We start from the raw sequence: 144,179 nt of genomic DNA, 5'->3' as shown, positions 1-144,179 counted from the left end.
AGAATTTGAAGAGCTGCTATAAATAGATTATCCAGAGCTACTTCTTTTGCCAAGTTAACGTGATTTCCCTTTTTTCCTGAGCTAGTTTCATCCCAACTCTTTACTTTTTCTTTTTGGTAAAAGTAGATTTTCTTCTTCAGGCACTATAACTCTCAGTTTTTTTAATTTCAAACTATTAAAGACTTGGTTTATGGAAATAATTTAAAATATTTTATTAAGAAGGAGCTCCTACCCTTTGCAACAGCATGGGTGGAACTGGAAAGCATTATGCTGAGTGAAATAAGCCAGGCGGTGAAAGACAAATACCATATGATCTCACCTTTAACAGGAATATAATCAACAAAAGAAAAAAGGAAACAAAATCTAACCAAAGATACTGAAATAGAGAACAGGCAGACAATGACCAGAGGGGAGAGGGGAGGGAATTTCAGGGGAAAAGGGGAAGGATTTACAGGAACAAGTATAAAGGACACATGGATAACAACTAGGGGGGGGAGGGGTAGAAATGGGAGGGAGGTGGGGAGCAGTGGGGGGTGGGCTGGGATGGGAGTAAAAGACAGAAAACTGTACTTGAACAACAATTAAATAAATTTAAAATTTTTTAAATAAATAAAATAAAAAATTTGAAAGCCTAAAATTTTTTTATTAAAAAATTTTGGGAGTGGGGAATATTGCTCAAATATATTCAATGGGCAAATCATAATTTTTTATAATGTAAACACTTGCTTTGACATTTCTACTCCCTAAATTCTGAACAAGTAAAAACATTCTGAGAAATTAAACATTTAAAGCTGGCAACGATTAGCATATTTTTGGTAACTATCACTCTATTTATGAAGACCTAGGTTTTACCAACCGCTGGCATTGCCAAACAAACACATCAGCTTCAGCCATCCTGTCCAAGGCAGACCCAGGTCCGGTGGAAAATCAAATCTGGCCATCTTTAGATTTTTAAAAAAGTAATAGACTCTGTATTTCTGAAAAGTCTAAACTGCATGTTTCAATTTTCTTAATGACTTATGATCACTAAATCCATCTTTTTACAGCAACACAATTAGAGCTGTTCGAGGTGGTTTTGGATTTTCTGAGGCTTCGGAACGTGGTGAAACACCTCTGACTTCCTCTAATACCACTGCTTCCTCCTTTTTCTTCCCAAGATCACCATCATACCCCATTTCGTATTTGCTTAACATTTATCTATGCCAAGAACTATATACATGACAACATTTCTTCCCTTGAAATAAGAGCTTAGAGTATCTCCTGATTTTTATGGTGGGTGTTCGGAGAGCATTGTTCTCTTTTGCATGTCAGTCTTAGTAGGAAATATAGGAGCCGGCATCCACCTGAGCAGGGAACATTTTATGCATGTATTTCACAGGCAGTTGTGAAAGGAATGGTGAACAAGGGCTGTGCCTCCCAGTGTCTGTAGTGCTGAACTTGAATCTGGTAAAACATTCGCAAAAATAAGAAGGGGGCGGGTGGTGGTGACAGGATCATGGAAGCAGGAGGGAACAGAACAAGCATTTGATGTGCAAGAGTCAGAAAGACAAAAACAAACCTTCGGAGCTGGAAGCTCGCCTGGGACTGTGACTGGGCCTTGGAGTTGGTGGCACTCACAGCTGGGCCGTGAGGTTCTCCAGTTGAGCATAACCACTTTCTTAGAGCATCCATGTTAGTTAGATGAGGTCACTCTGTGTTGATGATGAAGTAAAACAAAGCCAAGGCCACTTTGTAACTGAATCAGGTCAACAAAAACAGGATCACTGTGAAATCATAAAAATGATCAAATGCCCTGTCTCCTAGCAGAGTTACTTCTGTTTTTTGTTGTTGTTGTTTTGTTTTTGTTAGATTTTATTTATTTTTGGAGAGGGGAAGGAAAGGAGAAAGAGAGAAACATCCCTTTGTGGTTGCCTATCAAGCGCCCCCTACTGGGGACCTGGCCTGCAACTTATGTATGTGCTCTGACTAGTAATTGAATCAGCAACACTTTGGTTCACAGCCAGGCGCTCAGTCCATTGAGTCACACCAGCCAGGGCTACTTCTGGTTCTTTAGCAACTGCAGCTTTAGCCACTCTTTATTCCTCCTGTCTTCTAGAGAAAAATCATTAAGATTCCCTATCATAGACTCGCTCTGACTTCCCTACAGTATCTGATCTATAGCAAATGCCTGCTTTTTTTGAACCCTCCCTAAAAATGTGTAACGTAAGCCAAATTTCCATAGAAAGTTCTTCCTAACTCTTAATGACATGCTCCACAGTTCCCATGTGGTGTGTGATCTTCATGGTTTCCATGAGCCTGGCCAATAAACCCACATTTGCTTGACTTCCAATGTGTTACTGGTGGTCTTTGGCTGTGGTGCATAGCCAACAGTCAGACCAAGATTTAGGGTTTCTGTGTAATATATTTTTAGGGCTATAAGACACACCAGATCATAAGATGCACCTAGGTTTTAGAGTAGGAAAATAGGGGAAATTTTTTTGAAGCAAAAAATGTAGTAAAATATTTAACAACCCGTGACCCTGCTCCACCGCCACCCCCACCCCACCCCAGTGAGCCAGGTAAGCTACATTCGGACCATAAGGTGCAGCCCCATTTCCCTCCAAAATTTGGGATGTGTGTGTCTTATAGTCCAAAAATATGGTATTTTCTTTTCAAAATGAAGGCACTTGAGCCTGCTTTTATTTATTATTTTTAATAAATATTTTATTTATTTATTTTTAGAGAGAGGGGAAGGGAAGGAGGAAGAGTGGGAGAGAAATGTCAATGTGTGGTTGCCTCTCGTGTGTCCCCCACTGGGGACCTGGCCTGCAACCCAGGCATGTGCCCTGCTGACTGGGAATTGAACCGGTGACCCTTTGCTTCATAGGCCCATGCTACACCAGCCAGAGCTTGAGACTACTTTTAAAAATGAAGAGTCCTAGAGCCCCGGCCACATAGCTCAGTTGTGGCCACGTAGTGTCAACCCAATACACCAAGGCTGTGGGTTCAATCCTGGTCAGACACATACAAGAAACAACCAATGAATGCATAAAAAAGTGGAGGAAAAAAATCAATGTTTCTCTCTCTCTTTCTCTCTCTTTCCTGTACACTTGCAATTTTTTTGAATTGTGGAAACAGATTTAACATAAAATTTACCACTTTAACCATTTAAGTGTATAATTCAGTGGTATTAAGTACACGCATAGTGTTATGCAACCATGACCGCAATTCATTTCCAGAAGCTTTTCATCATTCCAAAGGGAAGCACTATATCTATTAAACAATAATACCTCATCTCCTTCTGCCCTCAGCCCCTGGGAACCTCGGTTTTACCCTCTGTCACTGTGATTTTGCCTATTCTAGGAAACTTATAGAAATGAAATTATAAAATAGTTGTACTTTTGTGTCTGGCTTATTTTACTTAGCATAGTACTTTCAAGTTTCATCCGGGTTGGAGCATATATCAGAATTTAATTCCTTGTTCCAGATGAATGATATTCCATTGCATGTATATACCACATTGTGCTTATTCGTTCAAATGAAGACTTGGGTGGTTCCCTTCTTCTGTCTTTTGTGAGTAATACTACTAGAAACATTTGCATACAAGTATATGAGGTTTGTCCAGAGGAAGTCTAGCCATTGTTAAACTAACCAGAATGGTTTGCACAACATCAGTGTAACCTGGCAGCCAAGGGGAGTGGACTGGAATGTGCATACCTGAACAATGATGATTTCACTATACTAGTCAGCGGGGGTGGTAGACATCTTTGAGTGAGCATGTGGACTGTGCGGCCATCACATTCAAAATGACTGAGACAGTAGAGCAATGAATCTGCATCAGATTTCGTGTGAAGCTTGAACATTCCTCTGCAGAAACTATTCAGATGATTAAGAAGGCTGCAGCCATGAGCACTGGCGGTTGGTCACTTCATTATACCAATGTATCTGCTCACACATCTCGTCTCGTGCAGAGTGTTTTGACAAAACATCAAGTCACCCAAGTGACTCAGCCCCTGTACAGCCCAGATTTGGTGCCCTGAAAACTTTGGCTTTTCCCAAAACTTAAATTACCTTTGAAAGGGAAGAGATTTTAGACAGTTGATGAGATTCAGGAAAATATAAGGGAGCAGCTAATGGTGATTGGGAGAACTGCGTGGGGTCCCAAAATGCCCACTTTGAAGGGGACTGAGGTGTCATTGTCCTGTGTATGATGTACCTTGTATCCTCTTCAGTAAATGTCTCTACTTTCCTATTTATATGGCTGGATACCTTTGGACAGACCCTCATATTTTTAAGTTCCCATTTTCAGTTTTTTTAGGTATATACCTAAGACTGGAATTGCTGGGTTATATGGTTATTCTAAGTTTGGTCTTCGAGGAACTGCCACTATAGAACAAAATCTTGAAATTTTTGTCCGCTAATAGTGAGTACACAGTGACATAACCTTTGATGATATATTTTATAACATTCTCTCCCCCCAGGATACTTGTTATTATAATAAACATTTTAGCAACCCCTTATCAGACTGATAATCAGGTATCCTATCCCTCTTTTTAAAGTTTCAGTAATATACTTGGAATAAGCATATTTAGATAAGGACATATCTAGCTCAATATAATTTTATTCTATTACTACCACTGGTAGTAGAAGCATTAGTGTTATAGAACTGTAAACAAAAAGCAAACATCATCCGCATGTTATTTTTTTCTCAGAGCATATGTGTAATGCAGACACTAGCATTAAGAATCATTAAATAATAAGACCTTTTAAAATGGTATTTCAGCCCTGACTGGTGTGGCTGAGTGGACTGAGTGCTGGCCTGTGAACTGAAAGGCTCCCAGTTCAATTCCCAGTCAGGACACAAACCTGGGGTGTAGGCCAGGTCCCCAGTTGGGAGTGTGTGAGAGGCAACTGATTGATGTATCTCTCATACACGGATATTTCTCTCCCTCTCTTTCTCCCTCCATTCTTCTCTGTCTAAAGTAAATAAATTTAAAAAATTTTAAATAAAATAGTATTAATTAATTTCAGAAATTCAGTCCAAGTTTCTCAAAGACATACAGCTGCATCTGCAGTGGTTGCAGGTGAGGGCAAACACGGTGGTAGAATTTCTCCTGTGTGAGGATTTAAATCAGTGGCACTCGATAGCACTATGATTTCCCAATTAGTCAGTGTTCATTAACGCACTCTACTGAATTGGGAATGAAATACTAAACACACTTGATTACATTTTCCTGAAAGATCCCTAGACCAGATCCTGACAGACTGATCACATGAAGCAACATGACCCTTTGGAAAACAACAGTGAAAGAACAACCTGGGTCTTGACTGGTGACGCGCGAGGACTGATGTGGTCTTTTGGGGACTGACGATCTGGTGCCTCAGCATGGTTCTGGGGTCTGAGAATCGGACTGCAGCCTTTCCAGGAAAAGCACGAACCTGAAGAAAATATTTATGAACTAGAGCACCCTTCTCTAACAAACATGTCGTGGTTCTCCTGCACGCCTCCCTCCTTTTCACCCTTTACACATGCTTCCCACCCACCTGTCCACCTGCCAATCCACTCCCAGCAGATTTGGAATTACCTCTGTAGTAAGAGCAGAAAAACACAGAAAATCAGCTGGGTTTGTGCAAATGTGTTTAAAATGTACATCTTGTCTTCTAAAATGTAAAACCCTTTGTTAATGCAATTTTATAGACCAGGACAACGAAACTATTTAAAATTAATCTACTATAGGTTTATGGTTGCATTTGTCAAGAGATTTAGACTTTGTTCCTCTTAGAGCAAAGGAAATATTTAAGAGGGGTTTTCAAAATATCTAGGCTAGCCTTTTGGGAAGAGGAAAAAAAGGAGTAAATCGTAGTTTCCTATCTTTCTGCTCAAATCATTAAAAAACCTCTATTGAGATATAACACACATAAAATGACACTCAGCTTTTTAAATCATACAGTTTAATGACGTTTAGCATGATCACAGAGCTGTTCAACCGTCTGCACTGTTTAATTTCAGAACATTTTCATCCTCCTGAAAAGAAGCCTTGTACCCATCAGTAGTCACTTCTTGTCCCCTACTTCTGCCAGTCCCTGGTAACTACTAATCTGTTTTCTGTCTCTAGGTTTCTTATTCTGGACATTTCATAAAAATGGAATCATGCAGTAGTATGGGACCTCTTTGTGACTGATATCTTCCATTTATCATGTTTTTAAGGTTTTTATTTATGTTGTGGAATGTTTCAGTACTTCATTTCTTTTTATTTCTGAATAATATACCATCGTATGTATAGAACACATTTTGTTTATTTGGTCATCAATCGGTGAATGTTTGGGCTGTCTCAGGTTTTGAATATTTGAATAATGCTGTGGACATTCATGTACACTTTTTTGTGTGGCCATATGTTTCAATTCTCTTGGGTATAAACTTATTGTTTTAAATTTTAATGTAGCTAAACTATTGTTTAAGCAAATTCATATAGACTATTTCATTCTCTAGGGGTGAATTTGCATAGGATGGCATTTTCATTTTATAATGCCTGTAATATCTTAAATTAATTAACTTCAAAATTACTGCTTGAAGTAGGACTATAAAAATGTGGGACTATTAAGGTACATTGTTTACAGTCAAAGTACAAATGCAAAAATAATCTTGTATATTTTAAACAGAATCCAGAAATACATTAAAAGACTGCTGCTCCATGACCGAGTGGGATTTATTCCAGAAATGCAAATGTAGCTTATAGCTTTAAAAATGATTAATATAATCCACTGTATGAATAAGTCAAAGGAGAGAAACCATGTGATCATCTTGACCGGTGCCAAAAATGATTTAATAAATTTAACATCCATTTCTAATGAAAACAGTCAGTACAGTACAGTTAGATGAATATTTCCTCAATTCATTAAAGTCCAGAGTAAAATAGAGGTGCTGCTAATACATCAAGCCAATAAGTCAAATAAGAGCTGGGATGGAGGATGAAGAAGTATCATTTTTACAGGTGATTTAAAAATAATATACACAATTAACAGTTGGCTTATAGACAGAAAATACCTAGTTATAAAATATACAGACAGAAGCATCAATTTAAATAGCAGCAAAAGTATAAATTACATAGGAAAACTTTAACAAGCAATGCTATATAAAGAAAATGGTCAATCTTTATAGAGGTCTGAATCCAAGAACAATGCTTTAACCACAATGCTGGATATGTTCATGCACATTAATCTATATGATAAAGATAGCATTTCAAATAAGTGGTTTTAAAAAGAGATCATTCTGGAAGGGTTTGGAACAACAGGTCAGTCATCTGGAAAAAAACAAAACAGATCAAGATTTCATCTCTTTATATGCAAATACCTTCTAGCTGAATAACAGATGTGAGTGTAACAGATGACAAGTTGGAAATACTGGAACAAGAATAGGTAATATTTTTCCTCCTTGGAGGATGGCAGGCCTTTTAAGACTATGCTACAAAAATTCAGAAACCCAAAATGATAAGATTTATAATTTTGACTTTTAAACTTTTATGTTACAAACAATCAAACTCACCCCACCCCATACCACCAAAAAAGTGACCTCAGAACTCACTATAAAGAATGGAAATCCAGGACCCGTGTGGCTCAGTTGGCTGGGCATTGCCAGTTAGATTTCTGTTCAGGGAACATGCGGGTTCAGTCTCTGGTTGGTTGCCTCTTCATGTATCTCTCTCACGTAGATGTTTCTCTCTCTCTGTCTCCTTACCTATATCTCTCTCTAAAAATAAATAAATAAAATCGTTTTTTAAAAAGGGAGAAAGATATATGAGAAATTGGGAAAATGTTTTGCTACATGATGTATAACAAAGGGCTAAAAATTAAAAAATATATATTATCTATATGGGGGAAGAGCAAATAAAAAGACTGCAAAAGAACAGAATGGGAAAATTACAAAAAGAAGAAATTCAAATGATCAATAAGCATAGATGTTTAACCTTATTAGAAATGAAAGACTAGTAAAATAAAATATCAATGAAATACGATTTTATGGTCCAATGAACAAATATTAAAAAGGTTAACCAAATTCAGAGTTGGGGATGGTCACAGCAAATGGATACATACGTTCATGTCCTTTCTGTGGGGCTGTAAATTGGTACATTATTTCTAGAGGATACTTTGGCAATATGCATACAATGACCCAAAGTCTCATATATAGGAATTCATTTCTTTCATCCAAAAGAAATAAATGAATAAGTGAGAATAGATATAATCGAAGGATGTTTTGGGGGCTTTGTTTATAATACAGAAATTCAGAAACAGCCTAGATAAGTACATTACGGTGCACGGGTTTAATAGAACACAATGCAGCCTATAAAACAGGAAAGCAGCCCTGTATTGATGGAATGGAGAGATGTCTGGGACAAATAATTGACTGTAAAGCAGCATGTTTCAGAATAGCAAGTATAGTGTGATTTCACTTATGTAAAATCGTAATTATCTACAAATGTGTGCTTGTGCATAGAGAAATGTGTGGAAGATATTCAGATGTTCTGTCTGGTGATAGGATTTTAGGTACATTTTAATTTTTTTCTTTGTACTTTTCTGTTATGTGAGAATTTTGTCTATAATGAATATATATATTCTTTCAAAGACAGTAATCTTGGTTTAATATATTGGCCCTAAATGCAGCCCCTTTCGGCTTGGCAATGCATGTGTTACCAGTCTGGTGCAGATACGGGAGTAGCAATCATGTCAAGAACATTTCTCCCCTAAAATGCCCTCAGTCCTGAAGAAAAATGTAAAAAAGCTCAGTGGCTAGAGGAGGTATTGGTGATATTTAGTACACTAGCTACAACGTGGTTCAGACAGAGTTGGGTAACTCTATGCCTAATAATATGGCTTCAGAAAGTTCACACAGTGTCCAGGCATGTCTTTAAAATGTTCTCCCATGGCCGTGACTGGTAAGCTCAATAGGCTGGGTGTCATCCTGCAAGGTAAAAGGTCTCTGGTTTGATTCCTGGTCACAGCACATACCTGGGTGGCTAGTTTGGTCCCCAGTCAGGACACATAGGAGAGGTAATGATCAACATTTCTCTTTCACATCAGTGTTTCTCTTTCTCTCTCCCCTCCCCTCTTTCTAAAAAGAAATAAAATCTTTAAAAAAATTCTGTCACCAAAATATTGCATTTATACTCAACAGCTACATTCATTGTTTAGAAACTTAACTTGAATTTGCACACATTCCACAGTAAAACATATAAAAATGATGTATCACAGGCCAGGAAAAGTATCATTGTACAGCAACATTGAGTCCCTGAAGGAAACAAACATTTGCAGTTAAAGGCCAAGAAATAGTAGCAGAGCAGAGCCAAATATTGCACACCATTGCCAGAAACATATTTCTGGCCAAGAAACAGAGATTAGCAATTGAACTATCAAATAGAGTTCAAGAGGGTATTATACTCCAGAGGGAATGGTTTAGAAATATATTTAGTCTTCCATTCCCCGATCCAAAGATTTCTAAACACCAGAAACTATTAGGCAAGATCCCTTGACATTGGAAGCAGTAAATGCATACTTAATATTTCTTATAAATGGCCACATATACTTATTTAGGAGTCATTTTTTTTTCATGCAATAATGCCAACAGGCATACTGTAAAGAAAATTTTGCCTTAAACTGGCTTCCTTCACTATACATATTGAGTCAAATTTTATATTCCACTCTAATTTGATTGAAAAATTTTAGACTCTGCTGTCATAAATTCTACTTCCAGTTGTAGCACCGTTACACTGTTTACTTTGGACAAACTTCTTTATTTGTAGATTTGGTCAGCCTCAACAGAGAGAGTGAGAGAGAGAGAGATAACATTGTCTTACTCCACAAATGAGATACTAATAAATCGTTTTTAAGAAAAAAGAAAACACACTATGGAGATGTTTATTGCATATTGATAACTAAAAGGAAAAATACAGCCCCACAAGGGAAAAGCAAGTGTAAATGAAGATTTTTACTACTTCACATTCATAGACAAATTCTACCTCATTGTGTTGCTAAGGAAAAAAAAAAAACTCAAAGAAACAACAAGAACAAAAATACCACTTAGCTTTTGAAACACCAAAGATCCCAAGGTCAGAACAGTGCAAACAGAAGACAAGCTTACCACATAATTCCCAGGGTTGTTCAGCCTTATCCATTCATCATTCTCTAACTTCTGGATCTAATTTTTTTTTGTTTTCTAGGAATGTGCACAAGCTAATTTAGTACTCACACTGAAGTGCAGAATCACCTATTTTGGAAAAGGAATTGAAAGTAGAAAACTGGTCAGACGGCTTTCTAAATTATGTTTAGCTTGATTCGAAACACAAGGATTGTTGTGGGGTTCTAGTGCCAACTGTAGAAGCTCACAGAAACCTGGACATTTCCCCCAGGCATCAATTCGCTCAGTATCTAGAGGCTAGCTCGTAGTTTAATGCAATTTGGAATATCTAAAACAATAGTGACTTCCTCTTTATAATTAAAAAAGCAGTGTTGGCCGACTGACTAACCAACTCCAGGGAGCAGTGCAGGAGAACGAGTGACAAAGAGGTCCGTGCGGGAGGGTAAAGTCAACCTCTTTCCCCATCGCTCCTCACTCAGGGATGCGTGACAAGCTCTAGGTGTCTGTGAGTGGACATAAATTCAGTATTATAATTTTATATCTGGGGGAAACACTTTGATTTTTATAATAAAACTCTAGATGATAAAAAATTAGGTGTATGGGTTTAAAAAGATTGAGAAGCACCAATGAATACTAAAAATCACTGTAAAGGAAGGAGGGTTAATAAAAGCTGGGAGTGTAAGAAAGTTTTCTTGGTACAAGAGGCGACAGAGGGACAGGGAGCACCATGCAGTAGCAGAGTGTTCCAGCTCCCTCCCCAACCCCACACTTGTCTCCTTCAGGAGCAAGCTGTGAGTCTGGAAGGCTCATTCGGTGACTCGATTAGCTTGGTTAAAGGCGGAGTTAAGTTGAAGTCTCTGGCATTGTGTTTCAGAACTGACAATGCATAAACATAACCCTCACCAAGAGCCAATTCCAAAAGTTTAAGATTTTTAATGGAGTCTAAAGTAATTGGGAAAGTCAAGAGAAGACTTAGTAATAAGAAAATTAAGAAAATACACTTGACTTTCAAGTTTGTGAAGAAACTCAGAATCGCTAACAATAAATCATTGAATTGAAGGCATAGAAATAAATAAAAATGCTGTTCCCCATGATGCACAAGGATTTCACATTTGAAGGTAACAAGTCAATTGCTGTCAGAAACTGGAAATACAAATAGTAATCAAAAGCATACATTTTTGGAGGTAAGTAGCATGGCAGGCACACGCAGGTTTTCATACTCTGACCGTTCACTACACAGTCATTCATTGAACTGTGAGAGAAATACACTCTCTGAAGAACAAACGGGCATTCCACCCACAGCCCATGGAGGAAGACATTCAAACATACCAGCAGAACCACTCCTGGAAGGCTGATGCTCAGTTTTTGTGTTTCTCATGGCCTTTCGTTTCAGGAAGCAGTACAGTTGGATCCCAGTATGGTACGATTTGGTCACTGTGCATGAGGTTTGTCTGCTGACTTATCTGAGTTAAAATATCCAAAGTAATTCTTCATTTGCTGTCCCTCCTAAAATACTTTGTTAAAACTCATCAGTAGGTGAGTAAAGAGTGCCTAACAAAATGAAAACTCTAATTTAAAATAATTATCTGAAAGAATTAAGTGAATTAAAGTCTGATTTATAAAGTTCTTTTTCAGATCTACAGGTTTGTATTTTAAAGCTCTCTTGGAATAGGGGCTAATTTCCATCAAACTTCCTAGGACAGCTTCTTTTTAGAGTTGTTTTAACAAACAAATATCTTTTAATTTTTGTTTATCATTTACATGCAAATAAATGTCACAGAATTTCAAGAGTGCTTGAAAGGAGTAAGGTTAATTGTTCTCTCCGAATTTTTTTATTAACAATTTATTTAGTAAACACTCGCATTAAAGAAAGTACAAAGGTCATGATCTTGCCAGGCTAGAATTTTCTTATCTTCTTAACTACTGGGTTTATTTCATGAGATATTACTGGAATCATCATCATTACTATTATCACACAAGAATGGTAACTGTGCCATCTGTGTAACCCTTGCAAAAGGCAGTCTGGATGGCAATTCCTTATGGTTTGACTTAGCTATTCTAGAACATTCAATTCAACACAGAACAAGATTCTGGAAAATTTTGTAGGTTTGGGGTTGATTCAGCTAATTAGTATTTATATATAACTTTTTCCGCATAAGCAAGGTGTTGGGAGATGGTGTAGACAAAGGTAAGGATCCAAAGCATTCTTTGAAAGTGATCCTGAAAATGAACCAGAGCCTACAAAGGTTGGAGGGTGAGGCAGAATCACTCAACAAAGTCCACGCTGGAGCAGCTACACCAGAAACCTCTGAGCGTGAGAATTATGTCACAAGCCAATCGACTGCGACGTGGTTCATATGCAGCGTAATCATGGCCATGGCTGATAAATATACTTACATAAGCTGTGATCATTTCATTATTAACTCAGGGAAGATAAGTGGGAGGACATGGAGAAAGACGAAAAGGGGCATAGAAGAGGCAAGTGGGGAAGGTCTTGATCAAGGTCCATGCAAATACTGTATTAACCAAAGTTCAGTCGAAGCCTGTGTTGCATGTCACCTTCCAAATCCTCAAACCCTCGTTTTATAGAGGAAGATACCGGATCTCAGGGAGATGGAGTTAAGGCCCGACACCACGGCAGGAGCAGGTTATCTGTCCCCGTTCATCATCTCTGCCATGGGAATCCTACCCATCCTTCAAGGTTCAATTCAAAAGCCTCCTCCTTGGTTACCCCTTCCTTGTTTTTTTCCGACTAAAAGTGGTCTCTTTCACCTCTGAATTTCTACAGATTCCTGAACTCTGTCTGAAATGCAGTGATTGATAGTGTTGCATTATTTCATTTCCTTTGTCCTGGCTTATGTAGGAGAGGAAAACTTTTCCCTTTTGGTTCTTTGGCTGATCTAATAACGAAATTGACATAAGACAGATTAACAAGAGAAAAACAAATTTAATTTTATGTCTACAGAGCCCATAAAAATATGAAACATGAAAGGAACCAAGGAAGGTAGCTTTTATACCTTTCAGACATAGAAACAATAAATTTGTGAAGAACTGACAAGACAAAGAGGTTTGGGCTTGGGGTAGTAAATTATTGGAAGTAACAGGTTTGTTTAGACAGCCTTCTCCACCCTAAGTTCCCTGTCTCTGGGGAAGCATCCTCTACCCTCCTGCTTTCAGAGGGACAAAGGAGGATCAGAGTGTTCTTCCTGCATCAGCTGCTTCTCAAGTAACTTTAAGTCAAATTAATCAATATGCCAAATTGGCTTATTTTGGGGTGGCATCTTCTGCTTCCTTCACTTACTATTCTTTTCATGTCCTGGGCTTGGGCTGCTTCTCAGCAAAGGCCTGCTTGAGCTTGGAGAGAGGCTCATCCTGAAGAGCACAGCTGACGCGCATGCGTGCCGGGAAGTGTGTTCTGCGTAAAGTGTTCTTTCACTGGAGGGAAAAGAGCAGGGGGAAAATACATGGGCCTTGGTGTTATCCCTGCTTCCTTCTTTTCAATGAATGACCTTCAGAAATTCTACTTGTTTTATTTCTCCCTGTCCCTATGGATGCAGGCTCTAGAGTATTTAAGGTTTCTGTCCCAGAGCATTCTATTAGCTCCTCACTATGATTCAGAAAAAGAAAGAGAGAAATTCTGAGGACCAGTGGTAGACCAGAAAGCTAGGTGGCTTCAGCTTTCTGTTTTTTCTTTGAGTGACAAATAGTAACAGATGTAACCAAAACCTGTTAGCATGACAATGCTAGGTGTCACAGAGACAAGTAGTCAGGTGTATAGCGAATAATTGAGAAATTAAAAACAAGAAAGAATGGATTTATAACTTTTGCTATTATTATTATGCTGAAGAGAACTTATTAAGCAATTGTGTTTTAAAAGATGGTTGATACCTAAAGCAAGAATTAACAGCTTGGAGAAAGATGTATTCTCCTGTATTGTATTCAGAAGAGATGAGCTCTTCTGAATTCAAAATCCCTGAGGAGTGAGTCACTGAAAAGATCTCAACAGATAACATATTGTTAATCTGTTTTTTCTTCTGCTGGGAAATCAGATGTGAGAGACTTGAAGTAAAATATAAAGTCCAACGTGCATCAAGTATCTGGAGAAATTTGTGGTAGAAACAGCGAGAGACCATAACAAAATAAAACAAGTAAGTGGGCCTGATTGCAAGAAGTAAGGAGAAGGTGCTTTAGTTGCTACAAAGTCCTGGACAGCAAAGGCTATGGTCAAAGTATCAACTCCTGGAGGGCAGAAGCTGTGCTTTGTTTAGCGGTGCATTCCCCGCAGTGCCCAGCAGCACAGTCCCGCTCCGCGTTGGCTACATTAAAAACTTTGCGACTCACTTGGTCTAGACAAGGCAATCATGTGCCTATCTCCTGAGGCTCTGCCAGTCTTCGGTGTTCTTTGCACTTCACGAAATTGGTGACAGGAAAGCAGATGCCCTCAATCTCTTGTACTCTCTGTTCTAAGACTGGTTTTCACAGCAATTTCTCCCCTCCTCCCTCGTTTTTTTTTTTTTTTTCTGGTGAGGAAAAAAGTGATGACTTTTCTGGTAAATGAGATATGCCTCCTTTGCCTGTACAGATGACAAATCCAAAGGCCACCAGGGCCCCCGTTTTTCATGCCGAGCGACTATTACAAGCATATCTCAGAGATACTGTGGGTTTGGTTCCAGATTATGAGTTGTAATTTTTTGGCCTTAAATTTGTATATACAGAATGTCTGTGAAGTGTAATGAAGTGAAGCACAGTAAAACAGGGTATGCCTGTATTGGTTATTTGGTCCTGAAATTTGGGCCTAGAATTTAACAGTTCCATTCCCAAATCTCCAGGGCACAGGGCATTGGGGGAGTACTCCTCTGACCAAAGTACCTGTTCCTCTTTTCCTTCTATAATCTTTCCTGTGTTTCATAGTAACAGAGCCAGACAGCTCTATCTAGAGAGCCTATTTTTTAAAAGTTTTTGCAATTATAAAAGCACTATAGTTTATTGTTAAAAGCAATGACAGAGAACCGTATGGAATGAAAAGGAAGAGTTCCAACCCTTCACCATCCATTCACCTGAGGCCACAACAGATATGTCTTGACCTTGAGAGATTCAAACAGTTTATGTCAGTACTAATGTTTGAAAAAAGAAAGATCTTATATGCAAAACAATTCTGTCTATGAGCCTTCCAATCATTCATTTTACAGTTTCGATAAAATGCTGGTCAGGGACAATGAAGGATTTTTAAGATATTATGCCTAGCACACCCCATGTGTGACAAGAGGCTGACAAATGTACACCTTAAATTCTTCTTCATGCATCCCGGATTCCTGGGCAGAGGGTGTACGGCGTGGGCGTGTTTCGTGTGCTTGATGTCTATAAATATACTCAGAGGCTGTTCAAAGCTGCTCACTGTTATTTCAGCTTATTCACTATTCCCAGTTTTTACATACACCCGCACCCTCACAGAAAAGGAGTAAAACCGAATTTTACCTCTGCTAAGATGAACATGATTCCAGATTAATTGTTATAAAACTAGATATAATATTTTTACATGTACCTCAACCATGCAAGGTTCACTTTTAGTTTGTCCACAGCCAGGTGTCTAACACTGTTTTCACTCCATTTTCTTGACCTTCCGGGTTGAATTCCAGAGGCTAACATCTGTTTGTTTATGCCTCTAACTGCCTTCTGCAGTTTGGGTCAGAGTTTGTTTTCTCCCAGCCTGTGACTCTGACTGTATTTCTTTTTGTTGTTATTCCGAGTGCTATTTTACAATGTCAATTTATTATAATACTAAAAACTTTTAAAAACATTGTTGGATAAAAATATTAAAAGATTTCAAAAAAGGGAAGTTTGATAGCACAAACTTATTTGGTCAGAGACATTGTCTATTCAGACAATCTAGGAGCTTTCTGTTTATTAAATGAATTCAGTATTATTTGTAATTTTTCCTTTGGGATATATAAACAAGGAAAAACTGTAGAAAAGATTCAGTACAGTGAACTAAAAAGTGGTCACATTTAATCTATCGATCTCAGTGAGCAGACCCAAAGATGTTTGTAAAATGGCTGATTTAGATATGCCCACAATCCAATATGAAGATTTAGGAAACTCTGTGAACTGATGTGACATTCTTGACCACATTTTTCCATTGTCACCTGTGCTCCAACAGGCCACACGGGGCATTAAACAACTCCTGAATCTCTCTCTGAAATCTAGACTTCAGGCAAAGCAGGCTTTGTTCACATCTTCTGACTCCATTTCTTGGCTAAAGCTTTTCTGCCTTCTTTTTCCAGGAATTCCAACCCACAAATCCTCCACCCACAGCTGACTACCTGTACCTGCTGCTACAATATGTACTGACCTGTAAGATGGGACCTGGAGAGTGTTCAAGGTCCGTCACTTGGTCTCACTCACATGGCTTTTCCTCATGTAGAGCTTAGTGGTTAAGAGCAGTTTCTGGAGCCAGGCTGGGTTCAAATGTTGGCCTTGCCTTGTATAGATACATACATACAGGTATAAATATACTTATAGATATACATATAACAGGGAACTATAACCAGTAAAGATGCAGAAACTTCATTTCTTTAAGCCAATCTTTTCTTCTTTCTTTTTGATTCAAATTGGCTTTGTCCAGAGACTAGGAACATCCTGACTCACTTCCCTTTCTCTTCCTTACATGTCACTTAATCATTAAGCCCTCTGGACAGTGAGTGTTTGGTCAGCATCAGATAATCTTAGGAATAAAGCCTTGAGTCCATCGAGTACAGAGATGGTCGAGCTACCCCTGACCCCAGCACTGACCAATCAATAGAGACCAGAGCCATGATTAGTAATTTTGCCCCTATTTAACCCATTCCCTAGAAGCCATCAGGGAGCCAGGCCTTAGAGTAACAGCTCATCTGTACCACTGGGTATGGTGCATTTAAAAAAATAATAAACCTTTACTTTCTTTGCTGTAAATTCCTATTCATGGTTGAATGGGCTTTGATGTGTGCAGGCAAATGAACTCCTTTCATTTGGTGGCAGAACTGGCTTGTGTAACTGTGGGGGCTAGGTAGGCAAGTTCAAAATCCCCAGAGAAGGTTATCAGGGGGCAGGCTAGACCTTGCCCACAAGAGCTAAGGCCACAGTCCATAGATGGAATTTCTTCTTCTTTAGGAAAGCCTTAGTTCTGCTCCTCAGGCCTTGAACTGATGGACCCAGGTTTTCTAGGATAACAATGACAGCAACACCTAGATTAGTGTTTGTATAAGTAAGGACTATAGCCCAGCCAACAGGCACAGAAAATTGACCAGCAACCTTCTAACATCTTCTATAATTTACAATTTTCTAATTTATTATGTCCATTGCCTGTCTCCCCAACTAAAATATAAACTCCATGAAGACTGGAGGTCTTTGTTTGGTTTGCAGGTATATTCCACAGTAAACTTTCAGTAGATAGCTGCTGAATTAAATAGCATCACATCTTCAGGAAGTCTTCTCTGACAGCCCGCTGCCCCCTGACAGGCACCGGCATGCCCTGAGACAGCTGTTCCTCTACTCCTCATTTAACTGCTTTAGTTAGCTAAATCCACCCACTGCAGTTAGATCCTGTTAACCTCCTTGCAAGAGATTGAGTAGAACACCAGAAATAACTAAATATCTTATGATTTTATTTGTTCAGTTCATTTCTTTGCTCACGTTGGTCTCTTATTTGCATCTACTCCTTTAGCTTTCTTTCCCCTATTCTACTTTGACCAATTGGGAAAAATAGAAGGAAGGATTGCTGTGATTAAATTTACATATATAAAGAACACTTACACAGGAGGCCACAAGGCAGTGCTGAGTTATTTGATGTCTTCACCTGCAGAAACAGTCTTTTCAGTTAAGGAGCACGCACCTATAAGACTTCACTAGCACTTATTAAGCACCAGATATGTCAATGTTTCATAAAACATTGAGGCCACAGAGAAGGAAGCCAAAGTCTCTGCCTTCAATTGTTTGTAGCCTAGTGCAAAGTTATGACCTAATGTCCTAGGGACCAAATCTAGTCTTTATTCAGTATTAATTCAATTCACGCGTTGTTGATCTATGAGTGTTTGATATTTAGATCAGTGATAACAGTGGAAAATGACAAGATTTCATGCAAAAATCGGCATTTTGGTCTTTCCTTGAAGTATCAGAGGATCTGCAACAAGCCTGAATTTCTACATGGCACGAGCAGCTCAGACCTGAGGAGTAGCTCTTCCCTCTTCCTGGCCGGGGCTCTTCCTCTCAGTTCACTATCTTTCCTACCCCAAGGTTCAGGTCAGATGCCAGCTGCTTTTTGTCATCTCACACCCAGCCTGATTAGTCACTTCAGTTACTTTCCTGGCCTCCTGTAGGTGTTTGGTTTTGGGGTTCCTGGTCTAGAGGGTTGTATTCGATAATACACTAATGAAACACTTTTTAACTCTGCCAAAATAATTCTGCTTCTGTGATAGAATTTGATGTTCCTAATAAATTGAAGAAGCATGTAGTCCAAAGGTTATTAGTTCCATTTTTCACATGAGATAATAACAAATTGGAGTGACTAATTTACTAGTTTGGGTGTAGAGGTGGTTCTAGAATTCACACTTCCCGATAAAGCCATCCTAAGTCTAAGGAGTACTATGGAGGGGTCTCACCTCCACCCCAATTTTCCCCACTACAAGAATGCAGACTGAAGTAGTCAAAGATTGGGGAAGGAAAAAAATTTACATAAAGTCAAGTTTGAAATTTTACTGTTACTTGAGACTGAGTTGTGGCTCTGGCCCGGTACTTCATTTGGTTAGAGTGTTGTCCTGATATGCCAAGGTTGTAGGTTTGATCACCAGTCAAGGCACATATAAGAATCAACCAATGAATGCATAAATAAGTAGAAAAACAAATTGATGTCTCTGTCTCTCTTTCAGTCTTTCTTTTTCTCTCTCTCTAAAATCAATAAATATCTTATAATGCATCAATTTTAATGGTTCCATTAATTACAGTCCATTATTACATGATGGTATTATAATAATATTTGGCCTGGTGCTTATTGGCCAATTTAAATGTCCAATTTATTGCTACATAAATACACTGCACTAAATGTTCTGGTAGCTGACCTGTTGTGTGTAACTATGATTACTTCTTTAAGAGAAATTGCTAGAAGTGAAATTGCTGTCACAAGACACATCTATTTCTTAAAACTTTTTTAAAAAGATTTATTTATTTTTAGAGGGGGGAGAGAAGGAGAAAGAGAGGGAGAGAAACATCAATGTGTGGATGCCTCTTGTGCATCCCCTACTGGGGACCTGGCTAGCAACCCAGTAATGTGCACTGACTAGGAATCAAACCAGTGACCCTTTATTTCACAGGCCTGCACTCAATTAAGTCCACTGAGCCATACCAGCCAAGGCTATTTCTTAAAACTTTTGATTCTACCTGGTCAGGGCACATACAAGAATAAGTAAGTGAATGCAAAAATAAGCGTGAGATCCCCTTCTCTCTTTCTCTCTCTCCTCCTTCCTCTCTCTAAAATTAGTTTAAAAAACAATGGATGCATGTGTAATGTCTCCTTAATCAATGATCTTCTAAATTCTCCCAACTGCCAATTCGGTTTGTCCACTTCAACCAGATAAATGTCACGACAGTAATGCTTGCATATTTTATTTCCTTGTTAAAAAGTCTCAGTGTCTTCTAGATGAAGACATTGGTTGGTTTCAAACCACTCTCATCTAGGCATTGGGAGTCCCCTGGGAAAACACCTTGATTCGCCTGCCCAACCTCATCTACTTCTTTTCAACTCCCCTTAGGACAGACCTATAATTTCTGCATGGTCCACCATTTATTTTTTCCTTCCCTATATGAGGCACCTTCTCCCTTTTCTTCTCTACTCATCTAAATTCTGTATGTCTCCTAAGGCACAGATCAAATTATACTTCTTCCAGGAAGTGTTTCCAGGATGACCCAGCCCCAGATGATCTTTCCACTCATGCATCATATTCCCCTATAACTTTAAGTGTGTGTATCTCATTTCCTCAGGGAGGGCAAGCTGCTTCAGGCAGGTTATTTTTTGAATCTTCCTCCAAAGCCAGCACCGTGGTAGGTGCTGAATCTTGAAGAGAACTGTAAAGTGTGGGATGAGTTAGTGCAGAGAGTTCTGAAATGGGCCCTGAGTGCTTTCGGAGTCAGTCACACTCCCCAATGAAGTCAAGTGAATGGACCTGGTCAGTTTTCACAGTGATTTCGGTCATGCTTTTTTAATAACATGATTACAACTAGTTATTAATGAAAAATAAATAATTTGCAGCTGGTCCTTTGAAAGATACCTCTACTTATTTGCAAAAGTTATTTGGAATGAAATTCAACATAAGAGAAATGTCTCTCAGGGATGATTTAATCACTGCAATTACCCAAGTCGTTAGTGGTGGCCATATGACATGGGCTTTGAAAAACCACTTTAGTGAGATTCCATTGTATAAAGATATTCTTGTTCAAAGCTTATATTATAAAATAGAACCAATGAATTTTAAAATTATCCTAGACGCTGAACATGAAACCAACTTTAGTGTATTTAAAAATACATAAATTATTTTCCCACCCCCCCAAAGTATGGTACTTTACAGATCTAAAAATACTGCATATTCAAATAAACTATAATTATGAACATATATAGCTTCTCAGTTAGAACTTTAAAAATGAATTGTGCTAAATAAGATGCATGTTGCTGCAATACTTCAATATGCTTTAAAGCAAATTTTTGTAACTAGGCATGTAATTACTATGATTTTAGAAAATTTAACAAGGAAGTAAAATACAAAAGAGTAAAATTTCAGCAGTTTTGACTAACATACAATGAACAAATATCCACCACAACCGAGAGCTTCAAGACCATCCTCATCCCCTGAGTTTTAAAAAGAAAGCCTTCTTCTTGGACAAGGTAACTGGAATGAAATATTATGGAGAGGAAGAAGTACAAATTGAAACAAAAGACATAAAAAACATAAAGAGAGAATCTAGAAATACTAAGGATTTCTGGTCATGTAAATCCATTTTTAAAGAACTAATTTTTGCACTAGCAGCTGTGGCTCAGTTGGCTGAGCGCTGTCCCTGGTCCAGGCACATGCCTGGGCAGTGGGTTTGGTACTCAGTCTGTTTCTCTCTTGCACTGAGGTTTGTTTCTTTGCCTCTCTTTCCACCTCCCTTCTCCCCTGAGAGAAAGAAAGAAAGAAAGAAAGAAAGAAAGAAAGAAAGAAAGAAAGAAAGAAAGAAAGAAAGAAAGAAAGAAAGAGAGAAAGAGAGAAGGAGAGAGAGAGAGAGAAAGAAAGAAAGAAAGAAAGAAAGAAAGAAAGAAAGAAAGAAAGAAAAGAAAGAAGAAAGAAAAGAGAGATGAAGGAAATTTTTGAATGATGGAAGGAAGGGAGTACAGAAGGAAAACGGACAACCAATTTTTACTACAGAAGTAGTGGCTTTGAATCTTGCTCCCTAACAATTAGAGTAAAAATAAGATTTCCAAGGTATGGTGACAGGAGAGGCAAAAACGGTATGTGGTACTAAGATGCACTGGAGTATCTATCTGGCAGGGTCATATTTAATCTGAAGCGTCAGCCAAACTTCTGGTGTTCAAAATCTTCCCTGATGTTAGTATCAGCTAGAATGTTGGAGGTATGGGCGACTGGCAGCTGAGCTCTCCCTGCCTGGGTTCCCCACGGCTACAGCAAATTGGCAGCAAGGCTTCCTTAGCAGCTGCTAATGAGCTGATGATACCATACAGCGTGATTCCACTTATGTGAAATAAATACAAACCCACGCATTTCTGTATGTACCACATATGTATGTAACTGCACAAAGGTCTGAAAAAATGTATATAAAATATGTGTTGTCCCTTGGGAGGTGGTGGGGGGGAGGTCCTTGTACTTTATGGTTTGAATTTTTTTTACTTTAACAATATAATCCTGTATTATTTGCCTAATTTAAAAATTTGAAAGTGACACTAGGGTGCCAACCTATCCAGAGAGGAATGTGGAATTATACAGGAGAGTTTACATCTTGTAACAAAGTAGATCTCCACAGAAAGCTACCTCACCAGTTTCTTCTGGGGTCAATAACTTTATGAGGGATTCTATTTTTGTACCAAGTGTCCTTGTCATGGCTTATTTACAACTTCCTGCTGGACATTTTATTTGCATATCTTGGTATTACTGCAAACTCTGCAGGCCTAAAACCATACACATTATCATCTATCCCATGTGACTTTCTTTTTTCATTAATTTTATCACCATACTCTCGGTTCAAAACCTTGGGGTGTTTGACTACCTCATCTTCCTTGCCCCCATATCAAATTAGTCATCAAGCATGCCTCTTCCATCTTTGCATTTGGTATTTCCATTTTCCTTTATAGCACGCGATAGCTGACCCTTGAACAGCACGGGCTTTAACTCAGTGGGCCTACTTATATGTAGATTTTTTTCAGTAAATATGTGCAGCACTGTAAACATAGTTTCTTTCTTGATGATTTTCTAAACAATATTTTCTTTTCTCTAGCTTACTTTATTATAAGTATACAATATACTCTATGTAACATACAAAATATGTGTTAATCGAATGTTTATCTTATTGGTAAGGTCAACAGTAGTTTACGAATACAGTTTTTGCAGGGAGAGTCAAAAGTTATACATGAAAAAAAAAAGTACATGAGAACCGAAAAAAAAGGGAAGCTATACGTGGAGTTTGACTGTACGTGAGGTCAGTGCCCCTAACCCCTGCATTGTTCAAGGGTCAACTGTACTTCAAGTTTTATCATTTCACACACGAACTTTTGTAATAGTTTCCCAACTAATATTCCCGCTTCCAGTCTTTCCCACCTGTCAACAATGCTGCACACGAATACTAGATTAAAAGTCTTCAGAGAAGCGTTTGTTTTTTCTAGTACCTGGCCAAACACACACGTGCATATGTGCACACTCCTCCCACACTTGTCTACTTACTTCATATGAGGCCTAAACTCCATTCAAGAATCCCTAGAATTCGACCTTAACATGAGTATCTAGACTATCTTTCTTAATACCCCACTATTGGAGTCAGTTATTTAAATCCTCTTTTACTGTCCGCTGAACACACTCTCTTTTCCCACTACGAGCCTTTCTCTTTCTCAAGTACTCAAGCAAGTATTTATCTTGTTTGTGAAGACTCTGTTGTCTGATATTTTTGTTTAATTACTTTGATTTAATTCACTGGAATTATTTTTTTCTGTCTGAAGGGAATGACAAGTCTCTTAAAGGCAGAATCTTTGCCTCAAGCTTTTCATTATTTCTATCTGCCCCCTACCATTCCCCATTTATTATGATGTAGTCATTAAAGAAGTCACTCAATGTTGTCTAATTGACTAAAATCAAAGAAACCTTCTCCATGCCTTCCTTATTTCTGGAGAGCATTAATTTTATGTTTCTAAAAGTAAAATAATTAGCATTAATATAGAGATATAGCATGTATGTGTTAAAGTACACAGTACATGAACTTGGGTTAGAATGTATTTTTCTGGAGGTAAATATGTTGGTTGGTCTATATACAGTGAACTGTTCCAGCTGCTTCATTCAATAGTGTTTGTTGCACGCTTATTATTTACCAGTACTTTTCCAAGTCCTGTGGATGGCAGTGACCAAACCGACTAAAATCCATGCCTTCATGGAGCTTATACTCCAAGGGAGAAGACAGACAATAAATGAAATAAATAAGTAAAATACCTAGTTTGTCAAATTGTGGTAAGTGCTTTGGGGACAAATAAACCAGAAAAGTAGTTTAGGGAGTGTTGAGGGTGCAGGGGTCCATTGCAACTTAAAATAGGGTCCATTGCAATTAGTATTTTCCATATCTGGCATAGAAAAATGTTGATGTAATACCAAAGCATAATATGATTAAGATTGGCCTGAATCAATTCGCCTGAGAAAATGTGACTAGGAATATTTTTCTTGTGACTTAATTTTAGTTGGCTTTTAACAAAGACCTCAAAAAATGGCAGCTTATGTTCAATTTTAGTTCAATGAAGAATACCTCTCATACATATGCAGCCTGGTTTCAATTCTATATCTTGGGTTGGATCATTACCAAGATCTTAACAAGGAAAATGAAGAAATATGGATGCCCGTGGAATTGACTAGCTCCTTATACCCACATTAAACATGCTTCTCTGCATCTAGAAGCTAAAACTAGACTAAGAACCAGAAAGAATTTCTTGGCAAAGGATCCCTACTTGCAAAAATAATTTCAAGACTAGGGCTGAGCTCAAATTTTAGGATTTATGTTGACATTCAAGACTTATCTTTTCATATTTACCATGTGAATAATTTGATCAAATCGCACAGACTCCCAGAGGTTTAGTCTCAAAAGGTCTAGGTTTAAGAAGAATATTTTTAATCTGCTCTCTCAGAATTGTCCTTTATTATAGTAAATCATTCTTTTTCATTACTAGAAGAACAATAATACTTTTATTAATGAAAAAGACACATTTCAACATCACTTTGTCATTGAAAATGTGTAATTAAACCAACACACAAGTCATTGGAATACATTCTTAGGAGGAAGGTTAATAGAGGATGGGGTATAAAGATTTTATTTGGCTAAAATAATACCATGGCAAGTTATCTCATTGTATTAAAATATAATCCACTAATCATCCTACTAAATGACAGTAGATAATTTCTAAGTCTGATTGAAAAGATGAATGGAGGACACTGACGACCTGCAGGTGGTGATGGTTAGAGGTGATAAATTGATGCTAAAAAGAAAAAAAGGAAAAGATTGGGGACAGTGATAGTGCCAAAAAGGCAAACATTTCACAGTTTTGCTTACAGTCCAGGCTATTAACAGTTGTGATGGACAAATCCAAGATGTGTGTTGAAATTTGTGTGTGTGAGTGTGTATAACTTGAGATGAATGACAACAAGCTAATAATGCTTCCCATAATTTATCAAGAATTTTTACTTGCTGTTTTCTTCCCTCCAGCATTGAGACTATGTAGGAAGACGTTTAGTCCTAGATAATTGTACAATGAGGTATTACATCACCAGACTACATAAATAGATGCCATATAACAGTATACAAGTAAAAAGAGATTAAGTAAATTTCCTTTTTTTAAAAAAAGCACAGGGAAACTGCTTACCTGATATGCATTAGTGTGAAGTCTATTTTTGGATACTTCCTGCACTAATACTTCCAACACTTCCAATTAAATGGCAGCAAACAATCTGCTTTCATTTCTCCAGAAACCTCTGATACAGGATAATGGGCAGGTGTGCTGAGCTGGAAGTAAGGTTGGGTACCTTTTTTTCTTAAGGATAAAGTTTTTCTTCACTCTCCCAGAAAGGAGAGGAGCATTGTGTGGACAGATACACTAGATAAGGTGGGTATCTCAATGAAAAAAAGGAAGCATGCATTTGTAAACTGAACTCATAGAAATGAAGGTCTCCTTCAGTTAAAGGTTTTCTATTTGTCTGGAGCAAAAGCTCACACCACCCCATTTAACACCACAAAGCTTGTAATAAATACCTTAGTGTATTGACAAATCCATTTGCTAGATAGCACAGTCTCACAAGAACATTTTGAAATGCTTCATAATATATTATGCACACTAAGCTGCTTCCAAATCAAAAGAATAAAAACAAAACCTTAATTCAAAATTAGAAAACCAACTCAAGTAATCCATTTTAGGCTAACTCTTTAGGATAGAAGACATTTTGGAAGGCCTCCATCTTCTCTAAAACTGTTTTTGAATGAGCGATGTTTTTGAATGAGACAGCAGGTTACTTGCTATCTTTACACTGGAAGGGATTACAAAAATGTGATGTTTTATAGTCTTTGATAAAGTTTTTTCTTTACAGGAGCAAGTCTCAGTCCCCAGACTCTTGCCACGTATGTGTCTATGTCTGTCATGTCGCGTCATGTGGTTCCGTTGCAATATCTGATTTCAACTTGATCTAAGTGATTTTTGCCACCAGCTACTGTCATAGACTTGTTCCTCTGTGTATTTATCCTTCTTTTAAGATGAAATTTATTGGGTTAATTCACTGAATTTAATAACATTGGTTATTAAAATGACATGCTTTAGAGGTGCGTTCCTATAACAGATTCTCTGTATATTGTATTGTGTATTCACCACCGCAAGTCAAGTTCTTCCATCACCATTTATCCCCCCTTTTTACAGGTGATGTTCAGGTTACTTAAATTAGCTTTAGGTTATGGTTACTAGTTTGACTAAGGAATTGTTTTATTTTATGGTATAGAAATAGATGGACTTTCTAAGATCTCATTCCTCATTGGGGAGTGAAGGGCTCAGCTAAAGAATAATCAGTATGTGGATGGAGCTAATAACCTGAGCAGGGAGAGGTCAAACACTTGTACGTGTTCCATCAGTTCTTATGCCACGCAAAATAAAAATAAGTTTTGGGTGGCCTTGGGTATTAATTATTAATCCTTCATGTTCTTTACTTGAGAAAATGGTGAAACAGTCATACAGAGGAAGACATATTAAAAGATTTCCCCCCACAGATGGATTTCTGTTCATCTTCACAATCATTTTTGTTGTGGATGCTGAGACAGAGGTAAGTGCGAGGCTGCCTCTGGCCGAGTGTCAGTTTTGTGAAGTAACTTGCCCCACACAAAGATGAATATGGAAACTTTGGTCTCATAAATTGCTACAGATCTTAAGTAGGTCTGCTTATGTCTGAAAGCCTGAGATTTTGTCACTATCTTCTCAGAAAACAATAAAAACTCAGCATAGATTAATCAACATTTTCAAATTGCTTCAAGATTCTAGATGAGATACCTGATTAAATCTAAGCCTAGACTACTAAGACACTTCAGATCCTCCTCGAGCTGCTCCTTCTCTGTCTCCTTTGCTGAATCCTCCTCATCTTACTGTCTTAATGTTGGACTGCCCGGGGGCTCACTTCTTGGTCCTCTTCTGTTCTCCAGCGACATTATCTAGTTGATCTCCACCATTTCCATGGCTTTAACTACCATCTATATGCTTACAATCTACACATTTCAGAACACCCCAGATACATATATCTAACTGTCTAAACCTATCTTCACATAGATGTTTAATGGGCACCTCAAACTTACCATGTCTAAATCAGAGTTTACACATACTCTGCTCCCCCCACTAAATCTGTTTTTTTCCTCTTTTCCCAGTCTCAGTAAATGTCAACTCCACTCTCCCAAGATCCCAGACCAAAATTCTTGGGATCGTCTTTGACCCTGATTTTTCTTATGTACTCATCTCTAACCTATGAGCAATTCCTATGTGCTTTATCTATTAAATAGAATCTGACCGCCTCTCTTCATCAGTCTGACTTTATTCCAGGCCTTCTGCAGTTTCAATCCCACTAGGCTAATCTCCTTGCTTGCGCTCTTGCTTCCCTACATATGTTGTTCATATAGCAACCAGGCATCTTTTTTTTTAAGAACCTTTTGAAACATACACATAAATACACTTAAATGGTGATCAGCATCACTTGGAAGGCTTGTTACAGCACAGACTACTGGGCCCCACCCAGAGTTTGATTCAGTAGATTTAAAGTGGGCTTGGAGAACTGGGATTTCTAACAAGTTCCCAGATGCTATTGTTGTCCAGCGACCATACTTGGAGAACCACCTGCTACATTGTTCTCCTTTTCGTCCCTCAAGAAGCCAGGCAAGATTTTGCATGAGTCTCTGCACTGCTCTTCCCTAGGTCCTGAATGTGTTTGCATTACTCATGATTCACTGTATTCTATGTCTGTTTAAACGTTATCTTTTGAGAGGCCCTCCCTGACCACTCCTAAAATAGCATCCCATCTTTCCACCTTGAGCATTTTTCTTCACAGTAGGCAGGCATCGCTTCCTGTCTCCCTTATCGGTCTAGATGGACAGCTCCACACGCTCGCAGACCTGGGTTTGCTCTCTATCCTATCCCTGGCACCAAAACCTTGCCGAGTAGGTGCTCTTTTCACTCGAATGGATCATATACCGAGGAAGGAGGCGCAGCTTCTTGCTTGGGACGCTAGATAGGCAAATTCATTCTTTCTTGCCTCAGTGTCACCATTTGTAGAGGAATTGGTTGATTATGCTTATGTTCCCCACCAACCTGGGCACAGTAGGCTCAAATCCAAAGAATAATGTGAACAACCTGTGAAGCAGAACAGTAGGTGAATAGCGAGCGCTATTTCGCCCTGCTTTCGAGCTCCCTTTCCCTGCACGACGACACTCCTGTCCGATTTTCTAGCTCTCCCGCCCGGGTGACCCACAGACCCCACTGCAGGAGCCGTGGCCCCAGTCCCGCGGGCCCGCGTCTCCGCACGCCCGCCCTACTTCGGCAGCAGTAGCAGCCACCCAGCAGCAGCAGCAGCAGCCACCGCAGCCGCAGCCGCAGCCGACGCAACAGCAGCTTCAGCCGCGGGAGGAGGAAGGGGAGGCGCCGAGGGAGGGGTCCCCGGCCGCCGCGGGAGGCCGCCTCGCCGTCCCGTCACGGCGTCGGCGCCGGCGGGGCCGAACCCGGAAGTGGCCGAGCCGCGCGCCCGCCGGTCTCGCCCCCGCCCCGCACTCCGGCGAGCGCGGTAGCCGCGCAGTCAGACGGAGCGCGCCCGGCCGAGCGGGCCATGGCCGCGGGGGCCGCCGCCGCAGGTGGTGGCGCTCAGTGAGGCGGATGGAACGCGGCTCCGCGGGTGGGCAGTGCCGGCGTCCGTGGCTGGAATGGTGCTGGCGGCGGCGGTCGGTGACTGCGTTCTGAAGCCCGAGAGGAGCCACAATGGAGACGCCGCCGATGCCTCCCGCGTGAGTGAGCGGGCGTGCGGACGGGCTGTGCCCTGCGGTGCGGATAAGCGCGCCTCTGCGGCTCCGCTCGAGTCAGCGGCTGCGGGCGCTGCTCGGGGACGGACTCCGGGAGCCCCAGTGGAGCCGGGGGCAGCGGGAGGTGGGAGCTGCAGGGCGTGACGAGGTGCGGTTCCCGCAGTCCCGAGGCGGTCGCGGGCGGAAACTCAGCCCGGTCGGGCAGTGACTTAAAACGCTATCCAGTATTTCCTGGGAAGGGTCGTACCGATCCCAGGCGAATAGGAGGTTCGGGATGGGGCTGTGCTTGGGGACTCTGCCCATCCTGTGTCTACCTGCATGGAATGCACGGGCTGCTTGTGCCCAGCTGGCCGACCCCTTTCTAAGGGATGGAAACAGGATGCACGGGAGTCCGTTGAAAAAAGGATACTGGAAAGTACCAGACGCCCGGCGTCTAAATGAATTGATCTTAGGCTCCTTGCTTCTCCAAATTTTTAGTAAAATTAATTGAGGAGCATTTACATCATTGAATGAGCCGCGGCTGTTCAGGGCATGTGACCTCTTTTACCTGGCACTGCAGAAAATTATATCCAGAAATCAGAGCATTTTCTGTTTCCTTGGTACCCTGGGCAGATTAGTAGTGTAGGACCTGCAAGGCACAGGTGTCTTTTTTCCGTGGTACCCAAATACATTGAACATTACCTGCAACAAAATTACTCTTCAGGAATAATAATAGCTGAATAGTTACATGGGAGATATTGAAGGTATTGCATTACTGAGTACAGGATTTTTATTTTTACATTTTGGTAAAAGTGAACTATAAATCCCTGAGTTCTGAGATTTTCAATTTTGATTTGCTTTCATTAGTTTAATTTTTATCAGGGAACAAGAGCCCTTTGAATCTGACTTTTCAAACCGCAGACACACCTCACTTTGAAGAACGGCTTACCTTTTCATGAGAGTAATTCATGGAGACTTACCTTTTTTTACTGCACCCAGCCTCTTGCGGTTCTCTGGTAACATTCCAGCCAAAATATGGACCTTAGGCTTGGGCTGAATAATGTTTTGATGTTGAATCCTTTTAGGAGCTCTAATAGGATTGTGTAACTACAATTTTTTAAAGTGCTGAATGGAATTTTTAGCTTGAGTGGAACAGGTCATGGGAATCTAAGGAGCAGATGTTAAGACTCTTGAATTAACCCTCCTGAGCTGATACAAATAAGGGTTCAGTTGCTTCGTGATCACTGTGGCTTTGAGGGCTTTGTGATCTGGTTTTGCTCTTTAGCAGGTTCAGGAAGGCTCCTGACTCCTAGGAAACATGATGGTGGATTGCTAACTGCAGCATCGTGAGCACCAGCACAAGTTGTGTCCATGCTCAAGAGGCATTTAAGGCAGGAAATGCTACCTGTGTATAGACAACACATACTGTGTACAGTATATGTGTACAGTATACATGTAGGTATATTACCTGTAGCAAGCCTGCCCCCTTTATATCAGTTCTCTGCCATCCCTTTTTAGTTTTTGAGCAGAGTGACCTAAAGGAAAGACCAAGGAGATCTTAGAATGCAGGTGAAAAAGGGGTGTGGAAAACTGTAGCAAGGGAGTAGAGACATAGACAATGATAATAGAAATAACTAGAAATTATGGGGGGAGGACACTTTGTAAAGTATATGATTGTCTAACACAAAGCAAAGTATATGATTGTCTAATACAAAGCAATATTGAATGTAAACTGTAATTGAAAAAAAGCAAAAAATGAAATATTTGTGTGCTTGCAAATGTGGATCAACAGAATCTAGGAAAGATTAGCTAATACAATTTTGGTGCCTAGCCCAATTCTTTGGTATTGAGACTCCATCAGTAGTGCTGGAACAATGATAAGTTGAGAGGTAATAGAAAGCCTGGAATGGCAGCAGCGATGAAAGAATTGTTAAAACTTCTTGTAATTATGGGTGGCCAAAGTTGGTGAGACTTTTGCATTGTTTCTGTTCATTTAATAATAAATACAAGTCGGTTTTTATTTTTACTGGGTCTGTCTAGGATTAGTTCTCGTCCCAGAGCTACTCAGAGTGTTAGTTACCTTTCTGCTTCCACTCCCACTGACTTGTTTTTTCCTTCTACTCTGAATCATAGGTGCTGAATTTGAGCAATGCAAGCAGTGTCTTTGGGAAGTTGCTTCTTCCAGACTCCCTGGGCTAGAGCTAGACTAGAACAGGGTCCAGTGGAAGTTATTTGGAGAGCTCCGTTTTTCAAAAGGTTAGATTTGTAGCCTGAACTTTAAAGCGAAGAAAGATGTTTGACACGGATTTAGAGTGCCTTGGATGATGTCTTAGGAAACTGGGACTCAGATCCTCTTTGTGTGAATATCTGTTTATTAATTCATTCGTGCTGCAAATATTTGAATGTCTGGCATTGTGTGTGGTATTTTTGCTCATACTTCTCTTTTAGCAGTCAGTTTTACGTTACTTTCAAATCTCACCTGTTCCCTTTCAGCCTGTTGGTAAATTTTCTTGGAGGAATGGAGACAACTGTGCCCCAGGCTCCCTTGTTCCTTCAGTATGGGCTTGTTGAACTTAGGTTTTGATCTCGTCTCTTTCTACTCCTCATCCTTTTTGATTATCATATAGATTATCATTGGGCTTTAATATCTCTGCTTATTGTTTTTTTTTTGCCTCTGAGTAGATGTGGTATTTCAATGTGTTGCATTTTTAGGCCTGGGTGATATTAAGGCTGTGGACATGTGCCTCTGAATCTGAAATCTGTGCAGCTAAAAATTAGATGTTATTAGTAAAGGAAATGTACAGAAGGAAATGTAAACTGATAAGCTCTAACCTCAGGAGATTTTTATATGTTCTAGCTTTTGGAATTATTTTTAAAAGGTTTTTCATAAATGTTAAGGGAAGACAAGGTATAGGACAGAGTTCATCCTTCTACCTCCCCTCGCTGAACAGTTTTCTTGGCCTTTGTTGTTTGAGTGGTTCCTGTTTCATAAGTTGCCTTTCTTTCTATAGGCTTTGCTTTTTTGCTTTTTCTTCTCAAAACTAAGCGAGTATACTCCCAATACAACCATATCTTCTTTTCATTTGGTTCCACTTCACTGGAGACTCTTGAATTTCAGAGGTGTTCAAGCGTGGTCTGAAAAACATCTTGTTTACCCTGTTCTAAGGGATTATAGTAGAAGATTGGTTGGGTTAGAGCAGAAGTTCTCAAGAGTTTTAGATTTTACTGGCTTGTAAAAGTAAAGTCCAACATAGAATTGCTAAGTTTTTTTTTTGTTTGTTTTGGCAAGTAAATAAATTAAGTGATAATAAACTAATTATCAACTGTTATCTTTTTGTAAAAGAAAGGGCATTTTAGTGCCTCTTTACAATTTAAAGAAGGACATAATCTCAGAATGAAGAATAGTTCTTAAAGGGAATAAATTTAGTTTTAGGAAAACTTACTGCATTGCTCTCATTTTGCCACAGACCAGTTAAAAGTTCATTGAAGCCTGACATTTGCAGTTCACTGGACTAGATGACCTTTAATGCTCTTTCTAATTCAAAGATTTAATTTCTATGACTTTAGAACCTTGCCATTGGTTATCCTAATATCTATTAGCGTGTCTTTTATAGTCCATTGGCTATAAAAGTTGAACCAGTTTTTTGTTTAATTAGTCCTAAGCAAATTGGGCATCTCTCAGATCATAGGTGAACCTCCTCAATGACAAAGACCTTTAAATCTCTAGGAGCAATAATAGCCCACAATGTAATGTTGAAAAACATAGGAATCCGTGTGTGTTGAAAGAAGTGTCATATATAAAGAAAATTTTGAACTGTACTTGAGAACTTGAGAAGTGGATTCTGGACTAGGTAGCATTTATGCAGTAATCTTAAAAATTTCTGTTGCTGGGAAATCACTTTTCCCCCTCCCACCAAATATCCCCCTAAACCTCTTATTTCTAATTTATATTTTCTAATGCACTTAGTAGGTATTTAGTAAATATTAGTAAGTGTGCTTTTGTAAATGTGACTCTAAATTTACTCATCCATGGCTGTTATGGAATTGCACCAGGAGTGTTTATGAAAATAATTCAACTTCTTTCTTAAGATCAAGGTGATATGGAGAATGAAAATTGCCTTTCAGATGCTTTTCTATAGAATTGTACTGAATTCTAAATGTATCTGCTGTTCATAATGAGGAAGCTTAGGTTTTTTTGTTCATATTTATTAGGTACCTATGATGACCAGAAAACAAAACAAAGTCCTTTTCCTCATGGCTGAAATGACAGCAAACAAATACATAGCACAGTTATTATAGTGGGTGGGTTAATATACTTTGTCTTATGCACTTTCTTCATTTCAGACTCTTGGCATTTGCTAAAGTATTTTTTGGACCAGTTCTGTTCACTGATTCTGCCTTCAAAAACAAGCCCTTGCTTTCCATAACACTGCTTTTCCTTCTAGTTTTTAAGTTGCTAAATGTGATTTATTTATTAATTTTACTTCTTTATCTCACTTAATCTTGTTGACAACCTACCGTTTAGTGTAGGCCTCTCATAACTGTCCTTTTTTCGGAAGTTAAACTACTTTCTCAAGCTTATGGAGGAGAAATCGAGACTCAGTAGGTCACTTCTTTTGTCTTCGGTGGCTTTTTTTTTGTTACTGCCTGTTGGCAGTATCTGCTTCTTACAGATGCAGGCCCCGGCCAAGTCTTCTTTTTCAGTCATCTGTTAACCACTGAGTTGTGGCTCCATCTGTATCTTAAGACTGGGCTGAAGAGCTGTGTTTCAGCCTTAAACTTTGAGCTTCTTACAGAACATCTACTCTTAGCTCAGCTCATATCTCAGATTCGACATTTCTCAGACTATATTCATAATCTGTTCTCAAACTGATTTCTCTTTATAATAACATCTTTACTTATTCAGTGAAGTAATCAGTCTACCCAAAGCCTTGGAATGGTCTTTGATTTCTCTTTCATCACTTTCCTAATCTTATCATCACCCAGGAACTGTAGAGCCTTGGTTTTAAGTGTCTATTCTGACTGCTAGTATTTTGATGAACAGATTTCATCACTTGATACCTGGATTTTTTTCCTGCTATCGAGCTTTGTTTTCTCTCCTCACATTTCAGTCCACCTACTATTTGACCCTCACCCCCTGGCCCAGCATCTTAGAGGCATGTTAAATGACTTACCAAAACCAGATATCTAAGCCTAGTAGTCAGAGTCCTCCATCATTTGGGCCATATCTTACATGTTCAAAATCTGCTTTATCACACACCAAGAGTCTCCAGCGATTTTTCATCCTGCCTGCAATTAAACCAACTTGGAGTTCTCCCAAGAGTTGGAGCCTCCTATCTTTCATAAAGTCTTGCCTATTTCCTTCAATTCATGCCAGCTCTCTTTGCATTCCCATAGTATTTATAATCAGTAGCCCGTAATCTTGCACCTGTGTGCTAACTTGTGCCCTTCCCCACTGGTTTCAGATGTGCCTCCTCGGTTAGGTTGTAACTGAAGAAGGCTCCTATGCTCAGCTTCTTTCTATCCCTCTCCTGCTTGGCATAGGGCACTCAGTGGGCATCTGGGCAGTGCTTGCCTACTTGACTTATTAACAATGGTAGTTGTCTAGATTATTACTAATAATATTAATTGACTGTTGCAATTAACGATGAGGAAGGCCAGTAAAATCCATAAAAATATATCTCCATATTCAATTTAGCTCCTAACTTCAGCATTTTTCTTCTGAACTCTGTGTTTGCATTTGTGTAGTGTTTAGTATAGCTCCCTGCGGGAAGGGGGGTGAGGTGGTATCATCTTTGACTTTCACGTTACATTTTATGTTAGACTTTTGTAGAATAAGAAAGCCTTATTTTATAATTAAACAGTCCAAAGCCCAGAGAGGCTAAGTAACTAATCCAAGGTCAGTTGGTTAGTATTTGGCACAGGCGGGAGTACAATTCAGGTCATCCAGCTGATTCTGGTCCTCTTTTAGTGCCTTTGCACTCAGTGCTGGAAAATGTAGCCCAGTGGACGGAGTTGCCACGTCATATTGCTGCCTTCTCTTACCAACCAAGTGATGGCAGTACTAGGAGAAGTGGCAAAAGGAAGGTCAGAAATATGAGTGATAAAAGACACAGAAATGTTTGAGATGGACCATCAGCCTCTTTTAGCACCTTACAAATATCCCACTTGACAGTGCTTTGTTAATTGTTTATAACATATTCTTTAAAATAAGAATGATCTTGCATAAGAAATGCTTTTGCCCTCATCCCTTTCCTGGTAATAGTCACTGTCAGGGACAAAGAGTGCCTGATTATGCGCTGTTTGTCATGTAGGTGGGAGGGAGAGAGAGCAGAGTTGAACTGAAGTAGAGCTTTATACAGCTCTATTGTTCTACTGTCTGAGAGCAATTATACTGCACCTTCCATCAACCTCTCCACCTCAGACGTCTCAACCACCTCCTGCCGAAAGCTTCCCCAACACACTCGACAAGAGAGCCCCACAGCCAGGTCCTAGGGGCCTGAGGGGGGGTGGCATGTAGTACCTCAGTGCTCTGCTTTAATTGCTAACCCACTTTAGTAACATTGGGCGGTTCCAGTTTTTCTAGATTTTTTCCAGCTCTGGAAAACTGGAAACATAACTTTTAGCAATATATACACTGAATACTATACTGATGTATTCAGGGGCGTTATTATGATGTTGTCTGTAAGGTTTCCTGTGACTGGATAGGAGGTGTTTTTTAATCTCACAAGATCTTCATATTGAGTTCTAAAACTCTACCTACTGAAGGTACAATTCAAGTTCTTACATGTCTGTGGGGTAGACATTAACATTTTTAAGCTATATTTATTTGGTAACATTACCATATGTTTATAGGTTACAGTTAGTCTGCTGGTTCTGGACTTAATAAAAGTTTAAATTCTAAACACTTGAAGAAAATTTGCAGAGCATGATGTCTCTTTGTCTTTAGCTAATTACAAAAATTGAAACCACAACTCTACCACAAACTGAGACGTGTTTCCAATAGAAAAAGCCCTCTCTACTTTTACAACCTCTAAGAAATATAGTGGTTATTTGGGTGAGATGAAGGATGTGAGAGTATTTTGTTGGGAAACTGTAGAGTGATGTAACAAATATTAGTTGTATCACTTCCGATATCCTGGACTTTGTGTGTGGAAGCAATGTTAGTGCAATAACCAAGTTTTGCTAGGAAGACCATAAGTAGGTTTAGCTCGGAGGACAGCAGAGAGAATCAAAGTGGTATCATAAAATAATGGAGAAACTTCAGAGCCATACAGCATGGATGGTGACTTTGAAAACAACAGCTGCTGACGTGAACTTGGCAGAAATTTGTGAGTAATGGTGGGTGACTCATTGCAGGCAGGGGAGTCTTGCAGCTTTTGAGGTGAAGAGGCAGAAGGGAGAGCAGAGACGGTGGCCACCAAGGGGCTAAGTATTGGTGTTCTGAATGTGAAATGTCTGGTCCCCTGTTACATTTTGCAGCTGTATCATTCATATGAATTAGCATTGTTTCTACCCGAAGACATTAAAAACATAACCAACCCATATTTTCTAGTGTTTGTTCTCAATCTGAGATGATTGTCCTAGAGTAGGAGTTAAGTGGGTGGTGGGGTATATATCATAGCAGTTAAAAAATTATACATAGCCTCTTTTCACCCCTACTCCTGGAGATGCTGTTGTTTGGTACAATTAGTGCTGTAAAAAGGGCTTTCCTGAATCTTCTTGTGAAGAGGGATGGTTAAGTGTAGTTTGAAAAAAATTGCTTGGGTCATTCTGATTCTATGTCCCCCTCCATTGGAAATCACTGTTCTCAAGCAAATGATGTACGGGTAAAAAAAACTGGACCTAATTTATAAGGTGTCCTCAAAATTTTTGTGTTAGGTTTAAACCTTTACCTGGTTATGGAGTGTAGACTCTTGAAAGGAAACAGCCCAGTCTGTGTTTGCTTCTTCTTGGAGAATTCAGTTATTGTCAGTTATGTGTTCTTAGCCAGGGTTAGATGTTACCTGGAGTGCCCTGACAGGTGTGGCTCAGTTGGTTAGGCATCATCCCACAAAGCAAAACACCACCATTTTGATCCCAGGTCAGGACATGTGCCTGGGTTGAGGGTTTGGCCCCCGGGTGGGGGGTGTATGAGAGGCAACTGATCGATGGTTCTTTCTTACATCAGTGTTTCTCTCCCTCTCTTTCTCCATTTCTTCCCCTCTCTCTAAAAATAAATAAATAAAATCTTAAAAAAGAAGTTACCTGGCCTGAGAGGCTACCCTTGCCCACAGCTAGGAATTTGCAGGAGGCAGTCATCAAAAGCAGACCTTAGAAGTAGCTATTACAAAGCATAGTGGTGGGCCGAGAATCAAACCCTTGGAAGCCTCAAATATTTTAGAGTATGTTTTATGACAATAGGCCATTGGATAATATTAAGACTGTGAATGGAATGTAGAGTTAGGGGAAGACTTAGAAGTGAAAAACCTTGGAAAAGTATCTTCTCCAGATATTTTAAAGAAGACTGTTCTCAGAATGAAGAGCTTTTCTGGAAAAGGCCAGCTGGCTGTTCGCTTTAACGGGAAGTGGGGACAAGATGTAACGCTATCTTAACAATGGTGTAACTTAGTGTTGCCTTCCACTTAGCTGCTTCCTAGTGTGTGGTCATTTTCCACATCTATAGTTTTAGACATGAGGTGTAATGGTCTATTACTCATTTCTGCTTCTGAATGAGGGGCCATCTAACACGAAAACACATAGGAAATGGGAAATTATAGAGAAGGCCTTAGTGTTGCCAGTGTAGACTGGTGCAGTGGGGAGCTGTATTTGTAAGTGGCTGTCAGTACAGAGAACACTTAAAAAAACTTTAATGTTATTTATGACTTATTGCTTTAAGCCATTTAAGAAAAAAAAAGCCTTACAATAAAGTCTTTTTTTGTAGAGTTTCTGGAGTATATAAAAAAGTGGGAGATGAAAATAGCTGTAAGAGAGCACCAATGTAGACACTGATTGTTGTGTGGTAGCTGACTTAAAAGTTGACTCTCTAAGGCAAGGAGTTTTAATTTCTAATTTCTTAAGCAGATATAAACATTCTTGATTCAATGATATCCCTTCTAGGACAGGGTTGCTTTTGTTTCTATTCTGAGCATTTTCTGGAAAGCCTTCTGTGATCGTTTGCTAATCCTCAATATTTTCTGTCTATTGAAAACTCTTAAGTTGTTAAACTGGAAGCAGGTATAAACATTATCAAATTGCTATGTATGTGGACATTCAGTGTTCCATGGTCAGTTTGTGTAGGTTATATATATCTATGTAATTTCCTCCTTTTCCTATTGTCTTCTTTATGAAAAAAGGCCACTGGTGTGAAGTGGCATTATGAGAATATGTCTTATACCGTAAAGTGTTTCCCCAGTCCCCTCCCCCAGTTCTAGATGTCCCGCCATCTTTTGACTTCTAGACTTACTAATTCTTTTTATTAGGCCAGGTGTAACTCAACCCTGTATATACACACACAGAAATGAGAGGCCGCAGGGAGTAGGGTACCCTCTTCTGTTCTCCCACTCCAGCTGTGGGCTCATCTACTGGAGGCAATGCCTTGCCCTAAGTCTTACCATACAAATGTTAAGACCTATTTAAAAACTCTCAGGTAGTGGGGAAGCAGGACCAATGCTCACTTCTTCTAGGCAAGCTATGGAATAATCAACTGCCTCAGTGTGGATTCTTGGGGGTGGGGGCGGTGATGGGAATGAGCAAGGTCGTGTTGGAGGTTATCTTAATATTCGGGTGCCCGAGTTTCATGGCTTCACGTACCATCTAGGTCAGCGATTTTCAGCCAGTATGCCCCAAGAATTTTAAAACATGTAGCACTTGACTATTTAGTCGGGGGCACTGACCTCTTTTCCCTTAGACTGTCAAAAAAAAAAATAAATAACAGCAGCCAACACAACAATAGCTGTCTGGTGTGAATGAATAAAAATCATACCTATCTTTTTTTTGTCAGGTCAGCAAAAATATATTTTTTGGTGTGCTGCAGAATTTTAGAAATGAGTTTGTGTGCCATGAGATGAAAAAGGTTGAAAATCACTGATCTAGGTAATCAGTGATTTCCACATTGCTATCTGCAGCTAGATTTTTCTCTCCAACTCTGGGCTGTGGTATCCATCTGATCTCTCTTTAACATCTTTACTGTGAGGTCTGATATCTCAAAACCAACATGTATAAAACTGAGCTCTTGATCTTAACCCCAAACCAGTTCTACTCGCAGCCTTTCCCATTAAATTAACAGAAACTCAATCCTTCCAATTGCTCAGACCAAAAACCCTGGAGTCATTCTGACTTTCTTGGACATGCTACATGTGAACAGAGTTTGCATTCTGTGAACAAATCTTGTTGTTACTACCTTTAAAATATGTCAGAACTGAGCCACTTCTCACCACTGCTCCTGTTTCCACTGTTGCTACCCTGCTCTGGGAGACTGTCATCTCCTACTGCATTACCCTCCTCAGTAGCTTCCCCCTCTTTCATCTTTGACCCATGTAGACTATTCCCAACCAGCAACCAAAGCGATCCTTTGAAAATGTAATTTGGATTGTGTCACTCTTCTGCAGAGCTTCCGCATTTAACTCAGGGTAAAAGCCAAAGTCCCTACAGTGTCCTACAGGGCCCTGCATGATCTGCACTCCCCTGTCCCCGCTGGCCCCAGCCCTGGTCTCATTGCATACTCCTGACTCTCCTTACCTTGTCTCTCTTCTTTTCTCTGTAGCTCTTATCATTTTCTAACATGCCACCCACTTTAATAATTTGTTATGTGTATTATTTCTCCACACATATCCTAGACTGCAAACTCTGTGAGGACAGAAGTCTTCGTTTGGTTCATGGATGTATTCCAAGTGCCCAGAACAGTGCTTGGTACATAGTTGGCATCAAAAAAAGTTGCTGGATTAATGAAAGATAATATTTAAAGTTTTCAGTGAGCAATAATTGCATCTCAGATAAACCTCATTGGCCATGATACTGCTGCAGTACAAAGCTGAAAAGATAATATTTAAAAAATGAATCAGCCTTTTAGAAATGGGTCAGGAAAGGAAGAGGTATGAAGAGAAATACAACAATAATGATGTCTGCCTGTTCTTGGGTGATGTATATATGAGTATGAGTTTTTAAGGCTTAGTTTGGTATCCTGATTTTTTAATTTAATGGATTTATTGAGGTATAATTTACATGCCGTAAACCTCATCCATATAATTGTACAATTAAGTGATTTTTAGTAAACGTCTAGAGTTTTGCAACCATTTTCTCAAAGTTTCCTTGTGTACATTAGCAGTTCATTGCACCTCCCTCACTTCCACTACCCTCTAGGTGCCCTGATTTTATTTGCTGTTTTATGTCTCTCAAGTCTCAAAAGAATAATTTATGTGGTAATATCAATACAACCTTGTGCCTTAAAATTATACATTTAAATATAAAATTAAATATCCACTGCTAAATGTAGGAATTGGTATTGAACCTTAGTGGAAAGAAGGAGCTTCAGAGTCAGACAGGCCTCTTACTCTTTCATTTACCAAGTTACCCAAATTATTTTTGGCCTCAATCTCTTCATCCATTAAATGGGAATACTAATAGTAATTGGCTCACAGAGTTGTTGTGGGGAGTAAGCAAACAGTGAAAGAAAAATACATACTATAGTCGTTGCCATGTAGGCAGTACTCAGACTGTAGCAAACATGATTAATGTTTTGATAGAGTAGGTTGGGAATAGTATACGGGATAAATAACAAGGTGTGAGGCAGGGATTACTGGGATCGTGGGCAGTGGTGGGGGGAAAATGGGGACCACTGTGCTTAACAATAAAAAAAAGTTAAAAAAACCCCTTACAAGTAGATAGCAAAATTCAAATCAGATGCTAAGTTTCTGAATTAGTATAAAATATGATTCTGTTCCTTTCTTGGTTTGTAAATACTATATGACTATAGCAGATTGTAAAAGCAGGTTAATTTCCAATGGAGGAGATCATTTCTTAGCATTTGTATTTGGAGGTATCTGCCAAACCACGTGTAGTGAATTGTCAGTGCTCATGTTTCACAGAGCTATGACACCAGGGAGGTATTTATGTACTTTTTTGTTAAAGTCATAGTGACCATCAGAAAAGGTTCTAAATTGTGTCTTAATTGTACATTTGGATGTATACTGTGAGTATAAGTATACTCAGTAGTAAGTGTGGCGGGGGCATTCATTGTATCTCTTGTAGCCTGATAAGCCTGAACTAAATTATCTTTAATAAAGTTTTTTTCTGTTTTTTTTTCCTTTCTTTTATGTACAGATGCACAAAGCAGGGTCATCAGAAGCCTCTCGATTCAAAAGATGATAATACCGAAAAACACTGCCCAGTGACAGTGAACCCTTGGCATATGAAGAAAGCTTTTAAAGTCATGAATGAATTAAGAAGGTATCATTACATTAACATACATGTAAACATGGGTGTCTTTCCTTTTTCAGATGTTTAATACTAAATACACTCTTCTTGCCTCAAGGTTGTTTTGTTTGATACATAGAACATTAAAAGCTTTTTCTGCAAATGTTTTAAAGGAAGAAAGAAAGCAAGTAATTTACCAAAAGTGTGAATGGCGTAAGGCCACTCTTTTTATGTGGCAGCCACAAGGCCGTGGCCGTTATGAATGGAGACGATCTGTAAGTGGAAAGTACATGATATATTTCTGAGATTTAGTACAAAAAAAGGAATGTAAAACTCTTATAAGTTTTTTACATGTTTTATCATTTTGAAATGATAATACTTTGGATATTTTGGGTTGAATGGAATTATTGAAATTTATTTCACTTTCTTTTTATTTTTAAATGTAATTACTAGAAAATTGTGACTTGCATTATATTTCTGTTGGACATTGGTGGTCTTGGGTTTCTAATTTGTTATTGAAAAGAATATGGAAAGAAAACTTCTAGACAGAGACAAATGTAGCCCTCTCTGGTGGTGGGGGTAGTAATTTGGGGGGCCTGTCCGTTGCTTAGGTAATTCTCAAATGTGTTAGTCGCTGTGGTGAAAAGAAGGACTCTGATGGTGGATTGAAAGAGGAGTAGCTTTTCCTTTCTTTAATTCTAAGACTAATGTATGTATGAACAATATTGGTTTTGTGAGCATTTTGTGAAAGACATTTTTTTTCTCATCATTTCCTTTGTTAAAGTACTTTACATGTATTTAAGAGGTTGGGCTAAAAAGGGGATGACCTAAACTTTCCCTTAATGTCTCTATGCTTTGTCCTCCTGAAAGCTCATCTTTAGGTCCATCATTTGTTCATTTGTTCTTTAATTAAATTAAGGAGTCAATAAATATTTATCTGCTGGTGATGGGAATACAATGGAGAGCCAAATCAGACATGATCACTGACCTCATGATGCTTATGGTTGACTGCAGGAAGCAGGCATTAATCAGTCAAAGAATCTCACAAATAATGTCAGTGGCAGCGAGTGCTTATAAGGGGGCCTCTGGAGGCAGATAGCAGAGGTCTGTGAGGGAAGGAAGGCTTCCTGAGAAGAACAGAACAATTCTGCTGAGATCTGAAAAGAAATAGAGTTAAAGAAATGAGGTCCAGATGGGGTGGAAGGGATTAGAGAACAGTGTTCCAGCTAGGAGGTAGCGGCACTCACATCTGCCATGGAGCTGAGGGGTAGCTGGGGCACAGGTGGCCAGTGGGTGAGGGAGGAGGTTGCATGGGTAGGCGAGGGCCAGCGTTCTTCAGCCCTTAATATGTTTTGGTCTTTGTTTGGAGTTACCATGGGAGAAAGCAATTCAGCAGGGTTGTGAGATCAGATTTGTATTGAAAAGAACACAGTGGCTAATGGTTGCGGAGTGGATTGGCGAGATGGACAAGAGAAAGTTCAACTGAATATTGGAGTTTCGCTTTGCTTCCTAGCGTTGCTCTGACATTTTCAGTAAGTAGGGTTTCATGAAAAAATATTGCTGGGATTACCCAGCAAGTGTGGCCATGCTGTTTCAATATTTGAATCTCAGAGCAACAATATTTTTTAGAATGTAAAGTGCAGTGTTACTAAGTGGAACTGAAAGAAAAGTAAGAAAAATATTCAGGTTATTTTTTGACTGAGATCTTTAATGGCTTCTCTCTTTTTTTTTGAAAAGTTTAGAAAGACTGACTTTAAATAGTCCTTTTTGCATGTCGCCCCAATCCATAGGGTGCGGTAGCGGTGGCCTTCCACTGGTATTGTATGAGTGCGTGTCTTTGAGCCGTAACTATAAAAGGTGGGGAGCGGATTGGATGGAGTCTGAGGTTCACTGCAGCGCTGACATTCTCAGCCTGTGAGATTTTTCCTCCTTACCTGCACGTCACGTGGTATACTTGCCTTGTCCTAGGATTATTTAACTGTGGCCTTCATCTACCTATTTGTTTCATTTTGGGCGTGAACTATAAGGCTGTGAAATAGTACGTTCTTGTTGAGGCTGAGTTTCAGAACAAAGAACGACCTTTGAATAGCTGGAGAGTGTTGGCTGCCAGATCTCTAGCCAGGATTGTTTTAATGAAGTCATCAACTGCTATTGTTTTTAAAAATGAGCCCTCTTTGGGAATCCTTAGGCTAGCCCCTTTCCCCCATTCCCACCTTTTTTTTCTTTTTTTTTTTTGGTATTTAATACCATTCTCTTTTCTCTTACCCCTTACAGCCAATTTGAGTAATTCTTTAAAAAAAAATCTCTGAAGGAGCCTACTCTGTTACAGCTGAAAATCACTTCTTACGTCCTGCCCTTGCATCAGTTTCCTGCTGCCGGGAAAGGGTGGCCGAGAGTGACTTCCTGACTGCTGGGGAAGGAGGACTTCCTTGTTCTCACCCCTCTGTGCTTGGGCCCCTCTACTCAGTCAGCTGTACGCCAGAGAGTGCTTAGGAACTTCTGGCTGATGGAAAGTGAAATTTAAGGAGTAAAAGTCACTTTTTTTCTAATTATGGTTGGTGTGAAGTGCGGTTGTTAGAGTGGGAGGGCAGTTTTGTAGTTTCAGTTATAGAATTAATATAGTTTATAGAAATGTTATATTTTATTTAAACTAGGTTTTTTTTTAAAGATAGGAGGCCCAGATACAGCTCTCTGCCCCAACCCAATATAAGCTTGAATAACTTAAAATTATTTGGATTAGAAATCCTGCAATCACTTGTAAACAGTGTATTCAGCAAGTATTTGCAAACACCCAGTTCTCCTTTAAAGTCATCTAGCATTCCCAAAAGGCTGGGAGCCAAAAAACAGTGTCAGACTTGCCCATGGCCTTTAGGTGTCTAGATTGCTGCAGGATGCGCCAGGGAAGAGGATGAGGTGCTGGAAAATTGTTCACAAAGTGTGCGTGGTGAGAAGGATTCTCACAGGACAAATCCACAGCCATCCAGAGAGGGGGCTTCAGCTGGGCCTGATGGGTGTGCAGTAGGATTCCTACAAAGGATGGGAGAGAAAAGGCAGTTCCTGCTCTGGGTAATTACATGATGTAGGGAGGTGGTGAGCATACCCGGTTGGATAAAGTGAATCAAGAATTCATACTGGGAAGTCTGTAGAAAAGGTTGGGAAGCAGGAGAAGCAGCACAGTCTTGTGGCAGGTTTAACTGGTGTGGTTACTTCGGACCTAATCCTGTGGGCAGTGGGAATCAGTGAAGGTGTTTGAAAAGGTAGTAGTACTAGCATTGTTTCCGTTCCAGGTACTGACTGGGCCCAACCCTGGTTCCCTTCCCAGATCAGACGAGATCAGGCATGTTCACCACGGTTTGGCCTTAGACTGGCTGGCAGCATCGTAACATTAACATTGTCGGGGACAACCTGGCAGTGTAGGAAAAGGACACGTCCAGTGCAGCGACACAGCTCTGGTGGGAAATTCATCTCTTTTAATTTTCCAAGCACGAGTTGGGGGGGAGTTTTTCAGAACATTACCATTTTCAAAATTAAGCCAGTAGATCTTTACAGAGAGCTTGTGCGACACAGTGTTCGGTTGCTGGAGGAGGCAAAGCAGCAGACTAATCCCAGACCAAGTTTTATGGAGAACATTAGATTGTGAGCTTTTTGAGATGTCTGTGAAAAGAACTGTCAGAGTTAGCATTTTGCCTTTGAATAAGTTTTAAATAAAACCCACTTCGATTTTCTAGGATATGGGATAAGACTGTATTTGAGCTTCAAAAATTTCGATGACTATTAGTGGAGGCCAACCTATTATTTGTTTAGAATGAAGGTAATTTTGATCCTTAAGGTATCTTTAGGAGTTAGAAGTTTTCAGTAAGGATAAATCATATGAGACACTTCAAATAGTCACTTAATAGATAAGCTGCAAATATTTAGTCATTCAGTATAATAGCAGTTCTTACATTCTAGAAGATATTGTAAATAAAAGAGGTCTCTCTTAAAGGAGTGCTTATTGTATTCCCCCCCCCCCAGGACTTTTAGACATTGTGGCCCCAGATCATTATTAGGATAAAATTGTCTGTTGTCATCTGTGAAAAAATTGAGTTGTGGTTCTTTTGGTTATCTGTAATTCATTGCTTAGGTGGTAAGTGAACTAAACCAGAAACTTAAGTGAGCCTGCCTTGTTTTCATAGCTCTCTGTCACTGTTTTTATAAGAGATTTTAGGATATTATTAGGGTGTGAAATTTTTATTGCTCAAGTATATATATTTTTCTACAGTAAGACACTGTCAGTTTCTTTTGTTTTCGTGTTATACTAGCACAGAATAGAAACACTCCTTAAAGGACAGAACAGTTGGAAAGGGCCCCCAGATCAAGCAGGCTTGTTTGTTTAGAAAGTTTGAGGGATATTTTGAAATTTATAGTCTCAATTTAATTAGTAATTTTCCACAGTGATTTTTAAGCACTCAGTATCAATCTTTTTTTAAATGGTTCTTATTGAGCATAGACAGAATCATTTAAAAATTTCAAAGACTGAAGAATGGATGTTAGTAAATGAATTTACTAACAACTTCTATTTCTTGTTCTCTTCATGTTGCTGAGTAATTAGCATGTGTGAGATAGTGTACAACTTCAGAGTTAGCCTTAGCATCCCATCTTAAATCAGAAAACCAGAAAATCTTAGTTTGTCTTCTTGTTTAAAAATTACAAGCTCAGAGTATCTATCTTGTGATTTATTTCACTGAGTTAAAAAAAACAACTTTTAATGAGGCAGTTCCCTTTGTATGTATTCTACATTTTCTACCAGGCAGTGGAGTTTTTCATTCACATGTGTAGAAACTCACCTCTGCATTTGTTTTCATCAAATCTAACTCCCTCATCTCTCTATTGTGCTCCCTCCCAATCATGTTTTTCTGTCCCTAATGTCTTCTTTCACTTTATTTCTAATTATTCTTTTTGTCTTCTCTTAACGGTGACCGAGTATTCTTGCAGGTCCTCAGATCAGGAGATGTTACCTTCCCTTCCCTACAGATAATAACGTGCTTTCCCCCATGTGTTCTCGTGGCTCCATTTTGTCAGTTTTCATTGTTATCCTGCTGTCTTGATTCTATCTGAAAAGAGTGCTAGATTCTCTAATCTTGGAGCCCCTTACTAGTTTAAAGCAGTTTCTCAGTTACTGGTTGTAGGAGGTTTTCCTGCAACTTTCTAAGTTGAGTGTCACTGCGTCTTTGCTTCCTGTTTTAAGGTCTCAGTGGGTGCAGATCTGTTGAGGTGGTGCTGTTCTTCAGGACTCTAGTTTGGTGGATCTTACTACACCCAAAGTGTAGGTTTTCCTTGTTCAGAACTGCCACAGAAATTCAAATGCAAACCATCATGGTTTTAAGAAGGAAAAGAAGAAAGACAGCAGTGGCTCTTGTCTTGGCATTTTGTTGTTTAATTTTATTGGCTTTTTAGCCGGGTTGCATCTGCCTTGTCTATTAAACGACATTGTGAATTCTAGGAGGTTTGATTAAATATGACTAATTTAAGTCAGCAGTCAGGTAGCCTTCCACCTTTAAAACAGCTCACCCCCCCCCAATCTCCCTACATGCCAGGTAGCCAGTACTCGATGATGCGGCTCTGTTCTGAACAGCAGCCCCACCTTTGGCTTGCCTCTGCTTCCTGATCAGCTTTTAAATTCTGTGGCCTCTTCCCCCTGCCCCCACCTTTAAAAAAAAGTTTTTCCTTGTTTCTTTGTCCTGGCACCTGATGCTGTTCCAAGATGACTTGGGCACCTTCCTAGGCTGTGGTTTGTGTTTGCCACTTTCGACTAACAGTGCATCTCACCAGCCTGGCATCTTGGTTGTTACTTCTGTTCCACGCCATGTGGCAGGAAGTGCCTCCAGATATTCCCTGGCACCCGGGAAAGAAAGGCGGACAGATGCCATGTCATCTGCCTACCACTCCCACTTCCAATAGAAAGTAAATTCTTGTTTCATGTGACTACTAGTTATTTTTGATATCTCAGAGCCTGATGACACATTGTACTTGAAGAAGATACATAGACAACAGTGCTAGATTTTCTAGTCTTAAGAATTCATTCATGTAAAACCAAATAATGTCTTGGTATGTTTAGGCATGTTTTATTAATTTTCAAAGCAGTTTTTTTTTCTGAGAAGGACCCAGTCTCAAGATGTCATTTCATTTAGGAGATGGAGTACCTTTCATTTTTCTGTGCCATCTGAGTTTTCCATTTTACATTCCTATTCTTCAGATTTGAGCTTAGGAGCAACTTCTTTCCAAAACCCCTGTGAAGTTGGGCTTGAAGGCTCTAGCTTGTTCCCAAACACCCCACACTTGAGCTATCTTAATAGTCAGAGGTCCATTTTATAATTACCTGTTAGCTTGTCTGTTTTCCTTGCCTGACTGTAAATTCCTTGCTATCATGGACATTTAATGTAGTAAACCGACATAGTCCTTGGCATATAGTAGTCACTCTGGATATTTGCTAAATGAATGAGTAAGTGCTAAATAGCAACTTTATCTCATTCTGAAAACTTTTTTTCCCCCCTACAGTCCATTCCCTTATTAGATTTCAAGTAATAGGAACATAAACTCAAAAACTTAGCCTGGTTTTGGGCTGCTCAGACAAGTTTCTCTGATTTTTATTGCCAGCCTTTTTGTTTTTAGCTTTTTCTTCTCACCTCACAGCCATTCAGTTTGTTGATTTAGAATGTGGCCCTTAGACTCCGTGTGACCTCACCCAAGGTGTGGCTGCGTATTACTAGTTTGGGAATGCTTTTACCTCATTAGTTAACTAACACCAGCTAATAAGCCAATAAGAACAAGCTAATTATGTGACACCCAGCATGTGTTATGCTACAAGGTTTGGATCAATGAGTAATTGTAATTGAAGCTTAATGTAATTAGTTATGTGATTTTGAGGTGTGCAAGTATAATTCTGCTTAAGTTCCATCTTGAAACTAGAGCACTAACAGGGATGACTGACAGAAGGAAAACTGGCGTAAAGATGCAGTGGACTGGTGTTTGATTGTGTCCAGACGCCCTGGTCACAGCAGGGAAACACAGATGACCCTCCTTAGAGACTTGCGCAGCTCTGCCGACTGCCGTCCCAGCCCCTCCTGCTTTGTTCACGCCCTCTGTCTCTTCACACGCCTTGTTCTTCTGCTCTCTGTTGGACTTCGCTGCTTCAGGTCTTCGTGCAACAGCACATTCTGCTCTGTCGTTTATACGACTTTCGCTCCAGCTAATATTTACTGTTTTAGAGCTAGGGTTAAGGTCAGTAGCTGCAGGAAGCCTTTCTGACCACTAGTCTGATTTGGATGCTCCCCTATTCCCGTAGCATTTTTACAGTGGCGCTTTCCACTCCGTGTGTGATCTTTGATTGTCACTCCCTTCTACTGGTCTCCCTAGGTAGAGGTGATCCTCCACTGCCTTGTTGAATGAGCAAATAAACCTTGATTTTTTTAAATACTCTCACAGAGTAGTGCCCAAAACCCATTAAAAGTGGGCCTTTTATAAACTATATATAAAACTTTAACAAAGAGTTTTTAGTATATAGGATGTCAAATAATGATTTGGTGTTATTTATAATTTATACTTTCTATTCCCTGTTTTATTCAAACTTTAACAAGTCTTAAAAGCACAAATTTAGATGGTTTTGTGTGGTGGTTAAGAGACCTCTGTTGCTAGATTTTCTGGATTTGAATCCTGACATTGTCACTAGTAGGGACTTTAGGCTGGTTATTTGAATATCTTTAACCTGGTTTCTGCTGCTATACATTTTGATAGTGAAAATCATGATTATACCTGCCTCATAGGATTGCGATGGGGTCTAAATGAGATGATACATGAAAGTGAAGCTCTTGTATTGTACCCTTCTGAAAATACCGCTGACTTTTCTCACCTTAGTTATTTTTGAACCCATGGAATTGATAGAATCGAAGAGTGCTTTTATTATTCTCAGAGCAGATGGTAGACATTGTCATCTCTCCAGGCTGATGGAAGAATCACAAAGTAGTGATGTGGAGGAATGACAAGTTAGTGAAACATCGTGGCACCTTTTATGACTCTGACGTGGGACCTGCCTGATGTCTCATACAGTGTCGTGAGCCACTACCTCGGCACCACCCATGAGCTGTACTTCAACCTGAAGGGCGCAGCGAGCTCACCACCAGCTAAAGACTGAGCTCGAGCTTCAGGTGTCACTAGTGAGGACAGTGGTGCTTGTTACAGTTTCTGTTAGACTGGGAGAGGGAAAATAGATGCCAATAGCATTTGTGAAAGGTTTTGATGTGAACTCCACAGAAACAAGTTTGTAAGCAGAGTGGAAAACTTCAAAGACTTGGTTACACTCTTGTGAAAATGTTGCTCAGAAGACTAGAAACTAACAGAAGCGTGCAGGCTACACTTGGAGGAGACAGGCAGAAGAGCAGAGGCAGGGCCACGTGTGAGCCAGTATGCTCTAGACAAGTTCAGTGCTCAGATAGTTGAGGTGCATTGAAAGGATTTTTGGTTTTACCACACCTGTTTCAGCCCTTGATGCCATGACTATGAGTAAGGTCAGTTTTAGAGTTGGTGCCTTCTCGCTTGTTCAGAATAAACATCAGCAACCTTTTTTGCCAAAAAGACATTTATATTTAGCTGTAGAATCTCACTTAGCAGCTTGTATAGCATGTGAAAAGTGTTTACCACTTGTTTTTGAATTAATTAAAACAGTTTTGAATTTGAGGTATGTTTGCTAAATAATGGTTTGAGATAAAATAATGGCTTTAGGTAACAGAATTCTTTTTAATTTTATAATGACCTAGGGTTGTTTTAAATACGTATCTTTTTTGGTGCTCCACCCAATTTAGTTGTCTACATGCTTTATCGTGTTTTCCTCTTAATGTCAGGCTGCCATCTGCCATTTCTGCTGATGCTGTTCTTAATTCAAACATCCTCGTTTTGAACAGTCCATTGAGAGTTTGCTGCCAGTGATTTCTTTAGGTTGAGAAATCAGTAATAAGGTTGGAAATCTTTCTCTGTTAGACAGAGGCAAGATTCTGAGTAAGGGCCAAGGCAAGTTGGACGTTTGTCATGACAATTTTGTATGTATTTTCTGTTTAGGAATCTTGTTCTAAAGGGTGGTAGTTTCCAGTCAGTCTCAACTTCAGAAAAAATGGACTTTTACTGTAATATTTTTGTATAGGATGCTCAGCACAGTTATTATTGGTATGATTTAAATTTTTTCTCTTTGCTTTGTAAACAGTCAAAATTTGCTGTGCGATGTCACAATTGTGGCTGAAGACATGGAAATCCCTGCCCATCGAGTGGTGCTGGCCGCCTGTAGTCCTTATTTTCACGCCATGTTTACAGGTATGCGATATTTTGTTTGATCTGGGTAGTGTAGGAGTGCTTCCTGCCCGGTGCTCATTGTGCCACTGGGGAGATGAGATGTGCACAGCTAAATGTGTAATAGTGATGGGAGGCCTGTGTGCCCAGAGCAGTGACGCAGGTGGGGAGGACTGTGATGGACAGCATCCAGAGGGGGAGCTGACGTTTCTTGAAAACTAATGGATGTAAAGGATTTACGCAAATGAAGACAAATGCAGAAGGCCACGGGGAGAGAATGGACTTAGTGTTTGGGGAACAGAGAGAAGTTCTGGAGGTCACCTCACTTTTCAGCCTATTGCAGTCTTGCTGTTCCTACACTGAGTTAAATAATCCAAAATGTAGGAAGGACAGCAGAGGGGCTGTGAGCCAGGTTGGAATAGTGATTTGGGAAGGTGCCTTTACTGAGTGATTTGAAAAGGTGATACTAATTTAAGTGGGACTAGTCAAATTTGTATGTCCTGGTGGGCCCCTCCATCTCTTGGTTTATATCTTATTTGTTACTCCTGAATACTTCTGAACAGAATCTCCAGGCTTGTAGGAGGAGGGATTGATCTGAAGTGTATTGGCTTCGTTTAGGAATTCTCTAGCAAAGTCCTTTGTAAGTGGCCTTCTTTCAGCTGACATTGCCATTGCCACTTGTTAGAATTACTGGATCTTTGGGATCATCAGTCACTTCATCAGTCTGTGCTTTAACTCTGTCACTTGTCCAGTGGTTCTCAGCTCTTCATGTTTTAGCTGAAGGGCAGTTTATGAATATGTGAGCTTTGCCCAATGATGGGAATGAGGGGCCTGAAGACATTTTGAGTCTATAAATATTCTTAGTGCTTTTCAGTTAACTGGCAGGTGGGTACTTCCTGCAGTTCACCCTGTTTCTGCCTGGGACTACTTAGGTAAATTTTAGGTTGCTGTGTGCTGAGGTCGATGCAAAATAGGGACACTACGTTCGTTTCTGGGACACAGTGAGAATTGAGTACCTCCATTTTTTTCAACTTTATTGAGGCATATTTTATATAAAAATTAACCCATTTCAAGTGTGGGGTTCAGTAATTTTTAGCAAATTTACTGAATGGTGCTGTCATCACCATATAAATGAATTTTAGACCATTTTTATTCTTACATAATGTTTTTGGAGTTAATTCATGCCACATTGTGTATTATTGGTTTGTTCCTTTTTATTGCTGAACAGATTCTGTGGTATGAATATACCACAGTTAGACTAGTCACTCACCAGTTGATGGATATGTGGATTGTTTTCAGGTTTTGGCTATTACTGAATAATACTGCTGTGAACATTTGTGTACAGTTCTTGGTATAGGCAAATATTTTCACTTATCATGAGGGTAGGTAGATATCTAGAAGTGGAATTGCTGGTTCATACAGTAAATTTATATTTAACTTTTTGCCGTGCTGTTTTCCATAGTGGCTGCACCAGTTTATTTTCCCACCAGCAGTTCACAAGGGTTCCCATTTCTCTAACTTCTTTGCCAAAAGTTGTTACTCTCTCTTTAAAGAAAAATTATAGTCATTTTAATGGGTGTGAAATGGCACCTATTGTAGTTTTAATTTGCATTTCCCTAATAACTAGTGGTGTTGAGCATCATTTCATATGCTCAAATAGGTTAGATGCTTTTTGAGCTTCTTTATTAATGCTTCTTTATTAATGCTTCTTTATTAATAGGTGCTGTTTACCTATCTGGCAATCTTTGTACTTTTTCTTCTTCTGAATCCACTGCATAGTAAGCAGTTTGGCAGAGATTAGGTAAAGACGATGTGGACATTTGGGCTAGGTGGTTTGTGTATATCCCATATTCATTTAAAATTTGCCAGAATATATATAAGTCTCTCTCTCTCTCTCTCTTCTTGGTGTGAAACCTTGTTAAAGTTTATTATAAAACATATAATGAAGGTCAGATAGACCTACGTATTTCCCTTCTGTCACATATCACGTGTATTTACATTCTCTTGCTGAGTCATGAATCAGAAGAGTTTATGGTGACACAGGGCGTTACCCTTCTTGTCTTGTGACTTACCTCTTAGAAAATGGGGACTATGCAGATGAGCCTTTCTGGCCTTTGTTTTTAATCTCCCATAAACTGTAGGTGAGTGTTTCATTCAGACTGTATCACCCGAAAAGGAATTTTGTTACTCATCCTAGTTCCAAGTGTTAGAATAGAGAAGGGAGGTGAAAAGTAAGGTGGTAAGGTTCCAGGTTTCCATACTTTGAAGTATGGGCCTATTTAGAGCAAGGCCAAATAACTGTATAGGAAAGAATATAGCAAATTAGGTTCTTTTTTTTTTTAAAGTTACTTGTTTGTTATAAATGTGGAATTTAAAAAGCTGTTTCTCTTACAAATTTGAGGCTAAAATGTTTGAAAGGTAGTGAGGAGATAATGAATTTTAATTTTTACTGCTGGGCCTCTGGAGTTCTGATTAAAGGTCTTTGAAATGGAAATGTTCCTGTTCTTACTTATGTCCTTAAGCTTTTACAATTTGAAGGACTTCATTTCTATTCTCAAACAAAGTAGAGATGGCTCAGAGTTCACTAGGGGAATTGCTTAGCTCATCCTAGAATGCTTGGTGGATGTCGACAGATCTTTGCTGACTGAATCTTTCCTAGCTAGGATACCCACGTTCAAGACTAATTTAAGTGTTATTAATTATGTTAAGTAAAGATGCTCCATCTTAAGTTGGCACTTGTTTTGCATTTCATTCTTCTCTTCATTTGTTCATCCAACCAATATTCATTGGGTATTTACCATATGTCAGGCATTATATGATACAGAGATAAGAAAGACGGCATCTCTGCTCTCCCGGAGCTCAAGAATTCAGGTGGGGAGAATTAGGTATTGTTACAACAGAAGGTACCCAAGTGTACTCAGGGCGAGAGCCTAACTCAGCCTTGGGTCACCAACAAGCATGACTACCTAGAGAGAGATTCCATAGGGATTAGCCTGGGGAGTGAGAGGGTGGGGAGACAAGGAGGACTAAGCTCAAAAGAGGAGCCTTGGTAGGAAGTTGCTCCGTTTCTGGGGAAAAGGACAAAAAGTTCCTTCTTGGTATATTTTAAGACTAGAAGTGGGAGAGAGAGGAGGCTGGATAGCGAAGCAGGGGTGGCTGTGGAAGAGACCTGCCTGCCTGGATGGGACCAGTGAAGGCTTCTGGGTGCCACAGTCAGATCTGTGGAGTCCATTCTGGAGGCTGGGAAAGGAGGAGGAGGTTCCTGCAGTGATGTTGGTGGGAGGTGATGGGAGCCCTGGTGGCTCACTGGTAGAGGGGATGGAGAGAGAGGAGAGGATTGGTTTGAGATATCTTTGAGGTTAATTCTGCAGGGTTTGGTGAATGATGGGATGGGTGGGTGGATCAGGAAGAAGGGAGAGTGAAAGATGACTCTCAGGTGTTCAGTGACAGTATCTGTGGATATTCTAGTATAACTTCTACATGATCAAAAACACAGAAACCTACACTGTAATCAAGAGAGAGAAAATATGGGAAGTGAAAAATGATACAAGATAAACTCAGTACAGTATCACTGGATATTTTTTTAAAAATGCATTATCAAAAATAAATCTCACACAACCAAACTGTTTAAAGGTTTCTCTATGAACACAGCAAAGGGCAATAACTAAGGTACTATGTTACAACTAGAATTAGATTGACATAGCTTTTACAACTCTTTATTCTTAGTGGTTTTGATTCTCAGTTGTTACTAGAATTTTTAAACTTATAATGCAATCTGTGGCAAACTTTGTTTTTATAAATACAAAAAATAATGATTAAAATGTTTTTGAAGCTGTGTATGATTGGGATTGAATTTGCTGAAAGTAGATAGACGCATTTTTCTGGGGAGAGAAGCAGTTTATATTAAAAATGACATAAAGAATATATGAATTACTCAAGTACATCTTAGAACAATGCTGTAAAAACTATAATATTAAAAGCTTTTTGGTAGTGGACTGTTTTTCAGTTATATTTATAGATATTTTTGTCTAAGCTAAGTCATGCCAAAGGCCTGAGTAGTGAGTTCATTCCTTGAGAAAGAGGTATATGGCTTTATTTTTGTGTGGCCCCAGGCCCTGCATGGGAGTGCACACCACAGGGGCCCTCGAGATCAATTAGATGTGGCTAATTCCAAAGGTCCATGTGGGGAGGCCTGGCCAGTGTGACTCGGTTGGAGCGTCGTCAGGTACCAAAAAAGTTTGAGGGTTTGAAACCTGGTCAGGACACATACTTAGGTTGTGAGTTCGATCTCCAGTCTGGGAGTGTTTGATCCCTGGCCTGGCAGCATTTGATATCTGGTCTGGGAGCCTACTATCCCCACTCTCGATGTGTGTATAGGAGGCAACCAGTCAGTGTTTCTCATGTCCACGTTTCTCTCTCTCCCTTACTCTCTGTCCAGAAGCAATGAAAAAATATCCTTGGGTGAGGATAAAAAATAAAAAAATAAAAGTCCAAAGTATCACCAAAGTATCTTTGCTTTTAGCACAAAAGAGCTTCCACATTATGCAAATCTACAAATCTGTCCATGAGATCCAGAAGGATAGTGGATAGTGCATATCTTATATGCAGATGAAGAACCGTTTTTCCATGTTTCTCAACCCTCCTTTCCCCCTTTTTCTTTAAGGGGGGAAGAGAACTGTGCTTTAACAGCAGACACATAATCCAGTCTCCTATTTTCCTGCTATATAGATACATGTACCTTTTTCTCTTAACTAGCACCTTCCCTTGTGACACTGATGGATGTTTTTCCTCCTGGGAAGTAGGATCGTTTTTGAGACATTTTAGTTCTTAGGAGAACAGCTTCCTTCTGAGATCTTGTCAGAGGTAGTCTCCAGGGAAGCATGTGTTTAAGTGTACAGCACTAGTATGATTTCTTTCCTCTCAGGGTTTGTGTTTGCAAAGGAACTTTGTGTAATTATGGAGTCCCATAGGCTTTTCTTTTTTTAAATTAAATTTATTGGGGTGACATTGGTTAATGAGACCACATAGGTTTCAAGTGCACATTTCTCTGATACATGATCTGTATATTTTATTGGTGCCCACTGCCCAAAGTCAGATCATCTTCTGTCACCTTTACTCCTTACTATATCCCCCCCTTTTGCACTGGTAACCACCATACTGTAGTCTGTGTCTGTGAGTTTTTATTTTATATCCTACATACGAGTGAAATCATATGGTTCTTAGCTTTTTCTGACGGACTGGTTTTGCCTAGTGCAGTAGTCTCGAGGTCCTTCCATGTTGTTGCAAATGGCGGTGTTTCATCTCTTCCTGTGGCTGAGGAGCATTCTGCCGTACATACGTTCCACATCTTCGTCACCAGGTCATTTATCGAAGGGCGTCTCCATGTCCTGGCCACTGTGAATAGTGCTGCAGTGATAGGCTTTTCTGATAGTTTACAGTCGCTGACAGTGCACTGTTCTGAAAAAGAAATGAACTTTTAGGAAATCTTGAGGTCGTTGTGTTCCTTTGTAACAGGAGATGCCTGATTAAAGTGAGGGTGAAGGACACCAGCATCATTTTTCATGCTTCTGCTTTTATCTTGAAAGTCTGATAAGTTTTAGAAGCCAATCTTTTTGCTCTTGACATTGTTTTTAGGCTTCTCGTCATTTTTAATTGAAATTTTCTTTCCCCACCATTTGATTGCTTATGTCCTGCCATGTCTTGGGTCATTTTGTTGTGCATACATGAAGCTACTCTAAGTCTCTTTGATTTAGGGGCCATTCCTTCTCCTTTCTGCTTCCCTGTTTACTTCTACAAGAGAGGATCTTATTTATGATCCCTGAATACTTAATTAATTCCGTGGTTAATGGGAGGGAGGTTTGGTACCCCTTTTTAGTAGGTGGTAACGTAGAAGGGTCTCTGGCTTTAGTAATACATGCCGGCATGGAAATGACTTCAGGATGGAGTTACCACAGATGACAAACAGGAATGGAACTTGGATTAGGAGATCTTTGTAACAAGCCTTTGCCATCGAGTAACCCTTTTGTCATCCTTCTTTTGTCTTGCATTCCCTCCGCATCTTGTGTAACCTTGTTCTGATTGTTTCCTTAATGACAGTTGTGTCCTCCCCACGATGGCAGGGCCTCTGTGTCCAATGCAGACCATGCATGTCCATGGCAGGCACTGGTGTGCTTGTTGGGTGGATGCTGCTAACCAAATGGGTCCTTTTCAGCAAGTGCTCATGCCGTTATCCAGAGGGGCAACACTGTGACTCTTCTGGTCAAGAGTAGAAATGCAAAAAGAAAATAAAACTGCTCGGAAGAATGGCTCTGCCCCTGCCACCCCCCGCCAAAAGAAAAACAAAACCAAAAAACCATGGACAGCCCTGGGTGCCAAACCTAAAATGACACAGGTGTTAACAGTTTGTTTGTGCAGTTAGACATGTGGCACGTTCATTGCTGTGATGCAGTTTTTCAGATACAAGTGGTGACAAAAGTACATCTGTTAGTTTGCTCAGGCAAGCTTGTAGGGGAGGTAGGGGAGTGCTTTTGGCTTGCAAAAAGTGACTGATGAGTTGCTTACTGAATACAGTGAGTGGCAAGAAAATGGATCAGTCTGTCTTGGCACTGATACTTCCACAGCGGTCTCCTGCTGTACTGTCACTCTCTCACTCCTTTGTGTTTTAGGTGAGATGAGTGAGAGCCGAGCAAAGAGAGTTCGAATAAAAGAGGTAGATGGCTGGACCTTGAGGATGCTAATTGATTATGTTTACACTGCAGAAATCCAGGTTACAGAAGAAAATGTACAGGTAAGATAAACACGGCATACTGTTTAGTGCTTTATGACATGCCAGTTTTTTAAGTCAGAAGTGCATACCACCCAGAAGACATCTTGTACTAAAGTAATAGAGTTCACTGTTAAAACTGTATTTTTAAGAGACATTTGGAATGATTATATCTTTTTAATAATGTTTCTGATTTCAGTACTTTTTATATTTTTAAAGTTCTAAGATGCAAATCCTTTTTTCTCTGATTGATGCTTATTCTTTTATGAAAACGCTTGTCATACTCACTTATACCTGCTGATTGATGCCACTCACATTTGTCTTTTATTCCTTTGAAGGTTAAAGTCACAAAGGATGTTTTTGACTACCAAGGACCACTACTTTTATTATTTTAGCATTCTCTTCAGGTGCTTCTAGAGTTTAGCTTAAATTAGACGTTGTATCTTTCTTTCTATAAAGATCAAATGTTTTATCTATATGTTGTAAATGTTTGAACCTACAGGTGTATATGGAGTAGAAAGTGAAAGTTTGTCTTTGAAATTGCCCTTCCCCTCACGCCCACCCCAACCCACTCACACCGATCCATTCTCTTTCCTCAGGAGATAGCCTTTGTTTGGTGTGAATTCTTTCAGACCATTTTCTTTGCAGTTACACACACACACACAGTTTTCTTGACATCAACATATTTTTATTGTACCTGTTGTTGTGCAGCTTGCAATTTTCTTTGAACAAAGTATCTTGGAGTTCTTTACACATGAGTCCAGCTCATTCTTTGTGTGGTACCCCATATGTTAATCAGCAATATGATTTTTCACCTTTACAAAATGCTGTACTGAATTAACATTTTTATGTTTGCATCCAAACGTTTCATGAGATAGAGTCCTCAAAATGTAATTTGTGGGCCAGAGTATTTTAATTTTTTTTTTTTAGATTTTATTTATTTATCTTTAGAGGAGAAGGGAAGGAGAGAGGGAGAGAAACATCAATGTATGGTTGCGTTTGTGCGTCCCCTGCTGGGAACTGGCCTGCAGGGAACCTGCGTGCAACCTGGGCATGTGCCCTGACTGGGAATCGAACCGTGATTATCTGGTTCGCAGGCCCGCGCTCAATCGTATTTTAATTTTTGATGATATGCCAAATTGCCATCTATATAAAAGTTTTTATTTATTTATACTCCTTCCAACACATCAACTGTGTTTTGAGGACCACAAGATGAATTAGGATTAACGTCTTAAGAAATAATCTTTAAATTCTACTTGCACAAACAGGAAGTTGTGGGTTCAATCTTTTGTCCCTTATAATTAGTTGAAATGTGCTACAGAATATTTGAATGTGGAGATTGATATCTTTGCACTTTAACTTGATAAGACCTGCTATTATTATTCAATCTGAAATGTTGGCAGTCAGTGGTGATGTTTTCCAGATGTCCTCATTAACCTTTGCTTGGAAGTCTTGCTCGTGAGGTCAAGTGCTTAAAAAACCCTTGGCTGATATTGTATCAAGTTGTGAATCAGGTGCTAGGTGAACTTTTTTTTTAGCATGGCAGGAAGTGTTTGTATGTGTCATGTGATAACAGCGCAACATGTGATCTCATTCTGGCCTTTTCTGTACAGTTACTCTGTTTATAGGATCCTCTGGCATTATTTTCAACAAGACTTTATCTTGGGTTCCTTTTCACTCCTTCTTTTAAGTAATTTAAGTGCATGGGCCTCATTATGTTTTATGTCTGACCTCAACACATGAATTACTGATTGGTTTCTTTGATTCCCCTATGTACCACATGGGGGAAATGGGAAAATGTGATGTAGGCCCAGGACACTAGACTCTGAGTTCGGCCCGGATGCCGTTCGTAGGAGTTCTTGCGGTGGAGGGTGCCTCTCGGGCTTCTTTTAGTAAGTGTCGTGTCCTAGGCCTGAAGTTTTACTCATCACAGCCTTTCAGAAAACCTTTTCCATCCTAATTTGCCTTTTGTGTATATTGTTTAGCTCTTACAGGAATATATTCAGAGTTGTATTTGGCCCACTTATTAAATGCTTAACATTCATATAGTTGTTTTTTCAAGTGCATGTAGGACGAGGGATGTCTTTTCAACATATGGGTATCTTGGTATATAAAGCCTTACTTTATATTTCTTTTTTTTACATCCAAATTAAAAATTTTTTTTAAATTTTTATTTTCGATATTAAAGCCTTACTTTATATTTCATTGAAAAACTTGTTTTGGAAAAGGCAGTTTGGAAGTAAAATCAATTAAAGTAAGCTGCTTTTTCCATAACAAGTATTTTTCCATGAAATACAAATAAGGGTTTATCTATCATTATTTTTGTCTGTCTGTACTTTGTTAAATCTTTCTTATAAGTGCTGTTCACCTTAAGGAAAGAAGTGCGTGGTGGGAAGTGTCTAGTGTTCTTATTTGTGTTCCGCTGAAGTTTGGAATGGCCCCAACGGAGGCTCTGCTCTAGGTATGTCTGCCTTGGGAGTGGGACAGGACTGTCTGTAATGCAAAGGTTTATTATTTTGGGCATATTTTCACTAGACTTAGAATCACATCGCTTGTCAGGTGATGACCTCCCTTCTGTAAGTTTCTGTTTCAGTAATGAAATGAAATGCAATTTTAGGATAGCAGATATCTGAGTGTTTTACTTTGGGTTGCATGGCTTTATGTGGGATCACGGTACTGTAGTGTGCTGAGGTCCAGCTGTGCGAGAGTCAGTGAGTGGCAGAGCAGGACCCTAACCTTGCTTTCCTGATCCCTAGTTTAGGGTCCCTTCTGTGATACCTTACAGTCTCCTTATTACACACATTAAAAACACATATAATAGCTGTTTGAAGTTAAGGTCGTTAACTTTGAATCAGAATGAGGGGATGAAGTAATTTGAAAAATTAACTCCAAAGAAGGAACAGTTGTTAGTGTACATTGTTATACAGGTAATAGGGCTTTAATTCTTGGCTATTTAAGTTTCCCTTCTTTGTGTGTATGTTGCTGTTTGTTTGTTTTGTTTTATGTTTTTAAATTTTGGTTTTCAATTTGGGTATTTTATTTACAGCAAGGCTGAGAAATAATTTGAGCCAAGTAAATTTAAGTTTGTATATTTTTAAAAAGAGAAATAAAAGGAGAATATGTATCTTACCATAATCATGCTTTTAACTGAACTTGTTGTGGTGGTTGTTCTTGAGTTCAATTTACATTTAGCTTGTGTCTAGAGTTTTCAGTTAAATTTTACAAACTTTATGAAACCGGGGACAGACAGTAAGGCCAAAGGCTGCTATAAATTAAGCTTTTACACTTTTGGGGGTCATGGTCTACTTTGAGAATCAGATGAAGACCTGTGGATCCTTCCCCAAGTAAAGTGTATGTAAGTATAAAGTTCTGCACTGAGAGAATTCAGGTGCTTTGTTGTCTCTCTGCCTCTCTCACTATTAAGAATATTTGGCTTTATACGCATATGAAGGGTTTCTCATGAGTTTATTTTCAACTGTACACTAGGCATTTTACATATTCATTCCCAAATTAGATCGGTATTACTCCATTTTGCAAATGAGGAAGCTTAAGAAGGTTAAGTAATTAGTTCAACATCACAGAGCAGCTATTAAATTGTAATTAACTAGTGTTGCTTAAAAAGAGAGTTTATAAATTCAAAAATAAAATGTTTTATAACTAAAATTTTTTTTGTTATCCAAAAATTATGGAAGATTTATTCTTCAGTTTATTTATTGATTAACATTTTTTGGAAGGCAGTTGAATTTTTAAAAACATTTACTTCATTGCTAAATTTGTGGTTTTGTTACATACATTTTTAGTTCTCAGCTTTTGGGAATTTGGTTTGGTTTGGTAAAGGTAGGTAAGAGTTTTTCACTTCATGTAAGTGTGAAAAACAAAGGTAAGAATGTTAATAGACAATGACAAATGTGAGCAAATTCTTTCATTTTCAGATATTGTGAGGGTTCAGCCAGCCACAGGTCCTGTCTACATTAGAACTTTTATCATGTGAGAAGATTTTAATAATCATCTGATAATTTTGAATGGATGGGTTTTAAATTGTTCATGAAACTTGTATGTTGCATAAATTGAAATTATTTAGGGTAGAAAATGTTGTCCTTTTAGAAAAGGAACAGCATTTACTTATCTATGGAACAGAATTTAAGTGAGAGTGTTTTGAGTGACCCTTAAAATTAATTTTTGGGAAGAAATCCACAAGTGTGTTTAACACAGTCTCAGTAGAGGAGAAAATTCAGTGTAAACTTTATTGGTGGTGTGGGACAGCAAGTGGCAGCATATGTCGTGGTGTGGTGGTCTGCCCCTGAGTGGTTCCCGAAAGGAGGGCATGGCAGGAGGCCTGTTGATATGCTTGACCACCTCATCGAAAACAGCTGTTTAAAGTGGAGAAACCATTAAAAAAGGATATATGTAGTGTATACTCCCTAAGTACTTCATTTGAACCTAAAACACATAACTGTGTAATTGTATGCCAGTTTTTTATTGTGAAACTCAGTACGGTCAGCTGCTCAGAGAGCCCCATGCTCTTGCCTGTACATACCACTTCATAAAGATGCATCAGTTCTCATTTTCCAGTTTTTTTTAAGTACAGCAAGAACTGAGACAATTAAAATGTCAGTGCAAAGTCATCTTCAAATCACACAGTTTCTTTCATTCCTCCCATGTCTAATTGGAGGAATGTCTACTAGAAGGAATGTGCATTAACATATTGGTCAGGTGATTCTAAAGCAGTGAACTTAGTCTTCATCAAAACAGCTCTCTTTTTACACTCACATTTTATTGGATTACACATATTTATTTAAATTATGTAATTTTAATAATAAATGCAGGTGTCATAAACAGATTTGGGGGCACACCCAACGTGTATAAACTGATGAAGTGCAACTCTGGTCCGGGGGCAGAAATATGCAGGCATATCAGAGAGTACACTTTACAGAGGGTACGGGGAGATTTGGTTGCTGGTAATCAGGTGAGTAGACGAGCAGAGGTTGGTAAAGACTGCTTTCGCTACGTGCATTTCTGCATCATCTACATAAACATTGACATGAAATTCTCATTAGATGGATATTTATCTTAAAAATGGATTTTGAAGACACCCTATCAGTTAAACAGACATTGGTGGAGTATCTGCTAAGTCCTCAGTCCTGTGCTAAATCCTGATGCTACAAAAAAGTAACAAGGAACAAAGCATAATAAATAAGTAGAGTTTAGACTTAGACTGGATTTGAATCTTGGCTTTGCTAGTTAAACACCATGTGACCTCGTCACATTATTAGATAACTGGTTTACGAAGAGGTGAGACCTGCTGGGACTCACAAAATGCCTGGTTGGAATTGAGGCATGAGTTAGAAGTGGATGGGGCCATGAATAGAGGCACCGATGGGGGAGCAAGCACTCAATGAATAGTTTTTAAACCAAGGGTAGCGTGCAGTCCACAGTAAAATGTTCAAGGACGAGTGACAAATTCAGGTTTGAATGAGGTGCTGCAGGGGCAGCTGGAGGCTCCTGGTAATGATGGTGCTGATGGTAGTAATCCTCATAACTTTAATTAAAATATTTGACTAGAACATTCATTCTTCAGTCACACCAATTAAATAATCTTTTACTCTCTATACAAAGTTAGGAATACAGGACACATGAAAAGAAGAAAACAACTCATGGGCCATTGTGTGGGGGAAGGGGTGACTGGATGTGGAAAAGGGTGTGGGGGGATATGTGGTGATGAAAAGATAGAAAATTTAAAAGTAAAAAGAGATTTAGCAGAAGAAGCCATCGAGGTCAGTTAGCTTGAGAAAATCTAGAAGCTTATTAAACTTGATGGGCATCAAACTTGAACTAGTTAAGTTTGTGTTTGTAGGAAAGCATTAGTACTCCAGAAGCATTAGTAATTGAGTGACTTGTGGTTCTATATTATTAAAATGTATAGTCTTGAAGATACCTGTCTACACAGTTGAGGCATATTTTGTAACTTGGATTTTAAATAGTTTCATGTGGTACATAAAAGGCATTATCTTGATGAGCAAAAAAATGACTATCTTGATTATGACATAGCATGTTATATAGCAGGGTGGTAGTAATTTGAGCAGGGATGAGAATAGTTAGAAATACACCAAAGTCCTTATTAGGTGGATTTTTTTCTGGATCCTTGGTCTTTACCTCATGCTGTTTGGTTGTGGTGCCTGAGTGGGATAGTGTGTTTGTATCAGACTTCTGCTCAGTGGTCAGGGTACTCTTCTCCAAACCTGTTTAGGGTGGTGAGAGTCCAGCATTGTTTGTATGCTTTTAAAGATTTTATTTATTTATTTTTGGAGGAGAAGGGAGGGAGAAAGAGAGAGAAACATCAATGTGTGGTTGTCTCTCATGTGCCCTTCACTGGGGACCTGGCCTGTAACCCAGGCATGTGCCTTGACTGGGAATGGAACCGGCAACCCCTGGGTTCACAGGCCGGAACTCAATCCACTAAACCACACTATCCATGGCTCGAGTCCACCATTGTTAAATAATCCGTGGTTCTGCCATATTTGCTTTGATATCAGCCAAAGCTTTTATAAACCCTAGCATTGTTGACATACAGTTTTTAAAAATATTATTACCTTTTGGACCTTGACGTCTTAATCCCCTTGTCAGGTTAAGAAAATTAATGTTTCTGAAGATCATCTCATTTAAGTATACTTGTGCCTTTCTGTAGGATACAGAATTTATGAAAACTTTTTTTTAAAGATTTCATTTGTTTTTAGACAGAGGGTAAGGGAGTAAGAAAGAGAGGAAGAGAAACATGGATCAGCCACTTTTTGCATATCCTGACCTGAGGACTTGGCCTGCAGTTCAGCATGTACCCCAACTGGGAATTGAACTGGTGACCCCTCAGTCCACAATATGATGCCCAACCCACTGAACAATACCGGTCAGGACAAAGTTTCATGTTTTGTAAAAAATAACTCTGTAGCTATATAACATATAGAGTTCTATAACATATCCACAAGGTGTTATTTTAAATTAACTTTATGAATACAACTGTAGAAATCTGGTCACGTATATACATTTGATTTTGTTTACCTTTTTAAACTTTGGATTCTATCAGATAGGATTATTTCCCATTTAAAAATATTGTTTCATAATATATAAATGCCTTCCATGGCCTTCTGGTTAATCTCTTGGTGTGGGCTTCAAGCACTCATTTTTTTTCCCCTAGTGAGGTAGAATTGACATACTATAGCTCTTAACTGTTCTTTTGACTAAGTTTTAACAAGTGCATACACCCATTAGCTGACACCTAAATCAAGATATTAAGCATTTATAACTTTAAATTTCTTCCCAATAATCCCTCACCCCTGCCTTCAGGCAGTCACTAATAATGATTTCTACTATACTAGATTAGTGTTGCCTTTTGTCGAATTTCTTTTGAGTCTGACTTCTTTGGCACAACATAACACTTGTGAAATTCATCTGTTTTGCAGCTTGTTTCAGTATTTTGTTCTTCTTTATCGCTGAGGATTCCATTGCATGGATTTATATAGCATGTTGATGGACATGTGTTTAAATTTTTTGGCTGTTATGAATAAGACTTAAGGAACGTTACTAAGGGTCATTGAGAACAACCATATGGTATAATTAAGCTCCTTTTAGGGTTGGGGAGAGGCATCAGTAAGATGGATGAAGTTATTTAATTGCCTGTTAAGTGTGATTTTGTTTTTTATATTTTGCTTACCCTGTACTTTTCTGTCATTTTCTCATTTTTATTCTCCAGTAATAATTTGATCTTGTTTTATAATTTTTCTCTGTTCGTGTCAAGCTTAGTTAGGCTTTGGGAAATAAAGTTGGGAGATAGTGTATGAATATTTATTACAGACAGGGTTGAGAGGAGAGAAGATAAAATAATTTCTTGTGAAAAATAACATACAACTGAAAAAGAGGTATTTGTCCAAGAAGAGTGTGTTATGTGGGTATATGCATGTCTATCTGTGTGTCTGTGTTTTGATTTAGTATTATATGTAAAAATACAAAACATCTTTAAAAATTACTAAAATTATTAAAAGTTTTTTGCAGCCCGTTCAGTCTTGGGAAAAAAAACCTCTGTTGGAATAAATTTGGTAATCTGTGGTGGCCTCTGAATATGTCAATCAGTTTAGGAAGAAGGTGAAAAAAGCAGGTGTGGAGGAAAAGGCAGGAGGGAGAGAGGGAGCGGGAGGGGGAGGGGGAGGAGTTGTGTGCAATAAATACAGTGGCCCCCGGGGCTGTTTGGATGACTTCCCTTGGTCTAGGGCATGGCTGCCACAAAAAGGAGACAATGAAGATAAATTATTTTGAAAACAATAATTGTCGGTTATTTTGGTAGTTATCATTCACAGTAATAATTATATTCATGCAGCACCTTTGAAAAGCCAGATGTGTCATTAATCCCTTGTAGTAACAGGTTGACCTCTTAACCTCTGTTCTTTGAATTAACTGATAATCTTATTCTCTTAAATGTGCTTGCTTATTTTAATTTAAAAAAAAAACATTTTTGAGACCTACTGAAGGTACTCATTGGTCTCAGTTTTTTTCTTCAGACAGTGGATTGATGCCTCAATCTTAACACCCTGACCTAACCAGTTTAAGTAGAATAATCAATAAAATATACTTTAAAAAAGGAACAAAAGGAGCCAGCCTTGATTACGAATTCCTTCTGGAAGTCCTGAAAGCCTCATTACATAAGGGAATTTTCTTCCAATACCATTAGGCATATGAAGATTGCATGACCTCAAAATGCAAATAACTGTCTCAGTTCAAAAACAATTTAAGTAAATAAATTCTGAGTTTGGAAGGTGGATGTGGAGACAGTGATAGTCTGTTGTTAGTCTGTTCTTTATGCATGAAATTCTGAGGTTGTGGAAAGGAAGAATCCTTCAAAAGGACGATCCTTTGAAGATACAGAGGAAATTTTGATCTGTAGAAGTGAAATGCATGTTTGGTTAGTAGAGAGACTACCAATCATGTTTTTTGAGTTTTAGTAATTTTTGAGAGAAGGGACTAAAGAAGAGATCAAAGTAGATTAATTCAGATAAATGATAGTAGAAATAGAATATTTACTTTCCATGTTCCAGTCACTTTGCTAAGTGTTGACCTCATTTAGTTTATATAAAGTTCAGGACAGAGTGTTGTTTTTTTACAGATTAGAGAATTGCAGCTCAGAGAGGCTAAGTGATTTTCTAGGGTCACACAGCTAGTATGGAGCATATCAGTGTTCAAGGGCAGAGTTCTCTGACTCCAGAGCCTGTGGTATGATTTCATTCTGCATTCTTTTCATACTAAGTCTGTTCTGCTTCTGAGGCTGGGAACTCAGTGACAGATTTGGAGCTAATCTTTGCAGCTCCTGAGTCCTTCAGTGCTTGTGGACTTTAGAATTTGAGATCTGAAGACCACTTTGAAGGGCAGGAGTGCTGGGATGGTGCATCCTGCACATGCTCATACTAAATGCAAGCACTAGGGTTAGGGTCCAGGTTCTAGGATGGCAGGTGTATCTATCTGTTTTGTTCACTGCCATATCCCTAGAACCTAGACTGGTGATTGGTATTTATTAGAAGCTCCATAAATATTTGTTAGATGAATTAACAAGGGAATGCTTAGTAGGAATGGCAGGCCCTGTGTTAGGTATGGAAGCTGAGCCAGCCAGGAGGGCCTGGCAGGAATGGGACAGGAATAGAGGAGTCTGGGAACAAACACTGCATCTTCTGGGCAGGAACCCAGGGGCAGAATTTCAGCCTCTGGGGAAACTAAACTGGTCAGTGCACAGCACAGTAGGGCTATGTTACTGTTACCCAATAGACTAGATGGGGCCTAGTTTGAGGCAGTGAAGGGCTTGTGGGCTGGAACTGGGTCTGGAGAACAAGGGATCACAGTGCCCAAGGTCAAGTTAGGACTGGATTGAGCTGCTTAAGTTAAGGCCCAGAGATTCTCTCTGATAAAGAGGCTGGGTTGGATGCAGGTTCAGTGCTGCAAGCTAGGGAACTGATTGGATGTGAGGGCAAGGAGCCTGCTGTCTTAAGAAGACCAGTGGACAACTTTTTTCACTTATGTCCACTCTGTCAAAAAATAAACCTTGTAGAAATGTTTAGTTCGTTCTTTCTGTCTCTGTCATTCTTATTTTCAAGTTCCTTGAAATCAAGGGAACTTGGTGTACATTAAGGTTTTCTAATATGATTAAAGCTGTGTGTCCATTTAATTTTATGATATGACTATATATCACAAATATTTCAGAAATATTAGATTTGTGAAAACCATTATTAGTCTTCATTGTCATTGATTATAATTTTTCATCATGTGGATTCAACATTATTTACTTAATTTTTGCCATATTGTTGAGTCTTTAGTTGTTTCTGGTTTTTACCCCTTACTGTTATGAGTAATGCTAAAATAAAATTCATGGATTATAGCCTATTCCAATTTTGTCAACTATTTTCTCAGGGTAGATTTTCAGAAACATCCTTCCAGGGTCAAAGACTTTAAATTTCTGTGTTTTTTGGTAGCTCTTGATAAAGGTTGCCTATTTGCTTTCTAAGAGAGTTGACTAAGTTTGCAGTGATGGCAAAATGTGCTAGGTGCCAAGGCTTACTATACCTTGACCTGAACGTATGTTGTTAAAAACATTGTATCAGTGGTGATAAAAGGTACTCTCTCATTATTATATTAGTTTATATTTATTTGATGATTAGTGAGGTATCATATTTTTTTCATGTTCATGTGCTGTGTGTGTTCTTTTCCAAATTGGCCCTGATTACGTCTTTACTTTGAGAATATTTGATTTAAAAAAGGAAGCAATCTTATGCTTTTTGTGAGTGGTCCAGGATAGAATATCATCTTGTGAGGGAGAAAGGAAGTCCTGGTATTTCACTGTCATAGGGTTGACTGCTGAATTTAATCCAAGAAAAAAGTCCTTGAATTAGAACTAATGTGCCACTCTCTCTGGTCATGTGCTGGGCACTGTATTGAATGATTGACCATCTAATTTAACTTTTTCAACAACTCTGCAAGATAGATGCTGTTTTCATTATACATTTGAGGCGCTGTTGAATAAGTTGTCAATTTAGTGAAATTTTGGGTTAAAAATAATGGGGAAAAAAACAGCTGTAAAAGGACAGTATAGGAGAGGTGGCTTTCAAACAGGCCCCACAATATTTTTTCCATACTACCTTTGCTTTTCCCCTTCATTTTTTATACCATTGGAAATGACATCAATTATAGATATACTCTGCTTAGGCGTTGGCCTCTCTTAAAACTTTAAATGCCTCTGGAAGGGATTTGTCCTGGAAGGTGATGCACTGTTAACATTAATATGAGTGAATAAGATGGCTTTCCTTTTGACCCTGCTGGCAGTAGCTGTCCTGAGGGATGGACCTTGGAGAGGGGGATGGGAGCTAGGTGTATTTAGGGAATGAAATACTAAGCAATCAAGAAAGGCAGATCTGGGTAGGGAATCATAGATGGGTGCACAGAGCAGAGGCCTGGGTCTTGGTGGCTGAGGTTAGGGCTTTGTAGAAGTGCGAGCGAGGGGGCAGGATGCCAATGGCAAACACTTCCTGTTTTGAAACCTTGCTGGGCTGGGCGTACATTCCAGAAAGAGGAAGGAAACTTACTTTATTCTTCCCTGAACCCCATACTCTCTAAGGTCATAGCAGTCAGGTATTAATATTATGTTCATTGATATTGCAGTTTATAACTATTTTCAGTACTGTTTATATGAGGAAATGTGCAATGAGCATCAAACAACCAATTGAGAAAATCAACTTGTGAAATGATTTATTTATAATCTGGGGACCTAATGCAGATTTTAGAAGGTGTCTATTAATGAAAGTTGTAAGTTACATTTCATAATGAGACTCTTTTTAGTTCAACGCCAAATAGCTTCTTTAAGTGTAGGGATAATTTCTTCCCTCTGCTCATGGCATTTGGACAGCTATTTCCTTGTTTCTTTTCAGGTCCTTGCTGGCATGCAAGTCCCTTCCACTGTAAACAAACAGGTGCTTCTGATATAAATATAAAATAGCTTGGAAATTAATAAAAATCTGCTTTGAGCAGTGTACTTACTGTACAGTTAATAGTGACTGAGTTGTGAGTTTCAGGTCTGCTTGTTTTCATAGACATCTGGATATCTTATATATGGAGCAGTTAGACCCATTGGTCCTATCTTCCCATAAACACACTGTTAAATGGCTCAGGATTTAGAAGCCTTACTATATAAATTATTTCCCCCAATGGAGTAAATAAATACCCCCGCTGAAAATAAACTACAGATCCTAATAGCAAAGCAGAAGGAATGTACTTGTCTAAGCGAAACATTTTATGTGTAATTTGGCTTGTCAAACAACATGAAGTAGGATGAAAGCATCGTGCAGCTGGTGTAAGAGTGTCACCCGGTTGCTAATTGTTTGGCTCGGCTGTCTTCCATGGCTAGTGTTCTACTTCATTAATCAGCGCTAGCTTTCCCCCCACTTCTTTGTTCACTGTAGGAAACACCGCCACAGAAAAAAATTGTCAGGCTTTTATGTGTTTTCTGATGTTGGAAATCAACATATCTAGATGAAAATACATATTTTTTTCTATTTGGCAGAATGATAGCATTTGAAGTTGTTTAATTATCTGGCCATGTTCTTTTACTTCATGTTTTTTCAAGCACTTAAGATATTGCTGTTCACATGAACAAGAAGAGTAATGTGTAGTTACTTACTGTTCTATAAAACACTAGCTTGGTGATCAAAGACTGTTGAGACTCAGCACCCGGAGAACAGGCCAAACCGAGGCAGTCTCTGGTGAGTGGTGAGTGATAGTCACCAAACGAATAGCTCCCCCTAGCCATTTCTGTATTGACTACAATTCTGAGATTCAGAAAGGAGCATTCCTTTACTTTCTGCTTCTTGACTTTCTTTTTTTTTTTTAAGATTTTATTTATTTATCTTTAGAGGGGAAGGGAAGGAGAGAGGGAGAGAAACATCAATGTATGGTTGCCTTTCATGCGTCCCCTGCTGGGAACTGGCCTGCAGGGAACCGGCCTGCAACCCGGGTATGTGCCCTGACTGGGAATCGAACCGCGATTGTCTGGTTCGCAGGCCCGCGCTCAATCCACTGAGCTACAGCAGCCAGGGCTTGACTTTCTTTTAAATAATTTGTGATCATTTAAATGGTGTATATTTATTATAGAAAAATTAGAAAATAAAAATAGAAGTAGAAAGCCTCCATATCACCACTATCCAGAGATAATCTGTATTAATAATTGCTGTATAATTCTCTAATACTGTCTGTGTTTGTGTACATGTCTGTTTACAGAAAAGATGATCATACTGTATATTCTGTTTAGTAACTAGCTTTTTGTATTAAATACATTGGGAACATTGTTCAAGTTTTAAATATTTGTCTGCAGTACCTCTTTTAATACAAAGTTCAATCTTATTGATATTATAGAATTTACTTTATCTGTCTCATGTTATTGGACATTAAGTTTTTTTCATTTTTTAAATTATTTATTGACTTATTTTGGAACATAGATATTTATTGTATTTTTATTACCATTTAATCTCCTTGTGTCCTCCTTTCCCATCTCAAGTTTTGATAAGCAGCATTATAATCTTATTTTTATAACTAAGCATACCTGCATTCAAGTTTGTCCCATAGTTCCCCTGGAAGCAAGGCTTTTGGACAGCTAGTTTAGTTGGAAAGTGATCCAGGAGAGCAATAGTGAATGAATGAGGGATTTGAATTGGAAAAGAGGGAGAACCAATTTAAAATGAGATGTAGTCCTGGCCACAGCTAAATGTAGCATGTTTATTCTCACCAGGATTTTTTGAGGAGCCTTACGCAGTTTGAGAACTGTCTGCATGGGATATAAAAATCAAAATACTTACCATCTTCTTTCTTTGGACCATTCATGATTGATCAAGGGTGGCCCCACAAGTGTTTTTTTCCTGTGAGATTCCAGATTGGGCAGGTGTGAGCCCCCAGTGCATTGCTGGATGGGAAGCCAGAGAGAGGTTTGGAAGGGGTTGGTGAGGCACTACTAGGTGACATCTTCACAAAGGTGATCAAAGCTCACGTGGACCTGGTAGCTGCAGTGGCAGCTTGAGCAAGAGGTGGGGCCGAGAGGATTTGCAGTGGGATGCAAGTGTTCCATATAAGTTTGTGTTTCTGGGTGAAAGGACGTCTAAAATTATATCTCTTAATCATTCACAAGAATAACAAATTACGTTGAGGTTGATTCTTTTATCAGGCACCTGGATATTCTAGTACCTGAGGATACAATAGGAGGTAAAACAGATGTGACCCTGCTGTCATAGAGTGGAGATTCTTTTGTAGGGAGAGATAGTAAACATGGAAACAAATTCATAAGGTCATTTTTGACAGTGGTAAGTGTTATGAAGCAGATGAAATGGAGCAGTGCTGTTAGTAGTGACCAGTGAAGACTTGAGATTGTGGTGAGAACAGCAAGGTCTAATGGAGAAGCTCGGGGTGATGGAGTGGACTTAAAGGAGAAACATGTAGGGAGGAGGTTGCAGGAAGGAGAGTTGCCCAGGCCCTAAGACAAACTGCCTGCTTTACATGTTTTCTTAGGGCACGACAGACCCAAGAGGTGTTTCGGGAATGTGACCCTTCCTTAGTGTGTACACTGTATGGGAATTAATCACTTTTATTTAGATTCTTAGAATATATCATTAACATTCAGAGCATACAGCAAATATAATTGCTTATTCTTTGATGTTTTAGAATACATTTCAAGATCTTAAGCTGGTTTTCATCAGTTTCAGGGTTAATACCAGGAAAGCATATGAAAAATGAAGCCAATGTAAATTTTCTGTTAGATCATACTGTTTCGTGGTTGGGGGTTTATTGTATCAATATAATTTACCTCATATAAGAAACAATACTGCTCAACTGCTTCTTTGTTCTACAGAGCTCAGAAAAATTATTATTATTTTTTTAAAATTTTTTTTAAAGATTTTATTTATTTATCTTCAGAGGGGAAGGGAAGGAGAGAGGGAGAGAAACATTAATGTATGGTTGCCTTTTGTGCATCTCCTGCTGGGAACTGGCCTGCAGGGAACAGGTCTGCAACCCAGGCATGTGCCCTGACTGGGAATCGAACCGAGATTGTCTGGTTCGCAGGCCAGAAAAATTATTTTTAAAGACATAAATTTATTCTTCGGCTCTCCTTTTTATTCTTCAGACCTCTTAGTTACAATGCCCAAGATATTTTTTTGTGACCTAAATAGAAAATTAAGAAACTACCTTTTTACATTGCCAAATTTCTCACATTTGTTACTAACAGTATAGTGTATCCACTTTATAGAAAATAAGAAATGGGATATGATAGCCTCAGACTAAAACACATTCTTCCTGGGGACTTCCGGTCAGCATGGCAGCACAGGTAAACATGGCTCACGGAACCACCTTGAAGTTACAACTAAACTCTAGAACAGCCATCACTTAGAACTGTCAGAAATCAAGTTGAATGGAAGTCTGACAACTATGGAATTGAAAAACTATATCCATACAGACTGGTAGGAGGGGCAGAGACACAGAATGGGCTGGTCCTATATCTATGTGTGGTGGATAAAAAATCAGGAGTGAGCCCTGGCTGGTGTGGCTCAGTGGATTGAGCATGAGTTGTGAATCATGGGGTCACCAGTTCGATTCCCAATCAGGGCACATGCCTGGGTTGCGGGCCAGGTCCCCAGTTGGGGGCTATGTTAGAGGCAACCACATATTGATGTTTCTCTCCCTCTCTTTCTCCCTCCCTTCCCATCTCTAAAATAAATAAATAAAAATCTTTTAAAAAATTCAGGAGTGATGTCTCGGGAGCAAGGAGTCCCAGCTCCACACCAGGCCCCCCTAACCCAGGGTTCCATTGCCAGGAAGCTAAGTCCTCATCTCTAACTACTGGCTTCAAAAACCAGTGGGGATTGAGTCAGTGGAAAAACTTCTGGAGTCCCAAGTAGTTCCTCTTAAAGAGCCCACACACAGACTTACTCAGACTCACTCTCTCTGAGCTCCAGCATCAGGCTAGCTGCTTAAAAGGCACCAGTGGCATACAGAGAGGAACTGCAGTGCCTGGCATCAAGGTGAGAGCTGGGGGACAGCTTACTAACAGACAGAAAAGTCGGAAGAGGCCACTGTCCCTTTTCCTAACCCTCCCCCGACATAACTACAGAGACAATGGGCGGTTGTCATATCCGAGACTCCATCAACCTGCCTAACAGCGTTTGCCCTGCCCTGGAGGTTCCGAGTTTCCATCCCACCCAACTTACAGGCCCATCCAAACTGTTAACAGTAACTTTTCTGTATGAATGGCTTATACTTCACTATTCCTAAATCCTCTCAAACAAGCAACAGCCAGCCTCAGTGAGCCCCCGTCCCTGTACCACTTGCTAAGCAGTCTCAGGGCCAACATTAGAGGTAGCCAGCCTGGATTCACAGCTTGGCTTCACTTGGGAATCTCCAAGCCCAGCACGAGTAGCATCCATCTCATATTGCTTCGTAGTTCATGCAGGGTAGCCCCGGGCAGAACACAGGTCGGAGCTGACCTTGGCCTGTACCACCAGGAAATCCTAGGGCCTGTGTACCCAGTGGACAGCTACAGAGCACATTGGAGCACCACCACCCTGCCCCTACACAGCTGATCCTCCATAATGGGTAGAGGTTGGTGGTCAGTGTCCACAGCCAGTCCTTGCAGCTGACTGGCCTGGGTAAATCCCTCTCATTGACCTGCCAACAGCAGTAAGTGCTCAACTATAAGAGGGGCATGTACTCAGCCCACAGAGAGAGTGCACCATGAGTACCCAGCCTGGGTAGCAGAGGAGGCTGTGCCACTGAACCCTACAGGACACCCACTGTATTAGGCCACACTGCCAGGACACAGAGTCAAAACAGCTCCACCTAATACATAGAAACAAACACAGAGAGGCTGCCAAACAGGAGACAAAGAAACATGGCCTCAATGAAAGAATAGATCAAAACTGCAGAAAAAGGACTAAACAAAATGGAGATAGCAATCTATCAAATGCAGAGTTCAAAACACAGTTTATAAGGCTGCTCAGGGAACTTAGTGAGGACCTCAACAGCATAAAAGAGATCCACTCAGAAATGAAGGATACACTAATTAAAATAAAGAATAATGTATAGGGAAACAACAGTAGAATGGATAAAGCTGAGAATCAAACCAATGATTTAGAACATAAGCAAAAAGCCAATTAGAACAAGAAGAAGAAAAAAGAATCCAAAAAAATGAGGATCGTGTAAGTAGCCTCTGGAACTACTTCAAGAGGTCTAGCATTTTCACATCATGGGGGTGCCAGAAGGGGCAGAGAAATAGCTAGAATTGGAAGTTTATTTGAAAAAAATAATGAAAGAAAGTTTCCCTAATTTGGTGTAGGAAAGAAACATCCAAGTCCAGGAATCACAATGTCCCAACCAAGACAGATGTGGAGAGGCCCACTCCAAGATACATTATTATTATGCCAATGGTTAAAAGATAAAGAGAGAATCTTAAAAGCAGCAAGAGAAAAGCAATTAGTTTCCTACAAGAGAGTTCTCATAAGACTGTCAGCTGACTTCTCAAAAGAAACTTTGCAGACTAGAAGGGATTGGCAAGAAATATTCAAAGCCATGAAAAGCAGGGACCTATAGCCAAGATTGCTCTACCCAGCAAAGATATCATTTAGAATTGAAGGGCAGATAAAGAGCTTCCCAGATGAGAAAACACTAAAGGAGTTCACCGTCACTAAATCATTATTATATGAAAATCATTACATGTTAAAGGGGCTTATTTAAGAAAAAGAAGACCAAAACTATGAACAATAAAATGGCGAGAAATATGTATTTATCAACAAATGAATCTAAAAACAAACTATGCGAACAAGAAGAACAGAGACAGAATCATGGATATGGAGGGCATTTTAATGGTTGCCAAATGGGAGGGGGAGCTGAGGGAGTGGATGAAGAGGTGAGGGGATTAAGAAGTACAAATATGTAGGTACAGAATAGCTGTGGGGATGTCGAGTACAGCATAGGCAATGGAGCAGCCAAAGAACCTACTCACATGACCCATGGACATGAACAAAGGGATGGGAGTCCTGGATAGAGGGGGGCAGAAGGGGAAAAGTCAGGACAACTGTAATAGCATAATCAATAAAATACAATTAGAAAATTAAAAAAATAAAGCACATTCTAACTTTTCCGTGACATATAAAAATCACAGGGATCAGAATGATGTCAGATATTGAACGATTAGAATACTAAATCAAATCTCCCAAGTCAGGTCTTTCTGAAGTTCAGTAATTTGTGTGTTGTTACCTTCATGATTTTGCTATATTCTATATTGCTGATACTATTAAATAGTTAATGTTTTTCTTTACATTGACTCAATTTTTGCTTAAATTAATTTACTTAAGAAAAAATTTATATTATTAAATAGAAGGTAACTGTAAAAACATATTTCTAACTATTAACATGAGAGCGTTTATCTGCATGTCATCTGAAAGCATTATGCCCATTTGGCGTATACTGTGCTTCCAGCAGATACTGCCTGTCCCATACCTGGCGTGTGACTTATGGCGAGTTACCCAACTTCTCTAAGCCTCTGTGTCCACTTGTGTATACTGTAATGGGAATAATGAGATATTTTTACCTGCCAAGTGCTTAGCATAGTGCCTGACACAGTAATTACTCAGTGAATGAAAACAACTATAAGAATGCATTGTCAAAGTTGTTATTATCGCTATTACTCTTACTGGGAGAATAATAATGGAGATTTAGAACTTAGAAAAGCACTTAAATTCTGCACCTTGAGATGGGGCTCAAGATGAATGAATGAACACTAAACCAAAGAGTTGGTGAACTTGATTTGAGCTCTAGCTTTCCACTGACCAGTTATATGACTTGGTTAAGTCATGTGCCTCTCTTGGGGGTTTGGTTTCTGTATCAGACATATTAGGGGGTTGGATTTGGTTTGATTCTAAGGCATCTCGCTCATAGGCTGTCAGCTGTTTTGAGTGGTTCTTATTGTGGAGTATGGGTCATCTTAAATTTGTAGCATTTTTTATCTTGTTTGGTGTAGCTGGCTATCCAACTACTACACAGAGTAATGTAGAGTGTTGGTGTGGCCCTAGCTACTGTCTTGTTCTCATCATGAGTGACTGACTAATGGTCACCAGGGGCCATGTTAGTAAGCCTGAGCCAGATTTTAATTGTTTTTGAAGCTCCATGTAATTAATTTCTTAATTACGAGCTATTGATGTTTAGTCCTAGTAAAATTGCATCATAAAGCTGATGCATTTTTGAAGGATTTAGTGACAAAAGGAAAAGATGAATAAACTTGTTTTATACATTTGACTAACATTTAAGGTATATTTAATATATGTTTGCCAAGTATGGAGACACCTGACTCATCATTGCTATCTATAAAAAATTATTTTGAATTTCTTGCTGCATGGCCTACAATTAAAATAACTTTATATTCCTGACCTACTTGACTTGTTTTATCCTTTCCAGATTTGAGATTATACAATTTTGTGAATTTTAGTCTCTTAATAAGATAGGTCTAGATTTGGAAGTGATGAAATTTAAATTAAAGAAGATAAAAAATTTTTAAGCCTGTTACAGCTGCTTTTTAAAATGGATATATAAGCATGAGTGTATATGTGTACGTTGGTATAGTATGAACTGATCACTGATTCTTTTTCACTTAGGAAATTATTCCATTCATATAGTTTTCTTATTCTTTTCAGTGACTGCAGAGTAGTTCATTGAATAGATTATTTTAAGTAACCAGTCTCTCTATGATGGACATGTAGGATTTTTTCTAACATCTGCTATTACCTACAGTAATGCTCTAATAATTGTCTTATACAATTATTAGAGAGTTTGTGCATTTATTAGTGTATCTGCAAGTTAAGTTGTTGGGTCAGAAGATATGGGCATTTGCGGTTTTGATTGAAATAGACAAATTGCTCTTCATGAAGGTTAAACCAATACACAGTGGGCAAAAGCAGGTTTACAGTTGTTAGAAAGTAATATAACAATTAATAACTAATAATAGGAGAATAGCCCTGGCTACTGTAGCTCAGTGGCTTGAGCATGGGCCTGTGAACCAAAGGTTTGCCGGTTGCATGTTCCCAGTCAGGGCACATACCTGGGTTGTGGGCCTGGTGCCCTGTGGGGGGGCGTGTGAGAGGCAACCACATATTGATGTTTCTCTCCCTCTCTCCTTCCCTTCCCCTCTCTCTAAAGATGAATAAATAAAATATTAAAAAGCCCGAATAAACTGTTTTGTGTACTCACAACTATAAACCTACTTTTGCCAACCTCTGTATACACTCCCACCAACAGTGCACGAATGAGCCTGTTTCTGCTCAGCCACTTTTTCCCTCCAAGTACCTCTGTCTTTCTATACTACCAAGTAATTTGCGTACTACTGTACTACACTATGTTTTCTCTGGGAAAAGGCTAATTAAATGGATGCTCATTACGTGCAAATTTCACAGAGATTGAATCTCACACTGAAGACCACTTTCTTACTCTCTATATTTGCTGAATTAAATGGCTACATTGTTAGGCATCTTGGAATGTACTTTACGTTGCTTCAGAGCACAATTATACCAGTGTAGAAAATTCCCCTGTTTGCAAATGATCTTGACTAAAGTCTCTCATGGAGATTTATTCTCCTAACACAAGGAGACACACTATGCATATTATACAGAATGTTTGGCTGTAAATAGCATTATTTGCACTTTATTTTTTTTAATTCAGAAGGACAAGGCATTATTTTTAAATACTGTTTTTATGTTATCAAAAAATGAATATTAGTTGGTGAAGTTGGACTGAAATTATCCCCTTCGTCCTTCATCCATGAGCATTTGGTCGTGTACACGTTGGCTCACACACACAGCCTGTAGGGCTGACAGTTAAAGCTTCTGTGGTGTCTTTAAGAAAACAGACTCATTTGTGTTACAGAAAAATGTGATGCACTCTCTTTCTTCTACTTTGAGGACTTCTTATACAGATTTAAGAAAATTGTAAAAGATAATCAAAACTACTATTTCTTTTTTCTCTTTGGGCTACAGATCGGCTGACATGAAAATCAGTTACTGAAATGAACTTAGGTTTTATTTTTTTACGCTATATGATCTCTTCTAAAATTGACCATTTTTGTAGTATTGAGGGTTTTTTTCCTTTTCGCTTATATAAAAGAGCAGCAGGTGTTCAAGAACTTTTTATGAAGTTTTCCTTCTAAATTTGGCTTTCAAATATCTTCCTTAACATATCATTCTATTAATTCACTTATAAAGGAAAAATGTTTTTATTATTGACCTATTTGAAAAGCACCTATAGTGTGAGATGTAGTATTTATAGTGAAGATACTGGCTAAGTCCCATAGAATACCCTATCATTAAAGAAAATTTCTTGGAGTTATTCAGATAAAAACACAAACTAAAAAGTTGTTATTAGGCAATTAACTTTTATGTTTTCCTTTCCAGCACATGTATGACCATCTAGAAACACTGTCTGCTTATAGGTAGAGACTGATGAATTTAACATTGTTCTGCCCCCCTGAGCAAAGCAGTTTGTTGTCTTGTTCAGACAGTGGAAGGAAAAATGAGGCTCTGTTATGGCGTCTGTGGCTCTGGGCTCACTGCTGCTCCACAGGTCACTGAAGCTCATGACTGCTCAGACTAAGGGAACAAAAGAATTTTCACTGAGCCACAGCACCCCCTAGCATCCTAAAAACACATGTTTTTAAATTCAAAGGAACATTTTGTTTGTGCTCATTGAAACAACTGTTAAATTGAGTATGACCTAATTTCTCATACTTTCTTATGACTAAGAAGAGACCTTTGAAAGAGTCCATAGAAATTTTGGGGCATGTGAAGAGATTACTCTTTTTTTGCAAATAATTGTTACATTACTTTTCTGTGTATGTCTGGATGCAGATCGTAAGCTATGGCTGAACCTCTTGTGCCCTATGTAGAAACGATAAATAATGACTGTTTTCCAGCCAGTCCCCTAACTATGCTTCTTTGTGTGTTGCAGGTGCTTCTCCCAGCTGCTGGCCTGCTACAGTTACAGGATGTGAAGAAGACTTGCTGTGAATTTTTGGAATCTCAGCTTCACCCTGTTAACTGCTTAGGAATCCGGGCTTTTGCTGATATGCATGCGTGCACAGACCTACTGAACAAAGCCAACACCTACGCAGGCAAGTTGAATAGACCTCCGCTGAGTTAGAGCCCAGGAGGAGTCTAGAAGTCTTGAGTTATGTTATGACTCTGTAGTGATTTATGGAAAGTTGTATTCTGTTTCTGGACCTGGACTTTATACATGTGCGTTAAAAACATTGTAATGGTAGCACTGCATAATTGAAGCATGCTTATAAAATTCTGAACTTAAAAAAAAACCCTCTGTAAATTGGTTTTGGGCCTAAGTAATAGAATAGCTAGTTTTATGCAAGTATTGAATCCTTGCGTATTTTTCCTTCAGATTTTCAGATAGTCATATAAGAAAGTATTTGCATATGAAATGAAGTCATTTGATCTCTGCAGCTTTTTACACCCTCCTTTTAAATCCATTAAAACAACCGTCTTGCTTAAAAATCTTCAAAGCAGTGAGATCTGGATGCATTTGGGTGGAGTAGAAAAGTAGGTTTTGTATGGGCAGCCCTCTCTTACACAGTGGTTTCCAGGACCTGGTGTCTGTGGCAGAGGGACAGCTTGTTGCTGTTGTCAAGGAAGCCATGACTTGGCTGCTCTGTGGGACCCTGGGATTCCCTGGTCTCTTCATCTGAGGAGGAGAGATTCTCATGATGGCTTTGGAGGTAGCTAAAGTACACAGAAGTAACCAGTAACTTATTTTGCTTTGAGTTTATAAACATTTAAAAATATATATATTGGACATGATTATTAGGAATTTTCTATTTTTTTAACCATCTTTCTGGAAGGTAAATTTTGTAGAAGTTACAGTCCACCATCAGTCCTCTGTGTCTGTGATGAGATCCACTAGAGAGAGTGACTGTAGGACCTTCCATGAGCCCTGCCCTTACTGAGCTCTGGAACCCCTACTTCTTCCAGCCTTCAGATGGGAGCTCCTTATCCAAACTCTGTTCCATCGTGTTTACTCTGCTGAGTGAGAGACATTCTGACACATAGACCTGGGTAAGGGGTATATGTGCGTGTAAGTGTGAGTGTATGTGTGCACCTGTGCGCATGCAGGGCACTGGAAAGGTGAAGTATTCCCAGAATTCCTGTTGCTTTTATCAAAGAAATAAGGGTATAAGGTGGTTAGTTGGAAACAAAAACAACAAAAAATGCTTCAGTAGAATGCAGTAGGCCTAGTAAATTTGAGCTTTATAGATTTCTATAAGGTGGCCTGATTAGCCTAGCTACCCTTTGTAAAACTGCTTCAGTAGGAAAATGTGGTACAAACTCCAGAAAGCTCATTTATGGAGGAACTTTCAGAATACAACCCTTTTGTAAGTTGAAGACTGTCTATAATGGGTAATGGTGTTCATGTAATCTTTTTGAGTGGGATGAGGCATTTTAAGAAAAATCAAAGACAAATTTGAATCCATTGATGTGTTCCCATACAACCAATTCTGTGCTTTAGCAAATGGAAAGTAATCATTCTAAATTCATAAGGTCCATTAACTGCTACATATAATGTGCCTGTTTTACATGATGTACTCATACATCATGTAAAAACTAGAGTAAAACTCATAGTTTTACTCTAGTAGAAACAACTCATTTACTGGGCTTTCAGGACATAGATTTTATTTCTTTTATTTAAAATCTAAAATTTATTATAGTATACTACAAAATATGAACAATTTTTCACCAAAATTAGAGCACCTCCCTATTTAAGTTTGTAGAGTTCTTTGTAATTATGCCAAGATTTATTTATGGAAAAATTATTGTCACTTTCAGCAAAATCATAAAGAAAAATTGGCTTTTTATCTTTTTAAAAAGATTTTATTTATTTTTTTAGAGAAAGGGGAAGGGAGGGAGAGAGAGAGAGAGAGAGCGCAACAACCAATGAATGAGAGAAATATCAATAGATTGCCTCAGCTGGGCCTGCAACCAGGCAGGTGCCCTGACTGGGAATGGAGCCACTACCTTTTGACTTGCAGGAATGTTGCCCAGCCCACCGAGCCACAGCCCTCAGGGCCTGTTCTCTTCTTGCTCCTAACCCTGGTAATCTGTTTATACATCCTAGGCCCGTCCAGGCACCCCACACTACTCTGCTTTTAGCTTTTCCTCTAGGCTTGCATACTGACCAAATTTTTTTATATCTTCAGCTTTTACATGTGTGTCTTCTCTTCCTTTGTTTTAAGTGAAACTTGGCTTTTCCTCCAAACTGCATTTGGGGCACTCTTCTTTAAGGGACCATTCCCCTGACTCACTGGGGATTTGGGTAAAACAGTACCTATCAACCTCCAGACCATTGTCCTGTCACTGTCCCATCCTCAGTTCTGCACTGGCTGCTGGTTCTCGGTCTGCAGCATTCTCTCTGCAGCCCATTGTCTCTCTAGGCCTTCAGGCATACTTCTGTCTTTGTCACTTAGGTTGCCTTTTCCCACTACGCTTGGTTTCCTCTGCCCCCAGCAACTTCCAAATCTGGTCTTTTGGCTCCTTTGAGACCCCCTTTCATAGTTCCTGTGACCACCATCTTTCCTTCATAAATCTACTTGCCACCTTAGACCACAATTCCAGAGTATGAAGCACCTTGTTGGTATTTGTTTGGAACTCCAAGGTCTCATCTTTTGTGCTGAACATATTCCTACCTTCTGTGCTTGTTTTCTTCATAAATCTGTGCTCTCTGGTCCCAGTTTCCCCAGCTATCTCTTGGCTGCTCAGTTGAGACCTGATGGTCAGTCATTTGAGAACTACCTTCTTTGTGTGCTTGGCTTTGCCCAAACTGCTGTGGGTGACAGGCTCAATACAGTTTAACCTCTGCTGACAAGGGGTTTACAGGCCAGTAATAGGCAACTCACACCCAAATTTAATATATTCAGATTATGCCCCATTCTCTGTACAAGCAGTTCCCATAACAGTTTTTTCCTGCAATTATTTACTTCAATCATCTGCCTACTTTTCTATAATTTAGGCTAGGAATCACTGCTTAGGGTAAACATCTGTCAAAACAAGTTTATGACTTGTCAAAACAAGTCAAAAAAGTTTCAAAACAAGCTTTGAAAGCTGCCCTCTCAAAAGAGACTTGTGTTGAGACAGTGGTTTTAATAATGGTATTACTAGTTTTGGCTATGTGTTATGCATACCAAAGATAGATGATTATTCAGGAATCTATTGCAATGTTAATTGACTGATGCAGAAGATTTTTCCTTTGGAGAACTGTGAAAGCATTTGATTTATAGCACTTCTTTTTTAAAAAATCAAATTTATGTAATCTTTTTAAAAAGATTTTATTTATTGATTTTTAGAGAGGAAGGGAGGAAGAAAGGAAGACATCAGTGTGTGGTTGTCTCTCCTGCGCCCTCTACGGGGAACCTGGTTTGCAGGTCTGCAGGCCCGTGCCCAGTCCGCTGAGCCACACCAGCCAGCACTGATGTATAGCACTTCTTGATTGAATTTATGCTGACTTAAATGACACTTCTTAAAAGAATTAATCATATTTCTGTTCTTGCATTCATTATGGTCCTAATTTATGCCCTAGCCAACTATATGCAATCTCTCTGTTCTTCTTTATTGACAGTTTTTCCAGTTGGACTGAGTGAGCTGTTTTGAGATTTCACCAAAACTGTCTGTGTTAATGGAATTGCTGGAGCTATATATGTGAATTTTTTCCCCCTAGAAACTAATAGATTCAGAATCAAAGAATTGTAGAGTGTTAGAACTTGTAGGGAACCATAGCATTTATTTCTCATCTTGGCTTTGGGACAAGTATTAGGCTTCTATTGACCAAATCAATTAGAAGATTTTGGGGTTTTAGTTGACAATACAATCTATCCAGCAGAAATCAATAATGTAATTAATTGTATCCCAAAAGATGTAAAGCAGTGATTACATTTGTTCTGCCCAGATCAGACCATATTTATGAAATTGAGTTTATTTTCAGGTTACATGTGTTGGTAGAGATTGCTGAACTCAATCCCAGAGAAAGCCTCAGAATCTCTGGCAGGGCTGTAGGAGGATATCTCTCTCCCCAAAGGCAGTTAGTGAAGACTGGAGGAGGTGGCCATTTCAGATGGGAAGGCAGCATTGCAGAACTCCCAGGAAGGAAAAGTGATGGGCATGTGCCACCACAGAAGGTCCCCACAATCGTCCAGCAACTGAACCCAAAGATACGGAGATCTGCAATTTACCCAGTAATGAACTTAAATGGCTATTTTATGGAAACTCAGTGAGCTTACAAGATAACACAGAAAGACACTTTAACAAAGTTGGTAAAATAATACATGAACAAAAGGAGAAGTTTAACAAAGAAATAAAGAACCCACAGAAATTCTGGAGCTGAAGAATTCAGTGAATGAAATAAAGAATGCATTAGTGAGCATTATTTGCAGACTGGATCAAGCAGAAGAATCAGATTGAAGATAAGAATTTTTAAAAACATATGTCTTTTAAAAAAAAGATTTTATTTATTTTTAGAGGGGAGGAAGGGAAGGAAAAAGAGAGGCAGAGAAGCATCAATATGTGGTTATATCTTGCATGCCCTGTACTGGGGACCTGGCCTGCAACCAAGGCATGTGCCCTGATGGGGAATCAAACTGGTGACTCTTTGGTTTCCAGGCCCGCGCTCAATCCACTGATCCACACCAGTCAGGGCTGAAAACAGGAATTTTGAAACTATCCAGTCAGAGGAGAATAAAGAAAAAAGACTGAAAAACAGTAAAAGCCTTCCAGACCTATGGGATACCATCAAAAGGAGCACTTAGTGAAGCATTGGAATTCCAGAAGTATAAAGGGGCACAAAGTTTATTGAAAGAAACCAAGTCTGGGAAGAGGTTTGGATATTAAAGTTCATGGAGCTTATAGGTCGCCAGAATCATCTTAAGAGTCCTTCTCTGTTCTTTTGCATGTGGATATCCAGTATTCCGAGCATTATTTGTTGAAGAGACTATCCATTTCTCATTGAGTGGTCTTTGAACCAGTGTTGAGATCATTTGCCTTGAGGAAGTTCAGTTCTTTTCTATTGTTGGGTTAGATTAAGAAAAACCTCTTCTTCTCCTTGACCAGTGTGACCCAATCGGTTGGGCATCATCCTGCAAAGTGCAAGGTCTCGGTTTGATTCCCAGTCAGAACATATGCCTGGATTGTGGTCCCAGGTTGGGGCCCATGCAAAAGGCAACCAATTATTTCTCACATCGCTGTTTCTCTTTTCTACCTTTCCTTCCCTCTCTCTAAAAATAAATAAATAAATACTATCTTTTATTAAAAAAAAAAAGAAAAGCCCCTTCTTGCTCAAGCAATTTGAAACTATGACAATGGAATGTTATTGGCGTTAATAGAGTTTTTTTTAACCTCCAAACAGAGCAACATTTTGCAGATGTCGTACTTAGTGAAGAATTTCTCAATCTTGGCATTGAACAAGTGTGCAGCTTAATCTCAAGTGACAAACTTACCATATCTTCAGAAGAAAAGGTAAGTGTATATTTTCACAGTGTACAGTGAATTAGTACATTTCTTTATTTCATTTTCTTTTGTAACTTTGTGACCTTGTATGTGTAGTGCCAGCCAGTGATCTTTGATCTGGAAGTTAAGAAACTCAGCAAGTTGACTCGATTGTCTGTGTAAATTACTGTGTTTCTTGAGGAGGTTTCCTCAACTGTTAAACCTTAGAATTTTGTACTTGACCTCTACAGTAAGAACTCACACACACGAAACTATCTGAAACAAGTGTTGTTTGGCAAGCAGGTTTCTTCCCATGGCTAGATGCCTACAATAATTCTGATCTAAATCCAATATTTCTCAAACTAATTTCACCATCGTGTAAGCTGGAAGAAGCTACCATGGGTGGTAAAGTTTAGCCTCTTCCAGACTGAACATCCTTGGTCGTGCTCTTGCTTTAGACTGGTCCCCAGTTATTCACACCCTCCCTCCCAGAGCACTGTGCAGCTTGTAGCTGTTTCATCGCTTGTAGCCTCTGTCTCTCCTTGTTTCGGCCTTTCTCAGCCACTTACACCTTTCATATAGGTGGAGGGAGCAGCTTCTCTTAGTGGGTTTTTCTCCATTGGGTAGGTTTTGTAGCCCTTGTGAATCAGGGCACAAAAGTTTGTAAACACACTATGTTTAAAGGAAGTATAAAACTGGAGCTTTTCTTTTGTGTACCTTGCATGTAAAGTTGTATAAAATTTAGTTCTGTTCCTCAGGGATATTCATTCTACCTGAGGCTAAAAAGACACATTTACTCTAATGTTTACCATGTGAAAAAATATCTGAAAATTACTTGTGAGGTGTATAATCTTAGCACTCTAGAAATACAGAGGAGAAGGCATTCCTATTCATATTTAATAGTCATGTATTGAGTGCCTACCGTGTGCCAGACACTGCCAGATGTCTTAGGTAGGAGAAGATTAACAAGACAGAAGTCTCTGCTCATAGAGTACAGGGACAGCCTGTGGGGAAATGATTACAGAATGCCGGGTACTCTAGGAGATTTAGTCATTCCTGTGATGGTGATGGGAATGGCAGTTCAGCTTGGCCCAGATATACGATCCAAGTTTTTAAAAATGAGTATGAGTTTGCCATGGAAATAAAGAAGGGTAGGAGTAGGAAGGGCATTCCAGCAGTGAGAACAGAACATTCAGGTGTAAAGAGGTGTGAAAGGAATAATTGCGTGCAGTTGGTTCAGTATAATTAGAGTTTAGAATATGTTTGGCAGAGCAGTAGGAGATAAGATGGGAAGATGATATAATAAAATGTCTTCTCAGTGATGTTAAAGAAAATTGACTTCATACTAATGATGCAGAACCTCTAAGAGGTTTTAAGCAATAGGAGAGTAGTACCATCAGCATACCTGCCTTGTAGAAATGTCATGAAGGCTCTTCTAGTTTTCTTTTTTAAAAAAAGATTTTATTTATTTATTTTTAGATAGAGGAGGAGGGAGGGAAAAAGTAGGCTCTGATGGAGAATGGTAGAAGTGGGCGGAGAAAAAAGGCAGAGCTGAGAAATAGTAGATAGAATTGATAGGCTCCTCTTCATCTCTAGCACCTGGCGTATAGAGGCACTTGGTAAATATTTGTGGACAATGAATTAATTACAGTGTAGATTATTTTTAGTTTCTGGTTCTATTCCTGCATCAAAATAACCTATTCTTGGCTTCCAGTAATCTGTTTATATATCACACATTTTCTACAATCTTTTAAAGATTATTGGGTTATATATTCATCAGTCTGGAAGGAAATTATGTAGTCAAATCCTGTCTTCATGTTTATTAGCTTTTTCATAGGTATATATTGTAAGTTGTATGCCCTTAATTATTTTTAATTCAAAATATTGCATTTTAATATATTCTACTATTGTGACAAAAGAGAGTATTTGTTTTTTATCCTTACTTGAGGACATACTTACTGATTTTAGAGAGAGAGAGGGAGAGAAATATTGGCATGAGAGAGAAACATGGATTGGTTGCCTCTTGTACACACCCCAACCAGGGACTGAACCCTCAACCTAGGCATGTGCCCTGACCAGGAATCCAACCTGCAGTCTTTCAGTTTATGGGACATGCTCCAACCAACTGAGCCACGCCAGCTAAAGCACAAGAGAGTTTTTACCTACTCTGCAAACCCTCAGTTGAGAAGTGTATGGTCCAACATTTGTTTGTAAGCCTAGAGAAAAAGCCAAAGATGAGTTGGTTATAAGGATATGCAATTTTCACTCCAGAATATCACTTTGATTTATCATTTTGAATGCTTTATTCCAAACGGACTTGTGATTTAAATCTAGGCAAATAGAACCAAATTCAATTTTCAAAGGTTATTAGTGAATCAGATCATATACCATCAGATTATATCACAGCTTCCACTTAGTTTCAAGAACATTTGAAAATGTATTTGGTGAAATGCTTAATAAATACCAAATGAGAAGTACTCACTAAGTATATTAAAGTACTTATTAAAATAAAAGAGAACTACTGTATGATCCAGCAATTCCATTTCTGGGTATATGTCCCAAGGAAATGAAAACAGGACCTTGAAGAGGTGTTTTGCACTCCCATCCATGTACATTGCATCATAATCCACAATAGCCAAGACAATGGAAACAATTTAGAGTCCATCAGCAGATAACTGGGTAAAGAAGGTGTGGTTCGTATAAACATTTGGATATTGTTTAACCGAAAGATAAAAGGAAATACCATCTTTTGTGACGGAACAGACCTTGAGTGCATTATGCTAAGTGAAATAAGTCATGTGGAATCTAAATAACTCAGAGAAACAGTAGAGTGAAGGTTACCAGGGATTGGGGTGGTAGGATAAGTGAGGAGATGTGGGTTAAGGTGTGCCAACTTCCTGTTATAAAAGATGAATATGTTCTGGGGGTCCAATGTACAGCATGGCAACTATAGTTAAAAATGTCGTATTATATACTTGAAAGTTGCTGAAAGTAGATCTTAAATGTTCTCACCGCATAAAAGAAATGGTAATTATGTGACATGATGCAGGTGTATAGTGGTATTCATTTTGCAGTATATAAATATATTAGTATCTTAAGATTGTATACTTTAAATTTACACAATATTATGTCACTTATATCTCAAGAAGCCTAGAAAAAATAAAGTATTTACTAAGTACCAAATGAAAAAAGGAAAGAAATTAAATGGCTTGTTAAGTATATATCACAAGTCAGAATTTTGGGGGAAAAAATAAGCCGTGGATTTAAACTTTGATATCTTAGCAAAAGTTGTGTTATGAAATATAGTCTCATTATATTTTATTTAATTACTTTGGAACATAACTCATTACTTACTTTTCTTTTCCCATGTTTCGGCAAGGTGTTTGAAGCAGTTATAGCTTGGGTAAACCATGACAAGGATGTAAGGCAAGAATTTATGGCTCGGCTGATGGAACATGTACGGTTACCTTTGCTCCCTCGGGAATATTTAGTTCAGGTAAAAGGATATACGAAACATGTGAATACATATAGCATTGTGTTCCTGGGCTGACCACACGTAGATCTATGTTACACGGTGGTAAGAGTTACAGGATACAGATCCATGGGGTGCAGGAGCTTGGCACCTGTTCTTTCTTAGGCCGGCCCCATTCTTGGAAATTTGATCCCCCCTATTTCTGATTGGTTAAACAAGTACTAGAGCTTATCCAGGTGGCATCTGTGGTCATTTAAGCACATGCAAATAAATGCACCTGTGGCTCTGCAGATGCTCCTCTGCATCATTTGTGTTCCTTCAGATAGCCTCTTCTGATTGGCTTGCCAATGTGGAATTTCCACCTCCTATTCAACTCCTGTTTAATTCTATTTTGTAATTTCACAGTGGCACCCATTTTCATTGCTGTTTTTATTTCTAAACTGAGGAAAACCAGGTCATTTAAAATAAATAGGTGTAAATGGATCTTTAGTGGTCTGTAAACAAATTTTAAACTTACTTTTTTATTGTTAGCATCCTACTAGGAACATTTCAACATTTTTATAATTAAAACCATTTGAAGAAACATTTCTTTATTAGATTACATCTGAACATTTTAGGATTTCTCAAAGTCTCACTATTTTTTTTAATCATCTGTGTAATCATTGGCACTCTGCTGTTAAGAAAATAAGCAGAAAAAATTCCTACTCTGCTTTTGAGGTCAAGGATAGCAAGAACAAGACTTATTTGTGGTGTAAAGCACATTGTTATAAAGTATTTTGAATCTTTTTTCTGGATATTTTATTTGCCATCTTGAGTTTGAAAAAGATTGTCATTGATTTATTACTATTACCTCCCCCACCTGAAGGACTCATCTAAATTTTTTTTCTTATTTTTCATACTGTTTGGCTTGATATTTAAAGGTAAGAAATAGGTGGATATAATATTATCTAAAGATTATTCTGTAGCCGATATTGAAGTATGTAATTTTCATTGTAGTTCTTTATTACTTATACATGTTTTTTTTTCTGCAGACCAGATAGTTGAGCATGTTTTGGCTTCATTTATTTTCCTCTTAGTGGTATTCTAATTGTAACTTTTTAGACTGAATTATAGAGGATAGGTACTGCTTTTTTTTCCTTCTCTTTACTTTGTTGTTGTTGTTGTTGTTGTTGTTAGTATTAACACGAGGTAGCTGTCCCCTCACGAGGTTGTGTAATTTCTTTTCACAGAGGGTGGAAGAGGAAGCATTGGTCAAGAATAGCAGTGCTTGCAAAGATTACCTCATTGAAGCCATGAAGTATCATTTGCTGCCCACGGAGCAGCGTATATTAATGAAGAGTGTCCGGACCCGACTGAGGACACCCATGAATCTTCCCAAAGTAGGATCTGTAGTTCATACTTGTTATTACCTCATCTGAAAGGCTCTTAGTGAGGCTGCTAATATTTTTACTCATCTGAATTTCCACGCTTTATTGTTTTTAATTCCCTGCAACAGACAGTGTACCTAGGAATTTCTTCCTGTGTATATAATTCAACTTCTCTATTATTTTTGTCTCTGGAGGGTAGGGATTGTCTGGTTCATTTAATTTTTATAAGCTGCATGATGTCACTCTTCTGGAATAGAAGGCAGCTGGTTTTTGTCCCTTCTGAGTTTTATTAATTCTAGTTTTAGTAGAAGGGGAAATCAGGATAGAAAGATTTCTCTATAAGCCACACGGGTTGGATAATAACTGAAAACCAAGGAATTTCACAGAATTACACATTAGAGCTAAGAATGATAAAATAGCTTATTGAATTTATTTTGGTTTTATTCCCTGTTATGTGCTATTTGATGATTCATCCACACATCCTGTGTAGCCATTTCAGTGGAGGTTAATCCCGTATGACTTTCCAGATCTCCAGTGTTCATATTTTCCTGTGTGAAAGTTTCCATATTCTACCTTTATGTTTTTAGTTGAAGCCATTTGTGTTTCACTGTTTTAATTTTCCTTATGGAAGAAGTCCTCATTTCTGTCTCTGTCTGCAATTCCTTCTCTCTTTGCATCTTTATGGTACTAGAAGACCAACACTCTAAACATCAGTTTGTGTTGGTCTAATCAGAATGATTCATGATATAATGCTTTTATTTATGTATTTATTTTTAGCTCTTGTGTGGGGGGTAGTGATGGATTAAGAAACAAGAATTACTCCGCTATTCATTGTTTTCTTATCTGATCTTTGGTTATTAATCTATCCTTTCTATTGAATTATGTCTTTTAAGTTCTTTCACTTTAATACGCTTTTTTTAGTGTTTTTTCAAGTTTTATTTTTAGAATCCACATTTTTAATTGCTTCAAATCTATACTGGTATGGTATTGTTTTTTTCTGTTTTGCCTAGTGTTAACAACAATTCTCAATTTAGAACTAACAGCATATTTGCCACTGTGCAATTTACTCTTTTTTGTAGATCATTAGTAAATATTTTAATTTAGAATGACCTCAACACTCTCCCTGGTGATATCACATTAAAAATATACACTCACTGACATAGCCCATTTATAGAAAATTTTAGTCCATGTGTTTGTGTTTATTATCTAAGCCAAAAATAAGTGATTTGGTCTGTAATGTCTGATGAGGTTCAGGGTGAAATAGATTCTAATTTGGCATGATTTTTAAAAATATCTCTCTGTGCATTATTCAACATTTTGTTGGATGCTAGAGGTTTGAATGCTTTTCTCAAAATATTCTAAATTCTTACAGTTATTATCACTTTTAAGGTACTTACAAGGCATTCACTTCCTACCCTGTTTCAAAAAATTGGTATTTGCCTTTTTTAAATTTTCTGATCTCTCCTCAGTTCTCCAAGATTTTTCAAAAATAATTGTAAGTGGCTCAGTAAGTACATGAGCTAGTTCCCTTAACACCTTAGTATGCATGCCATCTGGGTCTGCTGGTTTTATAAGTGTTCACATTTCCAAGTACCCTTTACCTGCTTATTAAGTAGCCATCTTTATAAGTCTTCATTATTTCATATTTGTTCATATTATTTGGTGTCTGTTTTTGCTTTCATAAAAATAGGTTTATAGAAATTGTTTACAGCGTTAACTCACTTAAATGACCACTTCTTTTATGCTAGTCTTTTCAGCTTTTTAAATAGTTTATTTTGTCTTCAGTACTTTTTAAACAATTCTTTGTAAAAGATCTTTTTTTAACTTGTATATTTCATCTTCTGAATTCTTTGGCTTATCTGTTGTCAGCTATGCTGTAGAGACTTTTGGGATGAAAGCTAATTCCCCAAGTATTTTATTTTCTCCTTTGTCGAGTTGTGCTCATCTGTTAAGTTTACCTTGTTTCTGGCTTCTCTGGTTGTAGCATTGGAGTGGTGCTTCCAACTGTATATACTTTTGGATTTCTCAGTTCTTTAGTTTGTGCTTTGTGGTGGTCATGCTCATTCATGGAGATTCTCGTTCTCCATGGGTGAGCTCTGTCATGGTGGTAAGGCATGAGGAGCAGCAGAAGTGGCAGACAGCAGTGGATACACTGTTGCTTTGACTTTGCATTTGCATGGTCCTTCTCAAAATCTATTCATCTACATGTATTTTTGAAAAGGTGCTTTTGTTAGATGCTCTTTCAACAGCACTGTTGGTCATTTCAGAGTGGTTATGTTCAAGGTGAATTCTAAGTACATAGGTAGGAATGAAACAAAGATTGATTTCTTAAGCTTACATATTTCATCATAATGATGCATCTTTTCACAGTAGTAAGTCAAACCAGGCAAAACGCAATAGTAATGCTGAGGAACGTGTTGCGTCATTTTGATAACATTTCTACCACAGCAGTGACCTACTACTTTTATAACAGGCTCTGATTATGTGCACTTATACCAATTTGCATGAATGATTCTTTTTATACCTAAAACATTAGTTTTGCATTTTCAGTAAACAATATTGGGGTTGTGTAAGATCTTGGATTTGGACATTGTAACAAAAAACTATGTTTTGTTACTGTACTTTATTGTTGGCTTTTCCTCTTTGGAATCTGTATTTTTATAAATGCTATTATATTATTTCTTTTTATGGATTTTTATATTTTACTATTTTTATATTTATTGAGATTTGCAACTGGAAAATTATGGAACTTGATTTTTTTAAGGGGCAGTTTTTAAACTAATGTTTACTGTGTGAAGAAAACAAAAGGATAAAGTTTAATTGCCCTGTGTTTCAGGATAGTCACTTGAATTTAGCTCCCTACCTCTTGCCTTTCTTAAACATGTCACATTTAGCTTTTCCATAGAAAAGATCTTCCTGGTTTTCTATTTCTTTACATTAGCATAATTAGTTTGGTGTTTTGCAAATGAGACAACTGGGGTGTCAGAATCTTGAGCACCTCTTCTGAAGTCGTGGCACAGTGGCTTTTAGCAGTTTTTTGGTCTCATGCAAAGAGCCCAGCTTTCTTGTCTTCCCATGAAACATTCTTTTTCGTCCCTGTTATCTCTGATTCCTGGACTCCCAAGCCCTCACCTCATTTTTCTTCCCTGGAGTGCATAAAGGACGGATACTATTACCACCGTTCTCTGTACGCAGAACCATGTTTTCCCTTCCACCCTCATTTTGATGTTGCCCAAGTGAACTTTTGTGTGGAAATTGTGAAATTCAAAGCTTGAGAATCATGAAATCTAAACCAATACTGTTTCTCAAGGATTATATTTTTAAAGATTTTATTTATTTTTTTTTAGAGAGAGGAGAAGGGAAGGAGGAAGAGAGGGAGAGAAATGTCAATGTGTGGTTGCCTCTTACGCATCCCCCATCAGGGACCTGGCCTGCAACCCAGGCGTGTGTCCTGACTGGGAATCACACCAGTGATCCCTTGGTTTGCAGCCCACGTTGAGTCCACTGAGTTATACCAGTCAGGCAGCTCAAGGATTATTTCGAAAAGTTTTTTTTCAATTGGTCTTTATCACAGATATTAACCAATTCTCTGTCAAGTATTGTCTCACCACCAGGCAGAGTTTAGAAGTTTAAACACAGATAGACTTTATATAAATTCTTACATACAGGGTTCATCTTACTGTATATTTTACTTCTGTGATTTTTTTCCCCTTTGGTGATAGATGGGAGGGTATTGCAAATTTTTTTTGTTCTTTTATGTATTTTCATTCAACACTAGAAGAGTGGCAGATCTGAAAAAAATTATGTAATTAGTCTGTGTTCAGTCTTCTTAAGACCTGTAAAATTCCTTCTACTCTCCAGTTAGTAAATTACTAAAATAGGCTCTGTTTTGGAAACGGGATTTATCATGATTCTGGATGGTGTTTTCTGTGTATGCGTCTTTCTGTGTTTCTGAGTTCAGGTAGGTCATTGCTCAGTCAAGGGTGCAAACCTCCCCCTTTTTGAAATGTGTGAGTCATTCCATCTTCTGTTTGTTTGTTTGTTTCTTTTGAACATCTGGTTTTTTCCTCTCATCACTTCATCCTTCTCCCAAGGTCCTTTGTCACTCTTTACAGTATTCCATATATGATATCATTAACTTTAATGTTCTTCTGATCTGAAGGCTATGTGTTCAGTGTTGCCACAGTGTGCCTGTTTGTACTCAGTAGAGACAAACACATTAACCACTAAATTCCATCTCTCTCACAAAGTTCCACCCCCTCCAGGAAGCTTTCATTGATCAATAGCAATTAATGTCTATAGTAACCCATATAGCTTTTTGGTCATATATAATTGTAGATTGTTCTTGGATTCCTTTATGGGTCTCGTTTTCTTAGTGAGATCCATAAGTCCTTGAGGGGTAGAGACCATGTCTTACATGTCTCATGTATGATACCTACCATAGTTCTGAATAAATACAGGTGATATGCACTTAGTGAATAGCTGTTGGCTGAGTAAAATTGAAGGAATGTATAGACCTTATTTATTCTCAGCACTAGACTATTGTGCATTCATTTATTCATTCATTATGAATTCTAGTATCTCTGTTATCTGTCCTGTTCATTTATTTGGGGCATCAATGGAGGTCTCTTTTCTTGACATCCAGTGATCTGTGCTCTCTTGTGAACTCCAGTTGAATTTCTCCTCCTTTTTCAATAGTCCCCCCCCCATCTTTCAGCTCTCCTTTCATACCTGTCTTTTTCACCTCACCTACCCACTAACACAGTTTCATATCCGTGTGCTCTCCTAGATTGCAGAGATCTAATCCCCGAGTGTTACAAATTTAGGATCTGATTATTAGCAAGCCCTATGACATACTGCGGCCTTGCCAGTGCTGACTGCCTGCTGTTTTTTTGGCTTCAATACTGCTTTCGCTTGAAGGATTAGAAACTTACTTTAGTTTCTGAAATCCTTATTTTTGACTAAATGTGCTACAGAATAGAATTGTATTCTAACCTGTGTCCCCTTTGTTGATGTTTATTAAATGTTGGTTAGGTGGTGGTTTCCCCCAGCTCGCCCTCCCATCTTCATCCTAACACTCTCCACGTCAGTGTCTTTGTGAGACATTTAAAGCCCTCAGTGTGCAATGGTTGTTTGTTCAACTGCTTGCATCTCTGCCCTTCCAGCTGATGGTGGTGGTTGGGGGCCAAGCACCGAAGGCCATTAGAAGTGTGGAATGCTACGACTTTAAAGAAGAACGCTGGCACCAGGTAGCGGAGTTGCCTTCCAGGAGATGCAGGGCAGGTAAGCCATTCCCTACTGCTAGGTCATTGGGAGCTTTGCTCTCAGGTCTTGTGTGAATCAGAAGAATCTTCATTAGCAAAGCTTTGATAACTGGTAGTTAAACTGTGATTCAGGAGCCTCATACGGCTCAGTGATGGGGTTAGGCACTCCATTTTCATTTTTAGCAAATCTTTCTGATTCTCTAGTGTAAGCTGCAGTAGCTGGGAATTTGTTGGATATTTTCTTAATTACCATTGCTGACAGGTTGAGAAAGAATTCTTTAGGTTGGGATCTTTAGTTCTAGGAGATTCCCAACTTAGTTATAAGCCATAGTTGCCTTTTTCTAGGTGCCCACTTTATAAACAGTTGTTAAAATAGACATTATGCAGCAGAACTGCAATCAGAAAAGGCAGTTGCAAACTCTAAGGATTCTTCCTGGGACTCCGAGGTGGATCCATTACTCATAGCTGCCTCAGCAAAGTGAGTTCTGAGTGTAATGGAACATTTCTGTCATGGTAGTGTATTGCAACAATGCAGCTTAGAGACCGTTATGTATCCACATAGAGTTACCTTATTCTTCAAGAACTGTCTAATATTTTTTGCAGGGGGGTCTGTAATTTTTCTTGGTTTTTAATGGATCGTTACAATTGTTTTTAACATTATGCTATAAACAGTGCTACAATGAGTTCTTACCATATATCCTTGTGTACATATGCTAGTATGACAGAATAAACCTCTAGAACTGGAATTAACTAAAAGGATTACTCTGTTACTACACAAACCTTAAAATGTGAAGATGCCATTCTCCCTACACTCCTAACAACACCATGTAATTAAATATTTTGAGCTTTATCAATGTGGTAGGTGAAAAATATGATCTCATTTTACTTTGTACTTCTTTTATTATGAAGAAAGGTAACATCTTTCCAAATTGTCAGCTCATGATTTTTTGCCATTTTTAATTGTTTTATTCATTTGACAGATACATTTATATGTTAAGGAAAATAACCTTTTTGTTTATCATATGTGAATATTTATTTGTATTAACCTTTTCCTTTGATTTTACTAAAGTTACTTTTGCCATGTAAAATTTTTTTACCCGTTTATGAAGCCTTATACATCAGAGTTTTGTCTTTAGACTTAAGCATTTGTTTCTTGCTTAGAAAAGCCTTACTCCAAAATTATTTGTGTGTGTGTGTGTGTGTGTGTGTGTGTACATATAGGTTTTTTAAAAAAACTTTTTATGTTGAAATAATTTTATACTTACAGAACAGTTTTAAAGGTAGTAGCATGAGTTCTGGTATACTCTTTTCCTATCTGCGTAACTGTGAAACAGTTATCAAAAACTAAGAAATCAGTATTGGTACATTACTGTTAAGTAAACCATAGACTATTACGTGGAACTTTGGGGCTTAGAGCTTGACGAAAGCAGAGTGGGTGGTGAGAGGAGCTTCTTGGATAAGGACACAGCATGAGAAAGCTCAGAAAAGTGGAAAGGTGGCTGAAAACTGTAGTCTAACAATATGATTTCTCTGTCCAGGGATCAGATCTACCACTTCATTGGCTGGGGGTTAGCACACTTTTTCTTAAAGACTTAGAGAGTAAGTAGTTTAGGCTTTGTGAGTTATATGGTCTCTGTTACAATTACTAAAATGCCACTGTAGTGCGAAGACAGTGTAAACACCCTGTAAATGAATGGGTTGGCTGTGTTCCAATAAAACTTTATATATAGATGCTGAAATTTGAATTTCATGTAATTTTTTATGTGTCATGAACATTTTAAATTGTTTTTTTAACCACAAATATGTAAAAAACATTCTTAGCTCATGGGTCCTACAAAAATAGCCTGCAAGATACCATTTACTGACTCTGGATTTAGCCCACTAACCTGACAAACTAGGAGCACATTATGCAAATTAAGTATAAACATACAGAGTAGAAGATTCAAAATTGAAAGCCATGGGAGATGTGCCCAGGTTACAGGAGCCGACTCATTTTTGAAGTCTGTCAATAAGTCTTTGAAAATGCCTAGAGTCAAAATAGGGTCCCACCCCATGCCATTGCATGATTTAATAATCTTAGAAAGGAGGACAGTTTAGTCCTTGTATAGTCTTGCCAATGAATAGCATTTCTTAGGACCTAGTCAGTCAAGATTCTCTTAAGAATAACTTGCATTCTGACAACAGCTATAGACATATTGGAAAGCAGTCCTCTGGTAGCAGTGGTAGTTTGGTCACATATTCATCACTAACCACTTTATTCCTTTTGCAGGGATGGTTTACATGGCTGGGCTAGTGTTTGCTGTAGGTGGCTTTAATGGTTCCTTACGAGTCCGCACTGTAGATTCCTACGACCCTGTGAAAGATCAGTGGACCAGCGTGGCTAACATGCGAGACCGGAGAAGCACCTTGGGAGCTGCTGTATTAAATGGATTGTTATATGCTGTGGGAGGCTTTGATGGGAGTACAGGTGATTTCCTTTTCATTTTTTTCACATTGCTGTTAGAATTAACATAGTGATCACGTTTATAGAACAAATCGTGGTACAATTAGGCAGTGCCTGTTTTAAGATATTAAGTTCAAAAATTCCACCAAGAATTTCTTTAAGTGATATGAGTGATAACTATATAAATTTTCCTTCTCATGCATCAGTATCAGTCATCTAAGTTTAAAAAGCTAATAAATGCCAGTAGCTTGGATAAGAGCCCTCTGGAGAAGATATTATTTGTATTTATCATTCAATTGGTATATTTACATTCCATCATTTTTTTCTTTTAATTTTAGCCCAGTTTAACATACCTGAAGTACTGTTCCCTAATAATATGTTGATATATAGGAACAATCACCTTACTTTTTTTCTGGAGGAGGAAACGAGGAACATTGTGCTTCCTTATAGGTTTGTCGTCTGTGGAAGCGTATAACATCAAGTCTAACGAGTGGTTTCACGTGGCCCCCATGAACACGAGGAGGAGCAGTGTCGGTGTCGGGGTTGTTGGAGGTAGGTGCCCACGCTCTGCAGGGGAACATTGCCAGGCACGTGTGGCTTCTTGATTGTTAGGAGTGGTTCTTCCAATAACCTAAAAATCAGGCCTCTAGATGGGCAGGCAAGATGGTCATTTCAAAGGGGAACTGAGTAGGTGTCGTAAAATTTTAATTATCTTAAACAAAATTAGCTTGTCTGTATAAACTGGCCAGTATAAGGTCCTCCTCCCACTCTAGCCTTCCTTTCTCTTTCTCTGTCTCTGCATATGTAACGCATATAAAACTGGCGACTGATATTACTGCGGTTGTTTGGGGGACAAATCAGATGGCATATATACAAAAAGCTATTTAACATATCATGATGGGTTGTCACAATTACTTATCTACATTTGACTTTGTCCCCGCAACAGAATTTAAGAAAGGCTGTAAGTATTTTTTGGTATAACTTATTTTATTTTTTGCTTGGGTAAATTTATGGGTTGCCACTGTCTCCCCACTGCAGGTTTAATTCTCTGCACTATTTTTTAAACAGCTTTATTGAGAGATTAAATAACATGCTGTACAGTTCATCCACTTAAAGTGTACAGTTCAGTGTGCGTCCATGACAATTCATTTTAGAACATTTTTATTACCCAAAAAACAGCCCTACTCCCCTTAGCTGTCACCCCCATCTTCTGCAGCTGTGAGCAACCACCACTCTACCATCTGTGTCTGCATAAAGTCCCCACTTCTGGACATTTTGTACTATTGAAATCACACACTAATGGTCCTTTGTGACTGACTTCTTTGACTTAGCGTATGGTTTTCAGGGTTTATTCGTGCTGTAGCATTTACTGGTACCTCATTTCTTTTGGTTTAACTTTTTTTTTAAATTTACTAAGATATCTTTGATATCTAATTCTTTTTTTCAGGGTGTTGTTCACTTACCAAATAGTGTCATCCAAAGACATAATGAGTGTATTTTTTATTATGTCAGTCAGATTATTGATGAGAGTGTTAATTAACATCATCATCTATATTCTGGAAAACCTTCCTAATGGGATTTGGTAATTCTCTCTCTCTATGTATATATATATCACCATCAGGTAAGATTTTAATAGTCCATAAAAATCAGTCATACTTTAAAGGGAAACCGTTAGAATGGAGGAAAATACATTATCTTCTGACTTGAAAGAATAGCTTTTTTGTGAATGTGGCTTTCTTTGTGACTCCGCATTTAGGTTTGCTGTATGCTGTGGGGGGTTATGATGGAGCTTCCCGCCAGTGTCTCAGCACAGTAGAATGCTATAATGCTACAACAAACGAGTGGACCTATACAGCGGAAATGGGTACCAGACGGAGCGGAGCAGGTGAATAGGAACCTTATTTAGCAACTGAAGCCGAAAATGATGGAAAAGAGTTAAACAAATGATTTCTTGACATCTCTCTGTGTTTTCAGAGAAAAATATATAGTGATTCTAATAAAATTTTAAAATATTTTTTGGATTATACAAGTAGTGGTAGGTAGTTGCACTTAAATTTCATTTTGTAAAATTTCTGAGTGCTATATTAAAGACATCTACTCTGTTTTACTTAATTATATTATTTGGCATTCTTTTTAGTTTTTTTGTTCTAGTGCTTATTGAGAAACTTGTTTAATAATCAAGCCTCTTCATATCCATACAAATTTTGTGCTTTAATACTTCTTATATAAAATTTCCCAGGGTGAGAGACCAAAGAAAGAGGCTCACAATTCTAATATTACATTATGAGTTTATTAACGGAACTTACATATGAGGTGCATCTCAGCTTGCAGCAAAAGAACATGGGTGTCCTCCCTGCCATGTGGCAGGCACCAAAGGGAATATAGGGCAGGGCAGGTTGGGTAGGGTACTGGGTTGTGACCCATCCCAGTTAAGGGGAAGATGCCTTACATGCTGCCTGGGCTGAGGCAAAGACCTGCCGTAGGACCAGCACATTTGGGTTGTAGGGGAGGGGTCGGCAGTCCCTGAGGGAATTTACCGGAAGTAATCTCCGTTCCGGCTAGAGGGTCCAACATCAGTCACATTAGGGGACTGTCTCTCTACCACAACACTTGTTTGCGTTTATCATATAAGTTGTTTTTGAAAGGATTATGTTAATGGCCTTCCCTCTCTGTGTTTCACCTACCTATTATTTTTATACTATTTGGCATGCCTCTTTTTAAAAATAATACTAGTTTTTATTGAAATTCTTATTTGTTCATTCTATTCATTTCCTTTTCTTAGGCTATATACTTTAATGTCCACTTTCTTTTTTTAATACCACTTTTACTATGAATAATAATTTCAAAAGTTCTGGTTAAAAGTCATTTGAATAAACCCAAATATGTTATAAGTCTCTTGTCCCTTTTACTCAACTATAGTTTCATTCTTTGTGTTGTAGGTGTTGGTGTGTTAAACAATTTACTCTATGCTGTAGGGGGTCATGATGGTCCTTTAGTACGAAAAAGCGTTGAAGTGTATGATCCCACCAACAATACATGGAGACAGGTGGCAGATATGAACATGTGCAGAAGAAATGCAGGTATCTGTCTAGTTTACAATTACAAAATTTATCTGAATCGTATTTTAGTTTTACTTGTATTTACTGGTATTACCATATATTCCCGTTGTTCTTCTACTGATCTGGGTCCTCTAATACACGAGATCTTTAAAGGCAAAATCTTATGTAATAATCCTATTCAACATAGGGTGAATGCTTAGTATGGTGTCTGGAACGTGGAGGGTTGTGACGCCTCCCTTAATTTAAAATTTCTCCTAGTGGCTAGTTTTGGTGATGAATGTAGAGACTAAATTAGAAGAAGAGTGCTCTTTATTTGATACTTGAATTCTTTCATTCTTACCACAAACATTTTTGAGTGCCTACCACATACCATGTGCTAGATGTACCAGTTCTTAGGGAACTTAGTCTAGTTGAGTAAATATTTATACCAGATTAAAAGGTTAGTGTTGTCTAAATCTGGAGGGGAGGCCCAAAGAAGCTAACCCTGATCTGTCTAATATAATTCAGGATTCCTAGGAAATGGAAAAGCTGAAACAACAACAAGTAATTTTAAGGAAACAGGTCTTTAAGAGTAGGAAATTAAATACTTGAAAAGAAGATCCATGGAAGGGACATGGAAATGGAAAACAGATGCAGGACGGCTAGACAGTCTTTCAGGAGATGCTTTTCTTCTTTAAAATGCTGTTATCATCGTACCAGTTTCCACAGGCCAAAATAAGTTCCTGATGATTCTCAAACTCACTGGGCACCATTGGGTGACGTTACAGGATGCACACCCCAAAAGATGTTCCTCTTAACTTCTCTTTAATTTAAATGTGATTACTATGGGAAACTACATACGTGGGACCACACAGACTGTCAGCAGCGGAATAGAATTTACAATTAATTCTGTGTCTACTGGTACCTCATTCAGTCATTTGTATTTGGTAAGGTCCTAAAAATCTCTCAGCTGTTGATAGTCTGAAAAAACATGGTAACACCCACACATCTGGACTCTTGGTGGAATGTGTGCTTGGCCCCAGTACATACTAAGGTAAAACGTCACAGTAATATGTGCATGTGCCTTCCCTGGATTAGGAGATTTATTTGCAGTTTGAACTTTCATTATTGTTTTCCTTAAGATTATTTGGAATAATCTTATTTTTTTCTCTACTCATGTTTTATTTTCAAGTCAAAAGAAGCTCATTTCTGATGGCCAGATGGTATACCTAGAGTAATCATTGTCCTGTTCTTGCTGTTAAAGTATTTGAACTACTTTAAAATGGTGCGGCCCTGACTGGTGTGGCTCAGTGGATTGAGTGCTAGCCTGTAGCCAAAGGGTCGCTGGTTCAACTCCCAGTCAGGGCTATCCCTGGGTTGTGGGCCAGGTCCCCATTTGGGGGGGGGTGTGAGAGGCAATCCCACATTGATGTTTCTCTTTCTCCCTCCCTTCCCCTTTCTCTAGAAATAAATGAATAAAATCTTTTAAAAACATATAGTTTTTAAAAATGGTATGAATTTGCTTCTTGTTGGGAGACTGGAATTGAGTTTGAGTAGGGAAGATCCACTCTACTTGCACAGAGGATATTGTTGCTAGTGCACTTTTAAGTGCTGTATATAGAGTTGGCTCATCCTTATGTTTAAAATGTGCAAGGATCTGTTAATTATGCCGGCCAAACTGTCTGTGGTACTGCAGAGAACGGTGTGCAGCAGCATCCTTCTGGATTTTTTGATGCCTTCTAATGACTCGGACACCAGCCCGCACTGCCCGCAGTGCCATGGATGAGACATGAGACAAATTCATACAACTACCGAGTCCTGTGGAGGAAAAGGGACGGCATGGCTACTCCCTCAAGGGCAGAGCGTGCTGACCCTTGCCTAGACAGGCTTTTATTGGGTTTAATTTACACAGGAATACAGGTACAGCTTACTAATCATTGTCAGGTAGTAAATAGTAGATAGCATACAAAGAACTATTAGGGCTTCTTCTGAGTCAGAGTCTATCAGGTAAAAGGCTATAAGACTTTGGGAAACAAACTCACTTTCTGCTTGGGCCTGTATCATTTAACTAAGAGCATTCCTAGCAAAGCAGGCTTCACAGGATTTTACATTACCTTTCTCAGGCCTGACCACCTGGGGAGCCCCCCTTTCCAGCACAGGGCTGCACTGCCCTCTGTCATTGTTTCAGGCTTAAATCAGGCAGAGGAGGCAAGATAGCCAAGGAATTAGAAGAAATGAGGACTCAGGCTTCTTCAAAGCTGAGGGGCGAGGGTCCATCACCCCCTTTCTCCATAGCCCCCCAAGTCCTTCCCTGGGGCCTCCACATGATCGTGCCTATCTTAGGTCATTCCCTGCTTGGGGAATCATACCCATCATTGGCTAACTGATCAAGCATTGGAGGCCAGTTATGGAAACAGGAGCAGAAGCAGTGCTCTTGCCAGCTTTTAAAAGATAAGCTTTTATTTCCTTAGTGACTTAGGGTCCAAAGGTCTCTCACTCAGCCTTAGCCCTGGGCGGGTTACAGCTCCTGAAACCAGGGCAGTTCCCAGCACTCTAGTACCAGTTCACAGTAGCTCTGAATCTTGTTTAGAATTATTGAATATGCTTTATAAAAATATGGAAATAAAGGTATCTTTTAACTAAGCAATTTTTTGGTAAAAATTTATACTAAGAAAATAGTTGCAGAGGTATACAAAAAAGTATGCAGAGGGATCCTTGTTCATTGCAACATCATTGATATGAGCAAAAAAACCCTAAAAATAACTTAATGTCCATTAGTAAAAAATGTTTATATTAATCAAAGACAATTTATAAATTATGGTGTTGTCATATATGGAATACTATGCAGCCACTTAAAATTATGTAGGTCTATATTATTAACATTAACTTGGGGAGATGTCCAAGGTACATGGTTTGGTGAGAGTGGGTAATAAAGTAGCATGTATATTATGACCTACTTTGGGGTTAAAAAAAGAAGTTCTGAGTATATATGCATAGAAAAAAACAAGAGTAGATATCACAATTTCAGTGGCCACTATTCTAAGTGGCATAGGATTAGAGGTGATCTTTTTTTCTTTATACTTTTCTAGATGGTTTGCATTTTTGAAAAAAAGTTCCATAAGTAATTCTAATAATAATGAAATAATATTGTTCTTTCTTTTTGAAGGAGGTAAAATAGTTAACTAGTCAGTGTAGTAATTAAAATTTAGAATCATTTTTATTTTCTTCTAAAATATAGTTTTTCCTTAGGTTTTTCTAAGAAATTGACTTTAGGAGAGTTACTAAACTTACTTGACTTTTAATTTTTCTATTTTCTTATGAATAAAATGAAAAAGTAGTTTCTAACCTATAAAGTAAGGGTATTGTGAAAATTAAGTCATGCAAAAATAAAGCAATTGTTGTATAAATGACACCAGTAGGAGCTTAAAGTGGGATTAGACTCTCATGAATAAAAAGCATAAGAATTCTTTTTTGGTCACCATCTTCTTTTCTTGCCTCCTTCAAGTAAGTAAGAGTCTCTGGATCACCTCACCAAACGTGTAGGGATATTCATATTCATATTCATCCCGATTTTTAAAATAATTGTTTCTTTCTCTAATTTTTTTAAAGGAGTTTGTGCTGTCAACGGTTTGTTATATGTAGTTGGAGGCGATGATGGTTCCTGCAACTTGGCCTCAGTAGAATATTATAACCCAACCACTGATAAATGGACAGTTGTATCATCTTGTATGAGCACAGGGAGAAGTTATGCCGGTAATACTTGTCTAGTTTTCTTACTGTCTTCTATTAGAATGCCAAAAAATACATCATTATGATTTTTACATTAACAATCTTTTTCTGATACAAGAAGAAAGTCTTTTCTCAAAGTATATTTTATTTCTTGTTCTTAAAATAATATTGTATATGTATTTTCTAAAATAAAACAGTAGTATTCTTACATCTTTCTACAGTCACTTGTACTTGAAATCACAAATCTTTCCATTGCAGGATCATATAATAAAATTTAACATGGCTAATATTTGTAGGTGGAGTGGAATTTGCTGTCAGATGTACAAGGAATATGACCCTTACGACATCCCCCTGGCAGGGTTCCATGTGACAGTATGGAGCCCTGGTAGGGAAGGGGGACTCATTTTCTTACTCATGCACAGTACCGGTCACATTGTGTCATTTCAGTCCATCCTCTTAGAGAAATTGTAATCCTCTTTAATTAATATAATGATGAATCTTTAAAACTGTATATTCCATATAAATTATTCTAATGACATTTATATTGCCTTAAATATTAGAATGTTTTAGTCACATTCTAATACTGATCCAGTTGTGGAGAAAGAAAGTTTATATTAGTTAACCATCACTATTGTTTATGTATCATCCAAAACAACACTTAACAGAGCAGTGTACAGTAGGATCCAGAATAACATCCTGAAATTTAGGGGAAAATATTTTTAACAATTTCATTAAGATACAACTGATATTGAATAAATAGCATATATTTAGGGGTACAATTTTATTAATTTTGGCATGTGTATATATCTATGACATCATAACCACAATCAAAATAATGAAAATGTTACTTATCACCCCCTAAAAATTCTTTGTGCCCCTTTGAATATTAGGTGGATTTTAGTATTTCCTGGGTAAAATTATTCTTCCTTAATTTTAACTTCAAAGAGCAAAAGAGTAATTCTGAATTAAGTAGTCTGATGTTTTGGTCTATAGTTAAACAGTTTTCACTGTCATTTAGATTAAAATGATAATACTTTTGATAAGCTATGATTTGTTCAGTCCGTGTTGCCTGATTAATAAAATAAATTCATTATTTTCTCAGACATATAGAATGCTGCCCATAACTTCTGTCTTGTTTCTTCATTTCCGTGCTCAGGGGTCACAGTTATTGATAAACCACTATGAGCCTGAAGGACACTTTGGGCATATTTATACATGAGAAGCAGACTTCAAGTATTTCTGAAGTGACTGAGAATCTAGCACTTCTCCACTTGCCGCTGCACTTTGAGTCTCTGCAGAGGATAAGATCGTCTGCCTTTATAGGCCTCCGATTCTGAAGATTATTTTTGGCAGAAGCACTGTGTAGGCTTTTTCTGCAGCGAGCAGAGGCCAACTGCATTTTAGTGAGACCCCTGGACTGTAGCGCTCACTCTGCAGCCCTGAGACCACAGTCGTTTCCATAGAGACCAGCTGTCAGCCTTGGGCGACTGCACGCGTTGTCTTGTGAAGAAGGATCAAGTAATGTGTGTGGTTGTGAAATTAAATTTTATCTTTATTTCCTTCTGAAAATCTGTATACACAGAAACAGAAAGTCTTTGAACAGTTATTAAATTCTATATATAAGCATACAAACTAGTTGAGGGATAAAACTGTTTGCTTTTATAAAATATCTTTGATTACATGAATATAATAAATGGTGTGCATATAACTGTGTGTCTATATGCTTTCCTTCAAATATGTTTGAAAAGATGTTTGAAACTTGATTATACTATTTATAATTGGCACAGTACTTTGAATTATGCCAGTACTACATTGTAAAACAGAGTTGTATTTTTTGATATTTAACAATGCTTAACACTTTAAGATGCCACTTCTGAGGAATGAACATGGTGTAACACACTTGAATATGTGTGATGCCAAACTTTTTAAAATAAAATGTAAATTATGCTTATTTATTATTTCCTTCGGTTTAATCTTGGTCATGTTTTGGTGTGTATTTTTACTTTTTTTCCTTAAAGTAACACTTTGGCATGATCATTACTGCAGGTTTTTGATGAATATAATGAATGTATGGAATTCAACTGAATTTGCATGGTCTTAAGAATTTTTTCTGTGTGTATAAATTTAGCTGCTATTAACAGAAGAGAGAGCTTTATGTGAGTAGCCATGTGTGTTGATCAGATACAATTTTTCTGAGATCTTCAGTTAATCTCACTTTAAAAATGACCAAAACATGTCTTTCTGGAATTATCTTTGAATAAAAGTTTGTATATTATTTGTTTTACATTGTCCTTGATATTTATCTATTTGGTATGATATTAAGAAAGTTGCCTGTTTAGTTTTTCTGTTTGTAAAATTTGCATTTTTATAACTTCACAATTCAGTATTTTTAATGTGTTGCCAAAGTAACCTCTAAGGCAAGTCTATTAAATCAATAACTGAAGTCACTGAAAATTGTTCTCCAACCAAAGATTGGTGAAATTTAGTTTTTATATTCTTTTGTCCTTAATATGGGCAGGACAAAAGATAAACACAGATAGCACTCAACCAAAAAGTAAGTCAATGAAAAAATACAACTGTAAAGCAACTGAGAAATAAATTGTGATTTTGAATCAATAAAAAAGGCGTTGAGGAAATGGGAGTTGGGAAGTGGGGTGGTCAGCGGACGTGCTGCTGGACTCAGGGTGGGGCAGAGGAGGCGAGGAGGAGGAGGAGGAGGAGGAGGGCAGAGGCAATGGGGTATGGTGGCTGTAACTTGGGAGAGCAATTTAAAAGGTCAGTGTGAGCTTTTGCCAGAACAGTTGAGAGGAAAGAATTATATCTATGATACAATTTCTACCTATTTAATGTAGGGTATTCACATTTAAACATAGAAATTATGTATATAATTATATATTAGAAATTATATATATAATTTATATATTTTATATATAAGAAATTTTATATATATGTAAAATAAAAGTTTGATTTCTCACAGTTCTGGAAGCTGAGAATTTCAAGATCAAGGCCCCAGCAAATTCAGTGTCTAGTGAGAGCCTGCTTCCTGGTTCATAGACTTTGTGTTTTTGCTGTGTCTTCACAGGCCTAAGGATCTATCTCTTCATGGTCTATTTCATCAGAGCACCAGTCCCATTCATGAGGGCTTTTCCCTCGTTGCCTAATCATATGCAGCTTTGGGGATCACCTTGGGGATTATGTCTCCCCCAAATTCCTGTTGAATTTGGATGAGAAAGAAACATTCAGCCCATTGCAGAGGTGTACGGACGAGGGAGGGAGGAGTGCTTCCCAAAACATACTAGTATCCCTGGAAGGGACTTAATACAACTGTTTCCAAAGCTCCCCTACCTTTAACCGCACTGGAACAGTCTGAGCTAGATCCTGGCACAGTAGATGAGGATGCAGAAATCCTCCTCTTTGTTAATGACCTGAGACCACAAGAAGTGTATAACAACCTGTTAATCAGTAGCTTCAAAAATTAACAATCCTGTATCAAGTATGCCAAGGCCCAAACCTTCATTTTCCACATACAAATTTCAGTAGCACTTACACAGAAAATACTAAATCAGTAGGTCAACTAATATAATTATTTCAGGTTTTATATATATATGTATATATATATTGCTTTTAAAGCAGACTTATTTTCTCCTTATAAAAGCAATACATACTGTAACTGGAAAATACAAGAAAGTGGAATTTAATATAATCCTACCATCTCAAAGACATTAATTTTTTCAATTTTTTATTTGTACCATTTAAAATTTTACAATAGCTTTATTGAGATGTAATTCACATACCATATAGTTCCCCCATTCAAGGCGCACAGTTCAATGGTTTTAGTGTATTCACAGAACTGCAACCATCACCACACAATTGATTTTAGAACATTTCCATTGTTTCTCAGAGCAGCCCCAGATCTGTTAGTACACACTCCCTATTTTCTCCTAAAGCAACAGCTCTAGGTAACCACTAATTTATTTTCTGTTAATGGAGAACCATATTTAATACTAAGTTGAATTTTTCATTGTAAGTGGAAATACGAATAATCAGGAAAAAAAGCCTTATGCAAACTTATGCAACTTATGCAAACATGAATTTCTGCCATAGTGTGCCTCAAGCATATCCTTCATCAACATGTCGAGGGAGGGTCCAATGAACTTGGAGCACTGCTAGCTGTTTCTGATAGTGGAACCAAGAAAACTGCTGTCATCTTTCCTGATCACTTCTAAAAACACTAATGTTTCATGAAACTTTCCATCAATCTATCAATTAAAGATGTATCTAAAAATTTTTTAGCTTTTTAAAAAATAGAACCTATTAGGGTAACAGTCTTAAGTAGTTAGCATGTCAAATGCCTCTTTTTCTTTCTTTGAAGCTTTAATAGTTAGAGAATAAAATAGTTTGCCAAAACTTGTTAATAGCTTGATTCGTAATTATGATTTCAGGGGCTTTGAATACGTGGTCTCCCCACCTCCCAACAACAGCCTTTGTCTTTCCAGTAGGAAACACCTTGCTTTTTTTTAAAGGTATTTTTAAAGCATCCCTGCCTTGTTTTAGTTATTGCACAAAGAGGTTAGCAGTTGACGCAGAGAGAATTGCCTTGGACATCTTGTTTGAGCAGAGCTCAAGGCTGGGTCCAAGTGTTGCAGGAAAATGAAGCAACCAGACACCGAGGGTTTCTAGAGTATAAGGTTTATTTTAACGTGTACGGGCCCAGAGGAGTCATCTTCAAATTCTGAGCCCTGAACAAAGGATTCTTGGGTTTTTTATAGTTTACAGGGTCTTCTTGTCTATGTAGCAAAGTGGGATACAGAAGCGGAATGCGGAAGTTAGTTCTAGCTATGGGGCAGAAGCAGAGGACAAAGGCTAAATTCGAAGGTCAATTTTTAACAGCAGGGGTGTTAATCTCAGTCCCAGCGAATGCACTGTTGTTTACTTATCCCAGCCCCATCATTCTCCTTAGGGCGCCTGGGGCCTGGGCAAATAAAGGTTAAACAGAGGTTCTTCAAAGTTTCCCATATCACAAGTACTTGCCTCGTGAAGAAACTCTTCTGCTGGCCTATCAGTTGTTTGTTGTGCCTTTAAACATGTACTTAAGCTCTGACCCTTGTTTTGTCTTCTGTTAACTAACAACAGTAGTATGTATGTCACTTCCCAAGTTAAGATGTGATGTATATTAATGTACTTGAAATACAGAGGACCCTCGATAAATTACAGCTATTGTTGCTCTTCTCTGAACCTCCCATTTCTTCATTGTAGGGAATAGGTGAGTTGAGCTGCCACATCTGTATTTCCTTTGAGCTCTGAATCTCAGGCTTTAAATAATGACCCGTCCACATACACATACCTGCTCTATTTAGTAAATATATCTACCGTGGTAGGATTCTAGGCCAGCATTTACTGAGCACTTCTTGTATTACAGATACTGTGCAAAGGACCTTAACACACAGTCTCACTTAATTGTCATAGCACTCTTTGAGATGTAGGTATACCCATTTTACAGAGGTACTAGCTACAACTTTGAAAAGTAACTTATCGAAGAGCACACTGCTAACAAGTGACAAAGCCTGGTAAGTCTGAGCGCACAAGGCGTGCTTTTAACATTAGCTGATAGAGAGCACCAGGTTTGGGCAGAGGGAAATGTGGGCTGCTGTGCAATCAAACCCACAACCACAGCCAATAGGAGAGGAAGCTGTGGAGCTGGGTTGGCAGAGCAAAAGAGTTCAAATTTGGGGGAAGGGTGCCCCCCCCCCCCGTCACTGGACTCAGGCTGCACACCTGCTTCAATCTTAAAGAAGAGGATCTAGGTAGTGCATCAGAGCACCCACTCAAGGACACTACTCACTTTCCGTGTGCACGGGCCTCCTAAAGACGGGGCTCTGACTCTAAATGCCCAAGGGAGAGACTTCCGCTAAGATGGAGACGTAGGTGGAGGAAACACCTCGCCTCTGTGCACAACCAAATCTAAGAACAACTATTTTTAACAACAATCACAACCAAGCCACATGGAAAATCGACAATACAGAGTCCAAAGGACAACTAGATACTCAGCTGGACCTGTATGAGGAGCGAGGCCAGCAGCGGAGCAGGTTAGCAAGAAAAAATTCCCGCAGGCGGTGACTGAGGGCGTTGATCTCAAGCGAGCTGGCTGCCGGAGCGCACAGCGGGTCGGTCCGTCCGTCGCGCGCATCTACGTGCGGAGAAACCAGTGAGAAGGGAAGCCGGCGCGGAGCAGCAGGCTCGCACAATTCCGATCGGATAAACAAGCCCCATGCGCTGGGCTAGCGGAGAGGACCGCCATTGCTCCCTCTCTGACCACGCCCCCACACACAGCGTCACAAACCAGCGACCTGGGTCTCCCCGTCCTGGTAAACAACTAAGGCTTCGCTCCGCTCACTTAACAGCACGAATAGACCAAAAATGGCTCTAGGACAACTCAGAGCCCCAGAACCGATAGACCTAAGTGATGAAGAAATAGCCAGTCTTTCAGATGCACAGTTCAAAACACTGGTTATCAGGATTCTTACAGAACTGGTTGATTTTAGTCACAAATTAGAGAAACATATGGAAGCTAAACTAATTGAAATAAATGGTGATACAAAGGATGCCAATAGTAATGGAAAGAAAATTGGGACTCAAATCAAGGGAGTGGACCAGAAGGAAGAAAAAAATGATCAAACAGAAAGGAATGTAGAAATAAGAATTCAGAAAAATGAGGAGAAGCTTAGGAACCTCCAGGACATCTTTAAACGTTCCAATATCCGAATTATAGGGGTACCAGAAGGGGGAAAGGAACAGCCACAACTGGAACACTTATTTGAACAAATAATAAAGGAGAATTTCCCCAAGATGGCAAAGGAAATAGACTTCCAAGAAATCCAGGAAGCTCAGAGAGTCCCAAAGAAGTTGGACTCAAGAAGGAACACACCAAGGCACATCATAATTACATTAGCCAAGATTAAAATGAAGGAGAGAATCCTAGAAGCAGCAAGAGCTAAGGGGACAGTCACCTACAAAGGAGTCCCCATCAGACTGTCAGCTGATTTCTCAAAAGAGACCTTACAGGCAAGAAGGGGCTGGAAAGAGGTATTCCAAGTCATGAAAACCAGAGAACTACAACCAACATTGCTCTACCCAGCAAAACTTTCATTTAGAATGGAAGGGCAGATAAAGTGCTTCTCAGATAAGACCAAATTCAAGGAGTTCATCATCACCAGGCCCTTATTATATGAAATGTTAAAGGGACTTACCTAAGAAAAAGAAGATAAAAAAGATGAACAGTGAAAGGACAGCAAACTCACAGTTATTAAGAAACACACCTAAAACAAAAGCAAACTAAGAGGACAGCTAGATCAGGAGCAGAACCATAGAAATGAAGATCTCATGGAGGGTTAACAACAGGGGAGTGGGAGGAGGGGAAGGGGGGAGAAGGTACAGAAAATAAGTAGCATAGACAGTAGATAGAAAATAGATGGGGGGAGGGTAAGAATAGTAGGGGAAATACAGAATCTAAGGAATTTGAGACACGTGTTCATGAACTAAAGGGGGAAATGGTGCGGGAGGGGTATGCAGGGTGGAGGGGAATGGAGGGGGGAATAGAGCAAATGTAATGGCATAATCAATAAAGAAAGTTAAAAAAAATAAAAAATAAAAAAAATAAAAAGTGGGGAAAGGACTTGAACAGACAATTCTCCAACGAGGACATACAGAGGATCCAGAGACACATGAAAAGATGCTCAATATCACTAGCTATCAGAGAGATGCAAATTAAAACCACAATGAGATACCACTTTACACTGGTCAGAATGGCCATTATAAACAAAGGAACAAACAACAAGTGTTGGAGAGGATGTGGAGAAAAAGGCACCCTAGTGCACTGTGGATGGGAATGCAGACTGGTGCAGCCACTATGGAAAACAGTATGGAATTTTCTAAGAACACTAAAAATGGATCTGCCTTTTGACCCAGCAATTCCACGGCCAGGATTATATCTTAAGAACCCTGAAATACCAGTCCAAAGAACCTATGCACCCCAATGTTCATAGCAGCACAATTGACAACAGCCAAGAGTTGGAAGCAACCGAGGTGCCCATCAGTAAATGAATGGATCCAAAAACTGTGGTACATTTACACAATGGAAGTCTATGCAGCAGAAAGAAAGAAGGAGCTCCTACCCTTTGTGATAGCATGGATGGAACTGGAAAGCATTATGCTCAGTGAAATAAGCCAGGTGGTGAAGGACAAATACCATATGATCTCACCTTTAACAGGAACCTAAACAACAAAATAAACAAGCAAGCAAAATATAACCAAAGACACAGAAATAGAGAACAGGCTGACAGTGACCAGAGGGGGAAGGGGAGGGGATTTCAGGAGAAGAGGAGAAGGATTTACAGGAACAAGTATAAAGGACACATGGACAAAAACTAAGGGGAGTAGAAATGGGAGGGAGGTGAGGAGGACTGGGGGGAGGGGACTGGGATGGGAGTAAAAGACAGAAAACTGTACTTGAACAACAAATATATTAATTAAAAAAAATAAATTTAAAAGTTTTTAATATTAAAAAATAATAATAATAAATGCCCAAGGGACAGATCCTACCTATTTCTCTTCATTTGATGTGACCTCTCTGTCGTGATACTTTACAAAGAATGTGGCTATCAGACAGTAAGAAGATTGAGTAGAAGTCACTGGACCAAAGGAGAGACATTCCTCAAGAGGGGACTTCCTCAAGCAGGTAATACATCAATTGATGAATAGATGGTTGTTTCAGGCAGAGCCAGTTTCTTCTTCAGAAGAGCCAGTTTCAACATACTGTGAAAGGAACAACAGCATTCTATTGTCAGAAACTACTGTATAGAAAGTGCTTTCAACTAGCCCAAATGGTGTTCTTGTGTGAATTTTAAAAAAGCACTCAAGTAAAATTGCAAATTCGTAATTGTTGCACTATCTGTACACACTACTGTTATACCCTATATTTTACCGTTCTATTGAGAGAAGACTGAGATAAGGCTAGAGCTGTAGAAAGGTTTTAAGTTTCAGCATTCTGCCCAGTCCCTTGGCGCTCATTGTCCTACACAGGAGTTGCAACCCTCAGGTACAGGAGCCACCTGCCATAGATGGCCACCTGCCATCTATTATGTCAAATCATTTTCTAAACCTTTCTGAGCCTTGGGTTTTCTCATCTACCATGAGGAGATAATGATAACTAACTCTCTGGACTGTCGCAGGAGACAGAATGTGTTTGAAATTCTCCATCTTTCACATACACAGGTTTATCAAAGGATACTTGGGCTAGGGCCACAAGGAAGAAGAATTACCTAAATCCAGGGTAAACCAGAGGAAGGCAGGCTGTCCGTAAACAAAAACTGTCAAAACAGATTTTAAAACTCGTGCTATTCCCTCCCCGGGTTTTGGCTAAGCGGTTGCCTCGAAGTTTCTATCCTCAAGTGATAGAGACGTTGCTCTGCTGCGCTCACCCTGGCACAAGGCCAGTGCTCGCTAACTTTTGGGCGGAACCTAAGTTGCCAAGGCGATGACTCACGGCGGCCCGCACGTCGCGGCCTCTGTGCCCGCCCCTCGTGACGTCAGCTGTACGTGCTGCCCCCCCTCTCCGCGCTGCGGCGCCAATCACTGACTGGGCGTCTGGGTCTCACTATCCTCACTCCATTCGAGGTGCCAATGGCTGGCACCGCCAATGATTTCGTTTACGCGCGTCGCACGAAGCCGGCAGCTGCACAGGCCAATCATAGCGCCGAGAAGGCGGGGCGAGAGTCTCGCGAGGCAATAACACAAAGGGAGGAACACGGGTAACCACCTCAAATAAAAGAAGCGGCTACCTGGGTTGCGGCACCTGTCCGCATTTGGGTGGCGGTGGGTGGCAATCTTCGCGTGAGACTCCAGGTGAGAGAATCGGAACAGAGGATCGTAGGTGAGGACGGGGGTCGTGCGGACTCCGGCCTTGTGCTCCGGGGGATTGGGGGGAGTGGGGTCAGGAGGAAATGCGCGCTCAGGGCCGGGTTGGGGAACCCTTACCCACTGTGAGGGCGGCGACCAGCAAGAGGAAAAGTGGTGTGAAATTCTTGAATGATGGGTCGGGGCTGGGGCTGGTTTCTTGCTCTGTGTAAGTTTGCAGTTATTCGGAGACTGGGCATATTAGACGATAGTTACATTACAGGGTGATGGAGTGATGAAAGTTTTACAAAACAGGAGGAGATTAGACAGACCTGTTGTGTATGTGAGATGAGGTTGGTGGGGTTCGGAACTTTTATGAACTTTAAGAATTTTAGGAGGGTTTAAAACCTGGCATTGTGCCCTAGAAGTAGAGTTTAAAAGGGCAATTTCGAGGCAGGGCAAGTCCAGATGAGGGCACTGGTGCAATCTGGGCTTCACTAAGGTGCGGGGTCCGACACTGGCAGACAGTACGCAGAGGCAGCTAAACATCAGGGTTTCTCTTAGAACCCACAGGTAACTTTTTTTCTGAGGACCTAGTCAGCCTGCTGCAGAGCAGGTTTCCAGTCAATCGGGTTGTGCGAGGAGGAGAAAAACAAAAGAAAGTTCAGTATATCCCTTCCCCTCTCCTCTCCATTTCCTGTTTTTAGCTTCTATTCAGTTGGCAGCATTTTGCCCATTTTCCTCCCTTGTGTGTGGAGCGTAAACTCCTGAATGTTAGTTAAACCAGGTATTTCTGTATTGAGTGAGAGTTTCAAGCCTTTACCTAGTTAACAGAGGCAGGAGAGACTTAGAACGTTCTGTCAGCGATGACAAAATAGGTGAATGTGTAGTTCAAAAATTGGATGGATATCAAGGGAGGTGGCGAGTACATGGGTAGGGCTGTGAGCAGCAGTTGCTGAACTTTTGCATGTGATGAGTTGTATGTGCCTCCAAACTGTCTAATTGGAGCTAGCCAGTAGATTTGGATAATTAGAACCTGGGGTTTAGGGGAGGGGGCTGGAAATAGAGACAGTGGATATTGGCCGACTTTAAAAAACAGAACATTTAAGAACACCCAAGGTAAATGGAATTACCAGATTATTAGTAGAAAGGAGTAAGGAAAGCATCACTGGAAAACTTCACAGACTACTGAATCAGAAAGTGCTGTATCCTTTCTTGTGTCCTGGTTGAGTCTTTGGAGCTGAGGTTCCCCCTACTGAAAACATCATCTGTGTTCCCTACCTCTCTCTACTTTTCTCTGTTTTAACCTAGTCTCCTCCCATCATGCTCTGGGTCCAGCCTAGATAGTCTTGGAACTCTTTCTGGTCCTCTTTGTTCTAGTAACACCAAGAACCAAGGAAAAGAAAGTATTTTAATGAGAGCAGTGGCAGATCTTCCAGACTAGTTAAATGAAATAAACTCAAAAGAATGTTTGTTGGATTAGGCAGCTAATAGATCCTTAGTGATTTTAGTAAGAGTAAATTCAGGGTAGTGAGGAGAATAGAAAGCTTATTGGAATTGCTGGGAGATGTGAAAAGGAGGACAGCCTGTAAAGAATACTCTTTTAAGAGGCTTGGGTAGATTGTAAGAATTGTTCTTCTCTTCCTATAATATTTATTGTGTGCACTATTACTTATGATTAAAGTATAGTGTAATGGATGATAACATAGGCTTTCCCACTTAGCATTTTTGTAACTTGGGAAAGTTATGTGATATTTCTGATCCTGGGTTTTTCATTTAGAAAATAAGGATGATAAGAGTACATACCTACCTCATGAAGTGTGGTAAGGATTAAAGTTTTTAATATAGAGAGAGCATGTGTTCCTGGCACATAGCAAATGCTCAGCAATTGTTAGCTTCTTACAATTACTGCCAGGCCCTGTGCTGAGTGCTTCACGTGCATTCTTTCTTGGACTCATTGAAAGAACTATTGTTTTTTTTTCTTTTTCAGCTTTATTGACAGATAAAATTATAAGATGTTTAAAGCATACCTGGTGGTGATTCGACACTGGGAAAAGATCCCCACTATCTAGGTGCCATTGTTCTTTATATTTTGCATATGATAAAACTAAGGCTCAGAGAAGTTATGTAACTTGCTCAAAGTCACACAGCTGGTAAGCAGGTGTTGCTTCAACATGATCAGATTTGGTAATCATGTCATGAAAAGTGAGGATTGGAATGGCTTATTTTGAAATTTAGAAGCTCTTTGAAGATAGCATGGTATGAGTGGTGAGCTAGCTAGATTCCAAGTAGTCCAATGAGTTGTGTGTGTGAGTTAAGCCATCAGAGGTTTTGTATCAATCACTTTGAGAAAGAAGTTGGTTGGTTCAAAGAGAGAAATGGGACAGTGGCTTGTGGGGGGGAGAGATGATAAAGATTAGGAAAGCTTTCCTCAGCGAGGAAGACCTGAGTATGTTTTTAAGCTTTAGGGGGGATAGACTCAGTGAAGAGGGACAGACAAACAATGAAAAAGGTCAAGTGAGTGCTGGATGAATTCTTAATGAGGTAAGACACGAACACAGGCCTAGTCAGTCTTGGAGGAGAGGCTGGGTGAGCCAAGAGAATGTTCGAGGTTGGGATGGCACAGGACACAACCTGATCCTCTCAGAGGGGTCAGTCACTTGAGAATTAGACAAAAGCATGAGGATGCAAAGTGAATTCAGAGACCTGAGGAAGTTGGCTAAGTTTCTCTATTTTTTTCACTTGGTAACCTATTAAGTTTATTTATTATATAAGTAAAACATGCTCATGACAAAAATTATAAGGAATAAAAAAAGTAAAAGATTTTTCCTCTCCTTCTTAACACCCCCACACCGTGTGTGCACCTGAGCACAGCGCAGACCTGTTACCTCTTGATCCCTTTTCCTGAAGGTCACCACTCTGAGCTGTTCCCTGTTTTCTTCCCTGCCTTTTCTATATTTGTGTGCGTGTCTGTATATGCACACTGATGCATGGAAGTGCAGGGGTAAAATACGTGGCTTGGACAAAAACATACCTCCTGCTATCTGTGTTGTGTAGCTTGCGGGTTCACTTAACACTGGATCCGAGACATCTTTCTGTGTAGAACATAAAGATCTTCCTTATTCTTTCACGTGGCTGTATCATTCTCTGTGGAAGAACTTAGAATTTATTAACTCATTTTTTTTGCTGGTGGGTTTATTTTTATTTTTTTCTCTTTGTTTTTCTTATTATTATCAGTGCTTCTTTCCATTTTAGCACACCTGTTTTTGTGCACTGGAATGAGAAAATTGCTGGGTCAATGATGTATTCCTGTTGAATCGTGAGAGACACTGTGATTTTTTTTTTCCTCAAAGATGTACTAGTCTTCCCCACCCCCTGCCCCCGCCCCCACATACACACTTTCCACCCCATCAACAATATGTAAGGATGCCTGGTTCCCCAAATTATCACATTTACCAGTACTGGGTACTGAGCACTAGGACATGTGAAGATTTTTGTTTCGGGGTTCGTTTCCTTATTTCAGTCAGATTCAACTACTTCTTTGTTTACTGAGCATTTACATTTATTTTTCTGTGAACCAAGTGTGCATAGCCTTTGTCATTTTACTGTTGGGTTTTTAGGCTTTTCCTAAGCATATCTGGTAGCCTTTTGTTGTAAGTATGATCTTTGACTCTATTTGTAGTCGTTTTCTTCCCCATTCAGAAGCATGTAATTTTTGAAAAAGGTTTTATTTATCTGTTTTTAGAGAGAGGGGAAAGGAGGGAGAAAGAGGGAGAGAAACATCAATGTGTGGTTGCCTCTCATGTGTCCCCTACTGAGGACCTGGCTTGCAACCCAGGCATGTGCCCTGACTGGGAATCGAACCAGTGACCCTTTGGTTCACAGGTCAGCATTCAGTCTACTGAGCCACACCAGCCAGGGCAGAAGTATGTAATTTTTATGTAGTCATATTTGGCAGGCTTTTCCTTTGTAGGATTTTCCTGGTGTTAAGTGACGCTTTAAAAAAGATTTTATTCCTTTTAGAAAAATATTGTATTTATTTCTTTTTAGAGAGAAGGGAAGGGAGGGAAAGAAACATCGATCAGTTGTCTTTCACACAGTAAATCCACAACCCAGGCCTGTGCCCTGACCAGGAATGGAACTGGCTTTGCAGGATGACACCCAACCAACTGAGCCACACTGTTAGGACCTCTGTGACACTTAAACTTCATTATTGCCCATTGAAATGACAAGTTTTTCCATGTAGATCACACTGAAGAGTCTCTTTAAGGAAAGCTTGAAATTCTTTATCCATTGTTACTCTCTTTGACCTTGCTCTTAGGAGTTAACATGACTTTTTTTAATTTTAAAAATAGTTTATTATATGTATATTTAGTACAAGGTGAAAGATTTATGCAGTCTGAAGTGAAACCAGGGTGTATAACATATGGCTTTGAAATCAGTTTCTACCATTGGGGGTGGTGATGGCATCCAGCCATCACCATGTACATCACCATGTACTTTTTTTTAACTACATGTTTAGAACCTTGGTGCTTCTTTAGTAATTGTTATTTTTAACATTATCAAAGATACATTATTGAAGCTGTTTTCTTGGAATTTCGTTGTTTTGCTTGCATTCTTGTTTACTTATGTATTTATTTATGTTTACAGAATTTTAAGGCCGTGTGCAGAGATTTGAAAAATGGCGACAAATGAAAGTGCCAGCATCTTTAGTTCAACGTCCTTGGCTGTGGAGTACATAGATTCACTTTTACCCGAGAACCCTCTGCAAGAACCATTTAAAAATGCTTGGAACTATATGTTGGACAATTACACAAAGTTCCAGATTGCAACATGGGGCTCCCTGATAGTTCACGAGGTCCTTTATTTCTTGTTCTGTTTACCTGGGTTTTTGTTTCAATTTATACCTTACATGAAGAAGTACAAAATTCAAAAGGTGAGTATGATGGACTTGAAGTGGAGTATTATCATTAGTGTTGAATAATTTTAAAGTAATTGGGATTTTGTTTTGAGAGACTCCAGATCGGGGCTGTTGACAGGAATATAATTCAGTCACATATATAGTTTTTAAAAAGATTTTATTTATTTTTAGAGAGAGAGGTAGGGAGAGAGAAGGAGAGGGAGAGAAATATCAATGTGTAACCAGTTGCCTCTTATACACCCCCAACTGGGAATTGGCCTGCAACCCAGGCATGTGCCCCAACTGGAAATCCAATCCATGACCCCTTGGTTCACAGGCCAGCACTCAATCCACTGAGTCACACCAGCCAGGGCCACAGATGTAACTTTAAATTTTCTAGTAGAATACATAAAAACGTAAAAAGAAATAGGAAAATTAATTTCAAAATACATTTTACTTAACAAGTAAACCTACATGATTATCATTTCAACAAGTAGTCAGAATTAAAAAGTACTTAACGAGTTACACTCTAATTCTCATCACTATCTTTGAAATCCAGCATGTATTTTAGACTAATTTTAGTCCATCTCAGTTTAGCCATATTTAAAGTGTTCAGTAGTCACTTGTTGCTAGTTGCTACCACATTGGACGGTACAGCCTTAGGTCATTATTGATATTGTTTTAAGAATAATTTGTTAAGTTGTGCTTTAAGTAGATGTGACATTCTCTAATGAGCTTGGGAGCTTGAAGGAAGGAATCTAGATTTAGTTTATCAGAGAGGATTTATCAGCACTTGATGAAACTGATAGTTTCTCATGCTTACAGTTTACTATTCTAAAAAGTCAGGCCAAACTAAGCTCAAGAGCCTTGCCTAGGCTCTTGCTAGGAAGTAGACATCTTGAGAGTGTTCAGCTATGGAGGCTAATTTGTGCTCACTGAGCCTGTGTGGGGTGGCAGTACACACATTCTCTCTCACAGTCTCTTGGTTTCATTGCCTCTTCCAGTGAGTCTCCCTTTCAGCCAGTACTGATAGCATATTCTCTGGGACCCGTGCAGGGGGTCAGGTGCCTGTGGGCTTCCAAGCCAAAGGAGGGAAGGAGAAAGGGAGAGCGGGGAGGGAATAAAAAGGGATGTGGCCCAAAAGAGAGTATCCTGTTACCCTCAGTTGAGGACACAGAAGTTCTGAAAAGTTTTTTATACAAGGGCCTGCCTTGAAAGGGAGGATTTAGTTCAGGTGCCCAAGTTCTCATGCATGTTTGGGGTGATTCTGGTTACCCTGTGTTACCCATTAATTTGCTTATGTGTCTGATTCATGGTATGCACACCTGGGCCAAGGTATCATTGTCCTTTGCTGTCTGTAGTTGAGTCATTGGTTGGAGGTGTTAACCTTTCCAAAGAAAGGAAGACCTTTTTCAGTCAATGTTTTATGAGTGGCTTGAAAATGAAGTAAGGGAAAAGAAAGGACAAGCAGTCATGTAGTTGGTTACTGGTGGTCCCTTGTAAACAGATTAAAGGACTGGGTAGTGTGGATTCACGTCTGCCCTCAGCACGTCTTCCTTTGAGTTTAAAAGCCATTCAAGGTTTCACCTTGAGCTTTTTTTGATACTAAAATAAATTGTGATGGTAAATCAGTACAAGGTTTCACAATATATGGGGATTAAAAATCACTGCAAGTTAATGAATTTTGAAGGCAGATACCTTGAAACATTGAGGGTACAGGAAGAAGTTGCTGTTGGTGACAAAATAGCAATAAAGACTTTCTGCTTTCAAAAAGAACAGACAGTGTGACAGTTAATACTCATGCGTACTAATGAGGGGGAAATGTACAGGAATAGACACGTAATGAAGTAGACCTTGTAGGATCTATTTTGTTTTAGGAAGTCACACATTTTAAGAATTGTCTAGGGATGTTCTTCAAGGATATGTATACTAAAAGCATTCTTTTTGTGGTCTGTGGCCTAATAATGGTATTCCTTCATATCAGGATGCAGCTGTATATAAAGTAAAATGTGGTAAACTGGTATCTGCTGCATATGAGTTTTGGGTGGTTAACTGTCTTTGAAACTAATTTGTATACACTCGAAACAGTATAGCGTGTGATTTTATTATAATTGATTAATTTTTGTGTTAATTTCTGCATTACATAGGTATCAGATTCTAGGCAGGATATTAAAAGTCTGGTAAACAGTTCCTACTGGAAACAGTGCCATTGCCAGCCCAAGCCAGGATCTTCCCTATGTTTCGTCCCCAGTTACAGACTGGAGGTTTGGAGGAGTAGGGTGGCAATGCTCAGAGTAGAAATAGACGATTATAAATTACGGAGTTTCCACATTGTATTGTTGAGAAAACTGACTGGTATCACAGAGCTAGCTAGGTCAGTTGTGGTCCTGAGATTAGAGACCACCCAGCTCTCCCAGTTTAATGCTTTTCCTTTTCTTTGTTTTGGTCAGGGAAAGTAACTAAAAATTCAAGAGCATAACAGAACTGGAGACCTAGATTTCAGTTAGTCTCAGTTCTGCTAATAACTGCCTGTGTGATCTGGGCAAGGTAGTGGGCCTCCTGGCTTCTGCTGACCAGTAGCTCCCATACCCGAGATTTGTGGTTCGTTTGAAAAAAGTTTCATTGGCAGATTTCTGAATTTTTAAGTTAAGGATATTTAAAACAAAGCAGTAATTTTTTATTGTCACCATCTTTTTATGAAGCCAAAAAGCACTTTTTCTTATGTAAGTGTAGCCCTTTAAATTGAATAAATTTAGTATTTTATGTTTTCTTTTTAACATGGCCTGCTAAGCTAGTTTAGTATCCTGTTTTACTACATTGATTTCACTTCACTCATTTTGCCATTAATCTTTGAACTTCATCTGTGAGCAGTAGCTCTCCATTCTTTGGGACATATCTCTGAAATTCTTCCAGCTCAGAGTTTATAATTCTGTTATTATATATGAACAAAAATGCACTGATTTCTGGGAGTGAATACTGCCAAATGTCTGCAAGCATCGATACACCTGTGTAGTAAAGGCTTTCAGTGCTGCTGATACAACTGCTTCAATAGCTGGGCAACCCAAGTGTAATCTTCACATAACACGTTTCTTCTCTGACATCCCTGATAAAAGAAGTGAATGATCTGTAGGCAGCACAGACCAGGGAGATGTTCATTCTGTGATGCTTCAGATGTTCATTCTGTGCTGCTTCTTTGGTTTGAGAGCTAATGTTCATTATGCCTGGGCTTGTCTAGTAACAATTTCTTTATCTAAGTGTTGGTAGTTGTCAAGAATTTAGAGGGGAGAATATTGTGATTCCTGGGCTTTATTTACTGTAACATACTAACTGTGATATAGAATTCATGAAACAATTAAGTAAATAACAGAATTAAGGTCTTGTTAAACATTAGAGAAAAATTAGGAATTTACTTCTGGATGTCAGGCTACTATTAACAGAGACAATAATGAATATTTGTGCTTTTTCTCTGTAGAATAAACCAGAAACATGGGAAAACCAGTGGAAATGCTTTAAAGTACTTCTCTTTAATCACTTTTGTATCCAGCTTCCTATGATTTGTGGAACTTACTATTTCACAGAGTATTTCAATATTCCTTATGGTTGGGAAAGTATGCCAAGATGGTATGTAGATACAAACAAATCTTTAATCAAAATGTTCCTATTTTTAGATCTTTCTCTATTTTAGTGTAATACTTTATTGGAAGGTGCTTGTACTAACAAAAAATAATTACATTTTAAATCTAAAATGAATGAAAACAATGAGAATAGTTTGTGAGGTTTATAAAAATTATGTCCTTATAGACACATATGTATTATCTGAGCATAGGTATTTGTGTTCCAATATTTGTATTTAACTATATGTTCCTGACGTGACTGAATACAAGTATACCAATATAGAGATGTACTTCTTTTTTTAAGATTTTATTTATTTATTTTCAAAGACGGGGAAGGGAAGGAGAAAGAGAGAGAGAGAAACACTGGATATGTGAGAATTACTTCTTACGCACCCCCAACTGGGGACCTGGTCCATAACCCAGGCATATGCCCTGACCAGGAATCAAACTGGCAACCTTTCAGTTCATAGGCAGGTGCTTAGTCCACTGAGCCACACCAGCCTGGGCTGTACTTTTTCTATACAATATATATAACTCTGGGGGGGTGGTGTCATGTAGCTACCTTGTATCTAGCAGTTTGGAGAATTCATTGATCAATATGTCCAGTTAGGTTAAGCTGGTAAATGAGTATTTGATTTATGTAATGTCTCAAGCTGTGGACTGAAGTAAGAGTCTAGATTGCACTTTATACTCATGACGGTATTTTCATCCTAAAGGTACATGCTTTTGGCAAGATGCTTCGGTTGTGCGGTCATCGAGGACACCTGGCACTATTTTCTACATAGGCTCTTACACCACAAAAAAATATATAAATATATTCATAAAATTCATCATGAGTTTCAGGTATGTTAGAATTATATTTAATACTTTTTCTGTTAGAAGCAAAATGTCATGTTTAACTTCCTGAGCATTTAAAAAAATGTTTATTTCTTTTTCCTTTTCCATGATTATTAAGAATGTTTCTCATATACCTACACAGACATGGCCAGTTCTCAGATTTTCTTTCATTACTTTTTTTAATTATTGATTTGAGAGAGAGAAACATTGACTTGTTGTCCCACTTATTTACGCATTCATTGGTTGATTCTTGAAAGTGTCCTGACTGGGGAGTGAACCTTGGGATACTGGGATGACACTAACCAGTTGAGCTACCAGGCCAGTGCTACAGATTTCCTTTAGTGTTTTATTTCATGGTAAATTGAGACCCGAAAGAAGAAAATGTTACACGAAATAGTTCAGACTCTGATCTTTGTGGCCAGAGCTCTGTCCTGACACAGTTGATGACCTGGCAGTTTGGTTAGAAGTGCTGGTGGTCTGGAGTTTTTAAAATGGGACCCCCCAAACAATAAACCTTTAATCTTTACACTTCTAAAACAATTACCAATTTAGTTTTAACATATTTTCACCATATTGCTCACTCCCATAAAAAATGTTTAAAATTTTTTTTTCAATTACAGTTTACATTCAGTACTACTTTGCATTAGTCTAGTCTCAGGTGTAAAGCATAGCAGTTAAACAGTCATGCTTTTGCATTAGTCTAGTCTCAGGTGTAAAGCATAGCAGTTAAACAGTCATGCTTTACAAAGTTTTTCCCCTGATATTTTTGGTACCTGTCACCATACATAGTGAGGGTATTATTACCTGTATTGCCTGTGCTGTACTTTGTATCCCTTTGACCGTTCTGCAGCTCCTGATCTGTGCTTTCCCATCTTTCATCCAGTTCCCAAACCCCTTTCCCTTCTGACAACCAGTCATCTGTTCTCTGTATTTGAGTCTTAAAAACTGGCTTTTTACCAGAACTGCTTTTGATGTAGGTTTGTCAGACTGGTTATGTTATGTTGCGAATTGATCCTGATTACATGGTATGCTAAATGTATGCTAAACCAAGCATCCCTTTCTTGGAAGAACAAATTCAGATGCATAAACCAAAATTAGCGTTCAAGTCAGTTGTTTAATGCCTTTATCTTAAGCTATCAAAGACATTGAAATATTATTAAGGACCTCCCTACTAGATCTTTGGATGTTTGGTAGGAACAAAAACATCATGAATGTTTTTTATTGAGAATTACGTTTAATGTTTATATGTATGACTAGATGTATTATCATTACATATACAAATAATATAATTTATAAACTATATTCATAAATAAATTAGAACAGATGTATTAGGGTTTCTGGAGAAAAAGAAAGAATAAAAGATACACATACACAGAGATTACCGGTACTTATTTTGAGGAATTGGGTCATTGGATTGTGGGGATTGGCAAATCTGAAGTCTGCAGGGAACCCACAGGCTGGAAATTGAGGTAGAGTTGATATAACAGTCTTAGGTCTGAATTCCACAGGGCAGCAGGCAGGAAACTCTGGCAGGGCTTCTCTGTTGTAGTCTTTTAGAAACCCCTTCCTCAGCAAACCTTAGTCTTTGCTTTTAAGGCCTTCAGCTGACCGGATGAAGCCCAGCAGCATTATAATGGGTAATCTCCTTTACTCTGAGTCTGCTGGTTTAAGTGTTTGCTACATCTAAAAAATCTCTTCATGGCAACGTCCAGATTGATTGCCTAAGCATCTGGGCACTGGGGCCTATCCAAGCTGATGTATAAAATTCACAATATATTAAGGAATTCTTACCTATTTCTTTTAGGCTCCATTTGGAATGGAAGCTGAATATGCACATCCCCTGGAAACCCTGATTCTTGGAACTGGATTTTTCATTGGAATCATTCTTTTATGCGATCATGTAATTCTTCTTTGGGCCTGGGTGACCTTTCGTTTGTTAGAAACTATCGATGTCCACAGGTGAGCTCTGGGTTCCGACCTGGCATGAGGTGTCATCAAATGTCTTTATTTTCGTGGCCATAAGGTTATGTAGAAGTAGACTGATAGGAGACGTTAATTTTTAAGAGAACAAGACAGCATAACCATGGGATGGAAGTTCAAATAACAGGGAGTGTAAGTTCTTTTTGGTTAAATGAAATAAAATTTTGACAGGTACTTCAAAGCTGCCCTCCAGAATGGTCCCTGTTTACATTCCCAGCAGAATACGGAAGAAAGCTTTCTTCCCCCAATGCCCTTCCAAAGCTGGGTACTGCTGTCTTTTTCCTCTTTGTCAGTAAGAGGACAAGGCTTTCAGTGCTGTGTCCACGTGCATTTCTCCAGTGACCCGGGAGGCTGTGCATCTCTTTGTGCACTGATTGATCAGTAGTAATTCTTTCTTTGAGTTATCTTTTTATGTCCTTTGGTCAATTTTTCTGTTAGGTTATATGTCTTAAAACCTATCGGTTTGTGTAAGCTTTGTTGGTTACATATGTTCTAAATATTTTCTATCCATCTGTCATTGAATTTTAACTCTTGGTGATTCTTTTCTAGTACTGAAGTTTTTCACTTTCCCATAGTAAATGAGTCATTTTTATGGCTCTTAAGTTTCATGTCTTTCTTAGGTCTTCCTGAATAAATGAAATCTTAAAAAAAAAAAAAAGAAAGAAATAATTGCTAATTTCACGGACAGTCATGTTACTAATTCAGATATTCCACTTTACCTAAGTCACTTTATTTCTGATATGCTTACAAAAACCAAAAAGTTAACAGAACATACTGCATATTATAGAAACCACTTAAGAAATTAAAAAAAAAATCTATGGAAGTTATATTAAATCACACATTTTAATAATTGTCTAGGGATTTTTCTCAAGGATACACACACACAGAAACATTCTTTTTGCAGTGCATGGCTTAACAGTGGTGTTCCTTCCTGTTAGGATGCAGCTATATGTAAAGCAAAATACGGTAAACTGATACTCCGCTGGGTATGAGTTTTTGGTGGTTAACTATCTTTGAAACTATTTTGTACAATAGGTATTTCAGTCTCAGGAATGAAGAGGGTGATAGTAATGACTAGATTTTTTCATGAATTACTTTTTTGTTTCAGAGGAAGAGCTTCCTTACCATAACCTATAATGCCTATGATCACGTCTTCAGGAAAAGGTTACGTGACATTCGTATCAAGCATTAGGAAGGTCAGACTTGAGAATCACTATGTGCAACTTTTACTTTAGTCAATGACAAGTTGGAATTAAATGCACAGTTAATTAAAATACCAGTGTGCTTTTTATGGCTGGAAGAGCACACACTTTTTAAAAGAATACCATTTAGAGCAGCCTCCTTTACTTCTAATATGTGTCTAAAATCTGACAGCTAGATATACACCAGTCTGAACTACCTAATTTCTCCCTCCCTCCAGAAGGCTGAGAGGGAAGGAAAGAGGAAAGAACAATGAAAGGAAAGAAAGAATGAAAGAGACGCACTTAATAGTTATCTACAGAAGAACAGTCTCTGCCTAGAATTAGAAGATCTGTTTTGCTACTTTAGTGGTTTAAAAATAATTCTTAGAATTTAATATTCTGCTTTCATGGGTATAGTAATAAGTCCTAAGTCAAAAATGCAATGAGTATATAATTTTAAAATTATGAAAAATTAGGATTTTAGGTATTTTAAAAGGCATTAGACATAAATAATTTACCATAAAATCTTCCAAGCAACAGAAAAGAAGCAGGTGGAATATTTAAATGTTACAAGTAGTAATTTCATCAGTGCTGGGCAGTGAGACAATACTGTTACTCAGTGAAGGCTAAATGATTCCATGTTCTTTTCAAGAGTCAGACTTAGATTCATTACAGAAGGATAAAGGATTGCGAATCCTGAAGTACGGTATTTAACCATAGGTCATGGTTTTCTTTAGGAAAACCACATGAACAGTTTCATTTGAACAGAGAGGAAGGGAAGGAGAGAAATATCAATGTATGGTTGCCTCTCATGAGTCCCCTGCTGGGAACTGGCCTGCAACCCAGGCATGTGCCCTGACTGGGAATCAGTTGTCAATTATTTCTTCATAATCTTGGTTAATTTCATTTCAGTGGTTATGACATCCCTCTCAACCCTTTAAACCTCATCCCCTTCTATGCTGGTTCTCTGCACCATGATTTCCACCACATGAACTTCATCGGAAACTACGCGTCAACATTTACGTGGTGGGATCGACTTTTTGGAACAGACACTCAATTTATTGCCTATAGAGAAAAGATGAAGACTGAGAAAAAGACTGAATAAATATTTGTGTAACACTTCCTGAAGATGTACATTTTCCTGAATTAAAACTAGTGGCTAACATTGCTTCTGGAAAGCAGAAAGAAGCATAGATCTTGTCTGCTGAGTGATAAAAGTTAACCTTTGTCTTCCTAGTGGGAACTTTTTCTATTTCCCATTCAAGTTCTGTATGTGTAGAAATAAGTAAGGAAGTCTCAAACACCATGTTGCTAACCTTACAAAAAGGTTTTAAATAATAGAAGATCTATGTCTTTTCCCCTCCAGTAACGCTACAGGCCTGAAATTGATACTGGTCTTTCAATATTTTAAATATACAGTGACCATTTGAAAAACTCTTTAATAGTGGATAATGGGCTCCTGTGGAACTTTAAACATTTTTTAGAGTTTGCCTAAAGATCCAAAATATTGTGGGTTGAATGGCATCGACTGATCCAGTGTGGATGAGGCTGCAAATACCAGAGCTGGTCTACTCTGGTCTGCACCTGACCAGTTTGGGGTGATTTCTGTTGTTTTGGGAAATCCTTGTGGGTTCCAGTGTACTACTGGCATCTAAGTATTTCTGAATTGATATAAGTGGAGTGTTTTAGTCTAAAAGTTTCCATGTTCCTTGAATTTTTTCAAAAATGAAGCTTTATTTCTGCTATTTACCTATTAATTTTTGAAAATCAGATTTTTATTACTTAAAGCTGTATCTTGAAAATTTGTGAACTGATTTGTATTTGCACTTTGAGCTATTAAAATAAATGTGTTTTTTCTGTCTGATTACCTGGTTTCCAGTTTTGAACATCAGCTGTCACCTTTTATTTTATTCTTATGAGGAAAAGTACAGAAATCATTAAATTATTAAGTATTGTAGTAAAAGGAATGATTTTATTTTTTGTAAGTGCTTCATTTGCTTTATTTATTTAACAGTTTCAACATGTATTTATTGGGCTGTCTATTGTGAGAGATTCCAATGACCTGTTTCAGTAAAGGGTATTGAAGCAGCTCTTTTCTCTGGGAAATGTATGAAAGAATAGAGCTAAACTTTTTAGGGCTGATTTAATCTCAAATATCTAAATTCTAACTCAAATCAGGAGTTGATAATTCTGATTTACTGAATTGTTACTGTTTTAAAGTATGGGGCCATCTTCTGACGAGTTTCTGGGTTTTTTTTTGAAAAGGAAGCAAAATAGTTCTGTTAAGAGGGAACTGAATCTTAATAGGAGGAGGTACTTAATCAAGTGGGTACTAGCTTTAAAAGGACTCTGAAGTTTCCAAGTTCAAATGAATTGCATGACTGAGGAGGGAAAGAATTTGCAAATGTGATTGTGAAACTATTTTAGATGATCAGGCAGCAGGTCAGTCATTTCAGACTTTCTGTAGCCTGAGTTCAGGTTCAGTTTCTCCAGAGAAGAGCCTTCCTATCTCTGGGGAAGAATATGCCCATGTGCCATCATTCTGGGAATCACGTATGGAAAGGTGGCTTAAGATTCCCCTATTAAGTAGGTGCTCTTTCACAGAATCCCTCTTCTCAGATTTATACCCACCTCACCCAGGACTTCTATTTGGAGAGTTCTGGGCCTCTTCTGTTCAATTTCTGTTCAATGTCTCTAGAGAATAAACCTGCCATGGCAGGGGTGACCATGCTGATTAGGGACCTGTAACCCAAAGACTTGGTACACCGAGTTTTGAATGAGATTGCAATGCTGGTTTTCAGTATTTTGCAATACAGTGTTAGAAAATTTTAGTTGAGTGCATTTTGCAAACAAGCACACAGGTTGATGAGTCATCACAATTGTGTAATTACTACCTGGATCAAGAGCTTGACTACCTTCCCTTTTGACCAGGAATAAAGTTAAACTCTCGGCTGCTCTAACAACTGAGTCCAGATGATCTTGACTAATGAGTTGCTCATGTAGTGACCGGAGGCTTTGCCTGCACCTTCAGTTAAACAGATTTGTTACAGATTTGAGTAATGCCTTTGAAGGCAAACTTGTCAGATTTGTAATTAAGGCAAAGGGAAAAAAGCTAACACTTTGTTCCACACGACAGAATCAAGATCTAAAGTTTTTGTCTTCATTTGAAGTTCAGCTGTACAAATAGAGGGTGGCAGGATGAAAAGCAATATGTGTCTGAAAAAACTGAAGAATATCTGAAAGTTTAGATAATCTTAAACTGAATTATTGTCAAGCTTAAATTGCAGAGAAGTTAATGGTCTCATTTTACTCTGCTTTGGCTAGCTGCGCATGGAAAAGCATATGTTTACTGTGTCCTATTTTGAGTAATATTTAAAAGATAGTAATCAGGAATGATTTGAAGTCTAGCAATGACAGAAAAATCATTTAAGTAAATATAGAGGTGTAGTGTAGAGCAGTTCTATTAAATAGAGTAACTGCTACATGTAGGACTCGATTATCTTTTGGGAAAACATTTATTTCAACCGTTAAGAAACAGTATGGACACGTTTTTTAAAAAATTTTAAATAGAAGACCAGGATACTAGAATCTTGGTTATTTCTTTAAAAAACTCACCACATTCTCTCCTTAAGACTTGAAGAAACTTTAAGATTGTAATACAGAGAGATTTTTCTACCTGCTGTTGGCTTGAATACTTCCATGGAAGAAGTGGAGATTTTTCAGAGTTGTTGAAATTTCAGAAGGCTGCTGTGTCCTCAGTGACCTGAAAAGCTGTTAAATGTAATCATCTGCCTGGAATTGAATCTCCTTTCTATAATAGACATGAAAGGGGCTACAGCTGAGACCACTGGAGAGCAAACACACCGTACAGCAGTAACTAATTGCCAACTCATGTCATTTGTTTTGCTTGGAACTGTGAGGTCCAAGGAAACAGCAGAGGAAAGAACTGCATAGGCCTTCATGTGGAGCCAGACTGTGCTGTTTACCGTGTGGCCTGTGTGACCTTGGACAGGTTGCAAGTGAACTGAGTCTCTGTTTTCTGTAAAATGGGAATATTAATGCTTGTCTTGCAAGGTTTCAAGGATTAAACACAGCTATAAAAAAAAACAGGCAAAGTGCCTAACACATAACAGAAACAACAAAAAAACTGCAAATTAAAGCAACTATTTGTTTTTTTTCTGAATTTATTTTTGAATATTTTATCAAATGGGCCAAGGAAATGGAAATTTTGAAAGCAGTATTTATCCATTTCATTGGAAACCGATTTTTCTATGCACATACCAATGATATATTCAGCTTTTACAAATATTTTTCTGTAAGATGTGTGTAGAGGTAATAAATTTGATACAAACACCAAATGCACATTTAAACTTAAGATAGCTATTAGTTCATAGCACTGTAACTTAGCGGATTTATTTTTTAAAAAGCTTAAAAATTTTTTCAATTTGAAAAAAAATTTCAGTTTGGTTAGAAATTTTACATTGAAATGGTGTTTATCAACCATTTTACCAGTTCTTAAAAATTTAATACAAGTGAATCATGTCTTATTTTGTAGCATCCCTTATAACATCTCTCAAACTGATTTTCCTGCTCTGAGAAATACTCTGTTGGATTAAAAACATAAAATAACTCTGGAACCAGGTAGTCCAGGTGGCTATTGCCCCAGACAATTTAGTTTACCAAAGTGAATGGTCTCTTTAAATTATGTTAATTCTATTCTGGTTTATTTTTACTGCATAGTCCAAGGGTGATCTCTAGATATCCCTTAGTTTACTGCACTAACCTTACATACTAGATAGAATTTCTTACACAAGACTGATGGCTGACAACTTTGTATTTTTAAGGCATTAATACAGGATAGTGAGGACAAGTAACAAGAGGCAACGGCATTTTGAGACTCCACTGTTAAGAAGTATTTATTTCCTTTTAATAGGGTAGCCCACTGCTTTAATAGTTTATAGCCTGAACCGTCCCAGACTGAGAACTTGGTGACGATGAAGATTTAATTCTGGCCAAGGGATGGTTGAGGAAAGTGGTTCTTTTCCAAAGCAAGGAGCAAGATAGAAATACATCACAAAAAATCTTGACCTTTACTTTTATAAAGAGCATGTAAAAGCACAACTCTAGGCTAAGAAGGACATTATGAAGTCTACAAAGTCAGTTTTTCTTACAAACTGAATTATGTGCTTGATGATATAATGTATCTTTACCTGTGTGTCTAGTCTTTATAGATACCCTGTTTGAGGTTCTACTTGTTCTTGTCTTTTAGATCTCAATTTTTAGGTGTAATTTACAGTAATACCCAATTTTCTTTTCTCCAGGGATTAGTCTGAGAATAGGCTCCTAACCCAAGCCTGCCAGTCTGATCCCCAAATCTTTGGGATTTTATGTGTGAACATTGAGCAGGGTGCTGAATCTGTCTACAGAAAACACTGTAAATGTCCCTCTCACAGAAAGAATGAGGCTAACACAGAGGCTGAGGCCAGAAAGTAACCCTTAGGTAGATGGCTAGATAGATAGAGATTCCTAATGCTGGCAGAGTCCTGGGAAGAACTGGGAAAGAGGCCAGCTCTCTTTATGTGAATTAATGTGTCCTTCGTTCCATTTCTCCCTTTCCGTTTTACCATTTTGAATTTAATTTATTTTAGTTGCGACAAAGCAAGTCCTGACTAGTTCATCTACTCTACTCAGGGCTTCAAAGCTGACAGAGCTGTATTCCAGGTTTCCTTTGGTTAAAGGTGTATTTCCATGTGAACTGACAGAAACAGGCAGTGGTGACGATGGGTCCTTCCCAAGCTCAGAACAGTGCTTCTCTCAGATCCGCCCACGTTCATAATCATGAGCTGTTTCCTGTAGTTCTGGAAGTGGCTGCAGCTTTCAGAATGAATGTAGATTTTGAGCAAGCGATTTTTAAATTGTTGAGGCTTGACTTAAATGGAGTATCAGATGTCAACTGAGGAGCATAGCTTGATGTCTTTAAGAATTTATATATTCAGCCCTGGCTGGTGTGGCTCAGTGGATTGAGCACCGGCCTGCGAACCAAGGGCTTATCAGTTTGATTCCATCAGGGCACAGGCCTGGGTTGTGGGCTAGGTCCCCAGTTGGGGGTGTGCGAGAGGCAACCACACGTTGATGTTTCTATCCCTCTTTTTTCCCCCACTTCCCCTCTCTAAAAGTAAAATAAATAAAATCTTTAAAAAATTTTATATATTCAGTCAATAAATACTGGTTTCAGTTACATATGAACTCAATCAGTTAGGCTCTCCTAGCATACGCTAGGGGGCGTGGGAGACATGCTTTCTGCCCTCAGAATTTATAGTATATACTGGAGATTATGGTTGATTAAATAAGCAGTTATTAAAGAGCTCTGAGAAGAGACAGAGGCACAAGAGAGATTAGGATCACATGGCAGCAGGACCTTTCTTGCTTGATGGAAGCTGTTAGAGAAGGTTCTTGCAGGAAGTTATGTTAAATCTGAGACCCCCGATAGCAATAGTTACCCAGAAATGGAGGAGTGGGGGGGATGGGCAGAAAGGGAAGAGTAATTCAAGTAAAGGGAACAGCATGTGCTAAGAACTGACAGTAAGAGCATGGAATACCCACATACTGCATGAATGGGAGATGTGGGGCGATGATGAGAGAAGTTGGAGCAATAAAGGTAGGTCATGATGTGCTTTGGAGTTTGTTTCTGAACCATTTTAGATGAGGGAGCGTGCACAAGAAGCAGGTCGAAGTGGAAGAATGGAGGACCATAGGGATTTGTGGTTTATTTCCTCCCATCAGGGCATCTGCGATTAACTTGCACTTACTCTCTAGCTCCTCTCGTAGGTAATCCCATCATTTCAAGGTACCACTTGAGCCTCTTTTTTTATGCGGTGCTGTTGCCCTGGGCCCTGTTGGCTGTCCAGCTGAGCACAGGTGAGTCCTGACATCCAGGGAGAGTGAAGTCAATGACTAATGAAATAGCAGAGGTGTTAGGAGGCGGGTGGAACAAAATAAGAAGAAACTAGTTCCTAGGAAGAGGTGAAACTAAATAAGGGGTGGTAGTTGGGCTGTTGAGGGCAGATGGTAGAGGGTTTCTGCAAGTGTTACATGTAAGCAAACTGCAGGAGCCAAAATATTTGCTGAGGCGAGGAACCAGACAGAACAAGTGAAACATTGAAGCTTGAAGGAATCCTTCCTGAGAATTCTAAGCAGCGTGGAAGCCAAACCTAATGTCTTTATACAGGAAAATGTAATGACTCAGTATGTCTGGTAACACTTCCCGCCACAAGGGGGTTCCCGAGCAGCTGGGGTGTGGTGTGTCCTCAGTCTGTGAATTAATTAATTTAGCCAATCTAGTTATAGGATATTTATGGTATGTTTTTTCCAAAGTGTTTAAAATACTCAGCAAGTCGTTTCTTAACAGCACCTGTTTTTTCCAGACTTCAATTCTGCTAACTCCCAGTTGAAATCAACTCTCCTGTGCCTGGTGATTTGTTCTAGCTCCACGCTGATCACTGGACAAGGCAAGCCTGAGTCCGTCCCCTGGGCGATGGACTCTCAGTTCCTCTCCCATAGGAACCATGTGCTAATCAACTCTGTATTCCCCACTGACAACATTCCACCAAGTAACTACCGACACAGAGTAGCTTCTAGATACAGGTTTGTTGAATGACTAAATGAATGGGAAGCCCTACTCTATACCATGGAAATAATGCTGTGTATCTCCACCATTCTGACTTCACCACTTCTTATTTATATGAATTGTACTAACTTTTAAACCTCTCTAAATAGTAGTCTTATTTGTAAAATGTGGTCAGAGAGTGGAAGACTAAAGCCAATAGGTAGTACAGGGTGTAGATCAAAGATCTGAGGTATTAAGGTTATTATGAATGATATCCTTTTAGAGATATATTGGTTATTTTCTTAAAATTGTTAAAGTTTAAAAGGCATAAAATTTGTGTGGGCTTAAATTAAAATATTAGGACACATTTCATTTTTTTACTTTTTATTTAATTTTTATTTAATTTTTCTTTTTTAAAAATTTTATTTAGTTATTTTTCAAGTACAGTTTTGTGTCTATTTCTCCCATCCCAGCCCCCCCCCCCTCGTGCTCCCCACCTCCCTCCCATTTCCACCCCCCTTAGTTCTCGTCCCTGTGTCCTTCCTATTTGTTCCTCCAAATCCCTCCCCTTTTTTTCCCCTTAAATTCCCTTCCCTCTCCCCTCTGGTCACTGTCCCCTTGTTCTCTATTTCAGCGTCTTTGTTTTTATTCTGCTTGCTTGTTTGTTTTGTTGTTTAGCTTCCTGTTAAAGGTGAGATCATATGGTATTTGTCTTTCAACACCTGGCCTATTTCACTCAGCATAATGCTTTCCAGTTCCATCCACGTTGTTGCAAAGGGTAGTAGCTCCTTCTTTCTCTCTGCTGCATAGAATTCCATTGTGTATATGTACCACAATTTTTGGATCCATTCATTTACTGATGGGCACCTAGGTTGCTACCAACTCTTGGCTATTGTAAATTGTGCTGCTATGAACATTGTGGTGCATAGGTTCTTTGAAATTGATGTTTTAGGATTCCTTTTTTAAACAAGTAGTTACTGAATCTCCTTTATGGGTTACCCTCAAGGTGCTAATCTTCTACAAGGAAAAGAAAGTAATGTAAGTGAAGAAATACGATTTTGGGATGAGCATGGTGAAGGAAATGAACAGGAAGATATGAGAGATGGTACTTGGGAGGAGACAGATTCTGTAGGACTGTGAAACCATGGTAAGAAGTTGAGAATTCCAAAAACATTGGAAAGCTGCTGGAAACGTTTAAGCAGAGGAGTGATATAATCTGATTTACATTTTGAAAATGGGCTGCTCTGTGAGTAATAAAGTCTATGTGGGTAGAAGTGGGAGACGGGATATGAGGCCATTGCAATGGTCTGTGTGAGAAAAAGGTGGTAGCTTAGATTAGGGTAGTGGCAGTGGCCTTAGGAAGAAGGGGTGGGATCAAGATATATGAATATATACTTGTATAGATATATATAGATATATATAGAATATATAGATATTCTATACAAGATAGAATTGATAGAAATTGCTGGTGTGGGGCATGGGGAAAGGGAAGAGATTGAAGACGTAAACTAAAATTTAATTTAATTTATTTTTTAAAGATTTCATTTGTTTTTAGATAGAGGAGAAGGGAGGGAGGAGAGAAACATTAATGTGTGGTTGCCTCTTGCATGCCCGCTACTGTTCCCTGATTGGGAATTGAACCATCAACTCTTTGGTTCTCAGGCTGGCACTCAATCTACTGAGTCACACAAGTCAGGGCTGGAATTTTATTAAATAAAATTAAATGCATAATAAAATAAATGCATAATGAGGCCATTTTTGAGATGAAGTAGACTGGGAGAAAACCTGGTTTTTTTTTTGGGGGGGGTGAACAGTGATTCATAACATTTAATGAGCATATTAAAGATCCAAGTAGATATGATTATTGATTATAATGAAAGTCTGTGTAATGTTTACAGTTTTTGTAGATTTCTGTGCAATTGAACTATTATAAATAAAGATCTCATTTATTTATAACATTTTTTAATTTATAAGATGACCAGCATCTCAGAGCCAAAGAGAAAACTTATCATCCTTTTGTGATGTTTGGTTAGAGTGTGGCATTTGACTTTCATTTGATAACTTCATTCCCAAACATGAGTATATCAATTAGTGGAAAACTTAAACCCCATAAAGCTATACATTCCCTTACCTGCTAGGGCCTAGCACAACATTTTGTAAATTATTATATTATCTTTTTACTCCATTTTTGGAATCTCGTTTTTAAATAGTAGAATGTATCATTTTAAGTTAAATCTGATGACCACCACCAGCACATTTTATGGTTGTTATAGAAATCACATTGTATAGTTGGTATAGGTATAGGAATAATTATTTCTTTACAAATGGGAGGAGGACATGGAAATTAAATTCATTGTTTAATGAATTTAACATGGTAACATGGTAAGATTTATAGTACGTTTCCCTGAAATAGAGTCAGCTCAAATCCAAAGAAATTAAATGAGGGGTAATTTTAAAATATATCTTTGAGTTAATATTTCTCCCATGTATCCTGGTTTTGGAATTTGACTTCTGTGAATTTAGGTGGCTTTTCTGTAAAGTGTGCATAATAATTGAGGTCATTGTGGGAATGAAGTTAGAAAATGCATGTTAAACCCTGAAATAGTTTATAAATGCTGTGTTTTATTTCATTTTATTTTTTGTTATGCTTGAATAAGATAGAGATTCCTCAGTTTGATTTAGGACTACTCATCTGTAAGGAAGGTGAAGTTCCCACACTTATCACATGGATGTAGATGAAGTTTATAAAGTTCCTAAGGCTCTTGAATAGAGATATTACTGATTTTCAATTGCCTTTTTTTCCTCTCTTCCTTTTTTTTCTTCCTCTTCCTCTTCCTCTTTTCCTCCTTCTCTTCCTTTTCCTCTTTTCTCTTTCTCTCTCTCCTTCACTTCCTCTCTCCCCACCTTCCCCTTCTTCTCTTACACAAATCCCATCTAGGTTTTTGGCTACACTCTATTCCTTTTACTATAGGGTCCCCCTGAAAACAACAATTCATCAAATCACACACGAGAAGGCAAAACTAGCCCCTCTAGTCTGAGGCTAGTCCTGCTTGGAAGCTACCACTCCATTGCTGCTGGCCCCTCATCTACCAGGTACTGTATTGGATTCTGCCCGCTCCCAAGTTACATACATATCTCTGCATGCAGGACCCTGGAGTAAATCAATCCATCCTCATTAACTTGGAGCAAGACTCTATATGAGTTAATTTTTAACAAAACAGCCAAAGCAAGTGTCGTGTTTAGGGTTTAGGAGAATCTTGATTTAACTTCAAAGACTTTGATCAATCAACACTGAAGCGCACAATAACAATAATCATGTAATGGGTTAGATTCATAGTTATTGCCAAATAGTGTTTGAGCATCCCCTTGATGAATGGGCTGTAGTTTTTTCTTCTTCCTTTCTCTCTCTCTCTCTTTTCCTTCCTTCCTTTTTTCCCTTCCCTTCCCTTCCCTTCCCTTCCCTTCCTCTTCCTCTTCCTTCCCTTCTTCTTCCTTCCTTTCCCTTCTCCTTCCTTCCTCCTTCCCTCCCCTCCCCTCCCCTCCCTCCCCTCCCCTCCCTCCCCTCCCTCCCTCCCCTCCCCTCCCCTCCCTCCCCTCCCCTCCCTCCCTTCCCTTCTCCTTCCTTTCCCTTCTCCTTCCTTCTTTCCTTCCTTCCTTTTTGGCAAATAAACATCTGACTGACCACTCACCCACCTCCAGGCTGATCCCTTCAGTGGGGGTTGGGTTTGTTGTCACTCACAAAGCTTCTTTGAAATTAAGGGTGCAGTCCTAGTAATGAGTAAGGGATTTGCTTATTTGTTTATTTTTCTCTCTGTACATGCATTTAAAAAATTTTTTTTAAAGTTATAGTTGACATTCAATATTATTTTATATTAGTTTCAGCTATGCAACATAGTGGTTAGACAATTATATAATTTACAAAGTGATTTCCCCCAATAATTCTAGTACCCACCTGGCAGCATACAGTTATTATAATATTATTATTTTTTAAAAGATTTTATTTATTTATCTTTAGAGGGGAAGGGAAGGTGAGAGGGAGAAATATCAATGTATGGTTGCCTCTCATGCGTCCCCTGCTGGGAACTGGCCTGCAACCCAGTCATGTGCCCTGACTGGGAATTGAACCGCCATCCTTTGGTTCACAGGCCCGTGCTCAATTTACTGAACTATGCCAGCCAGGGCTATAATATTATTGATTATATTTCCTATGCTGTACTTTACATTCTCATGACTACTTTGTGTACATGAGTTATTAATTAACCTTAATTTTGACCTCATCAACACCTTGGCCAGTCCATCTAGAAACAGGGAACCTTCTAAAGTGATGGTCAAGATAGGACACTTTTAACATATACGTGCAGACAAAACCTATTTACACACTCTTATAATTTTGTATTCTTGCAGGGGAGTGGCCAGATTTTACAAATAAAAGACTGTTTTACCTTGATGTCTTGCATGTTGTATAAAACAAAGAGGTGAACAGCTTTCTTTCTTGGACATTTGAGATTTCAAAAGGTACAGAAAATATAGATTGAAAAGTGACATAATCAACAGGGCATAGAAATTGTTTATAATGAAAGATTCCTGTACATCTCTGTATTTCTTTGAAATGCTTCATAGCCCCTGAGTCATAAATCACTAGCTTTTTACATCCTAAAGTTGTTGTGCATTGTTTGTGTTGGTCAGCTTCCAGCAGCTGAAGGGAAAACTCATCATTCTTGGAGGTGTTTACCTAATAGAAATTGGCAATTTGATTTTCATTTCAGTAATTTAATTTCTAGAGGTAAGAGCATAATAGAAAATCCACTTTTCTCTTCTGAATATTGTATTTGTGGCAGGGTAGACTTAAAATTATAATACAGACAAAAAGAATGTAGACAGACTAGGAACTACATTGAATGATTACACGGATAAAATAAGAAACTAGTCGAGTGACTTTTGTTGCATGCAAGCAACTTGGCAAATGTGGTTGATGACTGAAGAGGAAACTGGTTGTAGCATCACGTCAGTAAAGGGATCCTGCAGGAGACCATGGGAGCAGAGGAGCTTGTTGAGTAAGCAGAGCATTAACAACATGGGGAAAGTCTGTGTATGGTTGGAAGGGAGTTGGTAGCAGAGTTGACTGATTCATTCACTCATCTGTAATCATACTGAGCACCTATGACAGTATCACTCACTGTGCTAGGCTGTGGAGGCAAACACACAAGTCAGGCTGGTCTCAGTCTCTAAATGGGATGGAATGGATATAGGATTCTAAATCTTGGGAGTTATAAACATGGAGCGGAGATGTAATAATTGAAACTATGAGCTACAGCATGAAGATGGAGCAGGACCAAAGGTCAAGTGTGGGGCCCTGAGGAAGCCCTGGAAAGGTCATTGAGTGTTAGTTAACTCTTACTAGATGAGTAGAACGTATAGAGTAAAAGTTAAGTAGAAGAGTGAATGGGAAGTGAGAAAGTTGAAGTGTTTGGATGATGACTAATGGGGAAAGCGAACTCAGGTGAGAATTTCCCTCCCTCCCTCCCTCCCTTCCCTTTCCTCCTTCAGGATAGGAGAGAATTGTGCAAAGGCAGAAATGCAAGAAGCAAAAGAGGACCTGAAAGTATAGGAGAGAGTAAGATTGCCTGGTGCAGAAGAGGAGCATAGGAACAGGGACTAGGGAATAAGGTTGGCTCTGGGGGGAGGACAGACAGCTGAGGAGGTGTAGGGATCATGTGGATATAAACATGGTTGTAGTTTGGGGGATGGTGGTGCAGGAGTTTGAAGTAATTGCTTGAGAGAGAAAATGAAGTGAAAGAAGCAGGAGCAGATATAAGAAGTAAGATTTCCTTAGGCTCTCTAATGACATTCCCCGAGGAAGAAGCTCCTGGCACTGTTTTTGGCCCACTGAATGACAGACATCTCAGGAGGGAGGGGAGTGTCAACAAGGTGAATAATAGAGAAGGTGGTGTTAACCAGTGATGGAGAGGAGTAACCACCAGGGGAGGATGTTGCCATAGTCCAAGCACGAAATGACTGGTTAATAACTGTGAAGAAAAAGCAGAAGGAATCATTTTAGAAAATAATAATGTAAGAATAGCCAGAAATGTTGGCTGTCCAGTGCAGTTGTCACTAGTCACTAGTCATGTGTGGCTACTGAGCCCCTGAAGTGCAGCCAGTCTGAATTGTGCTGGTGTGCTATGATGTCAGTCACACACTAGATTTTAAAGAGTTAGCATGAAAAAATATTTCATTAATACATTTTATATTACCAGCTGAAATGATAATATTTGGGAAATAGTGGGTTAAACACACTTTATCATTAAAATTAATTTCACCTGTCCCTATTTAAGTCTTTAACATAGCTACTAGAAAATCTGCAATTACATGTATGGCTCATACTGTACTTCAGTGGGGCAGTGTTGCTGGATGGTCAGTAAGACTGGTGTAGCCACTGGGATAGAGAGCATTTGTGCAGCGTAGAGTCATAGAAAAACAATGATAAAGCCTTTGGACCACGTTGGATTTGAGTTGGTAATTAAACGTTTCAGTGGTGCTACTTGTGGATGAAGTGCTGTCGGATGATTCAAGCAGCGTGTTCAGAATGCATTTGATTTTTTCCTGTATGCTATGGAAAATATCTTAACCGATACAAATAGAACAGGTAGTGAGTTCATTAAGGAGAAAAATCAGTGAAAGAAGAGAATCATAAGAACATGACGTGTCCAGGCATAATTTTAAGAATTTATTTTAACTTAAAACATTAGCTTATATGAGGTCTGTCCAAAAAAAGATCCCGCCATTGTCAATAAAACAAGAATGGTTTGCATGACATGACGTAACCTGGCAGCCAGGAGAGTGGACTGGAATGCGTGTGTGTGAATAATGACAACTTCACTGTACTAGTCTGTGGGGGTGGTAGACATTGTTGAATGAGTACGTGTACCGTGTGGCCATCACATTCAAAATGACCGAGCCAGTAGAGCAATGAATCTGCATCCAATTTTGCATTAAGCTTGAACATTTCTCGGTGGAAACTATTTGGATGATTGAGAAGGCTGTAGCTATGGGCAACTGGTGATTGGCAGCTTCGTCAGCACAATGTGCCCACTCATGAATCACATCTCATGCAATTTGGGGGGGAAACATCAAGTCACCCAGGTGACTCGGCCCTCCTACAGCCCAGATTTGACACCTTGCAACTTCTGGCTTTTCCCAAAACTAAAATCACCTTTGAAAGGGAAGAGATTTTAAGCCATCGATGAGATTCAGAAAAATATGACAGGGCAGCTGATGGTGTTTGGGAGAACTGTGTGAGGTCCCAAGGTGCCTACTTTGAGGGGACTGAGGCATCATTGTCCTGTGTACAATGTTTCTTGTATCTTGTATCTTCCTCAGTACATGTCTATTTTTCATAGTACATGGCTGGGTACCATCTGGACAGACCTCCTACTCATCCATTGGTTGGTTGCTGATTGTAGGAACAGCGCCATTTTTTTCCATAATGCATTTTCTATCACTATCAGTTTCAGTTTCTTTAAAGTAGAGGGACAGGTTTTTGAACCAATCTAATAACAGAATTGTGAGAGACTTTTGTGAGTTTTTATCAGCCCTTTGCTGTTTTCTTTATACCTAATTCCATTTTAAAAATGCAAATGCTTCCCAAAGCCCTGAACTGTTTTTCTACCCTTGTATTTATCAGTTTGCCTAATTTTTAATTTCACCACTACAAGTAAACCTGGCACAAACATTTTGGTGGCACACCTGACTGACTCTTGATACGGGGGTAACCCAGTGATGAGACAAGTGAGAACAGCATGTGAGCAACTGCAGCTCCAGTCAGTGCACCTCAGAGTGTGAATGGAGAGATGCTGAATGAAGGCTGGCTAAGAGAATCTCTTCAGTGCTAGCAATGAATGACAGACACTGGTGTTTGGAGTTCATAAAGCAGGAGGAAGGATCTGGAAGCAGGAGTGCCCCCATGGGCACTGCAGTGGCCAATGAGAGGGTACAGTGATTGAGCGGTTGGTCCCAGCAAGGAGGGGAGGGACACAGAGGCTTCTGTACGTTGAGCACTTCTCTCGTGCCTACCCCTGCAGGCACCGTTTCATGGAATGCTCATAGTGTCCCTCATTTTTAGATGAAGTTACTGAGCCATTTCTGGAAACAGAAGAGTTGGGATTAGAACATTGTTCTATGTTCTATCGAGCTTCAAAATCAGTCTCTTCAACCATTGTTCCTCCAATATGATTGTGTATCAGGATCACCACGAGAGGGTGGGGTGGGGTGGGGTGGGTTGGAGAGGGCTTATTCAAATGCAGATTTGATGCAAGCCATATCCAAATGAAAGCCCTATCCCCAGAAAATTGGATTTCCATTGGTCTGAAATGTGGCCATGCTCACCTGGTGATTCTGATGTAGAAGGTTCATGAAAGGTGAATTGCAATACAATATTGCCACTGTGTGGAAATACAGAGAAGGGCCAGTCGTCAAGGGAGGAAGTGGTGCTGAGTGAGAGATGGAGCCCAGGGATGGATATAGTGGGTGCCTCCAGACCGTCATTCCAAACTGCAAGTGCCAGTCATTACAGCTGAAGGAATTATATGAATCACTTGTTAAACGCAGCCATTATTTACAAAGAATAAATTATATAAACTTGCAATTAAATAAATTATGTGAAGAACGAAGACAGTAAACATTCAAAATTCATCACTTTTTATGTTGCCACATCTTATTATTGCTATTTCTGGGGTTATTTGTGCCCATGGTATCTATACGGGAGAGATGCTGTATGTACTAGTTATCTAGCGCTGCATAACAAATTACCCCAACCGCAGCAGCTTAAAACCACAAACATGTATTCCTGAACAGTTTCTGTAGATCTGGACTCTGGTTGCTGCTTAGCTGGGTTGTTGTGACTCAAGGTCTCTAATAAATCAAGCTGGCAGAAATGCAGCCATCTGAGGCTTAGCTGAGGCTGAACGGTTTGTTTTCAAGCTTGCTCATGTGGTTGTTGACAGGCCTCAGTAATTCATAGACTGTTGGACTGAGGATGTCAGTCTCATAGACTGTCAGACAGAGGCCTCCATCAGATTTTTTGCAGGGATTTTGTGTGGGCTTCTCTACAATATGGCAGCCAAATTCCTCCCAAGGACAAGTGATAAGGGGAGGGAGAGAGGATGAGATGGGGGGAGAGAGAGAGAGAGAGGTGGAAGCTGCAGTCTTTTTATAACCTAATTTTTATAGACTCATCCTATCACTTCTGCTGTATTACGTTCACTAGAAGCAAGCCACTTGTCTACACTTAAGTGGAAGGGAGGGAATGGAACGCCCCTCTTGAACAGGAGGCGTATAAAGAATTTGTACACACCCCCACACCGTGTAAAGGTGTGCAGCTGCATACCTCTTCTCCACCGACAAACTCAGTGATGTCACACTGTTAAAACCAGCCATGGTGGTGATATTTACACCACAGAAATCAGCAGACACTCTAAATCAAGTTCCCGTTCCCACCCCCACCCCAGAGAGCTGACTGTTTGTAAGCACTTAGCACACCATTGGAGGGCCATAGAGCTAAGTGTTCACAGAACTTTTATGGTGTAGATGAATTTTAGAGAGGGCTTCAGAAGGAGCAAATAAAAGGTTTGAGATACAGAAAGAGATAGTTTCTGGATTTGAAAATGGCAGATGTAATGTAGAATGGAGGTCTGGGGAGCCTAATATGCCCATGTACAAGTCCAGAAGTGACATGAAGAAAAGATCTTTTTCTTGCACACACACTATTTGAAATATAGATTGCCTACTATGTTTTACGATGGGTACGCAAAGTTCAAAACATTAGAGACTTGACATGCAAGATTTCCTATCTAGCAATCAGGATGGACATACCACCTTTTATTTAATTGCCTGTGAAGTCACAAACAAGTAGTATACACTCCAGTGAAGCTGACCTACAC

General features: G+C 38.9%; 2 protein-coding genes across 9 annotated transcripts; both read left to right on the top strand.

The window, feature by feature from the left end:
- Nucleotides 1-28,613: 28,613 nt before the first annotated feature.
- On the top strand, nt 28,614-106,512 carry KLHL2 (kelch like family member 2). 4 transcript variants are annotated; one of them, XM_053658507.1, is made up of 15 exons: nt 28,614-28,882; nt 41,177-41,302; nt 50,502-50,608; nt 57,250-57,371; nt 79,395-79,557; nt 84,843-84,952; nt 88,302-88,418; nt 89,624-89,773; nt 94,927-95,044; nt 97,295-97,492; nt 97,919-98,020; nt 99,225-99,353; nt 100,408-100,548; nt 104,116-104,259; nt 105,392-106,512. In XM_053658507.1, the coding sequence occupies exons 1-15, from the start codon at nt 28,857-28,859 to the stop codon at nt 105,418-105,420; spliced, it is 1,782 nt and encodes a 593-aa protein (XP_053514482.1). In that variant the 5' UTR covers nt 28,614-28,856; the 3' UTR covers nt 105,421-106,512. The 4 variants fall into 4 exon arrangements, with proteins under 4 accessions (XP_053514482.1, XP_053514486.1, XP_053514485.1 ...); XM_053658509.1 differs by lacking the exons at nt 28,614-28,882; nt 41,177-41,302 and adding an exon at nt 44,595-44,721; XM_053658511.1 differs by lacking the exons at nt 28,614-28,882; nt 57,250-57,371 and having other exon boundaries at nt 41,213-41,302.
- A 7,486-nt stretch (nt 106,513-113,998) lies between these two features.
- Nucleotides 113,999-128,502, top strand: MSMO1 (methylsterol monooxygenase 1). Of its 5 annotated transcripts, none has more exons than XM_053658632.1 (7): nt 113,999-114,135; nt 116,117-116,198; nt 118,777-119,062; nt 122,499-122,647; nt 123,357-123,483; nt 125,282-125,436; nt 127,551-128,502. In XM_053658632.1, the coding sequence occupies exons 3-7, from the start codon at nt 118,808-118,810 to the stop codon at nt 127,741-127,743; spliced, it is 879 nt and encodes a 292-aa protein (XP_053514607.1). In that variant the 5' UTR covers nt 113,999-114,135; nt 116,117-116,198; nt 118,777-118,807; the 3' UTR covers nt 127,744-128,502. The 5 variants fall into 5 exon arrangements, with proteins under 5 accessions (XP_053514607.1, XP_036996419.2, XP_036996418.2 ...); XM_037140524.2 differs by having other exon boundaries at nt 113,999-114,163; XM_037140523.2 differs by lacking the exon at nt 116,117-116,198.
- The last annotated feature ends 15,677 nt before the right edge of the window (nt 128,503-144,179 follow it).

This window comes from Artibeus jamaicensis, unplaced genomic scaffold, assembly GCF_021234435.1.
Source record: "Artibeus jamaicensis isolate MK-2021 breed Jamaican fruit bat unplaced genomic scaffold, CSHL_Jam_final scaffold_537, whole genome shotgun sequence".
In the NCBI taxonomy this organism is placed as follows: Eukaryota; Metazoa; Chordata; class Mammalia; order Chiroptera; family Phyllostomidae; genus Artibeus; species Artibeus jamaicensis.
The sequence above is the reverse complement of the archived record's forward strand: the minus strand, read 5'-3'. Positions and strand labels throughout refer to the sequence as shown.

Excerpts from the sequence above, each read along its gene's own strand:
- KLHL2 (XM_053658507.1), top strand. The coding sequence starts at position 28,857 with ATGGAGACGCCGCCGATGCCTCCCGC. Across the intron at positions 50,609-57,249 it reads TTTTCACGCCATGTTTACAG|GTGAGATGAGTGAGAGCCGA; the intron begins GTATGCGATATT and ends TTTGTGTTTTAG. Across the intron at positions 88,419-89,623 it reads CTCGGGAATATTTAGTTCAG|AGGGTGGAAGAGGAAGCATT; the intron begins GTAAAAGGATAT and ends TTCTTTTCACAG.
- MSMO1 (XM_037140523.2), top strand. The coding sequence starts at position 118,808 with ATGGCGACAAATGAAAGTGCCAGCATCTTTAGTTCAACGTCCTTGGCT. Across the intron at positions 119,063-122,498 it reads AGAAGTACAAAATTCAAAAG|AATAAACCAGAAACATGGGA; the intron begins GTGAGTATGATG and ends TTTTCTCTGTAG. Across the intron at positions 125,437-127,550 it reads GAAACTATCGATGTCCACAG|TGGTTATGACATCCCTCTCA; the intron begins GTGAGCTCTGGG and ends ATTTCATTTCAG.